The 129,105-nt window shown below is 41.3% G+C and overlaps 1 protein-coding gene across 13 annotated transcripts; it reads left to right on the top strand.

Annotated features, from left to right (window-relative positions):
• Window positions 1–23,584: 23,584 nt before the first annotated feature.
• On the top strand, window positions 23,585–124,904 carry LOC149316470 (putative ATP-dependent DNA helicase HFM1). 13 transcript variants are annotated; one of them, XM_089515582.1, is made up of 40 exons: window positions 23,585–23,831; window positions 33,348–33,446; window positions 64,169–64,262; window positions 66,100–66,212; window positions 68,223–68,265; window positions 70,264–70,526; window positions 73,901–73,948; window positions 75,756–75,826; window positions 78,691–78,823; window positions 80,615–80,766; window positions 81,496–81,573; window positions 81,656–81,817; window positions 85,241–85,441; window positions 85,532–85,620; window positions 87,183–87,226; window positions 87,317–87,418; window positions 89,110–89,255; window positions 91,066–91,160; window positions 94,971–95,104; window positions 100,667–100,714; window positions 101,325–101,405; window positions 104,421–104,512; window positions 106,398–106,504; window positions 107,615–107,662; window positions 107,874–107,971; window positions 108,065–108,196; window positions 109,693–109,778; window positions 110,314–110,397; window positions 111,773–111,930; window positions 112,012–112,115; window positions 113,286–113,444; window positions 114,765–114,860; window positions 116,199–116,308; window positions 117,278–117,360; window positions 117,502–117,605; window positions 118,830–119,075; window positions 119,541–119,634; window positions 122,417–122,564; window positions 123,951–124,102; window positions 124,353–124,904. In XM_089515582.1, the coding sequence occupies exons 3-40, from the start codon at window positions 64,183–64,185 to the stop codon at window positions 124,408–124,410; spliced, it is 4,242 nt and encodes a 1,413-aa protein (XP_089371708.1). In that variant the 5' UTR covers window positions 23,585–23,831; window positions 33,348–33,446; window positions 64,169–64,182; the 3' UTR covers window positions 124,411–124,904. The 13 variants fall into 13 exon arrangements, with proteins under 13 accessions (XP_089371708.1, XP_089371706.1, XP_089371715.1 ...); XM_089515580.1 differs by lacking the exon at window positions 23,585–23,831 and having other exon boundaries at window positions 33,199–33,446; XM_089515589.1 differs by lacking the exons at window positions 23,585–23,831; window positions 33,348–33,446 and adding an exon at window positions 38,573–38,594.
• Window positions 124,905–129,105: the final 4,201 nt, after the last annotated feature.

Below are 129,105 nucleotides of genomic sequence, written 5' to 3'. Positions count from 1 at the left end.
CAGCCAAGACAGAAGCAAGCCTTACCTCTTCCTCCAACTCCACCAGGGGCATAGAAGGCAGCAGAGGCCAGGCAGCAGCAGGACTGCATGGCAGGATTGGTAAGCTTTAAAAAGCACTCCTCCAGCCCTAAGGAAAACCAGCAGCCAAGCCAAAGCAAACCTTCTCTCTTCCCCCAACTCCACCAGGGGCAAACAAGACAGCAGAGGGCAGGCAGCAGCAGGAGGGCATGGCAGGAGAGGTAAGCTTCAAAAGCCACTGCTCCAGCCCTCAGGAAGACCAGCAGCCAAGCCATAAGCAAGCCTTCCCTCTTCCCCCAACTCCACCAGGGGCACAGAAGGCAGCAGAGGCCAGGCAGCAGCAGGAGGGCATGGCAGGAGTGGTAAGCTTCCGAAGCCACTCCTCCAGCCTTCAGGAAGACCAGCAGCCAAGCCAGAAGCAAGCCTTTCCTTTTCCCCCAACTCCACCCGGGGCACAGAATGCAGCAGAGGCCCGGCAGAAGCAGGAGGGCGTGGCAGGAGTGGGAAGCTTCAAAAGCCACTCTTCCAGCCCTCAGGAAGACCAGCAGCCAAGCCAGAAGCAAGCCTTCCCTCTTCCCCCAACTCCACCAGGGGCACAGAAGGGAGCAGAGGCCAGGCAGCAGCAGGAGGCCATGGCAGGAGTGGTAAGCTTCAAAAGCCACTCCTCCAGCCCTCAGGAAGACCAGCAGCCAAGCCAGAATCAAGCCTTCCCTCTTCCCCCAACTCCACCAGGGGCAGAGAAGGGAGCAGAGGCCAGGCAGCATCAGGAGGGCATGGCAGGAGTGGTAAGCTTCAAAAGCCACTCTTCCAGCCCTCAGGAAGACCAGCAGCCAAGCCAGAATCAAGCCTTCCCTCTTCCCCCAACTCCACCAGGGGCACAGAAGGCAGCAGAGGCCAGGCAGCAGCAGGAGGGCATGGCAGGAGTGGGAAGCTTCAAAAGCCACTCCTCCAGCCCTCAGGAAGACCAGTAGCAAAGCCAGAAGCAAGCCTTCCTTCTTCCCCCAACACCACCTGGGGCACAGAAGGGAGCAGAGACCAGGCAGCAGCAGGAGGGCATGGTAGTAGTGGTAAGCTTTAAAAGCCACTCCTCCAGCCCTGAGGAAGACCAGCAGCCCAACCAGAAGCAAGCCTTCCCTCTTTCCCCAACTCCACAAGGGGCAAAGAAGGCAGCAGAGGCCAGCCAGAAGCAGGAGGGTGTGGGAGGAGTGGTAAGCTTTAGAAGCCACTCCTCCACCCTTCAGGAAGACCAGCAGCCAAGCCAGAAGTAAACCTTCCCTCTTTCCCCAACTCCACCAGGGGCACAGAAGGCAACAGAGGCTAGGCAGAAGCAGGAGGGCATGGCAGGAATGGTAAGCTTTAAAAGCCACTCTTCCAGCCCTCAGGTAGACTAGCAGTGAAGCCAGAAGCAAGCCTTCCCTCTTCGTCCAACTCCACCAGGGCCAAAGAAGGAAGCACAGGCCAGGCAGCTTCAGGAGGACATGGCAGGAGTGGGAAGCTTTAAAAGCCACTCCTCCAGCACTCAGGAAGACCAGCAGCCAAGCAAGAATCAAGCCTTCCTTCTTCCCCCAACTCCACCATGAGCACAGAAGGCAGCAGAGGCCAGGCAGCAGCAGGAGGGCATGGCAGGAGTGGTACGCTTTAAAAGCTACTGCTGCAGCCCTCAGGAAGACCAGCAGCCAAGCCAGAAGCAAGCCTTCCTTCTTCCCCCAACTCCACCCGGGACACAGAAGGGAGCAGAGGCCAGGCAGCATCAGGAGGGCATGGCAGGAGTGGGAAGCTTCAAAAGCCACTCTTCCAGCCCTCAGGAAGACCAGCAGCCAAGCCAGAAGCAAGCCTTCCTTCCTCCCCCAACTCCACCAGGAGCACAGAAGGCAGCAGAGGCCAGGCAGCATCAGGAGGGCATGGTAGGAGTGGTAAGCTTTAAAAGCCACTCCTGCAGGCCTCAGGAAGACCAGCAGCCAAGCCAGAAGCAAGCCTTCCCTCTTCCCCCAACTCCACCCGGGGCACAGAAGGGAGCAGAGGCCAGGCAGCAGCAGGAGGGCATGGCAGGAGTGGTAAGCTTTAAAAGCCACTCTTACAGCCCTCAGGAAGACCAGCAGCCAAGCCAGAAGCAAGCCTTCCCTCTTCCCCCAACTCCACCATGGGAACAGAAGGCAGCAGAGCCCAGGCAGAAGCAGGAGGGCATGGCAGGAGTGGTAAGCTTCCGAAGCCACTCCTCCAGCCTTCAGGAAGACCAGCAGCCAAGCCACAAGCAAGCCTTTCCTTTTCCCCCAACTCCACCCGGGGCACAGAATGCAGCAGAGGCCCGGCAGAAGCAGGAGGGCGTGGCAGGAGCGGTAAGCTTCAAAAGCCACTCCTCCAGCCCTCAGGAAGACCAGCAGCCAAGCCAGAAGCAAGCCTTACCTCTTCCCCTTACTCCACCGGGGCACAGAAGGCAGAATAATCCAGGGAGGAGCAGGAGGGCGTAGCAGGAGAGAGAAGCTTCAAAAGCCACTCCTCAAGCTCTCAGGAAGACCAGCAGCCAAGCCAGAAGCAAGCCTTACCTCTTCCCCCAACTCCACCAGGGGCACAGAAGGCAGCAGAGGCCAGGCAGCAGCAGGAGGGCATGGCAGGAGTGGTAAGCTTCAAAAGCCATTCCTCGAGCCCTCAGGAAGACCAACAGCCAAGACAGAAGCAAGCCTTACCTCTTCCTCCAACTCCACCAGGGGCATAGAAGGCAGCAGAGGCCAGGCAGCAGCAGGACTGCATGGCAGGATTGGTAAGCTTTAAAAAGCACTCCTCCAGCCCTAAGGAAAACCAGCAGCCAAGCCAAAGCAAACCTTCTCTCTTCCCCCAACTCCACCAGGGGCAAACAAGACAGCAGAGGGCAGGCAGCAGCAGGAGGGCATGGCAGGAGAGGTAAGCTTCAAAAGCCACTGCTCCAGCCCTCAGGAAGACCAGCAGCCAAGCCATAAGCAAGCCTTCCCTCTTCCCCCAACTCCACCAGGGGCACAGAAGGCAGCAGAGGCCAGGCAGCAGCAGGAGGGCATGGAAGGAGTGGGAAGCTTCAAAAGCCACTCCTGCAGCCCTCAGGAAGACCAGCAGCCAAGCCAGAAGCAAGCCTTCCCTCTTCCCCCAACTCAACCAGGGGCACAGAAGGCAGCAGAGGCCAGGCAGCAGCAGGAGGGCATGGCAGGAGTGGTAAGCTTAAAAGCCATTCCTCCAGCCCTCAGGAAGACCAGCAGCCAAACCAGAAACAAGCCTTCCCTCTTCCTTCAACTCCACCAGGGGCACAGAAGGCAGAAGAGGCCAGGCAACAGCAGCAGGGCAAGGCAGGAGTGGTAAGCTTCAAAAGCCACTCCTCCAGCCCTCAGGAAGAGCACCGGCCAAGCTAGAACCAAGCCTTCCCTCTTCCCCCAACTCCACCAGGGGCACAGAAGGCAGCAGAGGCCAGACAGAAGCAGGAGGACATGGCAGGAGTGGTAAGCTTCAAAAGCCACTCCTCCAGCCCTCAGGAAGACCAGCAGCCAAGCCAGAAGCAAGCCTTACCTCTTCCCCTTACTCCACCAGGGGCACAGAATGCAGAATAATCCAGGCAGCAGCAGGTGGGCATGGTAGGAGTGGTAAGTTTTAAAAGCCACTCCTCCAGCCCTCAGGAAGAGCACCGGCCAAGCTAGAACCAAGCCTTCCCTCTTCCCCCAACTCCACTAGGGGCACAGAAGGCAGCAGAGGCCAGGCAGCAGCAAGACAGCGTGGCAGGAGTGGTAAGCTTCAAAAGCCACTCCTCCAGGCCTCAGGAAGACCAGCAGCCAAACCAGAAGCAAGCTTTTCCTTTTCCCCCAACTCCACCAGGAGCAAAGAAGGCAGCAGAGGCCAAACAGAAGCAGGAGGGCATGGCAGGAGTGGTAAGCTTCAAAAGCCACTCCTCCAGCCCTCAGGAAGACCAGCACCCAAGCCAGAACCAAGCCTTCCCTCTTCCCGCAACTCCACCAGGGACAAAGAAGGCAGCAGAGGCCAGGCAGAAGCAAGAAGGCATGGCAGGAGGGGTAAGCTTTAAAAGTCACTCCTCCAGCCCTTAGGAAAACCAGCAGCCAAGGCAAAGCAAACCTTCCCCTTCCCCCTACACCACCAGGGGCACAGAAGGCAGCAGAGGCCAGACAGCAGCAGGAGGGCATTGCAGGAGTGGTAAGCTTTAAAAGCCACTCCTCCAGCCCTCAGGAAGACCAGCAGCCAAGCCAGAAGCAAGCCTTCTTTCTTCCCCCAGCTCCACCAGGTGCACAGAAGGCAGCAGCAGAGGCAAGGCAGCAGCAGGAGGGCATGGCAGGAGTGGTAAGCTTCAAAAACCACTCCTCCAGCCCTCAGGAAGACCAGCAGCCAAGCCAGGAACAAGCCTTCCTTCTTCCCCCAATTCCACCAGGGGCACAGAAGGCAGTAGAGGCCAGGCAGAAGCAAGAAGGCATGGTAGGAGGGGTAAGCTTTAAAAGCCACTCCTCCAGCCCTCAGGAAGACCAGCAGCCAAGCCAGAAGCAAGCCTTCTTTCTTCCCCCAGCTCCACCAGGGGCTCAGAAGGCAGCAGCAGAGGCCAGGCAGCAGCAGGAGGGCATGGCAGGAGTGGTAAGCTTCAAAAACCACTCCTCCAGCTCTCAGGAAGACCAGCAGCCAAGCCAGAAGCAAGCCTTCTTTCTTCCCCCAACTCCACCAGGGGTACAGAAGGCAGCAGCAGAGGCCAGGGAGCAGCAGGACGGCGTGGCAGGAGAAGGATGCCATCATGCCTTTCCAAGCTGTGCCACTCGGACGTTGGGTGTGGACATTTCCCCATTTGGGGCAGGATAATCCCACCGGTTCCACCCAGGCTTAAAATGTCCCATCCAGGTCGAACTGCCTATGCCGGGTTCAAGTGACGGGATGCAGCTCTGCACTAATGGGGAAGACGAGGGGACCACTAGCACCCAACCCCGGGTCTGGACTGAACTCTGGGGTTCAACTCTCAGAGTCCAGCCAGGTGCTTTGAGCGCTGGCTGGATTCAAACCCCGGCTTAACCAAAGAAGGAAGTAACGAAGAGGAGGAAGGAGTGGAAGGAATGAAGGAAGAGAGAACTATATCTCCCAGCAGCCCCTGCCCACCATGCCCTTCCATCCTGCCACTGCTGGTCAGTTGGCTGGGCACCAGCCAACTGACCAGCAGTGGCAGGATGGAAGGGCATGGTGGGCAGGGGCTGCTGGGAGATATAGTTCTCTCTTCTTTCCTTCCTTCCTTCCACCCCTTCCTCCTCTTTCCTCTCCCTCTTTCCTCTCCCTCTTTCCTTTTCCTCTTTCCTCTCCCTCTTTCCTTCCCTTCATCTCCTTCCCCCTCTTTCCTCTTTTTTCTCCTTTTCTCTCCTTCCTCCTTCCTTCCTTCTTTCCTTTCTACCTCCCTCCCTCCCTCCTTTTTAGTCCCTCTCTCTCTCTCTCTTTTCACCTTCTTTACTCCTTTCCTTCTCCCTTTCCTTCCTTCCTTTCTACTTCCTTCCTTCCTTGCTTTCCTTCCTTCTTTCTTTGTTTGTTTCCTCCCACCCTTTCCACCTCTCTTCTTTCCTCCCTCCCTTCCCTTTCTTTCTACCTCCTTCCCTCTTTCCTTCTTTTCTTTTTTCTACTTCCTCCCTTTCTCCCTCCCTCCCTCAGTTTCTTTTGTCCTTCCTTCCTTCCTTCCTTCCTTCCTTCCTTCCTTCCTTCCTCTTTTCCCCCTCCCTTCCCTTCCCTTCCCTGCTCTTCTCTTCCATATTTGCTTCCTTCACTCCCCCTTTCAATTATTCCTCCCTCTCTTCCCTCTCTCTTTTCTTTCTTTCATTCATTCCTTCCCTCTTTTTTCCTTCCTTCCTTCCTTCCTTCCTCCCTCCCTCCCTTCCCTTCTTCTTTCCTTCCATCACTTCCTCCCTTCCTTCTGTTTCCTTTCTTTTTTCATGCCTTCTTTCTTTATTTCCTTCTTCCTTCCTTCCTTCCTTCCTTCCTTCCTTCCTTCCTTTTCCTTCCGTCCTTCTGTTTTTCTTTCTTTAATTCATTCCCTCTGTACTTTGTTCCTTCCTTCCTTCCTACCTTCCGTCTTTTTTCTTTCCTTCCTTCCCTACATCACTTTTCCTTCCTTCCTTCCTTCCTTCCTTCCTTCCTTCCTTCTCCTCCTTCCATCCCTGCTTCCCCCTTCACCTCCTTCCTTCACTCCTTCCCCCTTCCCCTCTTTCCTTCCTTCCTTCCCCTTCCCCTCCTTCCATCCCTTCTTCCCATTCCCCTCTCCCTCCCTCTCTTCCCATAAAAGAGGAGGGCTCCCTATAATCCAGAAGGCAGCAGAGGCCAGGCAGCAGCAGGTGGGCATGGTAGGAGTGGTAAGTTTTAAAAGCCACTCCTCCAGCCCTCAGGAAGACCAGCAGCCAAGCCAGAAGCAAGCTTTCCCTCTTCCCCCAACTCCATCAGGGGCACAGAAGGCAGCAGAGGCCAGGCAGCAGCAAGACAGCGTGGCAGGAGTGGTAAGCTTCAAAAGCCACTCCTGCAGCCCTCAGGAAGACCAGCAGCCAAGCCAGAAGCAAGCTTTCCCTCTTCCCCCAACTCCACCAGGGGCACAGAAGGCAGCAGACGCCAGGCAGCAGCAGGAGGGTGTTGCAGGAGTGGTAAGCTTTAAAAGCCACTCCTCCAGCCCTCAGGAAGACCAACAGCCAAGCCAGAAGCAAGCCTTCTTTCTTCCCCCAGCTCCACCAGGGGCTCAGAAGGCAGCAGCAGAGGCCAGGCAGCAGCAGGAGGGCATGGCAGGAGTGGTAAGCTTCAAAAACCACTCCTCCAGCCCTCAGGAAGACCAGCAGCCAAGCCAGAAGCAAGCCTTCTTTCTTCCCCCAGCTCCACCAGGGGCTCAGAAGGCAGCAGCAGAGGCCAGGCAGCAGCAGGAGGGCATGGCAGGAGTGGTAAGCTTCAAAAACCACTCCTCCAGCTCTCAGGAAGACCAGCAGCCAAGCCAGAAGCAAGCCTTCTTTCTTCCCCCAACTCCACCAGGGGTACAGAAGGCAGCAGCAGAGGCCAGGGAGCAGCAGGACGGCGTGGCAGGAGAAGGATGCCATCATGCCTTTCCAAGCTGTGCCACTCGGACGTTGGGTGTGGACATTTCCCCATTTGGGGCAGGATAATCCCACCGGTTCCACCCAGGCTTAAAATGTCCCATCCAGGTCGAACTGCCTATGCCGGGTTCAAGTGACGGGATGCAGCTCTGCACTAATGGGGAAGACGAGGGGACCACTAGCACCCAACCCCGGGTCTGGACTGAACTCTGGGGTTCAACTCTCAGAGTCCAGCCAGGTGCTTTGAGCGCTGGCTGGATTCAAACCCCAGCTTAACCAAAGAAGGAAGTAACGAAGAGGAGGAAGGAGTGGAAGGAAGGAAGGAAGAGAGAACTATATCTCCCAGCAGCCCCTGCCCACCATGCCCTTCCATCCTGCCACTGCTGGTCAGTTGGCTGGCGCCCAGCCAACTGACTAGCAGTGGCAGTATAGAAGGGCATGGTGGGCAGGGGCTGCTGGGAGATATAGTTCTCTCTCCTTTCCTTCCTTCCTTCCACCCCTTCCTCCTCTTTCCTCTCCCTCTTTCCTCTCCCTCTTTCCTTTTCCTCTTTCCTCTCCCTCTTACCTCTCCCTCTTTCCTCTCCCTCTTTCCTCTCCCTCTTTCCTCTCCCTCTTCCCTTCATCTCCTTCCCCCTCTTTCCTCTTTTTTCTCCTTTTCTCTCCTTCCTCTTTCGTTCCTTCTTTCCATTCTACCTCCCTCCCTCCCTCCTTTTTAGTCCCCCTCTCTCTCTCCTTTCTTTTCTCCTTCTTTACTCCTTTCCTTCCCCCTTTCCTTCTTTCCTTCCTTTCTACTTCCTTCCTTCCATGCTTTTCTTCCTTCTTTCTTTCTTTGTTTCCTCCCACCCTTTCCTCCTCTCTTCTTTCCTCCCTCCCTTCCCTTCTACCTCCTTCCCTCTTTCCTTCTTTTCTTTTTCTACTTCCTCCCTTTCTACTCCCTCCCTCTTTCCCCCCTCACTTCCTTTTGTCCCTCCTTCCTTCCTTCCTTCCTTCCTTCCTTCCTTCTATCCTTCCTTCCTCTTTCCCCCCTCCCTCCCTTCCCTTATCTTCATTCTTTGCTTCCTTCACTCCCTCTTTCCCTTATTCCTCCCTCCCTTCCCTCTTTCCTTTCTTTTGTTCATTCCTTCCCTTTATTTTTTCCTTCCTTCTTTCCTTCCTCCCTCCCTCCCTTCCCTTCTTCTTTCCTTCCATCACTTCCTCCCTCCCTTCTCTGTTTCCTTTCTTTCTTTCATGCCTTCCTTCCTTCTTTCTTTATTTCCTTCTTCCCTCCTTCCTTCCTTTTCATTCCCTCCTTCTGTTTTTCTTTCTTTCATTCATTCCCTCTGTCCTTCCTTCCTTCCTTCCTTCCTTCCTTCCTTCCCACTTTTTTCTTTTTTTCCTTCCGTACATCCCTTTCCCCTCCTTCCTTCCCTCCTTCCCCTTCCCCTCCTTCCTTCACTCCTTCCCCCATACCTCCTTCCTTCCCTTCTTCCCTTTCCCCTCCTCCATTCCCTTCTTCCCCTTCCCCTCTCCCTCCCTCCCTTCCCAAGAAAGAAGAGGGCTCCCAATAATCCAGAACTAGACTCTGGGAGCCAGAGGCAGAGGATGGGTCTCTGCTGGTGCCTGAGACTGGCATGGCCCTTCTGCTGCTGCCATCCTCCTCTTTGTCCAGGAGGCAGCTCCAATCTCAGGAGGAAATCTCCTTTTCCCCTTCCTTCCTTCCTTCCTTCCTTCCTTCCTTCCTTCTGCCTGCCATCTGCAGCAGATAATGGGAGGATAATGATGAACTAGCTCCCTGTTGATGAGCCCAGCAGCAGGCCAAAGAGGCAAAACCAGCAGCAGAGAGTCTAAAAAGGCTGGCGAAAGACAGTTCTAGTATGGTTATTTTATAATAAAAAAAATGCTTATGTTAAATAGTAATTTGTGTGTTTACGCACTTTGCTGTGTTTTTTCTTCAGACCTTCTGACATCCCAATTTCTTGGGTGCTTTTAATAATGTACCAGTTTCTCTTTCCCTTTTCCCCTTCATCCTCAGCTTCCTTCCATTGCAAACTCTCCAAATATCCCAGTTAGTCCTTCCCACTGTCTTGAATTATCTGTATTCCTGCATGGCCGAAAAGGGTTGGCTTATATCACCCTTAGTAGTAACTTTCAGCTCTAGGATCCTATGTATTCCTGCACAGCCAAAGAGGGTTGGCCTATATGACCCTTAGTAGTAACTTTCAGTTCTACAGTCATGTGTATTCCGGCACAGCTGAAGAGAGTTGGCCTATATGGCCCTTAGTAGTAACTTTCAGCTCTAGGATCCTATGTATTCCTGCATGGCCTAAGAGGGTCAGCCTATATGCCCCTTAGTAGTAACTTCCAGGTCTAGGATCCTATGTATACCTGCACAGCTGAAGAGGGTCGCCCTATATGGCCCTTGGTAGTAACTTCCAGCTCTCGGATCCTATGTATTCCTGCATGGCCGAAGAGGGTATCCTATATAACCCTTAGTAGTAAATTCCAGCTCTTGGATCCTATGTATTCCTGCACGGCCGAAGAGGGTTGGCCTATATGACCCTTAAGTTGGTAACCTAGCCCAACTTAATCTAATGTGTTCAGGATGCGAGTGAACAATGGAGATTCAACTCAGATTCCTCCTGGATTATTTTCACAGTGTGAATAACCTCCGAGTTTTTAAAAAAGATCCGCATCATCGGTAGTGTGAATAATCTTTTTTTCTAACAGCCTTGTTAACCAGAAGTTGGATGGTCATCAGTTGGTTTCAGTCCCTTCTTATGCCCCCCTTTATTCCCTTGAAGTCTGATACTCTAGCAGTTGTTTTAGATCGTTAGATCGTACTGGGGATGGGGATGTATTAACTGGCATTTGTTTTGAAGAGATTGCGGAAGAGGGTGCAAGTTTTTATGTGTGTCTCTTTTAGGAGCATTGGTGGGGAACTGAAAGAAATACATGTTTTAAAAATATTTTCAAGCTGTGGATGCTTGAATCTGTGGATGAAGAATCCATGGACATGGAGGACTGACTGTAAATATAAACATCAGAGATGAGATATTATTTTGGGGCAATAATGATGCTTCTGGGATTTCCTTGTATCTGTCATCTACTGTATTTGGGCCTCAGGTTGTCCTCTTGCATGGACAAGTGGCAGAGCTAATCAGTGGGTTCAGTATGGTAGAGTGTGATGAATTCTCCTTTTAATTCTTAAATGAAAATAGTCAGATACAGTTGTTAAAAATAAAACCAATAAAGATTTATTATATAAAAATTAACTTGAACAGGAATTCTCTGAACTCTTTAATGTTCCCTGCTAACTCTATTCAGATCTTATCAGTTCCTGTCTTTTTAACTGGGCTTCACTCTGTCTCCAACTGCCCTAATTCTCTCTTTTACGGAGAAGCCTCTGGGTTATATCCTTTCCCCACCGATAGGTCCCCCTTCACATCATTTCACATGTGGTTATTCACACTGTGAAAATAATCCAGGATGAATCCTGGTTAAATCTCCATTTTTCACACACATTCCAAATGCACCCAATTAAGTTTGGGGGGGGGGGTGTGTGCCAAAACCCCCACTTAATCCGGGATAAGCAATATCAGGTTTCCTCCAAAGTTTTTTAAAAAGATCCACATTATCGATAGTGTGAATAGCCAATGCAAATAGACCTGAATAGACTGGGATAAAATACTACATACAAAAAAGGGAGTTCTGAATGCATTTGCATCATCAGCTCCATCTTTATTCGAATGCTTGCACATGTGACCAACCAAACTCACTGAGATGCACATCAATGTGGTTCCATACTGTGAATAACAAACCCGGAATGCACAAGTGAGGTTATTTGCACTGTCTTAAATTTTAAAGATTTGGTTTAAAAAAACACTTAGCCTGGTAAAATTGGGTTGTTCCCAAGTTTTCAAAAATGATTTACATTGTTGGCAGTGTGAGTAACCAATGAGAATAGACCAGGGATGAACTAGGATAAAACTCTGCATGCCTTGAATGTTGAATACATTTGCATTGTCGACTCCATCTTTATTTGAGTGCTGGCACGTGTGAGCACCTGAACTTGAAGAGATGCACATAGATGTGGTTCTATAATATGAATAACAAACCTGAAATACATGAGATTATTCACATTGTCGCACTTAAAAAAAAGACATCTGAATGACCCCTTGGTCTCTGAACAGTTTCCATTGCAAGCACAGTTGGTGAGGATGAGAGAGAGAGACTTTTGGTGGCTACCCCAAACTCTGGAACCCTTTGCCCTTGGAGCCCAGAATGCCCTGCTCCTTGTTGTCCTTCTGGCAACAGGCTTAAACCTTTTTATTCAGACAGTCTTTTTAAAAACAGAAGAGAGCCAACATGGTGTAGTGATTTAGGCATTGGACCATGTTTCTGGAGATCAGGGTTCGATTCCCTGCTCATTCATGGAAACTCACTGGGTCACCTTGCATGAGTCACACACTCTCAGCCCCAGGAAACCTCATGATAGGTTCAGTTTAGGGTTGGCATAAGTCAGTAACAGCAATAACAAATTTAAAATAGAATGTTTTTAAAGAACAGGCAGGGGCGTGCTTCATTGTTTTAACTGAACTGTTTTAAGAGCTTTATCATCTTTTTAATTGCACTTTAATTTTTTATTGAATGATTGCATTACTGCAAATACAGCCAGCTTTCCATATGCATGGATTCTTTATCCATGAATCTACAGCTTTAAAATATATTTAAAAAAAAATAAATTCCAAAAAGCAAAGCTTAACTTTGCCATTTTCTTTAAGGAATTATATTTTACTAGACCATTGTTTTTAATGGGACTTGAGCATCCATGGGTTTTGTTATCCACAGGGAATCCTAGAACCAACCTCCAGCAGATACCAAGGGCCCACTGTAGTTTAAATCTATTTTAATGCTTTCTTTTTGTGTGTTTTTACTTGTATTGTTCTTTTACATTGTGAGCCACTTTGAGTCCTAATTTCAAGGGAAATAAATAAATAAATAAATAGGATATAAATAAAGGGGGGAGGGGGGCAAATAAACTGTCTAGAGTTTCCATAGTGTTGGTCTCTGAACTCTCCAGGAAAGAAAGAACCACTTGTAGCCAATGGGCACAAATATGGTGCTGGTTCCAGGAGGACTGGGGAGAAAGTTGCTGATCCCCCATATGCTATAGCTTAGGAAGTACTAGTGTAAAGGACAACAAATGGTTGATTATTTAATAATTCTGATTGTTTTTTGACTGTCAAGGAAGAGGAAAGGCAGACGTGTTTTTCCCTCTTTACTTGCCAAAATAATTTGGCTAGCTACATGTAGAAAATACACATAGCCAGGGTTATACATGAATGTGAAACCTTTAAATTTTATTTAAATGCCTGATGGGAAAAGATTTATTTTGTTTAAAATTCTGGTCTTCTTAAAAGTTTTGGATTTGTTCCCCTGACCCACTCCTGGCAAAAAAAAAAAAAAAAAAAAAAAGAACACGTTTCTTGATCCAGTTAAGAATGTAATCTAGGACAAATTTCAAATATACAAATATTTCCCTCCAATTATACAGTGCATTGCATCTATATACATAAATCATACTGTTTTCGTCCTGGAAAACATATGCTTATATTTACCCTGTAATAAATAATACTGCAAGAAAAATCTATTAAAATGACAGTTTAATAAAATATGCAAAATGTAACTGAAATTTCAAAGCAACTAAAGCTAGTGAAATCTTGTCTTTTTGCCCTCCTGAGGAATATTCACCCGGAGAGCCTGTTCGGCTGGAAGTAAATCAAGCTTTCTTCTCTGAAACAAATAGTTTGGATTTTATAGTTAGTCTTTATTTGGACTAGAATTGGGTATAAGCCTGGAATGTCACTGGTTTTGTCAGTCGCTTGCTTTCTGTGCCTTCCTCGATTATAGCATTTCTACTGGAACTGAAATTGTGTCTAATTTTTCTCTTTATTCAGCTGTTCTTTCGTTATCTTTGGATTTCTTTTCAAGCAGTAGGGAAAGAAGCTTAAAATTTTAATATCCTAAGCCAGTGATGGTGAACCTTTTAAAGGCCGAGTGCCCAAACTGCAGCCCAAAACCCATTTATTTACTGCCAAGTGCCATGTCCCTCTGGCTTTCTAGTAACAAACTCTGGAAAACTTTGCACTGGGGTGATGGCACATGTGCCCACAGACAGGGCTCTGAGTGCCACCTCTGGCACGCGTGCAATAGGTTCACCATCACTGTCCTAAGCAAAATGAGCCTTCATAGTTTAGGTTTAATCTGCACTGTAACATTAATGCAGTTTGATAGTGCTTTATATGCCATGGCTCCATCCTATGGAATTCTGGGATTTGTAGTTTGTACAAAATCCCATAGCATTGAGCAATGGCAGTTAAAGCAGTGTTGAACTGCATTAATTCTACAGTGGAGATTAGACTTCTGTCTGTGACAATTTTATCCTTTTCCCGCATCTCCCCATTTCCTGTCACAAAATCTTCAGGTAAGCGCCATGCTGCATTTTGTACAAAGGTATATAATGTGTCTTGAACAGTTGGAGATTATCACACAGGACTTTTTCCAGCTTTGTAGCACTATTCTATCCTTTTTGAGCAAGAACAATACAACTGTGATATTAATAGTTACTTTCACACATGGGTCGCAATAACGCTTCATTACCAATTCAAGAGTGGTAAATAGCGCAATTGATTTCAACACATCAGCAGCCTTTAGTGTTTGTTTATTGTTCTTGAGAGATCTCACACCTGCACAGATGGAACAAGAGTGACCCTGTAAAATATCATTAAGATAGGAATTGTGAGAGGGTGGGAAACCTGTTAATCTCTTGCCGCTTATTTAACACAGGAAGCATTTCTGTGACACAGGAAGCATTTCTGCCAAACTGCACTCTGGAGGAATACCCAGATGGATTCACAAATTGTCTATATATCACTATTGAATTGTAATTGCTTTTCATAGGTTCTGCAATAGCGCAAATGAATCATGATCACCAAGCCATTCATGTTTTTTTCCATTAATGGGTTATTCCAGTAGCACAATGCTTTGAGGACATTGCAAGAACAATAGGAGAATGCCACTGTGTGGAAATATTTCCCCTGATTGTGCAAGAATGATGGTAACAATATACTTTCTTAACGGTTTTTACCCCGTGTGATAATCTTCATAATGTGTCTGGAACAGTGGCCAGGGTCAGCTCAAAATATTTTACTGCCTGATGCAGAGCTGCAAATAGCACCATCTCTTCACTGACCTTTGGCAAGTTACACTGTCTCAGTCTCAGAGGAAGGCAATGGCAAACCTTCTCTGAACAAATCTTTCCAAGAAAACCCCATGACAGATTCCTCTTAGGGTTGCAGCCCATGGACCACATATAGCCTCAAAGAGCATTTTATGACCTTCCAGTCTCCAAGGATGCAAAGGTTTGCCCCCAAATGACCTCTGAGAGGCATGGGGCAATTTTAGGTATGGAGAGGAGTTTGGGGTATTTTAGGCAGAGGAGAGACCTTTTTTAAAACATGACATGAGCAGGTAACTGCTTGCAAAAAAGGGCTTCTCCGAGCAGCTAGACTGTGGGAAGAGGATTGTGAGTCGGTCCAGTTGTTTTCTGATTTTGTGGTTCTTGTTCCTGTGTGTCTTCAAGTTGTTTCAAATTTATGGCGAGCCAAAGGTGAACCTATCATGGGAAGATTTTGTTCAGAGGAGGTTTGCCATTGCCTTCCCCTGAGGATGAGAGCATGTGACTTGCCCAGGGTCACCCACTGGGTTTGATGGCCAAGCTGGAAATAGACCCCTGATCTCCAACATCATAGTCCAACCCTCAAACCATTATGCCATGTTGGCTCCCTTAAGTCTTTCCAGCTTCTCTGCTTTCACAATGCCAAACAAATGACACTGTGCTGGTTCTTCAGGACTGGTGTGGGATGTCATTAAAGGATAGTGCTTTGTTACACATTTTCCTTATTTCATTTTTGCTACCATTTGGCTTTTACGTTTTAGATGTGCTTTCTAGGCTCCAGGTAGGTAAGCATACAGAAGAAGACACCGGTTCAGATAACCTGGCTCTAAGCTGTTTAGGGCTTTATAGTTTAAAACCAGTACTTTGAACTGGGATTGGAAATAGATTAGCAGTTCTCAATGTCTGATTAGCTTCATATGGCAGAAGATTCTTCCTAATATTCAGTGAGGCTCAAGTTATAAACGGCTTTACCCTCATTCATTAGTGCTTCAACCTGTAAATAAAGAGGAGGCCACTTCATTTCCTGAAGAATGGTATTTATACATTTCTTGCTAACTACAATAGTCAAATCGCTAGCTGAAGTTTTCAAGGTCATGTCCACAAAAAGCAGGCTACAGTATAGTCGGCCCTCCTTATCCAGGGATTTTTTATCCACAAATTCAAGCATCCACAGCTTGAAAATATTTTAAAAATGTTATAAATTCCAAATAGCAAACCTTAATTTTCCATTTTATATAACAGACACCATTTTGCTGTGCCATTGTATTTAATGGGACTTGAGCATCCACGGATTTTGTTATCCACGGAAGTCCTAGAACCAAACTCCAGCGGATACCAATGGCCCACTGTAATAAGTTCCTAGTACCCAGTAAACGTAATGTCCTGCTTTACCACATTTTCCAATAGAGTTCAGTGTTTTCATGCATGTGTGTACCTGATATATGCCATTATGTTTCAACAGGCTTATATGTATATATTTTGGCCTTCCTGCAGCTCTGATCCTGAGCACATTGTTATCATTTTGTTCTGGGTGTCCTCAGCAATGCCTCGTGTGTTTTTCATTTCACTTAAGAATGACAGGTGCATTTCTTGAGTTCTTCAGGAAACCTTGACTCTGGATATTTGAGTGAGACAGAGAATTCCAAACCAGATCTGCAGTATCCACTGACTAATCTGAATTCATTACCCAAGAAACAGTATTGTGGTGGAATACCATATATACTCAACCATAAATCAGCCTCGTGTATAAGTTGAGGGCAGGTTAGGGGGCCAACATTTTGGATTTTTATATGACTCATGGATAAGTCGAGGGTAAAACTTAGGGGCATGTAACAAAGAATCTAAAGGATGAAGCAAAGGAAAAGGATGCAAAAGAACTTCCTGCGGGCATAACTTTTGTGTTCACACTAAAGACTGAATGGGTTAGAGAGCTGAGGGGAGGTCACTGCATCCAAAACAGATTATATTCTAGCCTTTAACAGGGGATGGTTCCTTTTTTAAAAAAATAAGAATTAAAGTACATTGACCAGTGGATAAATTGACTCAGGTTTTTTGGATGAATTTTTTGAGTAAAATCACATGAGTATATACAGTATCTTCAAGGCAAAGATATTGCATGCATCTTGAATATGAATTCATTGGTCATAGTTAGATTCTAGTACAGTAAAATATTCCTGTTGTAAGCAGCCACACTGCATCCAAAACAGATTTTGCAACACTTTATTTCTCACTTCTTTCTACTTGTTGCCAAAACAGAATAGATGTGAGGAATTATTTCCCATGTTATCTGTAAATGATCAGTGTTACAGAACTCTTTCAGGAAGATGGTGTAGGCACATTTACGGTAACTGTCAGATGGTTGCTTTATCCTCCTCTTCAGTTTCTAAAATTGTGTTTGAGGCAGTAACAACAACAACAGAGAGTGTCTTGATACTGTGGCTATTTTACTTGTTCACTAACTATTCTCTGTAAAATACTCGTGGTGAAATGATGGCTAATGATGTTGTCTGACAGTGATCAAAACCTCATACAAACAGAGACAGAAGGAAAAGCCTATTGCTTTTGCAGTTTTAAGTGCTTGAGGGGTTGCTTGATTTTCTGTGTCTTTTTCTGAATAAAGCAGAAACACATTTCAGCCTGATTCTTTTGCAGGGGATGCTCTAATTTGCTCTTCTTGGCCTGGAGTGAGTCACCCTCTGTAGTGCTCTACTCAATATCATTAGATTTGATGCCACACTTGGCACTGCTGGTGGTGACTGGGATCAAAATGGCTAAAGTGGGTGCTCTTGTATGGAACTGCAGGAGATTAGATTTGGGGTCACAGCAATAGAGCACAACCCATTAAAACATCACAGCATATTTTTGAAACACACTTCATTAAAAATGAAGGAACACTGCCCTAAAGAACACTCACTCACTGCTATTGAACAACTGTGCCAGCGGGTTTTTCCTACATGTGTGGATTTAAAAGTGGATTTATTTCATCTTCCTTGTCCTCCTCCTCCTCTTCTCAAAGGTCTCCCAAAGTTAATATCCAGCAAGAACTTATGTTCCCTTTCAGTAATTTCACTGATCATTACTAGATGGTCAGTACAAGTATTTTGCACAGGTTTTTAAAAAAACAAAACAAAACAAAATCCCCTCCTCAGCTGCAAAATCTGGCCAGAGTTTTATGTGTTGAATCCAAAGATCCATTCTTTTCACTAGCATAATCAATGGTGAAAGATGATGGAAACTGCAGTCTAACAACATATTGCCCATCCCTGCAACAAATAGCGGTAGTCTTTTGTTTAAATGTTCTTTCCTATTTAAAGCTTGCAGGATAACCAGTCTGTATAAATCTATGTTAAGATGAAAATCGAACTTACGGTACTATTTGACTATTTTTTTAATTTATTTTTTATTGAAAAAATTACACGTACAATATACATATAACCTTACATTTTAACCTTGAGCATTAAACATAAATCTCTTCAACATACAAAACATATACATTTATCTCCATGTCTTCATTCTAGAAACTTATCTTGTTTATTTCTTCTCTTCATATTCCTTTTAGGATTTCCTTTTCTTCTTATAATTGGTGTTACTACGTTTTCTTCACTAAAAGAAGGGGGAAAGGAATGTACACCAAAATTACTCTTCTATACATATGTGCATAAATAAATAAGTAAAGATGACAAAATAAAAAGTTTTCCTTTCTTTCTTCTTTGCCCGTGATTGTTTGGTATTTATTGTAACTGTCTTGTCTTGCATTCCCAAGATATTGTAAAGGTAGTTTCCATGTAAATCCCATGTAATTTGACTTTAATTACCACTCTATTAATCTAAAAAAATATTTTTATTTTTATTACATTTTTAGTTTGTGTGTTATTTCATTCGATTTCATTCATTCAATTTTTGCTAAATTTAGCAACAAAAAAACCTATTTAACTAAATTAACAGAATATACCCTGTTGTAAATTTTAAAGGGTGTCCCATTATTAATAATGTCGCCATGTACTCTCTGGAGAAACCAAAAGAGCACCCAGTTTTCAGCTCCACTAAGAGCATCTATTTTGTAAAGCTAATGATTACAACAGGAATAGCTCAGAACAATAAATTATTAGTGGGGAAGTCCACCCATCCACCACTGTAGACCTGCAGCCTATGCTCAGAGAAGACTGGGAAGTTTGAGCAGGGTGGCAGATGATATCATTGTCCCTGCTAACCAAAAACGCCTATTGCTCAACTGGCAAGACCTGGTTCCAATATACTAGTGAGCCTATTCTATGAAGAGGAGCTAAAGTTTTAAATTTGTATTTAGAATAGCTGCCAGGCAGTCTGTAGGATGGTCTCCATTCCTGTGCTTCACGCTGGCATGCTTACATTTGATATACAGTCCGCCCTCTCTATATGCGGGGGATCCATTCCGGACTCCCCTGCATTTGGGGAAAAGAGCGTATGCTCAAGCCCCATAGGAAATAATTAGGTGCGTGCACGTGGCGGCATATGGGGCACACAGGGCGGGTATGCACTTCACTACATCTAATGAGACTTGCCTTCCGTGTAAACGCAGAGCCGTGGAAGGCAAGCCCACCTATGAGAAGGGCTGACTGTATGTAAAGCCAACCTGCATTCGAAGTAGAATAAACTGGATATGCATGGCTGTACGGCTCATGAAAAAGATTTATGCGAGTGTGGATATACCCAAGGAGACTGTAAAAAAAATGTATGGGGAGGGGGAAGCTGATGGGGGAAATGCACTATCTGTGATCTGCTGAAACAACAAATGCTTTTAAAAGTAGCTGAACCTTGGATTAAACTCTTAGCACTTATTTTACTTATCTTTCCCCTATGTTATTTTCCCCCTGAAAAATCAAAAACCTCAATAGAAGGTGGAAATTCAAATTCTCTGGATGGCAGGGCAGCGCAATCCACTGATCCTGGGTTCTACCCAGGTCGCATGCAATGGTCGCAAGGCAGGAGTCCAAAGTTCTAAACTGTTAACTTTTTTCCGTTGGACCCAACTCCCATTCTACTCAGTTTTTATTTACCTGCCCTATAAGACAGATCTCAGAGAAATAGGAGAGTAGATTAGGCATTTAAATAGGAAGAAAGAATTAAACAATTAGGAAAGTACCTTAGAGATATGGATAAAATAACAACTGGAGTGGACAGGCAAGAAGGATTGAAAAGAATATTTGTTTCGTCGAGTGACAGCGACTCCGAAAACGATATGCAAAAGAAACTGTAACTGAATGGTTCCAGGTGGACGCCTAGCTGTTTAGAAAGCAATAAAAAGAAAATTACTGGAAAGGAGTCTGGGTGGATGCCCAGCTCTAATGATGCAAGCTACTTCCAAGGTAGAGGAAATTAAATTAATAAAGGAAATGAATCTGAAGAGGACACAGGCAAGCATGTGGTAGCAAGAGGTGGACAGGCCTCTGTCCCACTACTGCCTCTGCCACTTCCAGGGCGCCTCCTCCTCCGCTCTCCAGCACCAGAAGGGCCTTCTGCTTCCTGAGGCTCTCTGCAGGCCAGCCTGATGATACTACTGGTGGTGGTAGTAGTAGTAGGGGAAAGGACATTTATTTAGGTATTTATATCCCGCCCTTCAGCCCTAATGGCTCTCAGGGCGGCTTACAATTATTTTTAATCAGACAGTTCCCTGCCCTCAGGCTTACAATCTAAAAGACACGACACAAAAGGAGAAGGGAATGGTGGAGGGAAAGGGGATGAGGTCCAATGGTTCTTCTCTCCCTCTGAGGCCTGGACCAAGGCAGATGGATTGGAGGACATTGCCACCTGAGAGTGGATAATTGCTGGGCTGCCCTCCTCTTTGCCCAGGTGAATGGTCCTAGGAGAAGCCTTCCTGAAAGGGACATGCATGAGTCTTCTGGTGGCTTCCCTCATCCAGATATTAAGGCCTACATATTTTCCTTTTCAGGAGCAGATGGTCCTTTGGTCCTGCCGGAGCGGTGGGATCGCATTCCTGAAAGAGAACAGAGAAAGCAGAGATGTTTTTGACTTCCTTTTTCAATCCCATTGGTTGTAATATCACAAATGGACATACTCCAACTGATACAGACTTCCTTTATTGTTTCCCCAGTAAAGCTGAAAATAATCCCATTCTCCCTTTATTTTGGAGTGGCGGGATCACCGCGGCTCAGGGGTTGGAGAAAGGGGAAAGCCAAGTTCCTCTCCCCCAGAGAGAGACAAAGGGAATCATGACGAGTGGCATCAAAGAAGGTCTGAATCGTGGCATTCATGTCAGGTATGAACCTGGTCAGCAGGGTATTAATGATGTGAATTAATTCCCTGCAGAGAAGAGAGAGCAAATAGCACCTCACTAAGGCCAGAGGAGACAGAAAATCCTGTTGGTTCAGTAGAGAGATTTGCAGTGCTTCGTCTAGAGCCATCCAGCGGACTAGAAATTGCACTGGCCATTTCTCCCCCTGCTTGTCCTTGTAACACAACTTACTCTAGTGACATATAGTCTTTGAAATTCTTGCAAGTCTCATCATGGGGACTGGATTCATACATGACCACGGCATACAACGAGGTGTTGGAAATGAATGGGACCCAGATCATCAGCTTCTCTTCATCAGCGATCTCTGTTATTATCTGCCCAATGGCTTTGATTGCCCTCGCCTGAGTTGAGGAGGAGATTCTGGCCTTGATAAGAGGACTGACTGCAGACAATCAGGAAAGAGGGAGAGTCACCCGGCCCTTCTCCCCAACTCCCAAAAACAAGGTGTAGATGAGACCGCTTTGAATTTGCTCAGTGTGGAGCAGCCATGTGAGGATCAGCAGGCAAGACCCCCTTCTGGGTGATGTCCTTACCTACCCTACAAAGTAATCCTCTTTCTGCTGAGCAAACCAAGAGCATTCATTCACCTTGTCCAAGAGGAAGAACAGGGTATGAGGAGAGGACACCATGCATGAGCGTATAACAGACATTATCAAGAGAAACGGGGAAGGAGGGGGAAGTCACATCCTTACTGGACTTTCAGCCCCATAGAGGGAAAATAAGCTCAGGGCCCCAGGGATGCATGGGACAATAAGAGACAATCAGCTACCTTTTCAGATCTTATCAAAGTGATGGTAAATAATGGTCCAAGATGGGTTCCATATGCCTTTAGGCCAATATCTGCAACTTTCTCGGCCTCTGAAGGGTACAGATGGTAGAACGTTTTGCACAAGTGATGTAGAGCTTTCTTTTCTGGGGAGGGGGGAAGGGGGGAGAGAGGGGGGAAATTAGCTAACTGCCATCTGCTGTATGTGACAGGCCTTGAAACATGCTGAGCATGTTTATTTGCTTGGGTGTGCATTGGCTAAATTATGGTTTTATTTCTTATGATGAAAGAGGCTCCATTCGCATGCTCTCCTCCTGGTCAGGAGGTTGAAACGCTGGACGTGTCCTGAAAGGTGTCATGGCCACCCTACTCCTTGGGCTTCTTCGTCATGCTCATAACGGAGGACGTTTTGGGATTCCTCCTGGTCAGGAGGTTGAAAAATCCTGGAAAAGGAGGAGGCCAGGATCCTTCACTGCCTGACTACAGATCATGGTCCTTTCTCAGGACACTACTGGGCGCTCTGCAGTAGGTACAGGAGGTCAAAAGATGAGACCCCTCTGAGGTCTGCAAGACTCTTTCCTTACCAGCTTAAAGCAAATCTCCTCCATGCCAATCTTCTGAGAGATGCTCTCCTTAGTGCAGGCCCTTTGTAGCTCCATAAGTCTGAAATGAGGGCAGGAAAAAGCCATGAAATGTGATGTCTTGAGAATGGGAAAGAATGATGCTCCAAACAGCCCACTGAGGGTGCCACAAGGGCACCTTATGGAAGCCCATGGACTGTGGATGAGAATGCTCCTTCCAGAAGCACCTAGCCACATCCCCAAGGTGAGGCACCACAGCAGCCATCCTCCCTTTTGTTGTTGTTAACTGCACTCAGAGTAACTGGGCAAAGTTGACTGAGGGCGAAGTTCCATCATCTCTACTGATGTCATCATTTAAGGCCCAGTCTTCTGTATCCTGAAAATAAGTGGCGCAGAGAGAAGTAAAAGGCTTTATATGTGCATGTATGTGTGTGTGTACAGTTGGCCCTCATTCATGGATTTTTTTATTCATGGATTCAAGCATCCATGGCTTGAAAATATTCCAAAAAAGTATAAAGTATAAATGTCTAATTAACAAACTATAAGCCACTCTGATAGCCTTGGCTGAAGAGCGGGGTATAAATAAATAAGTATAGTATAGTATAAGTAAGTATATAAATTCCAAATAGCAAACCTTGATTTTGCCATTTTATATAAGGGACACCATTTTGCTCTGCCATTATATTCAATGGGACTTGGGCATCCATGGATTTTGTTATCTGCTGGGGAGCTTGGAACCAAACCCCAGCAGATAACAAGTGTAGCAAAAAGACAGATTAGCCTTGCATAGCAACAACCAATCACGACCCAGAAAGTGTCAGCCAATGAGATGCTGACAGGGAAAGGTTGAACATTCTGTTTTGGGAGTTGGAATTTCAGTTAGGTCTAGTTTTGTGAGTTCAAGAGCGGAACTGAGGTTATAGTCCAGTGTGAGGGGCTTATAACCTAATAGATACTCCAGGTTAGGGAGTTGCCTTGTGGAAATATCATGTGGGTTATACTTTGCCCGAGTAGCAGAATTGTTTTAGGGCTTAGGGAAGCTAATCAAAGGGGGGAGGACAGTTTTTGTCCTTGCAAACCAGTAATAGTGGTACTCTATGGAGAGTTGCTTTGTAACCAGGGCTGCATCCACACTGGAGAAATAACCCACTTTGGCACCGCTTTAACTGCCCTGGCTCAAGGCTCTGGAATTCTGGGAGTTAGAGTTTGTTGTGAGACCCAGAACAGCGCTCTGCTCTGCTCTGGGCCCACAACAAACTCCAACTCCCAGAATTCCAGAGCCTTGAGCCAAGACACACTTAAAGCAGTACAAAACCTCTGAGAGATGTCCTTCTCTTCAGCGCAGGCCCCCTGTGGCTCCAGAAGTCTGGAATGAAGGCAGGAAAAGGCCATGAGGGACCAGAAGGGCATCCCTATGGAAGCCCATGGACTGTGGATAGGAGCGCTCCTTCCAGAAGCACCTAGCCACATCCCCAAAGTGAGGCGCCATAGCAGCCATCCATCCCAGGTGAGAACAAATTACCTTTCTGAAGCAGAGGAGGGGTAACACTTATCCTCCACTCTCCAGGTATCGCCTTCTAAATCCTGTAAAAAGAAGTCGAGGGAGGGGGAAATGAAAGAGGGTACATGAGGCCCTGATCCCAAATAACTTTCCCTAAGAAAAGGGAGAAGGGAGATTCAACACTTTCCCCCCCGCTAACTTACCCATGATGGCAGGTTCATTGACATTATGGGTGACGTTCTTCTCCAACGGTTCTTTCTGGAAGCTGGGAGGAGAGACAATACAAAGGTCCAGATAGAAGCCCACCCACGGCCCCTCCATGGCCCCTCCTGGGCCCACATGCCCATTGGAGATGGAAAGAAAGGCAACACCTCTGATCCCCTTCTTCCTCCTTGTTTTTGGGTGAGTGCCTCCTCCATTTGTGGGGATCCTTTCAAAGGAAAATAAGAATCAATTTGGACACTCCTCCACTGAAGGGCTTACCATCTCTGTCTCTTGGGAGCAGGGGAATTTGCACTTGAAGGCAAGCCAATGCAGAGCAATCGGGTGACATTATAATATTAGAACGTGTGCAGCCCTGATATTGTTGGACAGCAGTTGTTGGGACAGTTGAGCCACATTGGACAAGGCACCATGAAATGCAGTACATTCATGGAGAAATGTAGGACATTACAAAACCGAAGTCAACCTCCTCCCCCCACACCTAAGATCAATGTAAATTCATGCTTCTTAGCCATGCTCATAACGGAGTGAGATGGATGGATTTTTAATGATTAATATCCCTACTATAGATTTGTAGAAATGGTTGCACTATGGATATAGAGATGAGTTTTCTGGAGTTAAGGTTGTGTGTGTGAGAGAGAAAATGCTGAATAAGTTTTGCAGCAAAATGTTTATAGAACAAGTTGACCTTTGCAAGCATCAAGGCGTCTAGCTTGCTTTGAAAGCCAAAACAATTAGGAACAACATCCTTGGATAAAGGAAATAACACACAGAGTGATAAAGAGTGATGGAATATTCCAAATGAATCAAAAATGTATTTTTAAGATTCAAAAATCTGTGTCCTGATTGTATGAAAGTTTTGTATGTTTGCACTTTTTAAAAATTTTTTAAATTAATTTCAGAGAAAAGATTGCTACATATAAAATTGAGGTAATTGAAAGATAAAGAAAAGCATTAAACTATCTCTACAAAGTTAATACATTGTCATTTTGTCTTCTTATCTTCTTTTCTTCGGCTCAACACTAAAAGAAGCATAAACTTCCTTCTTTATCAAGGGTTCAAGGTAGTTCGCTCCTCCTATATGTGTGAATCTCCATGCTTTGTTGTACAGTGTATACATAACCAAAATATCATTTTCCTTTTCATTTACATTAAATTCCCTATGGTCCCATTAACCAGCCTGAAGATTATATCTAAGCCATTACAGAAACGTTTTAACATTACCAATTCAATGAAGATTAATCTTACTCTGCATCTTATCAAAGAGGCTAGTTAATCATACCCAGTATTACATCAATATAATATATTAGATCTTCCCTTATTTCATTTTGCTGTGGCGATAGTCTGTCTTAGAGAGTCTTCTGTTGGTCTATATAAAACTTCAAGAAAAGAAAGAGAAGCAAATAAAAGAATGAGATAAAAAGAAAACAACAATTGGTTATCTTAACATATTCCCATTAAGCTCATTCTATCAAGTTTCAATATTATCGATATTTAATTTCCACTGTTTTTCCCATCACCTTTTCCCATTCTTCTCTTCTCCTTGTTTCTGCTATAATTACTCACATTACACGATATTCTGTCTAATTCTCTGAAGTTGTTTACCTTATGCATCCATTTATCCCAACTCAGAATTTTGCTTGCTTTCCATAACTTAGCAATTTCCACTCTAGCTACTGTTATAAAGTAGAGTAAGATTCTCCAATGCTGTCTCTCATCTTGGGTTTTTAGTACTGAGGTCATATTAAGTAGATACAGTTTAGGATCTAGGGGGAAATCTATTCCAAAGATTTGGTGGATTGTATCATGAACTTTTCTCCAAACTCTTGGATTTTTTTACATTTCCACTATATATGCATCAAATTTCCCTTTTCATAGCCGCATCTCCAACACTTGGCATGTTTTAATTTGTACATTTTTTTCAATTTCCAAGGAGTATGGTGCCATCTATTCATAATTTGTAAAAAGTTCTCCTTTGGTTCCTGAGCTATTGTAAATTAGTTAAGATTTCTTCCAAGTATTGTACCATTCCTCCAATTCAATTTCTTGTCCTATATCTTAAGCCCATTTGATCATGTACTCCTTTATCATCTCCTGTTCCAACATTCTATTTAGTAAGAGTTTATATAATTTGGAAATCTTTTTTCCTTCAGATTGCCAGATTATCACATCTAATTCATTAAAGTCAGGTTCAATACCTATCAATTTCTTGTCTTCCATATACTGGAGAATGCAGTAAAACCATCCACTCCTGGACATTTTCCCTCTTTTAAAGTCCCTATTGCCTTAATGACTTCCTGCTTAGTTATTTTTCTGTTTAGCGCTTCTCTCTGTTCTATATTTATTTTTTTAACAGTTTTCGAATCTAAATATGTTTTTAGTTTATTTTCAGCCTTGATCTCTTCTTTATAGTCATATAGGGATTTAAAATGTTCCTTGAATGTTTCTATTATTTCTTCCTGTTTCCCCTGTTTTGTGATTATTTTATTATCCACTTTAATTTTTGTTATTAACCTTTTCTCTTTCTGCTTTCCCAATTTCTTTGCAAGCCATTTGCCCACTTTATTGTTGTTTTCAAAAAAATTCTGTCTGGTCCATTTTAGGTCTCTAGTGATTTCCTCATCCATATTACTTTGCAATTGTTTTTTGATTACATTCACTTCATTTAGAAGTTTTAAATCTGTTGGGAATTGTCTCTTCTTTTCCTCTTTCTTCTTAAGATCTTCTGTAAGGTTTTTCTCTTTTCCCCTTTTCTGCTTTTTAACTTCTCTTTCTCTTTTTATAAGCAGACCCCTTAAGACTGCTTTTCCTGCATCCCATAAAGTCTTTGTTTGGATCCCTGGAATATTATTTAGCTCAAAGTAAAATTTAATCTCTGTTCTAAATTTCTCTACAAAATCCTCATCTTTTAGTACTTCCTCCTGTAATCTCCATGTATAATTCGTTTTGGTGTCCATTACCATTTCAATTAAACAATGATCCAATATTAATCTAGGGTCTAGTTCCATTCTTTTCGTTTTAATCGCTAAGGCTTTGGAGACCAAAAAAAAAAAAAAATCAATCCTTGACCAGGACTTATATGTCTCTGAGTAATAAGTGAAGCCTGGTTTGTCATTGTTTTTGTAAACCCAAAGGTCTTCTAAGTCATGTTCCTTTATTAGATCAAAGCAGTTCCTTGGTAATTTACCCTGGTCTATTTTTTTCCTCTGCTTTTCTATCTTTCTTGGGTTTTATTACCCCGTTAAAATCTCCAGCAATAATTAATTTTCCTTTGTCAACAAGCATTAATTCTTCGTTTAATTTAGAAAAAACAGTTCTTTCCTCTCTAAGGGACCATAAAAGTTAACCAAGATAAAGGTCTCCTCTCCTGTATTTCCACAATTAGGAACCTTCCTTCAGGGTCCTTCCTTAATTCCTTCACAAAGAAATTTTTATTAACATAAATAGCTAACCCTCTTTTCCTTTTTCCTATGGAGGCTTCGAAACACTTTCCCAACTTAGGATTCCTAATAAATTTTTGATCACCCTTTCTAATTTTTGTTTCTTGTAAACACACAACATGATAGTGACATTTTTCTAATAAATGGAACACTTGCTTCCTTTTCCCCCCTCTATTTATACTCCCCACATTCCAAGAAGCAATTGTAATCATAATTAATTCTAATTCCCCTTGGGAGAACCTCCCTTAAGCTGAAATAAATTTCACACCTTAATTAATTTCTCTTAGTCCCGGAGCACTTATCACCATTTGAGCTTCTGCTTGCTTTTCATTCATTCCTTTCGTTGGAATTCTCTCCTCCAAAGCCTCTCCTTGGTCCCGATTTTGCTTCTCTTTCCTCTTGTTGGCAGGTGTAAATTCCCTCATAGGTCTCGGGTCACCTTCTTTATCCTCTTCGTCATCTTATGGTTCGTCTTGCAAAAATTTCCTATAGAAGTCTTTAGCTTTTTCCACTGTATTTATCCTGTATCTTTTTTGATTGAGTCCAAAAATTATCCCTTCAGGGTCCCCCCATCTGTAGTTTATATTGTTTTTCTGTAGTAGTGATGTCAAAAATTTATATTGTTGTCTTTGTTTTAGCACATAAAAGGGGATGTCTCTGAATACCTCTACTTCCACATCTTCTATAATTAAACCTTCCTTAAAGTTTTTCTGTATGATTCTGTCTTTTATTCTTGTTCCATTAAAACATATTGCAACGTCTCTTGGTAGTCCCTTTTCTTTTGCAAGCTTTGAATTAATTCTGAACAATTTATCAATTTGCACATCAATCCAATCCTGTGTAGTTTCCAGAAACTCTGCTAAAACGGGGATTATTTTTTCCTCTAAATTTTCATTTTCTTCTTCTGGTAAACCTCTTATTTTAATTACCTTCTCCCATTGCTTTTTCTCCTGGTTTAGAGATATTCTCTCCCCCCTTTTCTGAGCCTTCTCCACATCATCAATTTTACTATCCAACTCCTCCATTTTCTTAGCTATCATCTGGACATCTTCTCTAATTTCATAAAAGTCCTTGTTCAGTTTATCAATTTTTTTAGCTAATCCATGTATCTCTGCTTGCATGTCCTGTCTGATTTCCTCTCTCAAATTTTTTTGTTCCTCCCTTATTTCGGCCTTAAATTTTTTCTTAAATTCTCGTAATTCCTCAAGGATAATTGCATATAAGTCTTGTTGTTTATTTCCCCACTCTGTAGAGTCTCTTCTAATCCCTTGTTGTTTCCAGCTCATATTCTCTTTCCTATTTTTTGTTTGTCTTGTATCCATTTACTCTTCTAAATTCTTCCCCTTACTGCTTATATTCCTTGGTTATAGTCTTAATTCCCTGGTTACTGCATCAGTAAGTCTTATCAATGCTCAGTCTCCTCCAGGTGCAGTCCGTTTTCCCCAGCTTTACTCAATTTAGTCCTTCTAAGAAGTAAGTTAATTCTTCTCTCAATTTAATCCTATACGGCTGGTCCAAAGTATCCCAAAGGGATATTTTTCGCTACAATTCCAGTAAATAAAGATTCGTCTCAAGGACAATAATTCTCTCTGTAACACTGTATCCCAAAAGTTTCTTAGAGTGGAAAATAAAAAAAAAGGATTTGTTATTCTCCTTTCCTTTCTGGGGAGAATTAATTGTAGACAAGTCAAAAGCAAACGACACCGTATTCTATCTCTTCCAAGCTGCAAATTGCCAACAAAATCTAATTATATCGTGCAAAAATCCTCAACAAAGTCCACATAAATTCTCGTTAATGACTAGTTGACTCACCACCCATTTCCTTTTTCTTTTCCCTTTGGGAAGACCAAAATTCGAATGGCACTTAAGTCAAACTCCTTGTCGCCCTTGGCGCAAACTTCAGCTTAAAAAAACCCTGTTTGAGCCTCAACAGGGTTTTCCCTTGTCTTTATGGTTGGTGTCAAGGCTGGTGTCCGTAGACCCAAATCTATTGCGACAGCTGTCCTTGTCGGCTTTCGCCGAATCCCCCTCTTCTCCCTGTGACGGCTCCCTGGCGTGGGCGAGAAAAACGGAATTCTCAAGCCCCCGAATGACCCTCACTCAAGTCTCACCCAACTTGGGTATCTTCCTAGTCCCCAAAGTTGATTATGGAGACTTTAAACAGATCCCACAATAGACCAATGGAGGCAGAGCAGTGCTTCTTGCCTCCCAATGCCTCAGCGTCCCAATCAGAAGTCCCAGTTTTGTACATTTGCACTTTGAACCAGCCAATAGAATACATTGTTAGGGACCTCATTGTTGGAATCACTTATATGGACAGCCATTTTCTTTGGTTCTGGGCCTCAGTTCTTTGGAACTTGATTTCCATTGGGGACTTTGCTAGCAAATAAACAGTTTTGGATTCTCAGCCTTCTGAGTCCTGTTGTCCATCTGCTCTGTCAAGCCAGTGGACTTAGTGAGAGAAGTCCAGGCTTTTAAGAAACTCACAACAGGAGGACATTTTGGATTTCGTCCTGGTCAGGAGGTTGAAACATGTCCTGGAAAAGGAGGATGCCTGGTCACCTCGAGGGAAGGGGTCAGGGCCCTTCACTTCTTGACCACAGGTCATGGTTCCTTCTCAGGACACTATTGGGCAAAAGAGGAGGCCCCTCTGTGGGTCTGAAAGACTCTTTCCTTACCGACAAAGAGGAATGGACCTCCACAGCAAACGCCTGAGAGGCAACTTCCTCCTCCTCCTCCTCCTCCTCCTCCTCCTCCTCCTCCTCGACAAGGTTCCTTGTGGCTCCGAAGGATTGAAATGGGGACACGAAAAGGCCATGAATTGTGACTCCTTCAGAGCATCCCTAGCACCACTGAGTGGCATCCTAAAGTGGATCTCCCAACGCTTCCACAAAGCTGTAGCATGATGACAGGGAAAGACCTGAGAGCCCAGGAGAGAGGTCAGGGAACATTCCCCAAAGAAGCCACCCAAAAGCCTGACCCACTGTCCTTTCCCACTTCCCAAAGGCAGATATGAAAACGCCAGCAGACCTAGCTCTCCCTGGCAAACAACAACTCCAAGAGATCCCCAAAAGGCCTTTCCCAGGGCCCTATACAGAAAATTCCCCAGAGAACATCCGTCATGCAAGCTCTCATGGCACAAACCTAAAGGAAAACCCCGCTCTCTTCTGTGAACACCCCTTGCTCCTGCTCCTGCTGTCTGGACTACTGTCCCTAAGCAGAGAATCAGAGCCATGCCCTAAAATCAACCCCAGCCCTAGGTTCATGGAATGACTTGCCTTTGGAAAAGCAGAAAAGGGGAGATGTAGAGGAAGTGACCCTGGCAAAAGGGAGGTAGGGGCCTTCCTTGTGAGAGTCTGGAGGTCCACTCACACTGACTGTTGGATTGTGATGTAGGAGGGGGGATTTGCATGTAGGTGCTGATTGGTTGAGAGGCAAAGGGGAGGGGGGGCTTCCTTGTAGACTCTGGAGCTCTATACAGAGAGACCAGTGGATTATGAGGTAGGAGGGGGAATTTGCATGTGGGTGCTGATTGGCTGAGGGGCAAAGGGGAGGGGGGGCTTCCTTGTAGACTCTGGAGCTCTATACAGAGAGACCAGTGGATTATGAGGTAGGAGGGGGAATTTGCATGTGGGTGCTGATTGGCTGAGGGGCAAAGGGGAGGGGGGGCTTCCTTGTAGACTCTGGAGCTCTATACAGAGAGACCAGTGGATTATGAGGTAGGAGGGGGAATTTGCATGTGGGTGCTGATTGGCTGAGGGGCAAAGGGGAGGGGGGGCTTCCTTGTAGACTCTGGAGCTCTATACAGAGAGACCAGTGGATTATGAGGTAGGAGGGGGAATTTGCATGTGGGTGCTGATTGGCTGAGGGGCAAAGGGGAGGGGGGGCTTCCTTGTAGACTCTGGAGCTCTATACAGAGAGACCAGTGGATTATGAGGTAGGAGGGGGAATTTGCATGTGGGTGCTGATTGGCTGAGGGGCAAAGGGGAGGGGGGGCTTCCTTGTAGACTCTGGAGCTCTATACAGAGAGACCAGTGGATTATGAGGTAGGAGGGGGAATTTGCATGTGGGTGCTGATTGGCTGAGGGGCAAAGGGGAGGGGGGGCTTCCTTGTAGACTCTGGAGCTCTATACAGAGAGACCAGTGGATTATGAGGTAGGAGGGGGAATTTGCATGTGGGTGCTGATTGGCTGAGGGGCAAAGGGGAGGGGGGGCTTCCTTGTAGACTCTGGAGCTCTATACAGAGAGACCAGTGGATTATGAGGTAGGAGGGGGAATTTGCATGTGGGTGCTGATTGGCTGAGGGGCAAAGGGGAGGGGGGGCTTCCTTGTAGACTCTGGAGCTCTATACAGAGAGACCAGTGGATTATGAGGTAGGAGGGGGAATTTGCATGTGGGTGCTGATTGGCTGAGGGGCAAAGGGGAGGGGGGGCTTCCTTGTAGACTCTGGAGCTCTATACAGAGAGACCAGTGGATTATGAGGTAGGAGGGGGAATTTGCATGTGGGTGCTGATTGGCTGAGGGGCAAAGGGGAGGGGGGGCTTCCTTGTAGACTCTGGAGCTCTATACAGAGAGACCAGTGGATTATGAGGTAGGAGGGGGAATTTGCATGTGGGTGCTGATTGGCTGAGGGGCAAAGGGGAGGGGGGGCTTCCTTGTAGACTCTGGAGCTCTATACAGAGAGACCAGTGGATTATGAGGTAGGAGGGGGAATTTGCATGTGGGTGCTGATTGGCTGAGGGGCAAAGGGGAGGGGGGGCTTCCTTGTAGACTCTGGAGCTCTATACAGAGAGACCAGTGGATTATGAGGTAGGAGGGGGAATTTGCATGTGGGTGCTGATTGGCTGAGGGGCAAAGGGGAGGGGGGGCTTCCTTGTAGACTCTGGAGCTCTATACAGAGAGACCAGTGGATTATGAGGTAGGAGGGGGAATTTGCATGTGGGTGCTGATTGGCTGAGGGGCAAAGGGGAGGGGGGGCTTCCTTGTAGACTCTGGAGCTCTATACAGAGAGACCAGTGGATTATGAGGTAGGAGGGGGAATTTGCATGTGGGTGCTGATTGGCTGAGGGGCAAAGGGGAGGGGGGGCTTCCTTGTAGACTCTGGAGCTCTATACAGAGAGACCAGTGGATTATGAGGTAGGAGGGGGAATTTGCATGTGGGTGCTGATTGGCTGAGGGGCAAAGGGGAGGGGGGGCTTCCTTGTAGACTCTGGAGCTCTATACAGAGAGACCAGTGGATTATGAGGTAGGAGGGGGAATTTGCATGTGGGTGCTGATTGGCTGAGGGGCAAAGGGGAGGGGGGGCTTCCTTGTAGACTCTGGAGCTCTATACAGAGAGACCAGTGGATTATGAGGTAGGAGGGGGAATTTGCATGTGGGTGCTGATTGGCTGAGGGGCAAAGGGGAGGGGGGGCTTCCTTGTAGACTCTGGAGCTCTATACAGAGAGACCAGTGGATTATGAGGTAGGAGGGGGAATTTGCATGTGGGTGCTGATTGGCTGAGGGGCAAAGGGGAGGGGGGGGCTTCCTTGTAGACTCTGGAGCTCTATACAGAGAGACCAGTGGATTATGAGGTAGGAGGGGGAATTTGCATGTGGGTGCTGATTGGCTGAGGGGCAAAGGGGAGGGGGGGGCTTCCTTGTAGACTCTGGAGCTCTATACAGAGAGACCAGTGGATTATGAGGTAGGAGGGGGAATTTGCATGTGGGTGCTGATTGGCTGAGGGGCAAAGGGGAGGGGGGGCTTCCTTGTAGACTCTGGAGCTCTATACAGAGAGACCAGTGGATTATGAGGTAGGAGGGGGAATTTGCATGTGGGTGCTGATTGGCTGAGTGGCAAAGGGGAGGGAGGGTCTTTGGTGGTATTGGAGATGGGGAGGCTGGGTTTGAACTCTGAGCAAGTCACACTTTCTCAGCCTCAGAAGGTGACAAATCTCGCTGAGAATGAAACATTAGTACTTACCTGAGATACGTCCCTTTCCAGCAGAGAAGGTCCGAACATCCTAACAGCTACTGTAGGCAGGGAGAATTAAAACAAAAGAGAGAGTCCCTGCCCCTAGTGGGAGGAGCGACCCCCTCAGGACCTCAATCGATGATCAGCCCAAGCTCTGAGAGAAAACGTCTGGGAGATATCAACCAAAGGCAAAGTTACCGACCTTAGAACCAAAACAAAAAACCAACTTGAGCAGGCCAACTGACCAACTGGTTAAGGACAGAGTCTCTCGTCTTCTTCTTCTTTGTTTAACTTTTTTTTGTAGGAATAAGGAACCTGCCAATAGTCCCAGGCTCCTCCCACGCCAGCATCCAAGGGTGGGGAGGATTTCGGACCTTCTCTGCTGGAAAGGGACGTATCTCAGGTAAGTACAAACGTTCCATTTCCCAGAAGAGAAGGGCCTGAACATCCTAATAGTGGGATTTACCAAAGCCCTTAAAAACTAGGGCGGGGCTGCTGGTGCAGAGATAGAGGACCCAGGGGCTATCTGTTGGAGAACCCGTCTTCCAAAGGCCGCCTCAGCCGACTGGGTTATGTCCAACTTGTAATGTCTGATGAACATGGATGGGGATTTCCATGTGGCTGCTCTGCAGATTTTGCCCAATGGGGCATTACTTGCCGGGGCTACCGAAGTTGCTGCGCTTCTGGTTGAGTGGGCCGTAATGTCCTCTGGAGGTTGAAGGTCTAAGGTTTGATAACAGGCGACAATGCAGGCTTTGCTCCATCTGCTGAGGGTGGAGAGTGACACCTTTCTACCCTTAGACTTATGTTGGAAGGAGATGAAGAGAGATTCAGATTTCCTGAAACTTGCTGTCCTTTTAAGGTAAACCTTGATGGCCCTGCGCACATCAAGTGTGTGCCAGATCTTTTCTAGGTCTTTGACCAGTCGATGGCAGAAGGACGGTAGAATGATGTCCTGCGAGGAATGAAACACCGAGTTGACCTCTGGAACTAACGTTGGGTCAGGACATAGAAGGACAGAGTCAGGCCTGATGAAACACAGCTCCTTGCGCACTGACAGTGCCCCAATCTCCGAGATGCGGCGCGCTGATGCGATAGATGTAAGAAAAAGCACCTTCCATGTAAGGAACTTGAGAGATGCCTCTCTTAGAGGTTCGAATGGATGTATTGTCAGTGCCTTGAGAACTGTATGTAGGTCCCACGATGGAAAACAATGGACAGTGGGTGATGACCTATTGGAGTTTCCCTTAAACAATCAACGAATATGGGGATGGTGTGATATTCTGGCTGCTTCATCATGAGGCAAAATGGAGGTGATGGCCACCACTTGTTTTTTTGACAGTGTTGGGGCAGAGGCCCTGATCAACGCCATCTTGAATGAACTGAAGCAGAGTCGACACTGACACCTGGATGAAGTCTCTATTCTTGCGCTTGCACCACCTCCGGAAAGACCTGTAGGTGTATTCATAAATCTTCATAGTTGACGGTCTTCTGGACGATAGGATAGATTGGATCACCTCTGGGGAGTAGCCATATCCTATCAGCATGTCCCATTCAATTTCCAAGCGTGTAGCTGAAGCCAGTCTGGTTCAGGGTGGTGAACCTGACCCTGAGAGAGAAGGTCCGGTCTGGGAGGCAGTGGAACAGAGTTGGTTGCCATCTCTAGAATCTCAGAGAACCAGAGTCTTTGGGCCACCCAGATGCAACCAGGATGACCTCCGCTCTTGTCCTCTTGATTCTCACTACTAGTCTCGTCAGAAGCGAGATGGGAGGAAAGGCATAGAGGAGCCCTTGAGGCCAGGTGCAATTCAGGGCGTCCATGTCCTCAGCCCCCTTCGTCTTGAACCTCGATATGAATCGTGGAACCTTGGCGTTCGTCGGGGAGGCAAAAAGATCTATCATTGGTCAGCTCATATTGTAGGTGATTTGCTGGAATACTTCCGGATGAAGACTCCATTCTCCCTGGTTGAGGTTGGTCCGACTCAGCCAGTCTGCCTCGTCCATCAGGGCTCTGGAACTGGTTCCTCCCTGACGATTTATGTGGACTATGGTGGTAATGTTGTCTGTTCTTATCAGGATAGCACTGGAGTGAATCAGATCCTTGAATGCCAGAAGGGATAGACGGACAGCGCGCAGCTCCAGCCAGTTGATACTGTGTGACTGTTCTTCCAAGTCCCAGCGACCCTGAGCCAGACGAACTCCACAATGGGCTCCCCAGCCCCTGAGACTGGCATCCATTGTGATCTGGATCCTTTCAGGTCTCCAAATGGCCCAACCCGTCAGAATTGCTGGAGAGATCCACCATTGGAGAGACCGGCGAACATGGCTGGGGACCTGGATGGACTTGTGGATCTTAAGGGCAATGGTCTGTTGGTGAGGCAGGAGGAGCCACTGGAGAGCTCTGGAATGGAACCGTGCCCACAGGAAGCAATCGACTAGCGATCATGAGCCCTTGGAGATGTGCCAGTGTTGACAGGCTGACCTGTTGAGAGTCTAGCACCTTGTGAATCACCTTTGTTATGGTTTGTATCTGACTGGAGGGCAGGGAGACTGTCCCCTGATGTGTGTATACCCTGGCTCCCAGATGTTGGACCTGTTGATCTGGGATGAAGGTGCTCTTGTTGTTGTTGACTAAGAACCCATGGAGTTTTAGTGACTCTAGGACCCTGGAAGTGTTGAGGATTGCCTGCTGTTTTGACCCTGCCCTGATCAGGAGGTCGTCCAAGTAAGGGTAGACATGAATCCGTTGAGCCCTCCAGTATGCAACCAGAGCCACCATCACCTTGGTGAAGACTCTGGGTGACGAGGCGAGACCAAAGGGGAGCGCCTTGTATTGGAAGTGGTTGGAGTCGTACCTGAAGCGCAGGAAGCGACGGTGGGAAGGGTGGACCGGAATATGTAAATAAGCATCTTGTAGGTCCAGAGATGAAAGGAAGTCTCCATGTTGCAAAATGTCGAGAATGGTTCGAAGAGATTCCATCCGAAACTTTCTCTTTTGGACAAATCGGTTCAGGCTCCTGAGATTGAGGATTGCTCTCCACGATCCATTCTTTTTGGGGACCAGAAAAAAAGTTGAGTAACAGCCACGATATCGCTGGTCCTTTGGGACCGGTTCGATGGCCTGGATCTCCAGTAACCATTGTATTTCTTCCAGCAGGAGGCGATGTTTGTCGGGGTCCTTGGATCTGGGAGAAGGTTGGAACATGTTGTGGGGTAGGGGAGAAAATTCTATTTTGTAGCCCTGTTGAATGGTGTCCAGCACCCACTGGTCTGAGGTGGACGTCTCCCAGATGTCCCCAAATTTCTGGAGTCTGCCCCCCACTGGAGGGATGGTGTCATTGTTGTTGTCCTTTATGGTTTGATTTGGAGTTTTCTCCATCCTTTTGAGAAAAGGAGGATCGGTTGTTTTTAGGACAGTACTTTGAATCTCCCCAGCGAGGCTTGCCGCCCTTTGACTCTCTGGCATGAAAGGAGTTAGAGGAAGGAAAGGATCGAAAGGAGAGAGAGGAAGAGCGACCCTGTCTAAACTGCTTTTTGTCGTCCCTCTTTTTACCTGAAGGCAAGGCCTTCTTTTTGTCTTTGCCCTCGACAAGGACCGGTTCAAGGGACTCGCCAAATAATTTGGTGCTCAAGAAGGGAGTGAAGGCCAAATTTTGTTTTGATTTGGTATCGACGTTCCAGTTTTTTAACCTGACCGCCACTACTGACACCTGACCCCTGGCACAAAACTGGACTGTGTCCAGTGTGCCATCAGCTGCAAAGGCACTGGCCTTGGCAATCTTGTTTAGAGTTTGTCTCATTTTGGTGTCAGTGGCTGGAATGGTTTCTAGCAGGTCCCTGGTCCACTGAAGAGAGGCCCAGGTGACCATAGAGACCGCAGCCGCGGCTCTAATGGCCGTAGAAATGGCCTCGTGGGCGCGTTTGAGAGCTGCCTCAGCTCACCTGTCCTCTAGGTTCCTCAGGGTATCCTCCCCATCCCAGCTGAACACTGCTGAGGAAACCAGTGCCGACACTGGTGTATCGACTAGGGACACCTTGAGTTTGTCCATAACCGCTTGCTGGAAGTTGTATAACTTCCTGATAGCATTATGGTTAGGGTGGCTGGCCTCTGGCCTGCTCCACTCATCCCTAATGATCTGCATTAGATTGTAGGGGCAAGGGATCTCGTGTACCGAAGGGGCTGTGACAGGGAACAATTCCTCTCTCACTCTTGGGAGGTCGGAGTCCTCAGGAGGTGTCTGGACCAAGGGAGAATGATTTCCAGGGTCTTAGTTGTCTTCTTCAGAAGTAGAAGGAAGTCCTGTACTTGAAACAAGCGTGAAGATGATGGGGGCATCCCTGTCATTGTCACCTTCTTCTTCAGACAGTTCGCCCTCTCTCTGGTGAGGCTTCGCCGGGGCCTCACCAGTCATGGTGCCCTCATTGGATCTGTTTAGGCTAGGGGGATGGGCGCTGCCGACCCGGCTTGGTCAAGATGGCACCCCGCATCAGAAACCCCAAGATGGCAGCCCCCATCGACAGCTGCATGGCCAAGATGGCCCCGTCATCAGCCCTCCCCGAGGGACCGCCTACATCTGGTCCAGAGCAACCATGATGGCCACCCCATTGGCGTCCACATGGCCAAAATGGCTGCCCCCATAGAAGGGGGTCGGAAACATGTTTGCAGGCATGAAGCCCATCATTGGCCAAGGGCTTCCCCAGCCAAAAGCGGGCGGGAGTTCTCTCCCGCTGGGGAAAGAATGGGCGAAAGGGTCGCTCCTACTGCGGGATGCGAGCGTGCCTGCCCAGGGGAAAGAGCTGGCGGTTTGTCCCACCGTCAGCAGCCTCGGAGTCCGTGGATCTCCGTAAGTTGGCCCCTGCCCTGGATCCCTTCCCCCTGAGGAGCCCACACCCAGGCAGGGCCCTCCTGGGCCAGAAAATCACGGAACCATTGGACCATTTCCAGGGGGGGTCTGTTACTCACAGGCTCTCCCCCGACGTCCTCAGCTGTCCCTGGGGCTGGGTCTCTCTCCACGGACCCTGAATGGGCCGATTGGGAGACCTTGGCCCCAGCCATGCCTGGGAGAGGCAACCTCTCAGTGCGCAGAGGCCTCGCTTCTGGCCCCGGTCTTGATTGAGCCTCTGACCGAGCTTCTGGCAAAGCCGGGGCTGGTTCAGCTGAAGCAGCCTCTCTCTCTGGCCTGGCCTCCTCAAGGTCTGACATCTCCCTCACAGTCCAGAAGGGGACTGACCAGCAACCAGCCACTGCATTGGCATCAGTTGCCTTGTAGAGTGGAATCCAATTCCAAAGCTGGAATGGAATCTTTTCAAATGGAAACAACTATTATGAGCTTGGAGGGGGAATTTGCATGTAGGTGCTGATTGGCTGAGAGGCAAAGGGGAAGGAGGAGCCTTTTCAGAGAGGCCTTTATTCATGATGCACCTGGTTCATGGAATTCCCTCCCCAGACATTTGGAGATGGGAAATAACTGTTTATTAGAAACCTCAGTGCCACAAAAATAGTGCTTATGTGGTTTTTCAATTTCTCCAGACATGAAATAGATAACAGAAGGTATTACCAATCTCTGATTCTTTCTTTCTTTCTGGACCACATGCTGCTTTTAATTCCACTGCAGTAATGCTTTCAGATGTTGTTTTGTTCTGCTTACTTGCTATTATTGCATATCTGCATTTTAATTTTGTATGGTTTAATTTTAATTTTAATTTTTGTTTTGTTTTTAACTGCCCAAAGAACCTTGATTGTTGGTCACCATGCAAACATTATATATAAACACTATATAAACAAAATAAATAAATAACAACCTTTATTAAAAATTAATTCTTTACAACTTAGCTTCCAAAGATATCTCTGCCAAATACCAAGAATGGCAAAGAGAGTCAAAAGAAATATATATAAGTTTAATCTAAAATAACGTATTGTTTCCATTATGACTTGATAACCTACAATTATGTACTCCTTAAATCTTTGTATTTTGTTATAGCTCTCATAATAACAAAGGCTTGATGTATAGATTCCTTCCCTTGGCCATTACCAATTGAGTGAAAAAAATATGCATTTACGAAGCTTTATTAATAAGATGTGAATAATTCAAAGGGGTTCGGCCGTGAAGAAATAGCAGAGTATCTTTCCTATTTGCATATAAATGAAATGATACTTCAGTGTCAGAGTTGAAAATTAAATAATGTAAAGTTTTACAGTGCAGTCCTGACACAGTCATAAACATTAAGGTCGTAAGTTGAGATTTTCTAACGTCTCATCTTATCATCTTTTGCACAAGTGTGACTGAGAGGCCTTGCCATATCTGTGTGAACAGTCACAGAGCCCAACGCATGAATTAACATGGATAATAGGAACAGGTTCAGAACTGTATTTGCTAGTGGAAGACACAGTGCCAGATGGTGATCCATGAAAACAAGCAGATACTGAAGTTGTGCAGTGGAAAAAGTAATAGTTCGAATAAGTAAAATAGGACAACAAACAATTCTACTGAAGTCTCCAGGTTTGATAGAAAAGCCTTGGTTGTGAGTATGTGTGAGGAGGAACTCTGACACCAAGCAGAGGTTTTAAACTATAATTTGTAGTGTATCTAACCAGTCCCACACAGGTTCACAAAACCTTAACTTTCCATTCTATTAACATAATAAATTCATCACCGGGGCTAATGGCAATAGTTTTTTGTGGGCTTTTCGGGCTTTGGGACCATGTTCTAGAAGAGTTTATTCCTGATGTTTTGCCAGCATCTGTGGCTGGCATCTTTTTTCCAGGCAAGCATTCTCAGCCACAGATGCTGGTGAAACTCTGCTAGAACATGGCCACATAGCCCGAAAAGCCCACAAAAAACTATGGATGCTGGCCATGAAAGCCTTCGACTTCACACTAATGGCAATGCTTGGCGCCCTCAAGGGAATGTCTGCTTAATATCGGTATTTTTATTTTATCTTGTATCTTTTGAAAGTTATAGAACTGGCATCTTATTACTAAGATGATGCAGTTTAATATAGAAGAACCAAATACACTGCTACCCCGGGTTACGAAATTAATTCGTTCCGCTATTCCTTTCGTAAGCCGAAAATTTCGTAACCCGAAACACATTTTCCATTGAAAATAACTAATGCGTTCTATGACCTCAGACTGAACCTGCAAGTCAAAACAAAGGCACAATAGAGGCCTATTAAGCTAAGTACCCTACAATACAAGTTGCCTGAGGCACTAAAGAGCTTAACAATGACTGGCAGGTCCATTCTAAACTTTCTAATGATCTTAACAATGACTGGCAGGTCCATTCTAAACTTTCTAAAGGATAAAGAAAAAAAGTTTTTTTCTTATCTTTGATGGTTCTGGCATCTCAGAGTGAGGCAGGAGGAGGAGGAGGAGCTCTCAAATCATCACAGCCATGACCAAAGCAACCCCAAATCTAAAAAAGCAACCCCATGGTCACACTCTATGGCCCACATCAAATCAAGGCCAAACTTTCAAAACTCACACCCCACACCCCACACTCTCAAATCATCACACCCATGACCAAAGCAACCCCATGGTCACACTCTATGGCCCGCATCAAATCAAGGCCAAACTTTCAAAACTCACACCCCACACCCCACACTCTCAAATCATCACACCCATGACCATACCACCCCAGAACTCAAACCCAAAGGCCAGAAACCCCAAATCTGAACATGCAACCCCATGGTCAGGCCCATTCTAAAGGATAAAGAAAAACAGTGTTTTTCTTATCTTTGCTGGTCTTGGCATCTCAGAGTGAGGCAGGAGAAGGAGGAGGAGGAGCTCTCAAATCATCACAGCCATGACCAAAGCAACCCCAAATCTAAAAAAGCAACCCCATGGTCACACTCTCTGGCCCACATCAAATCAAGGCCAAACATGCAAAACTCACATCCCACACTCTCAAATCATCACAGCCATGACCAAACCACCCCAGAACCCAAACTCAAAGGCCAGAAACCCCAAATCTAAAAAAGCAACCCCATGGTCACACTCTCTGGCCCACATCAAATCAAGGCCAAACATGCAAAACTCACATCCCACACTCTCAAATCATCACAGCCATGACCAAACCACCCCAGAACCCAAACTCAAAGGCCAGAAACCCCAAATCTAAAAATGCAACCCCATGGTCACACTCTCTGGCCCACATCAAATCAAGGCCAAACATGCAAAACTCACACCCCACACCCCACACTCTCAAATCATCACACCCATGACCATACCACCCCAGAACTCAAACCCAAAGGCCAGAAACCCCAAATCTGAACATGCAACCCCATGGTCAGGCCCATTCTAAAGGATAAAGAAAAACAGTGTTTTTCTTATCTTTGCTGGTCTTGGCATCTCAGAGTGAGGCAGGAGAAGGAGGAGGAGGAGCTGTCAAATCATCACAGCCATGACCAAAGCAACCCCAAATCTAAAAAAGCAACCCCATGGTCACACTCTCTGGCCCACATCAAATCAAGGCCAAACATGCAAAACTCACATCCCACACTCTCAAATCATCACAGCCATGACCAAACCACCCCAGAACCCAAACTCAAAGGCCAGAAACCCCAAATCTAAAAAAGCAACCCCATGGTCACACTCTCTGGCCCACATCAAATCAAGGCCAGACTTTCAAAACTCACACCCCACACCCCACACTCTCAAATCATCACACCCATGACCATACCACCCCAAATCTAAAAAAGCAACCCCATGGTCACACTCTCTGGCCCGCATCAAATCAAGGCCAGACTTGCAAAACTCACACCCCACACCCCACACTCTCAAATCATCACACCCATGACCATACAAAAGTGTTTTTCTTATCTTTGCTGGTCTTGGCATCTGGTCCTGGCATCTCGGAGTGAGGCAGGAGGAGGAGGAGGAGGAGAGGGGCAGCCCAAAAAGCCAAATTTAAACCAATTCAAGCAATTTAACCACTTCAGCCAATTCAAGCAATTTAACCACTTCAGCCAATTTATCCAATTCAAGCAATTTAACCAATTCAGCCAATTTATCCAATTCAAGCAATTTAACCAATTCAGCCAATTTAGCCAATGCCACCAATTTAACAAAGTTAACCATTTTTTTAAAAAGAATTTGGTGTTTTTTTTAAGGGTCACCTTTTTTTTTAAGGGTCACCTTTTGCCTTCTTGGATGACGGTTCTCCCTCTCTAGTGAAGAACTGGTCCAAGGATGTCTGCTTTTGCCGGCCCTTAAGCAGGTTCTTAAAATGGCTAAGGCAGACATTATCAAAATGGGCAATGGCATGGCTGGTGAGCACCTTCTCAGGGTGGTGCTTCTCAACATATGAAGACACATTGTGGAATTGCCGCAAAATGTCTTTAATTTCTGCTGTTGGCAAAAATGCCCCCGCAGCCTCCTCCTGCTGGCCCCTGTCGAAATGGAGCACGTCCTCATCCACGGCCGAGTGTTGCATGGCCGCCAAGGCCTTCAGGTCCTCTGTTGTCAGGTCCTCGCTGTGCTCCTCGATGAGTTCCTCCACGTCCTCGTTGTCCACGTCGAGTCCCAGGGACCTTGCGATGGAGACGATCTCTGCAACCTCTTCTTCTTCACCTGGCTCAGCACCCTCAGTCTGTGACCCTTCCAAGGAAGAAGCATCAGGCCACAGCTTCCTCCACGCAGCAATCAGGTTGCGCCTGGTGATCTCCTGCCAGGCCAAGTCCACCATCTTCAAGCACACGACGATATCAAAATGCTGCTTCCAGAACTCTCGAAGGGTCAGCTGTGTGCTCTCCGTCACATCAAAACAATGCTTGAACAGGTGCTTGGTGTAGATCTTCTTGAAGTTCGCAATCACCTGCTGGTCCATGGGTTGCAAGAGGGAGGTCGTGTTGGGCGGCAGAAACTGGACCTTGATGAAGGAGAACTCTGCAAGGATGTCCTTCTCCAGGCCATGCGGGTGCGCAGGAGCATTGTCCAAGAGGAGGAGGCACTTCAAGGGCAAATCCTCTTCCTCCAGGTACCGCTTCACAGTCGGGGCGAAGACACTGTTGATCCATTCCACGAAAAGGAGGCGTGTGACCCATGCACGGCCATTGGAACGCCACATCACTGGCAACCTGTCCTTCTGAATGTTGTGTGCCTTGAAGGCCCTTGGATTTTCGGAGTGGTACACCAACAGGGGCTTGATCTTGCAGTCCCCGCTGGCATTGGCACACAACGCAAGTGTGAAGCGGTCCTTCATAGGCTTGTGGCCTGGCAGTCTCCTCTCCTCCTGGGTGATGTAGGTGCGGCGAGGCATCTTCTTCCAGAAGAGGCCCGTCTCGTCGCAATTGAAGACTTGCTGCGGGACGTAGCCTTCCTCCTCCACCATGGCCTTGAACTCGACGACGAATGCTTCGGCGGCCTGGTGGTCTGCGCTGGACGCCTCGCCGTGACGGACGACAGAGTGGATCCCGGTCCTCCTCTTGAACCTCTCGAACCAGCCACGTGATGCTTTGAAGTCCGGGGTGGCTGGCTCCTCCTGCGAAGAAGTTCCTTCGCCTGCCTCCTTGCTGGCCAGGTCTTCGAAAATGGTGGTGGCCTTCTCGCAGATGACCGAGGTGGTCACAGTGTCCCCGACTCGCTCCTTTTCCTTGATCCAGAGGAGAAGCAGGCGCTCCATCTCCTCGTGCTTCGGTGTCCTCTGCTTGGCAATCGTCGTCACGCCTTTCGCTGGAGCCACAACAGCTCTGATGGCCTCCTTCTGCTTGAGGACAGTGCCAATTGTCGAAGGGTTTCGTCCATACTCCTTGGCAATGTCCACCAAGCGCACGCCCCTCTCGTGCTTTGCGATGATGTCCTTCTTGTCCTCCAAGGACAAGGGAGCCCTCTTCTTCTTCTCACCGCTTGGCTTGGGAGCCATAGCTCAAGCCTAAAAAGGACAAAAGGCACAGGCACTGAGCAAAAGCCACAATTGGAAACCACCCCCACCCCCATGGTCACACTCTCTGGCCCAAACTTGCAAAAGTCACACACCACACTTTGAAAACAGCAGAGCCATGAAGAAATCAAGGCAGCAAATGAAGCCCAGCATCCACAAATCAGAAAATGCCACCCTATGGTGAGAGTCTCTGGCCACATGCGACCATGGCCAAAGTTTTAAAAGTCACACACCACACTTTGAAAACAGCAGAGCCATGAAGAAATCAAGGCAGCAAATGAAGCCCAGCATCCACAAATCAGAAAATGCCACCCAAACAGCAAAAAAAAACCAAAAAAAGCAACCCAGCACCTCAAGCCCATAATCCACAAATCAGAGCATGCCACCCAAACAGCAAAAAACCCAAAAAAAGCAACCCAGCACCTCAAGCCCATAATCCACAAATCAGAGCATGCCACCCAAACAGCAAAAAAACCCAAAAAAAGCAACCCAGCACCTCAAGCCCATAATCCACAAATCAGAGCATGCCACCCAAACAGCAAAAAACCCAAAAAAGCAACCCAGCACCTCAAGCCCATAATCCACAAATCAGAGCATGCCACCCAAACAGCAAAAAAACCCCAAAAAAGCAACCCAGCACCTCAAGCCCATAATCCACAAATCAGAGCATGCCACCCAAACAGCAAAAAAACCCCAAAAAAGCAACCCAGCACCTCAAGCCCATAATCCACAAATCAGAGCATGCCACCCAAACAGCAAAAAAACCCCAAAAAAGCAACCCAGCACCTCAAGCCCATAATCCACAAATCAGAGCATGCCACCCAAACAGCAAAAAAAACCCAAAAAAAGCAACCCAGCACCTCAAGCCCATAATCCACAAATCAGAGCATGCCACCCAAACAGCAAAAAAACCCAAAAAAAGCAACCCAGCACCTCAAGCCCATAATCCACAAATCTGAACATGCCAGTAGCAAAACCCACAATCCACACTTTGAAAAAAAAAAAACCCAGCACCCCACAGCAAAAGCATGGTCACACTGTCTCACCCCACCCCACCCCACAAGAAGAAGGTAAAAATCCATCAACCTACCTGTAGAGAAATTCCTGATGGCCGGTCTTGATCCGAAGAATACACCTGGCAAAGGCAGAAAAAGTCCAAAGGCAGAAGGCCAGGAAAAGTCTGAACCTCAAGTGGAACCAAGAGTCAGAGCTCAGAATATCAACTCTTCCTCACACAGTCCACAGGGCCAGACAAAGGAGCAGATCAATGGAAGCCGGCTTTTGTATCTCAAGCCAGGCCACCCCCCCAATTTCGTTAGCCAATCCAGATGATCAGCTTGATTTCTCAAGCCAATCACTGCTGCTAACGAAATTCAAAATTTGCGCCAAAGCTAACCCCTAACCCAGCCCCCTTAGGTTTCCGTTAGCCCTGGAAATCCCTGGAAAGCCTGTAGCTGCACTTTGCATCATTTGAATTTCGCGCCGAAATGAATTTCGTAACCCGAAAAATATTTCGTAACCCGAAACAGTTTTTTCCAATCCACGTTTTTCGTATCCCGGAAATTTCGTAACCCGGTCATTTCGTATCCCGGGGCACCAGTGTAAATGTTTTATCGAGAACCACATAACAAAACTCCGAAATAGGCGGGCCAAAAAATGCGGTTGGCGGCTGCACCAGCACAATTCGCACTGTGGCCACAGCAACCGCATACATCCGGCCCTGATCCAGGCTGCAGTTCTATGGGGAAGACGTGGGTCCGGCACAGTATCCCTCCACATTCGAGGCATCCATCATCTAAATGCTACGCCTCAAATGTGGCCAGAAACTGCATTTTTCAGCCCATCGGTTAATTACTTCAAGGGTTAAGTTTAGTTTTCAGTCTAAGGCCATTTCCAATGTGTACTGTAACGTCAAGTATACTCTCCACATTTCACAGATGAAAACGAACACATGTAGCCAAGCAGCATCAGAGTGTGGAAATATTCCAATGCAGGATAATCTCTAAATATCTAAAGAACTTGTATGTACCTCAGTTTTTCTTCTTTAGTTGTAGGGAAGAGGCTACCAAGAGTGGGAAAAAGCAACCCAACCCTTTTTGATCTGAACCAGGTGGTCCATTTTGAACTGTGTTGGAGTAGTTCCTGATCAGTTGTTCTGTGACTGATAATACAAAGATGAAAGCGTTTTCTCTTAACTCTTTTGACGTACTCTCTAATGTTGTAATTTGGCGGGACTGTCCTAGTTAATCCTCTATCTCCCACTTTTTCAGCTACTTTTTAAATGTTCTGGTTTCCCTCTTATCCTCACAGTTTCCCTCCTTGTCCTCAGTTTACTTTAATTGGTGCAAACTGAGTTTGAATTGCAAAAGTAGTTTGCACCCATTTAACTTAGCAGGTGGAATATCAGGTGCTTTAGACCATGGCCCTATACAGACAGGCCAAAATAAAGCTGCTTCGAGTCACTTTGGAGGTGTGGTGTTTCAATGATGCATCAGTCCCAAGTGTCAGGAAGGTGCACCAAAGCTGACTGGAGCATGGCTTTGGTGTGGCTTCTGGACTCTTAGGATGCATGTATCATTTAAACAGCATACGTCCAAAGTGATAGATCTGTGAGAAATAGAGACTTTATAGCTAATAAATAAGCAGTAAGTGAAATAGAAAGTGAGGGGGTGGGGTGGGGGAGGGGAGGGGTAAGAAATATTGGAATAAGAATTTGGAAATGTTTTGGTACTGCCCTTTTTATGTTGTAAATAATTCAATAAAGATTAAAAAAAAAAAAAAAAACAGCATACGTCCAAAGTGACTCAAAGCAGCTTTATTTTGGCCTGTCTGTATCAGGCCTATATTTCAAAGGATGGAAAAGGAAAAACCACCTCTGAGAATGCTTTGCCTAAGAAGACTCTGTGAAATTTATAGGGGTACTATAATTCAACAGGTGACTTGAAAGCACACACACACACACACACACACACACACAATAAATGACCTGACTTCCCTCTGGTTTCATCTGATTTTTGGTCATTTTTCAGTTTTTGGGACTGTGAGTGAACCATCATGTTTTGGAGACAAACTGCCATCTTTTGGAGTGGTTTTGCTCATTTTTTGGTATTTTTAAATGGAGGGTACTTTGTGTGTTTGGGCATGCCCTGGGAGATGTGGAAACGTCAGAAGAGGGCTGTGTGAGCCATATGTAGCCCACTGTCTGTATTTTTCCAATCCTTCATCTGTCATGTAAATGATACTAAGCTAAATGCTTCAATTGTTTGACTTGATGCAGAGTAGCTTTGCTATTTATTACCTTTCCAAGCAATATTTCAGGGTAGTGATAAATGGCATCAATTAGTGTAAATTGGTTTGAAGAGAAGAAGAGGAGGAACTAGATTTTGTTTTTAGTGTAACAAAAAGTGATGTCCCTAATCAGAAAAGTGCCATATTAAATACCAAATAAACACAGACCACAGCGATCACCTCATTAATTCCTCTTTTGCTCAGACTCTTTTCTCAAGAATGGAATATAGTTCCTTTAAAAATATTTTTATTACCTACATATAAGATAGATAGATAGATAGATAGATAGATAGATAGATAGATAGATAGATAGATAGACAAATCAAACAGAAAGATGAGAGAAAGCAGGGGGGAACCAACAAAATATCTCTACAAAAAGGAAAAAGAAAATACAAATATAGAAGGAGATTTATAATATCGCTATAGGGAAGTTTAAGTATAGTATAGTATAATTTCAAGTATATCCAAATGTTTTGGGGAAGGAAGTCATATTTGTAAGTCCCCATTGTGGAGAGAGACTCAGTTAACAATTACATTGTGGTCAGAGGCAACTAGCTTTTTATTTCCCCCCGCTTTCTTAGTGTGACACAATTTTAAAGTTGTTTTCACTCTGCAACTTGTGTTTTCATGGTATGTTCTCACTTCAGTTGTATTTAGTGTTTTTGAAATTATTTTTTCTATTTTTTCGTTGGCCTATTCTGAGAACTTTTTTGTAGAACAGCATACAAATTCAGTTGGTAAGCAAACAAATAATATAAAAAATACAAGCTCTGTATGCTCCTCTGTTGTTAACTCAACTATGGCGCTTTACAGAGCACCAAAAAAGGGTGCTCTCCTGACGCCCATGTTTGCTGTGCCAGGGAACCGCAGCGGACAAACCACACGATTCCCTGGTGCAGCAAAAAGAACCGGCAAAAAGCGGGTTCTTTTTGCAGTGTGGTTATGATGCCGCAAGGTGCCAATGGTGCACTTGCAGCGTCATTTCTGCATCGCGACATGCGGGCGCTAAGCATCCGCTACGTCAAAATGGCGGTGCCCATGTAGAATGGGTGCCGCCATTTTGTACGTGCTCCAGAGCACATACCAAATGGCGGCAGAGCATGTACAAAATGGCGGTGCCCATTTTACATGGGCGCTGCCATTTTGACATAGCGGATGCTTAGCGTCTGCACATCGCAATGCAGAAATGAGGTTTAGGGGCGTCCAGAAAGGATGCCCCTTCCTAACCCTAGTACGTGCTGAGCACATACTTTTTGGTGGTGTGGAACCCACCATAGTCTGTAATACCCTTATATCCATTTAGTGGTATTAGAACATATTTCAGTAACATTTATGATGCTTAGTTTTGTATGAATAACACCAGTTGTGCTTATAAACTGTGTGTGGCTGGAGAATCTCAAATAATGGATCCTGTTATAATGGGGATGGGATTGTTATTCAGCTTTCATTGACTTAACCGTGACGCTTGAATAATTGAGCATTTCTGACTGGAATCCCAAGCATTCTAAATACTAGCTCTCTGGCGCAGAATATTTTGCTTCCTACCATAAAATCAGTTTTGTTTGCTTACATGTACTATGGGAAGACATTTATTATGTAAGGAATTGATTTTATGTTATGTTATCCCTCTGGCAGCATCTAGGTCTTGTAAAATTTTCTGGTTTGTATTGGTCAATGCAATTCTTTTGCTTCACCTATGCATCAACCTAAATTTCATTGGGGTAATGGTTTGTCTGCACACCCTGCATGGATATTGTTGCTGTTACTGTGCAATGATTTCATGGGTAGTCATCAGCAAACTCCAGAAGAAATGAAATATTGTGTTGAGTCTACAGTCCGCCCGCGCCATATGTGGACTTCCCTTTCACAGCTTTCAGCATACTTTCAGCATACCGCAGCTTTCATCTGAAGCTGTGGTACAATCTAATGAATGGTGCGTGCACTCATGGTGTGCGTGTCGCACCACATCACATGTACATGCCCATTGTTTTCAATGGTGCACAAGCATACACGGTTTTCCCCTTATGTGGGGGGGGGGTCTGGAACGGATCACCCACATAAGGGAAGGGAGGACTGTATTAGGCAGCAATGCAGTTACAGACGAGGAAAATGTTTCTTGAAGAAGAATTTTGAAAAGATCTTTACTAAGTAAGAAACATACAAGTTTGGGATGATTTAGAGAAATGCATATTTATCCTAAGTTTTTGTGTTTTGTTTTGTGGGTGACCTTACATTCCGAGTGGAGCCATAATCCAAAGTGACATGAATCATGTGGATATCCACAGAGTTTTAACAACTAGTACTTAAATAATATATACCTAGACACTTAAACATCTGGAACATGCCATTTTCAAAGGCATCATTTATTTTTCTTACAATATAAGCAGCACACTTACCACATTTGCATTTTCAAATCATTGTGTGTCATAATTAGTTCTACAATCTCTCTGCAAGGTGTGCAGGGAGTACTTCTTGGGCTAACTTGCATCTGTTTAAAGTTTAAACTATGGCAAAGGGGAAAGGAAAGGGATTAAGTGGTTTACCTCGCTGCAGTGATTACAATGACAGGTTACTCTTGGGCATTTTGAGCTTAAGTATTTGCTCTTGCATTATCTTCCTTCCTTGATGAGCTAATGTCATGTAGTTTAGAACAGTAAAATAGTAGAGCCATGTTTATTTATTTATTTTAATGTTCATTGTGCTATTTTCCAACAAATGGAACTTAAGGCAGTTTATAATAAAATAGTCACAGCCAGCACCATCACAGCTGTTTCTGCAGGTGAATAGGCAGGGACAGCCATGCTTGAAGTGTCCTAGTATCGTTGTTGTTGTGGAGTGTTTTTTTTATTTTTTTTTGCAAGTTTGTTCAGAGTAGGTTTGCTATTGTCATCCTCTGAGGCTGAAAGAGTGTAACTTGCCCAAGGTCACCTAGTGGGTTTCATGGCTGAGTCAGGATTCAAACTCTGATTTCTCAGAGTCATAGGAGTTTATCACATGGGAGGGAAGCGCCCAAATCCCTTGGATAAAAGGGGTTTAAATCCATGAATATCCTGCAAGAGATGACATCACGCGAGTGGCAAAATCGCACCACTTTTTAACTTCAGGGAAATCTGAAGTTAAAAAGTGGCACAATTTTGCCACTTTTTGCATGAGTTAATGCCAAAGTGCCCCGACGTGTCTGAAAACAATCCAGTTCCTGCATGATATTCATGGGAGTTAAACCCCATTTATCCATGGGATTTGGGCGCTTTGCCTTCCGTGTGATAAACTCTATAGTCCAACTCTCAAATCACTATACCACGTTGGCTTTGTGTCCTAGTATACAATGCCTCAAAATCTGTCAGAGTGTTTTTATTGTCACCCAAGATGCAATGGCTAGCTTCAAGTTGAAATTCAAATTGGGGGCTCCTAGAACAAAAAAAGGGAGGACTTCCATAATTAATCAGGAAATAGCTTCTTCTACATTTTTTTAGGAGCTATAAAATAAAAGAAGGTTCTCTGGGGTACGGCTTTAAGATTCCCGAGGCAAGAAGTATATAAAGAAAAAAAGACATGGCTAATGCACGAATGTTACAATTCTTGACTTTTTAAAAGTACAAAAAATGGGAGAGTCCTCTTTGAGTTGCTCCTGATAAGAATAATGGAATTAAAAGGTGGAGAACAGGAGGTCCACTTTTAAGGTAGTGAGTACAGAGCCAGGCAGAGATAGATACGCTTCAGCTAGTAAAATGAATAAAACCATAACAAATTTAAAAACACACTAGCAAACTTATACTTTTTTGACATGCAGCCCCAGTAAAGGAAGCCATAAGGGAATGTGGCCCTTGGGAATAATGAAAGGTCCCAACCCACATCTCATGATAATGATAATCATCTGTTACGTTAATTTTCGTTTTAGGAAGTCCATCTCAAAGCTTCTTCTGTATCCATGCTTGCACTAGTCATAGCAATGAGAGATGCCAGGCAGGAGAATTGTGGCAAGATTGCTGCTGCAGGGTGCAATGTTTACCACCTTTCTTTAGTTCTTTTAAGAATGTAAGAAAAGCTGCACTGAGTCAGACCAGAGGTCTATCTAGTCTAGTATTTTGTTCACATAATGGCCTATTTCCTATGTTTCCTATGGGAAGTCCATAAGGAGGATATGAGCACAACAAGATCCTCTCATTTGTGTTCCAAAGCAGTTGGCATGCTGCCTCTGATGCTGAAAGAAATGTGTGTCCATTGTGACAAGTAGTCATGGATAAATCTATCCCCTATGAATTTGTCCAGTCCCCTTTTAAAGCCATCCAGGTTGGTAGCCATCCCCATATCAGTTCAAATAACGGATTGCAGATTAATACTACATAGGTTGCATAGCAACCTCCAACACTATTCTCCTTCACAGAGTGACTATGAATTAAGTCCCACCAGGTTCAAAGAGTTTGCTCCCAATTATATGTTTATGGAATTTTAATTATGTAGTGTAAACCAGCACCACTGTAATTTTAGAGTAAGCATGAATCTTATTGGGATGCATGATTACAGTCTGATAGGTAAGCCTTTAATAATGTGGTATTTCCTAGATGTGTTGGATGACAGCTCTTAGCATCCTAGACAGCATGACTGTTGGGGATGTGGGATTTGAAGTCCAATAGATCTTGAGGGTGTCAGGTGATGCTGTTATCCTCTGGTCTGTTATTTGAAATTTCAGGCTAAGATCCAAAGAGGGCTTTTCTTTTTTTAAGGCATAGTCCAGATTTTGGACACAACATATGATCTTTGACGTGATTGTCAAGTTATGTACGATTGTAGAGGACAGTGCTCATCTCCGTTACTAAGCCGAGGAAGCCACCGTTGTCAAAGATGACTCCATGGTCATGTGGCCCGCATGACTAAGTGCTGAGGTGCATGGAATGCTGTTACCTTCCCACCAAAGTGGTACCTATTTACTACTTGCACTTTTACATGTTTTAGAGCCTTTAGGATGGCAGAAGCTGGGACTAGTGATGGGAGGTCACTCTGATGGCGCTTAGGTCTCAAACTGCCAATCTGCCCACCTTGCGGTCAGCAAAATCAGCGTCTTAACCACTAAGCCACCGCGTCCTTATTTGTTCAGTTGTGGGGTGTGGGAGTATCTTGTCTATGTGATGTTAAAGAAATGGACTACTAATACATCAGAATTAACATCCTTGTTGATATTTGAGGACCAAAACCAAGAGAGTATCTGCACAATGTAAGGCTATATCTGGACACAGTCACATGTTCCATTATGGAATCAGATTCTGATCTCTGGCTACTACATTCAATTTCCCCCAGTTTTCCATTTCCATCTCAGCAATCTGTGAGCCTGGTTAATTGTCATTGGGTTCTCCCCACATCTACAAACCTCATTGTTGCCCTCTTGTACATGGTGATGCCCATTTGATTGCAAAGGAACTGGCACTCAAGACTGAGTCAATTGTTATCTATGTGTGTGCTTGTGTATGTAATAAGAATTCTATACATAACGTTATAGCTGAAATAGTAAAAGAAAAACTCTGAGCCACTGCTCCAGATTGCGTATGCAAATTATAAAGTTTACCTTGATGGTTTTATTCAAGGGAAATGTTTTTAATAACTTTATCAATGTCAAAGGTGTCATCTGACATTTCTCTGCAAAATCTTCAGACTATCCTTTCATCTGCGTTGTAAACACATCAACAAGTATGTAACATGTCTTGACTTTGAAATGCTGTCACCTACTTTCTATAGTGTTGTCAGCAGTCATCTTGTTATAAAAGTGTTTCGTTTCTAGCTCCCATTTCCTTCTGGTATCCTTGACGTACCTCATTCTTCTGCTGTGTTTCTAACCTCTTCTGTTTGTGTGCGTTTTATCAAAAATGTAATATGACAGAGTTTTTCCTTCCTTTTGCATCATGTTGCTTTCTTTGGTCCTTTGCTGTCACCAAGGCAGTTATGTTACTGTGAGGCTACATGGAGAGTGTTTAACCAAGTATCTTCAACACATTTTGCCAAAAGCACTGCAGGAATTTGAATTCTTATAGATTCTTGATGGGAAGAAGTCCCTCAGGTTCAGTCAGCAGGCTGCATTTTAATTTAGAATATTCACACAATGTATAGACTCAGTTCTTTTTAGTAGATTGATAGCACACATAAGGGGATGTGTACTATGTTGTGTACCATAAGAGTCCCATATTGACAGAAAAAGGCAGAATATTTATTTATGTATGTATGTATTCATTTGAAGGTGATGGCCATTTTTAAATATCCCCACAGAAATGTATGTCATTTGTATACCACTACACTCATCTATGTCATCTATGTCATTTTGGCCCGATTCTCACAAGAAACAACCAATTAGCTATCCCAACCTGGTGTCCTCTAGAACTGAACTAGAATTTCCAGGATCTAGACCTCTGGAAGTTGTACAGTCGTTCCTCTCAGTTTGCGATGGATCCGTTCCAGACACACACACCCTGAGAAATAGAAAAACCATGGATATAAAGCCCCATTCAGTATAATGGCGGTGCATTCCTGCATGCACCATTTTGTCCTTCCTAGTTTCCCATCCATGGAAACTCAAAACCGCACACGGGAAGTCTGCAAACGGGGAGGGACAAGTGTAGTTCAAAACACCTGGAAGGGAATGGAGTTATAGTAAACCCTCAAACTGCTAGTGGTACTCACATGATTACACAAAAGTAAGCTTTCCAAACAAAAATAAGTCAGATCAGATAGATAACTTGATGTCAGTGTCTACAGTTTTAACTTAGGCTTTGACCTGACATAAAGTTTTCTATGTACATGGTTTCATTTCTTAGCTTATTTTGGGCACATGAACCTCCAACCCATTATCTGAACTAACACAATCCAGAAACAGGTTTGTCTCCTCATCTGTTTGTGAAAAACTGGACTTAGGAATGGATTTGACTTCTGTTTTCTCATTCGTATAAGGTATTTAAGAGGAATTTGTATAAGAACTAGAGTTTTACAACAGGAACCAAATATTGTGTTGAGTACCCCTTTCCAAAATGCTTGGGACCAGAAGTGTTTCTTATTTCTGATTTTTCTGGATTTTGTAATGCCTATATTTGTTTATACAATAAACAACATGTATTGTATGAACAAGTATTGTATCAACACATATGTAACATGTCTTGTCTTCAGACATAGCCTAGTTTGGGGCTGTATAGACAGCCCCTAAGGGGTGGTGGAACGCCACCCTTTTCCCAGCCGGATCGGGGCTGCAGCAGTTACACGCTGCTGACCCGATCTGGCCTGTCTGTGGAGCAAGGAGCCTCAAAAGGCAACTCCTTTTTGTACAGTGGAAAGGGCGCCATAGCTGTCAGCACCGTGAGTTTTCGGTGCTCCTTTTGACATGCGTCATCTGGACACAGTGCCAAAGGAATGCTGTGGTGACACCTGCCATGTGATTAGGCACATGGTATGATGCCGTCGTCTGGGCAGTGTTGGGGCATGCATCATGTGGACACCATGCCCCCACTCTGCCCTGGGGACAACGTTTAGTGCCAGTCTGTCGAGGCCCTAAATCTTGTATTTGCGAGGCTGGAGAGAAGACTGAGGAGCTGTGAAATGACAGAAATCCAAGTATAGTGCTCAGCATGAATCCACAACTCCCACCATTTCACATGTCTCTTCGGACGATATCACACGACTGAAATTGGAAGTATAATCCAGTATCATCCTGAATGGAATCATGCGTATTCACGTTATTGTGTGAAAGGTAACCACATGCGATTGCTGGCAGTCCGAATGCACTCTGAACGCACTCCAAATGCAATCACGCGTCAATCCACAGTTAAGTAAATTCGGTGAACTAGCAAAGTCACAAACCCTGTTCCTAGGCAACTTCGCACTCAGTGTGCTGTTGTTTGGTGTGATGTACATGCCTCCCTTGGTCCTGGTTCCCTCCCCAATCTGGAAGGGGGGGTTCCCATGAAGCCATGCTGCAATTCTGCTGCAATTTTGCTTCTGCTTGTCCTTCAGCATTGCTGAGGGAGACTACTGCCTGTTAATTAAGAGGAATGGACCCGGAGCTATTGGATAACCATTATATTCACGTTTTAATGTGACAAGAGTACTATGGCAGGATACAGACCGCCGCTTTGCGACGGTCTCCCACCGGCGCCATTTGCTCCACACGGGAGCTGCAGCAGCCAAACCACGCGGCTCCTGCGCGGAGCAAAAAAGAAGCTCCATTTCGGAGCTTCTTTTTGCGGCGCCTTTATGATGTCGCGAGGCGCCGCTGGCGCATTTGCGACATCATAGGCGCAGCGACACGTCTGGACGCTATGCGTCCAGTACGTAAACATGGCGGCCTCCATGTGGAAGGGACGCCGCCATGTTGTACGTATGCTATACGTACTAGGGTTAGGGGGTGCAGAAGCACCGCCCCTTCCTAACCCTAGTACGTATAGAATACGTACTATATGGCGGTTTGTATCCCGCCTATATGCTCATTTTAATGTGAATAGAGCATGTTCTTTCAACCATTTTTCCCGGCCCCCTGCCAACCTCTTATGTAAATTGTGGGGTTCCTTGGTTCCTCTCTCTCACTCGCCTAAATATGTTATGCTCCAGTCATCTGGAGTCTCACTGAGCATGTGCAAGGATGCCAATTCACGATTCAGAACCCGCCAATGGGATTGCTTACTTTGCACAGAATCTGGGTTGCGTTCAAGGAGGCCATTACAGTGAATTTAAGATGTAATACATAATCACGGAATTGCATGAATTTTCGAATTGACCTTGCTATCTTCTCTTTCGAAACTGAGAGCCTCCCATCCCGTTTGATAAACTCCTTTGTTCACTACCTGATGAGATGAATGAGGACAAATGCTGCAGCTGGCAGCAAAAGTTTTGGGGCTTTGAGGTTTTTGGATTTTGGATTTCCAGATTAGGGGTGCTCAACTTGTATATTATAGGGACCCGGTCTGTATTGACTATGATTGCTTATGTTTGGTCAGTTGGACACTACTACTTCCATTTTGAAATTGCAGAACTCCTCTGGGAGACAATAAGCAAAATTAACTCTTAATAATTACATTCTTTGGTTATTACTTAAGATACGACACCCTACTCTTCTTTTTTGCCATGATGCGATACTCTACTCCTCCTTTTTGCCATAATGGCTACAGAACATGATAACTGTTGCTCACTCACCTTTAGAAACCATAACAATTCTGAATGAATGGGCCAGTCCCAGACCATCCTGAAGAGGTGAAGATGACATACATTTGAACTTCTAATTGTTGTACATCTAGGATGATGTATTATGTAGCGGACTTTGTTTTCTAAGTCCCAGTGAACTGGTGGAATTTCTCTGAATATAGAACTTTTCTGTTATTTGTGGACTTAATTACCATTTCTTAATGTTTTACTTGAACTTGGACATAATAATAATAATAATAATAATAATAATAATAATAATAATAATAATAATTTGTATCCCACCTCTCCCTGTATTGAACCGAGGCGGTTTTTTTTATTAAATATGTTTATAGTGGTTCTATACTGCTTGATATACTTAAATCTCTAAATAGGTTACATCAAAATACATACTCAGTACACTACAGAAACAATGTAAAGCTGTAAAGTAAAAAGATAATGAATAATTAGAAACACATCAACAAAATGGGTCTGAATATGTCAAGATGCTTCCACTAATTCTTGTTGCAGATGACTTATTGAAGTCAGTGGCACTTACATTAACTGTGACTATTTCCCATTCATTTCAGTGGGTTTATTCTAGATAAGACTGATGTTGGATTTAGCTTCATGTCAGAATGACTGTTAGTTATAGGCCTAACTAGTTAGTTAGGGATTTAGTCAGTAAATAAACTGCCAGTTAAGGGGATTAATCTGGGGATACAAAAAATAAAATTCACATAAAGAGACATACACAGAAAGGAGAGGTTAGTTTTACTGAAAGCTACTTAGCTGTTTAGAATATAACTTCAGAACCTGACTTTTTTGAAAAGGCATGAGTTAGTGCAGTGCTGCATAAAATGTTTTCTCGGCCTCTGGAGAGAAAAATGTTGTCTCACTCCTGGGAGATTCCCTCTGGCTGACATACAAACAGTATTGGTAGGGTCCAGAGGGAGCTGTGTTTAGTTCTCTTAGGGCCCAATTTGGCAACCACTTATGCACTTGACTAACTTCAGGGAAACAATTTGCATGAGTAAGCTTATTCAGGTGTTATAAGTGTTTGCAGGACACAACAGTCAAAAGGCTGGCTATTGAGGTCAGTGAACATTTTTTAACAACAACAACAACAAAATATCAGCTCATAATGCATCAAGCAAGAAAATTAATTATGTTGTTTGAATTTTATTTCTTGTAAGAGCTGCAAAAAAACTAAAAGACTGTACATTAAAAAAATGCTTGAGTCACTATTTTTCAGTTCAAAAAGAAACTGATTTAAACAATAGGGTACTAAATCTGACCATTAAAAGTAGTTTAGCAAAGATGTTCTAAAGACAACCAGGTAGCAGCCTTTCTGTTGAAATTAATAGTTCTTAATTGGTCATAGAAGATACACAAAATAAAACTTGTTTTGTTTCTTTTAAAGGCACTGCTCCAGTAGCTAATGATGGCTACCACATTGCTTCATTATACACTCACCCTTTCACTTATTATTACTTGTGTTTGTGTAATAATTCAGCCTTGGCATGGAAAATTGTTTGTGCTCCTTTACTCAGTGGTAAACATCCATGGAACTTCTCAGGCTTTTAACAGATTTGTACTTAGATGGAACATGTCTTATTGTATTGCTGCATGGATCACTGACCCATGACTTTCTGGTGTTCGTGATTTTTCTAGTCACATTGCTCCAGAATGTACAGGTTTATGACTTGTTATGTGATCTCTGTGAGTCAAAAAGACTCAAAACATATGGCTGATCAGATGTTGGGCTTGAGGGAAATCAAAAATTAAACTGTCTCAGAGCTGCTAAGGGGCTGCTTTGCTATATATTTTATGGGATGTGTGTATGAGTGTTGAAGGAGATGCCATCTTGGGACAAGACTCTAAGAAAAAAATAGTTTGTGAAAATGAACAGTTTGTATGGTCGCTTTCATCTTTAAAGTCTGGTCAGCTAAGAGCAGATGTTGCAAACTAAGATGGAAACTTGCCTCGGGGCAAAAGAATTGGAAAACAGTCTTTCTAATGGTAACAAAGGGAAACTGATTTCTAAAACTACAATGGGTAGATAAAACCCAGTCAAAGTTAAACACCCGTACATTTCACTGATTCTACTAATGATGCTTTAAACCAGACCTTAGAAAAGTTACTTTATTGTAACTCCCCTAACCACATGGACCACTAGCATGTTTAATTCTCCCATTGAAATCAGTGGCATCTAAGTATTTAACCTTGACATGACTGTGTCCAGTGTATTGATAAATATTGTGCAAACACAACTTTATTTTGTTTCTGTGGTTCCTGCATAACATAAACAGGTTTCCACTGGCTGTTGTTTCCACTGTTTTGTTTCAAATAACTCATTAAAAATACCTATGGATTTCAAATATTTCAGTGAGGTTTCTGTATTTGTTTTATACCCACCATATAATAGCTGTACTGTAAACCTAAGCAAATAAATTCACTTTAAGTGTCTTCTTTTGAGGGCAGCAGGGCCATCAAGAATGGGTTCAGGACCCAATGGTGGTTTTTGAGAGAGGGCTCTGGATGTTTGCCCATACCTGAAACACCCGTGAGTGGGGGTGAACGTACACTGGGCCTTATTTGCTGGGGTTTGTTTCAAAGATCCCCATGGATGCTCAAGTCCTGTTAAATACAATGGCATAGTAAAATGGTATCCCTTATATGAAATGGAAAAATCAAGGTTTGCTTTTTAGAATTTTTATATTTTTGGAATATTTTCAAACTGTGAATTCAACCATTATCCGTGGATAAAGAATCTGTGGATACGGAGGACCAACTATATAGTCACCACCACCCACAAGATGTATCCCCCCCCCCCCCCGGTTACTTGCACCCAGGACATGCACCCAGAAGCTACCTCTTTCTGCCTTGTGTGTCCCTTAGCAGCCAATCCAGGCCTATCGAGAAAAGTTCAGAATCTGGTTGGAGGAAGAGGTGTCCGTGAAGCACTACGAGGGCTGCTAGCTTGGGCTGTGGCAATGGAAGTGCTGTTGCTCCTCTTCTTCCAGGCAGCTGAGGACACAGTTGCTGACCACTTCTAGGTCTCCATCTCATCCTCCACCACCATTGTTTGAGGTCTCAAAACTTACCCATTGCTTTTTCTGATGCCACCCCCCTGCCTTTTCTTCTCATTTCCCTTCCTCTCACACACTTACATTAGTACGGCCTCATTCCCACTACATTTTAAATTGGTTTGCAAACTGCTCTGAAGTGGTTCACACTTGAACTGAATCACTGAAGTGGTTTGGAGGGGGGGGCATGCACTAGACCCATTTAACACACATCTTTTTGATGATGATTTTTCCTGTGTCTTTTTTGATAAATCAATTCTGCATGTGTGTGAATGAGATGCAGATTGGAATCGATTTAATTTTGTCCTTCGGACAGCTGAAGTGAGTCTATTTTGAATCAATTCATTTGTCAATGTGAACAACAAGTGGGTTATTTTACAAAGGAAAAAAATGCCATCGGGGCAAATGTAGTGTGAATCATGCTCCACTGTCAAATCGATCCATTGATTCGGATTGCAAACTGTTTTACAGTCCACCCTTCCCTTACACAGGAGATCCATTCTGCCCCCGGCATAAGGGGAATTTCACGTATGCTCAAGTCCCATTTAAATGAATGGGGCTCTTGTATGCGGCAACACGGTGACATGGCAGTGTGCGTGCGCCATGTGCACGTGTGCCATTATCCCTTCCAGGGCCAAAGCGACTTTCAGCATATGCTGAAAACTGCGTAAGGTGTGCCCGCATATAACACAGGTGCATTGTATTTGTAAGTGGAAATGAGGTCTCTATCATCTTGCTCATCTATGGCTTCCTTTCCCTCACTGGAACCAAGTCCTGCTGTTTCTTGCAGCAAGATGGGCCAGCTAAATATTTTGTAATTCTGCATAGTATTAGAGAAAGAGCCAGCATGGTGTAATCGTTTACGCATTGGACTACAACTCTGAAGATCAGAGTTCGATTTCCTGCTCCGCTGTGTAAAGCCACAGGGTGACATCAGACAACTAACACACTCTCAGTCCCAGAAAATCCCATGATAGGTTGCCATGGCGCACAACAACAGCAACTAACTGTTATTATTTTCTTTGCTCTTTAATTAAAATCATGGAGGCTTCTCTTGAGCAATTCAATGTTCTCTGCCTAGCAAAGGGGTCTATGACCTTCCCCACAAAGAATGGAGATGAAGCGTGGTGTTGAACTACAACTCTGGAGATGCGAATTCAGTTTCATACTTGGCCATGGAAACCCACTGATTGACCTCGAGCAACTCACACACTCTCAGCCACAGCAACCCCCATGATAGATTTCTCTTAGGGGTGCCATAAGTCAGAAATGACTTGTCATCATTATCACTATTATTGTTGTTATTGTTATTGTTGTCTTTGAAAGTTAATCAAGAGCATGGGTCTCTTAAGAGATTCAATGTCTCCTGCCTATCAAAGGGGGCTGTGACCTCACAAAGGATGGAGACATGTTGGATCTTGGAGGAAGCACCTTTTTGTCTTACTAATGGGATTCAAATTTTATCTCCTGTAGTTTGTAATACAGCGGGCCCTTAGTATCTATCTACTGGGGTTTGTTCCAGGACCCCTGTGGATACCAAAATCCGTGGATGCTCAAGTCCCATTATATAAAGTGGGGTACTAAAATGGTGTCCCTTATATAAAATACCAAAATCGAGGTTTGCTTTTAGGAATGTATATATATTTAGAATATTTTCAAGATGTGGATGGTTGTATCTGTGGATACAAAATCCATGGATATTGAGGGCTGACTGTAATTTGTTCCCAGTGTGTGGGAGGTGGGAGGTGGGGTGTATGGGCCACACAAGGTGACACCATAAGATGGGGTGACACTACTGCTCCCCAAATATCTGCCTTTAAAACAATGAAAAGATGGTGTGAGTGGGGCTAGGCTCAGTGGAAGGAAAAAGGAGAGGCCCCAGGTTTGTAAATACAGGTCCAATACACACTGCAGAAATAATCCAGTCTGAGACCGCTATAACTGCCCGTGCCCTGGTTCATTGCTAGGCAATTCTAAGAACTGTAGTGTTTGTGAGACATTTAGCCTTCACTGTCACAATAAACTACAATTCTCAGGATTCCCTAGCACTAAGCCAGGGCAGTTAAAGTGATCTCAGACTGGATTATTTCTGCAGTGTGTTTTGGACCACAATAATTTTTTTAAAACAAAATTATTATTTTTTTAATTTTTAAAAATTATTTTTTAAACAATTCTTTTAAAAAAAATCACACATCTTACCCAATTTTCACTTTAACCACATGAAACTACATACATGTAAATTCATTTAGACTGTGCATATGATAATTGTATTTTAAAGGTATAATTTACATTTTGCTAGTTATTTCACAACTGTTGCCATTACGTTCAGTGATATGCGGGAATCACAATTTATGAGTAACATGAGTACAAAAAAAAAAAAAAAAAATTACTAAGGGTTTTGTATGGTGTGGGGGTGACACCATACAACCCTTTAGCTTTAAGGGGCTGCAATTTCAAACTACACACCCCAGAAAAATGACATTTTCCAACAAAATAAACCGCCTTTTCCTGTCCCATTCATTTGCAAACTCTTTAAAAGAGTAACTCTCCTCTTGATTGAGGCGATTTTCTGCACATCACTGTTAAAGTTTAAGCATCTTTGTGGCATAAGCCACAAAACCAAAGTGAAACCATTTTTCCCCTTCCTTCATTCATCCATGTAAGGTTTGTGTTGCCTAAGAACAGCATCGAATAAGGAACTACAGCTCCCATAATTTCTCTTTTGCCACTGCTGGGTTTATTTCTTTGCCTCCTGAAAGCTCTTGAAGAGGGGCAAGGATCCCTGTTTCCCACATTACAAAAGCAAATGGCGTTGTACGTTTTTAAAGCAAAAAAAGTCTTTGTGTGAGGGAATTATTTTTCTTCTACAAAAGGAATAAGTTTCAAAAGATGAACAGTTTTGTTGTCTGAAGCATTTCCTTGGCCTGTTCTCTCAATTTTTATCATTTTGGGCTGCCTTTGTTGTTATTGTTGTGTGCCATCAAGTCGTTTCTGACTGGCGAACCCATTACTTGTTTTCTTGACAAGTTTCTCCTAACCATGTTTGCCATTGCCATCCTCTGAGGCTGAGAGGGTGTGACTTGCTTAAGGTCAACTAGTGGGTCTCTCAAGGCTGAGCGGGGATTCGAACTCTGGTCTCCAGAGTTAGACGCTTAAACCACACCACTCTCTAGGTTTCCTTTAGAGGCTAGGAATAAACCAATTATTCAGGTGGTATTTCTTCCATTGGGAAGAAGAGAGTAGACTGTATTTTCCTAAAAATTAGGGATAGGCCACAGACACAGTTTATTTTGAAAGACATATTCCTGAAGAAACCCTTCATGCTAAACTCTTGGGGCTGCTCTTAGTTTGGAGTATCTTTAATAACGGTGGTCACAATTTACCACAGGGACAAACACTGAGGAAAGGACCAACCTCCTATCCCCATAAATAAAACCTTACAAATTGTCTATGTTTCTAGGTTCAGGTTTTGTTGTTGTGTTTGTGGGCCTATAAGTTATTTTTTGACTTATGGCCACCATAAAGCGAACCTATTATTATTATTATTATTATTATTATTATTATTATTATTATGCTTTCTTTATATAGTGCTGTAGATTTGCACAGCACTGTACATACAAACAATAAACTAGATAAGAGTAAACCCGCCCATTGTGTACAGTCTAATAAATAATAGCAGAATACATATAAATAACACATAACAAAAACTATGATTGGGTTTTCTGGGCAAGTTTCTTCAGAGGTTGGATTTGGTTTAGCTATATATGAAATTTTAAAATGGCTCCTTGCCTTGCTTCTCTTTGTTTTGACTGTATACTGAGAGGAAAAATGAGTGAGGCAATTGGTCTTTCCTTGGTCATTTTAGCCTCAGTCTTTCCCTTAGTAAGGAAATATTGTGTGTGTGTGTGTGTGTGTGTGTATTCCCTTCCAAGGGATTGGTCCAGTAGCCTTTTGTGTATTGGTGTATATTCTCTATTTTTGGTATTTGTGTGTGTAAATATATATATATTGTGGAATATATATATACACACACACACACACACACACACATACTTACACACAAAAACACACACACACACACACACACACACACATATATAGTCCACAAAACATATATACTTATACACAAAACAGAATATATACACCAATACAAACAAAAACACCATTCCCCCACTTCCTTGGAAAGGATATTTGTTTGTTTGTTTGGTATATTCATGGCCAAAAATCTACAAAAGTTATGCTCCTCGGTCCAAAACGCACTGCAGAAATAATCCAGTTTGAGACTGCTTTACCTGCCCTGGCTCGGTGCTAGGGAGTCCTGGGAATTGTAGTTTATTGTGGCCCCAGAGCCCTCTGACAGAGAAGGCTAAATGTCTCACAAAACTACAGTTCCCAGAATCCCCTAGCATTGCTCTAGGGCCGTTAAAGTGGTCTCAAACTGGATTATTTCTACAGTATGTTTTGGACCCTTGTTAGATTAGGAAAACCTGAGGCTCTAAAAGAGGTTGGTAGGAGTTCTGTGGGAGATCATAATTTGGGGATAAAATTTATTTTTGATCTGTAGATGTAAATCATTTTCATGCAGAGGTTTACTGAACATGATTTTAAGGGCTGTCCCAGGATAAAAAGATTAAGAAAGGCTGGATTAGACTGCCAGAATAACACAGAGAAAAATAGACTATAAATGTAATAAACAACGTTAATTCCTTTGTCTCTTACAGCATGTTGAGACGTCATGTCTCATTTCGATACAATGACTGAACCTGCCTTTTATCTGGACAATTTGTTTTTTGAAGGACCAAGTGGAAAGCAAAAGTAAGTTGGCCCTATGATTTGTTGGTAAATCATACTTGTGGTTGATTTTTTAAGGTGTTGTATTTCTGGTTTTATTACATGCTTAGTAAAACACTGGAAATTAATCTTCACCCAGCCACAGTAATGGGATCTCTTTAGCCTAGAATAGTTTGTTCATTTTAGAAATTATTCATATTTATTTTTCCTAATTTGTAAAATATAATGGCACAGTCCTGATTTTTGTTGCTGCTCTTAATGGCTGTCAAGTTGGCTTTGGCTTATGACTACTTTGTAAATGAGAGGCCTTCAAGATACCCTGTTATTATCAGCCCTGGGCTGCTGCCATACTACACAATTAATACAGTTTGACACCATTTTAACTGCCATGACTCATGATTTTTATTTTATTTTTTTGGATTTATGAGTATTTGCATATATATAATGAGCTATCTTAGAGATGGGACCCAAGTCTAAACACAAAATTCATTTATGTTAGGTATATACCTTATACACATAGCCTGAAGGTAATTTTATACACACACTTGAGTCTCAAAATGCTTGGGACCAACACTGCTTGGGATTTCAGGAGTTTTTAAATTTTCAAATATTTGTATTTGCATATATGTACGTAATGTGTTATCTTGGAGATGGAACTCAAATCTAAACACAAATACATTTATGTTTCCTATGTACCTCACACATAGGCAGAAAATAATTTTATATGGTATTTTTTAGTAATCTTGGGTATGAAACAAGGTTTGTGTACACTGAACCATCAGAAAGCAATGGTGTCACTATCTTAGCTATCCATGTGGATAATTTTGGATTTTGGAGTATTTTGGAATCTGGAATTCCAGATAAGGGATACTCAACCTGTATTACAAGTTCTGTGTTACAAGCCATTTCTGGTCTCGTTTCTGCAGGCAGGATAGAGCTTTTCCATCTTGTGCTTCCAATTATCTAATCTATTCCACTTCTATACTAACCATATGGTGTGCCCTCCATGTATACAGTCACCTGTTTGATTGCATAAAGGATGTGTTTGCGATGAACAAATTGTTGGTCTCAGATTAAATAAATCATGCTCCTGCTTCATTTCTTAATCTTAGACCAAATTCTTCTACAGTTTTTGGTCCTGCTTTCACATTCCAATCTCCCAGCTGAACATCGTTTTGGTTTGAGTCCAGTTGTGCCACAGCACTGCTTGTACTTCCCTTTCCCATTAGCTTCTGACCTGGGGAGCTATGCTACTATTAGCATAGCTCTTGCTTCACCACCACCACAGAAAGGAAGTTGGTTCCAATAATACTGTATATATTTTATTATGCCTTTATTGTACAGTTAGTTTGTTAGACGGCTTCTTAAGGGAGATCCATATCAAAACAGTTCCTGCAGTGTCAGTTGCAGAAGATCAGATAACAGAATATATCAAAATATGCAGAACTATAGTTGTCAAGTTTTGATCTCAGCATGCCAAATTTACATTTAGTTGGAGGAGTTTAACAGGAGCCTTGTTTGTGAATATAACATATTTTCTTTCTCTTTAAAATTTTTATTTTCAACACAAAATATAAAACATGACAAAATTAACAGACATTCAGTATTTTCACAGCTGATACATTCATTCCATTTCAAATGTTAATTTCCATCCTATCAAAACTTGATACTTTGGATATTTTAACTGACTTATAACATATTTTTCAAACCATACATTTTGAATATAGCACATTTCCCAAGTTAATATTAAAATGAGTAATTTAGAAGTGACACATGAGTCAATTTGTTCTCTTGTGGTTTGTCATTAATTTAGTTGGAAACACTTAACGTTTCTTGTTTCGTGTTAATATGCTGGAATCAGATCTCTGGAAGATGAAGAGCCAACAAACTGGTATCTTGCACCTGTTCCATCTGCTTTGGAAATTCCACCTACTCAAGAGCTACAGATGGAACTGGAAAAAAATAACCAAAAAGGTAAAATGTTTTGTAGATATTTTTAATATAGAATAACACATACGAGTAAAATGAGTACAGACCACTCACTTGAAATAAGTAAGTACGTCTTTGCCTGTCCCCCTGATGTACAAAATGAGTTGAGTCTGAACCAAACTAGATGAGATGTAAATGCCATCATGCAATACAGTAATCATTGAGGCAGAGATATCACTATTAATTGCCAATTCCAAGCTGCTGTTGTGCGCCTTCCAATAGTTTCCAACTTATGATGACCCTAGAGTGAACCTATCACAGGGTTCCTTTGGCAAGATTTGTTCAGAACAGAGGTTTCCAGAATCATAGTCCAGCACACAAACCACAACACCACACTGGCTCAAGCTGTAACTCAGGGTTAAAATCTTCCCCCCTCCCGGCACTCCAAGTTGCTGTTCATCCCAGGAGGATAGGTGCTCCTGGCACTACTGGCTGTTTCTCTCCCAGCAGCAAAAAGTAATTAGGATGGGATGATTTTAATTGGAAGCATGGTAGAGAGGAAATCTTAACCCTACACACTGTAGTCCCATTTTATTTATTTATTTTTGTGATGGTGGGGAGAGGAGGAGTATCTTAATGGAAGAAGCCCCATCTTGATTCCATTTCCTTTTTTCACCCGCTAGATCCTGATATATGAAACCTAACACTACACATACTTTGTTGGGCCTGCATAAGCAGCCTGACTATATGAGGCAATGCAGTCTCTTCTATCCACAAAATTTCCAGGGCATGCTATTTTTCAGCTTCCACGTTTTCATCTTTTGTCAGACACTGGGGAGGTGGGGGGGGATTGGGAGGGCAATGCTTTTTAAAAAATTTCAGCTGTGAAATATCTAAATCAGACACCGAGGTGCCTGGTATTCAGGTTTTGTAGGTTACTGATTGTAGAATGTAGCAATATGCAGTAAATAGAATAAATGCATGCAACAATATCAGACTATTTAGAAAGCAAAAGGGGAAAAGAAAGAAAGATACTGGACATGTCCAGTATTGCATTCCACATTGCGGCAAACCGCACAGTGAGAACAATTCAAATTATATATTCTCAGAGCATTCTACATACTCTATAACATGCTGAAAATCATGGTGATCATAGCATGCCCTCTTTTCTATTTAGTGAGCTATAATTTGTGCTTGCAAATTAGCCCTAAGATGTTTTATTTTGAAAGGAAGGTAAATTTTATTTACATTTTTGGAAACCTAGTATAGCTTTAATCTGAAACGCTAATATGAGGTTCCATAACATTTGAAACGTTAGACCCTGAGATATGTACAGCATGCAATTCAGGTTTCACTCTGTTTAAAAGACTAGTGTGTATTAGATATTCAGTTTATAAGATGTAAGAATGGGCTGTCTGTATAAAGTGGGGTGGGAATTCCACATGTTGTTGGATTATAACTCCCAGCATTCCTCACCTCCAGCTGCGCTAGAAGGGGCTGTTGGGAGTTGCAGGCCAACAACATCTATAGAATTACATGATTCTCATATCTGACATAGACATAAATGTAATATTTATTACGGAACATTTGAAATTCAAGCACTCTTCTCGATGTATTGCTCAAATACGTATTGCAGCAGTAGATAGCTTCTCTGTCAGTGACCATTTGATAAAAAAAAAAGCAGGTAAGATATTTTATAACTACAGTAGTATTATTGGCAAAAGTGGAATAGCACAATAAGATGAAGTGACTTGACTGATCCTTGGTAGGCAACAAACAGCATCTTTTTGTATGTAGCATGCGCAAAGAGAATTAATATGGTATCTGTTAAGAATGCAAAATCCTAAATAATGTGAATGCATGTACTTCCCTATGAATTCTAACAAGCAATGTCTATAGATGTTAAAGTGGAGGAGATCGATATATGTCACTTTCAGGCCCATAGCTTGGAATCACCTCCATTGTTCCTTCATGACCTTGATTAATATGAAAATAGAGCTTTTCAACTACTGTGTTGGAACCTATCAGAAAATAAAGTATTAATTAATTTTCCAGAAGAAGAAAGTGATGAAAGCATCTCCTCAAAATTCAGGAAAAGGTAGGGGTTTTTTTTTAGCCAATTATAATAATTCATCAAATATCAACCATATTATTTTAGATACATTTGTCAAAGACTGAGTTTTTGATCTTTGAAATGAAAGTGCTTAATAGGGCTCCAGGCAGTTGCATTAATATTCTTTTGAATGTAAGAAAACTGGGATACTTCCTTTTGGCAGTATTTTAATACAGTAATTAGATTTGCTTTAGGCACAACCCTTTTAAAACAAGGATTTAAACACAGGATTTAGTTTATTACTTTAGTTAAGAGGTGACTTACTACCACATACACTTTTAAAATCCCACACAAAGACATACTCCTGTGATATATTCCAGATAAATTAGTTTGTTGTCACCGGATTCCTATAAGCAGTCCAGCTGCTTTAAAAGTCAGTCGCAACATTCAAATTGTGTTAATAGGAATGGACTGCAGTCTTGGCAAATTTGGTGTGGTAAACTGTCACGATGCATTTCAGGAATTTGCCCTGGAAGTCCAGGTAACTTTATAAACTATGTAGGATGGATCTGGACAGCTGATACTCAACCCATCTAAAAGGTCTATGCCCTTTTGTGATCTGTATTATTCAGTGGAAGTGAATTACAAGTGAGCAGATTTCCCCTCTTACAAAGAAACAGTATTGTTAACCTTTTTCTTTTCAAGTTTTCTTCTATTGTATACACTTTAGATACACTTCAGAATAGGCAAACCATACGTGATTTTCCAGAGGCTCAGTCTGAATTGTTTTGCATGTTACGTTGAAGCAGAAAAAAAAGTTGTTGATTTTCTGAGCAAACATCTCCTAGTGGAAAGTCGCCATCTTTCCTATGCTGCTTGTCTGAGAAATAACTAGCTCCAAATAGCTATTTGTAATTTGCAATAGTTATTTGCAATAGATAATTATAATTAATTCTGTTTTGTTACATTGTGATGTAACAAATAGGTTATACTGTGAATTACCATAAAGCAGGGGTTCCCAACCGGAGGGTGTGAGATGAATTTTCAGGGAGTGCAACAAAGAGTGGATTGTGTCCTTGAATAAAGAGTCATGAATCACCATTCAGCCATCTACAGGCAGACCTGCAGACCACAGTCAGCAAGATAGTTTTGACAAACCCACTAATGAGAAGCAGAAGCAAAGAAGCCATTGAATTTTATGCTCACTGTTGGGACTGATTTTACTGCTTACATTTTTTTCTAAATAAATTAGAATCAAATTGCTCATATTGGATTTGCTGTTAATGCATGTGTTTGTTCACCCATAGTATTGTATGTGGTTCAGTTTCTGGTTGAAAAATTAGAAATTAGCCTTCTTCATCTTCAAATATGATATTACTTTTGCAGAGGGCGTGGACATTAATCAAATATTTCCTAGGGGTGTGTAGCATAGAAAAGATTGGGAACCACTGCCATAAAGAGTAATGCAACTGAGGTGGCATGATTGTAACTTCAAAAACTACTTCTATAGTTACAGGGGTGTTATCTCATTAAATGATGGAAGAGGAACATTACATGGTTTAAGTGCTGGTTTATGCTGTGGTCTGTACTCTGTTCTGCTCTTTCATGGGTGCTGATGGCTGGATAGGAGGAGAGTGTGTTTTGTACTATAGATCAAAGCGTTATATCTTTCTTATATTTGAAAAATAACTAGAAATAACCATTCAAGTACATTTGAGAAATGGAAAGGGAAAGTTACTGTTTTAAATTGCAACTATAGTGGTAACTACTTTGGGGGCATTGAATTATAATGGCAGATAATTACTTTAAAAGTAACTATCCACAATTTGATATGCCACAAATGTGAAATGCCCTATTTAGCAAGTTACATTTAAATGTAACTTGAAAATTTAACTAATTGCTTGGGGACCAGCACTATTACAGGGCTACCACTTTGAGTAGCTTTAAGCTATAGAATATAATTATGTAAGTAGGGTTGCATGTTATATTATTTTATATAACGTATTACATTGTATAATAAACATCCATCTGTGTTTCTTACAGCTTATTCAAACCAACAAATTATACATATGGAAATACAGGCAGCAAAGAGAGCACCAATGCCAACAGAAGAATGGACACATATTGTAGTAATGCTACCAATGAAGCGATGAACATAGATCCGTGGAAAAATAATATGCAGATAGCTCAATATTCAGATTTTAATCTGCTTAGTGTAAATGATGTTATTTCAGCTTCTGCAAATGGAAAGGGAATTGAAAATGCATACTCATTTCCTTGTGTTTCAAAGACTTCTAGTGTGGAAGGTAAATTACACCTTTTCTTGTAATTTTTCCCAACAAAGGGTATTTACAACATAGCCTTCATGCAATAACTATGAATAATGTATACTCATGAACAGAACTGTAGATGGAGTCAAGAAATACGCAACAGTTAAATCTGTTCAAGTAATATAAAGTAAGGAGCATAGTAGTATTCATGTGGAAGGTCAGAAGGAAATTAGAAAAAAAGATGTGAATCACATAAAGGTACACCTAAGCCATAGAAGACTGAAGTAATTATAATTGGGTGGAATTAAATGAATGTCTCAGAGAGCTTAGTGCTGTATATTTTCAGGTCATCCAGGGAAATTGATGAAAAGAAAGCTTTGCATTGTCTCATCACATCTCCCTTCTGCCTTCATTTACTTCCCTCCATCATCAAATTTAATGTAACATTGTTGCACAAAGGAATTAATCCAGCCTTTTGCATGCAATGCTTTCTTCCCACTTCTGCCTTGATATTAAACAGATTCCTATTTGTTTATTTATTAAAAATACACTCCTTCTTTCTGCCAAAAACATGACATTAAAAGCAGATAGGCAGTTTGAAGTGTAAGTAAGATATTGTATGCAAGTGATGTGCCCCTTTGGGATTGGCTAGAGACCAGTTAAATTGGGAGTGGACACAGATACAAATGCTTTTGAACTGGCCTCTCACTGGCACATCCTGGAACTATAGGACAGAAGTGGGGACCTCTCCTGATGTTGTTGGCCTGCAGTTCCCACATTGTTCACCATTGGCAATGCAGCTAGAACTGTTGGAACTTGCAGTCCAAGAACATTCGGAATAGAAGCGGCACAACTTTGTGTTGTGGAATGAGATCTTTTCTATGAGTTATTCTAATTTGTTAAGCACAAAATCTTTCCAGAAGCAATTAACTGGATTTTTTTTTCTCTTCTAAAGGTTCCATATACCAGTGGGGATCCCACACCAGGTGTCACCCGGTGTGGGTGGCAGAAATACTGGGGGGATGGAACTTTCAGGCGGGACTTCCAGGGTGGGGGAAATAGCTTTGCGGGCTGCAAAATGGCCGCACAGGTTGGGGAAGTGCCCACGTGGGCGGTGGAGACCCCCCCAAGGCCCAGAGACCCCCCCCAAAGTCCATAGACCCTCTGAAGGCCTGGAGCAGTACCCACGTGGGCCCAAGGAACACCTGTGGGGGGTGGGGGGTGACTAAGTGTCATCCCCTCTTCCTTCTTATGGCATGTCACCCGGTGCGGCCTGCATCCCCCCCCCCCCCCCCAGTGACACCACTGCAATGTGCTATTTATTAGAAAGAAAGAAAGGCGGGATACAGACGGGCAAAAAGGGGTGTATTCATGACGTCATGAAGGTAGAGCCTTCAGACGGGCCTTACCTGAATGCCGCCATGAACACGCCCCCCGCACGCCCCAAGCGGGAAGAAGCGGCATTAAAAAGGTGCTGCTTTTCTCCGCTTCTTTTCCGTTTGATGCGCAGCTGCGCAGCTCCGTCTGTAAGCTGCTGCACCGGTACGCCAGAATTGCTACGCCGCTAATTTAAGTTGCCCATTTAAAAGCTCCGTGTCTGCTGCGTCGCATAATGAGTCGGGGTCCTGGAACATGCACAGTTTGCAGTCAGGCTTTAATTGCAGCGTCAGCTGCCATGCAGGTGTGGAAGCTGCAGCACAGCTGCAGCGCATTTTAAGACTCGTAACCCTAACCCTAACCCTAACCCTAGAGCAACATGTACGCATGCGCTGCTTGGAAAGTTTGGACTTTAAAGTGAGCCCCTACACACATTCCTGTGCCATTTTCACCTAACAATAAAAACCACTAAAACTGTAAATATTTACATATATACAAGGGAGGTGATGGGGGATGGCAGGGGAAAGCGGTGGCAGCGGCGACAGCTGTGGCTGTGCATTGCAGATTCAGCAAGAGCGCGGGGACCAAAGGAGAGGAGGCATCCATGATGCTGGTGACACTGGCAAAGTGCAAGAGGACAAGGATGCCAACACCAGCTGATCACCAGCTGGCAGGAGACCACCATTGTTCTTGGGCAGAGCGGGGGGAAAAGTTTTAAAGGGGCTTGGGCACTTTAAATGTGCACATAGGCTTTCTGCCGCTGCTGCTTAGCGCTGCAGCTGCGCAGCTGCGCATCCGCCAGCCGGCAAAGGAAAAAAAAAAGCCCCGTTTTTGGCCGCCCGTGAGGAAGCTGCCTCTCTCTTTGCAGCGTCCTCCGAGGCGGCGGTTTGGAAACTGCGGGTCAGAAACGGCCCCAGGTGAGGCGTCTTCACTGCCCCCCATGTGGAAGCCCCATCTCCTGAGCCACGCCCCCGGGGTGGGCGGTCTGGAGGCTCCGTATTCAGCAGAATACACCTCCAAGACGTCTTCCCCTGCCCGTTTGTATCCCGCCAAAGAATATCCTACCTTTCTTCTGAGTCACATTTTGTGACTCAGACTGTTTTATTTGTAAATTGTAAAGAAAACCATTGAAATAAAGAGCATATAGTATCTTAGGGGCTTGACAGACCGCCCCTTTCCTAGCCAGATCAGGGCCGCAGTAACCTCATGGCACAGTCCTGATCTGGCCTTTCGAGGGCGCAAAAAGTAGCCACAAAAAGTAGCTCCTCTTTGCGCACTCAAAAGGGCTCCATAGCCATGATGTTGTGACGATATGATGCTCCTTCAGTGCTGCATCATCTGGATGCAGCAGTGGAGGCACCTCATGACGCTGCACACCATGTGGAGTGGGACGCATCATCAGGGCGCCCTGGGGGACAGAGTCAGGCATGTGTTGTGAGGCCGCTACGCCTCCAACTCTTTCCCCATGCTGGCCTTTCAGGCAGGTCTGTAAAGGGCCTTAGTTTGCAATCACCAAATATATTCAAGACCTTTGCCTACCTAAACATTTCTGCAGAGCACAACTTTAAACTGGCTTTAAGCACCTGAACCTCTCTGCGTACATGCAACATCAGTGTAAAGTCATAAGTGAGAGGGTTGTGTACAATCTCAGCTAATTAAACAATACTTGTGGTAGAAATTGGTGGGACTTAGATTAGTCATTACTTCCTTAACCCACTGATTTCAATGGGTGTACTTTGAGCTTGACTATGCATGGATTCAACACATTGTGGTGTGGAACTAGAAAGGTGCAAACACCCTTCCCTCTTACAGTTAAAACTGTTGAAAAAAACTGCTCTGGAGGACTGAAAAGCCCTCTGGAGTAAGTTTTCAGTGCCATAGAAGGCTGCAGGAAAACGGGGCAGGATGAGAAGAAAATCCCATTGCTAACACAAGAATAGCACTGGATTTAGCCCATTTTGTTTTTTTATTTGTGTTTTTAATTTATATTGTTAATGGATGATCTCTAAAACAAATATCCTTTCATCCACTAGGAATAACTGAAAAGGAGTTTAAGGTTTTGAGGCCTGTGACTGAAATCCGTATCCTTTTGTGTTTTATAAATATGGAAGTATAGGTTCTTTGTTTCAAACAGTATAAATTATAATGCTGTTTGATGTGTTTTTAAAACCCACAAACTGATTATGTGGCTGCAGGGGATCACACAGGCATGGGACAGACCGCCAAGAAACGGCGGTTTGCTGGCGCCTGTTTTTGCTCCTCAGGGACGGCATAGCCCCCAAACGGTGTGCTGCCACTGCAGAACAAAAAGAGCCCGGAGTTTCCGGGTTCTTTGTGCGACGTCATGAGTGTGACATAAGCGACGCACGGCGCCATGCGGACACCACATGGTGCTTATGTCACAATGGCAGCGCCCATGTACACAGGGCACCACCATTGTCATGCCGCCGCCATGTAGCAAAGCGCCGGTCTGGATCAGGCTACAGTTGCCCATCTAGCCTGCAAGCTTCTTCTGTATTGATCACCTATTGGTGATCAGAAGTAAGATTTTTGAAGACTACAAAGGTTTTGCATGGAAGTGGGCAGAATGGAAAGATTTGCATGGAGCAGGAGTTCTCTTGTTCAGCTCAGGAACTGTTTCATGGAACTGAATTGCAATTTGCAAACTGAATTGCAATTTGCAAAGTGGGAAGCCAATGCATGGAAATGAGTTGTGGCTTCCAATCTGGGAACCTAATTACCCTAGGGCAGTGATGGCGAACCTTTTAGGGACCGAGTGCCCAAACTAAAAGGCTTTCCAGCACTGGGTGTTACCCGACCCTCCTGGGACTTCAGCTGCTTCTCTGGAGATAGATGAAGGCCTGGGACAGCTGAGGAGAGGAGGAACAGGAATGCACCTGTTTCTCCTCTTCCCCCTGCACCCTCCCATGCCTTCAGCTGCCTCTTTGTAGACAGCTGAAGGCCCAGGATAGCTGAAGGCATGCGCGCCTGTTCCTCCTCTTCTCCTCCCTCCCCATGCCCTGAAAAGAGCTTCACATGCCATCTCTGGGACGCATGCCATTGGTTCGCCACTACAGCCCAAGGGCTTACTCCTGAGAAGATGTATAGAACTGAGCTATGCTTTGCATGCCTGCAAGCTGTTCTGTCAAGATGTAGAAGTGAGCAGTGTTTTACATGTTTGTTGAGAAAATGTCAATGTTGGTGAGATTTACATGTGGCTCTAATGCCTTTGGTTTGGCTCTGCTCCATGGCCTTAGCCTCATCCATTATTGCAATGTGGTCCCTTGACTTTTTCCAAATTGAAATTTGACACCTAGGATGGGAAAGATTCATTACTCTTGGCTTCTTGATTGACATCTGAAAATACACTGCAGAAATAATCCAGGTTGAGACTGCTACAACTGCCGTCTCAGTGCTAGGGAATCCTGGGAATTGTAGTTTATTGTGGCACCAGAGCTCTCTGACAGAGAAGGCTAAATCCTCATCAAACTATAGTTCCCAGAATTCCCTTGAACTGAGCTAGGGCAGTTAAAACAGTCTCAAACTGGATAATTTCTGTAATGTGTTTTGGACTTGAATGTATCAGCAAATGAGAAGCATTTGATTTTCTGCTAAGATGATGAATACACAAATGTTTCAATTTGATAAATCAATATCTTTGCATATTTTTCAGATTTCATTTCAGTTTTCCCAAAATGTCTGTTTTAGTCCTTAAAAAGCATGTTGCTCCTCTAGTCCAGAAATGGCTAAGTGCCCAGTGAATGACTTCTCCGACAAATGTGTAAAAGCAGGTCTTTACTGAAATCTTGAATCTAGATAAAGTATTTGAATATCAAAGTGTTATTTCAGGTTTTCACTAGTTTATTCACCCCTTAACATGATTTTAAGCTGCTCAATTTAGAAATATTTTCAAGGAGTTCCCTTATTTTAATTATATTCAGTCCAAGGCTCTCGATGATGTAAGTATTAACTAATTTCAATAGTGCTGCTTTAAAATTATTTCCCTAAATTTAGGGGAAAGTATAAAGAAATGTTTGTTCATTTCATAAAACTAACCCTTCAGTGGCTCATTCCCATAAATATAGACTGGATATCCAAACTCATTGGAGTTCAGTACCAGGTATGGCAGCCCTCTATTGCTGGGGTGAGCAACATTTTGCGGTCCAGGGGCCATATACAGTCCTGCCAATCCTTGGAGGGCCAAATCTCAACACATACACCTCTCTCATTTCTTACTCTTAGTAATTTCAGGGGCTATCTCAGTACCCCTGGGCTAAAACTGTTAGGGCCTCTAGGGAGGGCACATATGACTCATGGACTACACTTCGCCTACCTCTTTGCCCACTATAAACTCACCAAACCTTGCTGCTTGCCAGGCACTGCATAAAGAAGGGAGTATGGTATCAGTGGTTTAACCCCATGGCTGGATATGCTAGCAGATGAAAGGGGAGCTCAAGGCTCTCAATTTCCAGACATAATTCAAACTGCTGTTTGTGGCCTTTGAAGCCCTACACAGTGTGGGTCTAGACCAGTGTTTCCCAAAGTCTGGTCCTCCAGGTGTTTTGACCTTTAATCCCCAGAAGCCTTAGCCAGTATGGCCAATGATTGGGAATTCTGGGAGCTGAAGTCCAAAACATCTCGAAAACCATAGTTTGGAAACCACTGATCTAGACTATCTGGAATACTGTATCTCCCTTAAAAGCCTGACTGACTTTTAAGATATTTGGGGGAAGGCTTTCTCTTGATCCCAGCACCATCACAAGCACATTTGATGACACAAAATAAAGCCATCTTGGTGGCTGCTTCAAAATTGTGGAAGTCTCTTCTTTAGGAGGGCTGGTTCACCTCCTCCCTGCTGTCGTTTCATTATCAGATAAAGAAGACCTTTTTATTTAAGGAAGCATTTGGTTTTTAATATGTTGTGACAGGTGAAGATTTTAGTGGGAGGTTGTTGCAGGGTGACCAGATGTCCTCCTTTTTCAAGACATGTCCTACATTTAAAACTTCTGTCCAGGAGGAATTTCAAAATGTCCTCCATTTTGAGCATGACTAAGAAGCACGGATTTACATTGATATTAGTGTTTTTAGCTTTTATTTGGAAATGTCCTACATTTTTATTGAATACCCTACATTTTATGGTGCCTTGTCTTCCTTTGCTGTTATGACATCTGGTCACCTGGGGTTGTTGTGTTTCTATTTTAGTATGTTTTAAATGTGTTTTAAAAGCTGCTTTTAACTTGAGTTTTAGAAATAGAGGATTGATTTAATTGTGTTTTAACTTTTTTACTGAGAGGTTTTTAAAAAGTTGTACATCTCCTTGAATCTCATGCTGGGAGATAGGCAGGATATAAATTAAATCAATAAACATAGTAAATGAATCCTTGTGCACAGTGACCTAAGAATAACCCTTGTTGAAAATAGTGGGAGTTATTTCTGAATCATTATGCATCGGTTTATGCTGGAACTAAGGGACACGAAACATTGAACCAACAAGACACAATAAACCATGGCATTAATTGCTCAATTTATTATTGGTTTAACTAGCTGAACAGTTTAGCAGTGTGGTATGGTTCTTACAAATTACACTACAAATGCATACTATTAACCAGAATAGGAATTAGTATAAATTGGGGTGCGGAACTTATGGCCTTCAGATGTTCTTGGATGACAACTGCCAGCATTCCTGACTATTGGCTGTGGTGGCTGAGGTTAATGGGATCTGGAGTCTAATAACATCTGGAAAGCACAAATCTCACTCCTGCAATAGCCTTTTAAGAAATGTAACCTTCTTTTGGTAATAGATCAGCACATAGCTAATAGGCTTGCTTTAAAATTAGAAATGTGCCCAAATGTGTGTTTAAGGCTATAGTCTTACAGATCTGGGAGTAAACCTCTTTTAACTTAAGAGGACTTGTTTTTGATTATAAGATGCACTGTAAGCTGTTTATAATTTAGGGAAAATAAATGGGTAAAGATTTTTTTATAGCTTAATTTGAAAATAATACAGAACAACAAAACTTACTGTGTATATTTTGTGATAGTCTACTGTCAATGCCTGTCATCATCGTCTATGTTCACTGTTCTCCCTTGATACTTGGAAATGGTAGTTGTGTGAGCAACACAGCTATGAGCTTTGCTACATAATGGTCCTAGCTGTACCATATATTCTTCATTATTGCTCAGTGGCAGATAGCAAGAAAAAAAGTTATACTTCTCTTTTACCGCTTTTTTGCCCTTGTCTAAAGTAAAAGTTCACATCTGATTCATAGGAATTTAGTCTTTAAAAATGACAGCATTGATTTGGCTATGATTTTATGATACTGGTCGAGTCTTCCCTTATCCAAAATGCTTGGGACCAGAAATGTTTTGTATTTTGGATGGAGGAGGAGGAGGATTGGATTTTGGAATACCTGTATTTCGTACACATACATAATGAGATATATTGGAGATGGAACCCAGGTCTAAACACAAAATTCATTTATATTTCATATATACCTCATACACATTGCCTGAAGATAATTTTATGCAATATTTTTAATGATTTTGTGCATGAAACAAAGTTTGTGTACACTGAACCATCAGAAACCAAAGATCTCGACTATCTCAGCCATCCATGGAAAAAGTTTTGGGTTTTGAAATATTTTGGATTTTGGAATTTCGGATAAGGGAGACTCAACCTGTATGTGGTTTGGTAATAATGATGACTCAAATAATAATACTAATAATAATCATATTTGTTATGTTCAGATTTTTCCAAGTGTATTAGTCAAATTAGATACAACTGACTGTTGTGCAGTATTTAATATTTGCTTTGCTTTTCTAGCTTCTTTACACAGACAGAAATTTTGTGATCTGTGCACCAACTGGTTCTGGAAAAACTGTAATGTTTGAGCTGGCAATTACCAGATTATTGATCAGGGTGCCAATGCCTTGGTTAAATATTAAAATTGTTTATAGTAAGTATATAATTGTAGAGTCAATTATTAACACTAAAGAAGAAAGCAGTTTCTGTTGTTGTTATGATGCATGTTAGAGTTTGGTTGTTGAATGTGCATGCATAATAGCCACAAATGTGTGTTCATACCTTGCTAAGTATGTTTTACTTTAAACGAATGAGACTTGTTGTACTACTGAGTCATCCTTCCATTACTCTTGATCTGGCAAATCCTTAGGCCAATCCTGTTTTGGGTTTGTTTTGTTTTGTTTTTTGTATGGACTTATATAGTACTGTACTTAAACCACATTTCTAGTTTCATGCAGAGCTTGCCAGCCATGTTCTCCTCCTCTCCATGTTTCTCTGGGCAGTGGCATCACTACATTTGTTGTCACCAGGTGTGATGACTGAAGCAAGGAGGATGTTTCTCTGCCCATTTGGCTGCATACTCCTGCTCCTTCTTAGAAGGCCAAGTGAGCATTCTCTCTGCCCCTTCCAGCCATGTTCACATGGCAGAGGTGCCCTCCTCAATTGCAGTCACTGTCACCTGTGGTCTCTCCAGCAGCTGAGCCTGACTGGAAGGCATGGGGGTGGGTGAGATGTAGCTCAGACTTTCAGATAACAAGAAAATGGGCTGGGGAGAATTGGCAAGTACAAGAGGGGTTGAGCATAGTCTGCCTACTAGTCTTCTAGGGTCAGTCACTTCCAAGTGTTTCGTTCTATCAATTCTTGGTTTTCCTTCTGTTTGACTGGTCTTCAAAAGAGTATGATCCAAACTGGATCACTTATCACTCTAGATGTTTTAGGCTCTATTCTTCCTGTTTGTTTATTTACACACTCTCTCTTCCTGAATAATGCAGGCATCCTTTTGTCTTGTTTGGTCTCATCTGCATACCAATTGCTTTTCATCTCTCTCTGGCTATGAAGCAGCTCCCATCTTCCTGAAATCTTGTAGTTTTTCTTTTTTCTTCTTCACCTTACCTCAAGAAGCCAAACCTGTATTTGACTGTGCACAACATTTGAGTAAAAGTACTTCTAAATACTTTTAAAGATTGAGATGCGTGTGTTCAGGTGGTGTGGCTGGTTACTATTCCACCTTCTGCATCAGTGCATTTAAACTCTGCTAGGGGGCCACATCACTCTATCATTTTTAAAAAAACCAACACTTTCTTTGCATGAAAACCAATGGGAAGTACATTAGTTCCATGGCAGGCATATTTTTTGTCATTTGTGTGTATAGGGAATGGATGGGCTGTGGATCCCACTGGGCCCACAATCCACCCTAGACATAAACTTTCCCCTCACCACTGTCAGAGGAGCAGTGGCAATGAAGTTTCCCAACACTGCACTGAGGTCTCTACCCTCAGAACTTTTTCACCTGTGATGGGGAATGTCCATGGCTGGATAAAAAAAATAATCTACAACATCAGTGGCCCTTCAGTCACCCTTTTGAGGGATTTAGGGTTGTTCCCTTAGATTAGTACTAATTTATCACGAATGTAGTATGGATATGATATTGCCCGTGCAAATAAAAAGTGCAGTGTTCAAAATCTTAAGAGATATATTTGTAATTCCCTGATATGTACTCTCAAGATCTCCATGGCAGAATAGTTCAAAGAGCTATTAAAATCGTTATTGGAACATACTGTAGTTCAAAGATCAGCTCAGCTAAATAGAGAAGCAAATGCCAATCTTAATTTATGAAGCAAAAATTAGATAATTATAAAAAACAACATTGATCATTGTAAGCTATTTATTTGTAGACCTGTTTAAACATTGCTTTCTTTTCTCCACTACTCCGAAATGATTTTAGTGGCTCCAATAAAAGCTCTCTGCAGTCAACGTTTTGATGATTGGAAAGAAAAGTTTGGACCTGTTGGACTCATCTCTAAAGAACTAACAGGAGACACAGCTATGGATGATTTATTTGAAATACAGCATGCTCATATTATTTTGACCACACCAGTAGGTTTCACAGTACAATTTGATGTTGATTTTTTGAGAAGTTGTTTCAATACATACAAAATTTCATGCAGTTACTGTTGCTCCTGTATTAGTTTAATTTGCCATTTGCTTCTAGTTCTGAGAAATTCCTGGAAATTTTCGGTATCACTTGGAAAAAATATTTTTCTTATAGCAATATATTAATCATTCTACACTGTGAACATATACTGAGAATGTGTTGTGTGTAATGTTGTGTAAGGAGCACACTGATAATCTGTTTCATAATTTTATTGTATAGTTTTATATTGGTATAACTCCATCCTTCTTGGTGTCTGAGCTTTATATATTCTAGATTATATACCTTTGCCAAGGCTGGCTGTTTTTTATTTGTAAAGCGTGTACATCGATGACACTGTATAAACTGATGATGATGATGATGATGATGTCATTTATACAAGAAACTATTTTAAAAGTTAAAGGAGCATCCAAGTGCACATATAATTGAATTACAAACTCTAAATTATTTTGTTCTACACTGTTCTTGTATAAAAATGGTCTTAGTTTGGAATAGGAACATATTAGCATAATATTTTCTTGACCATTACAAATTGTATAGCTTTAATAATCATGATAGCCAATGATACTCATAATGCTATCATCAATATTCTTACAAAATACCATTAAATTTATTGTAGGAATGGTAGTGGTGGATTGCACCACTAATGATAACATTGTTTCATCTTTTACTAGGAAAAGTGGGATAGCATGACTAGAAAGTGGAGAGATAACTCCTTAGTTCAGCTAGTGAGACTGATCCTCATTGATGAGGTAAAGCAATAATAAATTACTAAAGAGAGAGAAAATTAGAGAAGGGTATACTATTTTATCTACTATTTTGTTTAATCCATAGGTTCATGTTGTGAAAGATGAGAGCCGAGGTGCTACACTTGAGGTTGTGGTCAGCCGGATGAAAACGGTTCAGTCTTCTCTTTCACATGGCTCTGAGAACTCTGATTCAGTGCTTTCAATGAGATTTGTGGCAGTTTCTGCAACAATCCCAAATGCAGAAGATGTAAGAAATTTTAATGCCAATTCATTTCTGGACTTCAAATAAATATTCTGTCCAGTATATTCCCGTGTGTTTTTCTCTCTCTCTTTCTCACTCCCACACACACTTCACAGGTTGAAGTAAAAGAGATGAGGCAAAAAGAGATAAATGTTGACATGTGTCTATTGATTTCATTGTGGTGACAATTTGAAAAGTCAAGCTTTGAAAGGTGTACAATTTAGTATTCTCCAGCCTATTAATCTCCATTTACTGAACACAGATAAAACTTGTAGCACTGACAACCTAATTAGTTAATTCCAGAATCTATTGATGAGTTACAGCTCAGTATTAGACAGTATGTGCCTTGAGCACTGCAGGTTCCAGTTTTGATTCCTGGCATCTTTACATAAAAGATGGGTTCTTGTATGGAAGATGATACTAGCATAGACTTGTAGTTTACAGAGCTTTTATTGCTGATGTGAGACCTGCTGTTGGGGACTGGAAAAAGGTCTGTACTTTCCACTTTTTGCACATCTTTTCATACTTTGCCACAGACATGGTTTCTTCCAGAACCCAACTGAGCATCTTTTCCCAGTAGAGGTTGGTACTAGAAGTCTTAGAATTTGTATCAGAAAACTGATACTCCATGTGTAATTCTTACTGAAAAGGCCCCAGGCAAAAGATGTTCCACCCAGTTTTCAGAGACCTTGCTGTCAAAACTGTCTTGCCCTTTCCTCAGTCAAAAGAAGTTTTCTTAGTCTTGGAACAAGTAAGAGTAAGGTGGCACGGGAAGTGCAGATAGGAACAAACTCAATCCAATCTTTTAACAAATATTTGTTAGGGAATGCTTCTCATTCTCCCCTTTCTGTTTCATGAATGGTAGAACTTAACATGAAATCATCTTCACTGTTGGTCACAAGCCACAGATGTTTGGACATCCCTTCTTCAAATGAGACTGCTTTTGTCTATTAAACCAGATCTAGGGAGCTCTAAGGGGACTTTGTACAGAAAATATTACAGTGTGCTTTAAATTGTACACACATTTTTGTAAGTATGTTTTGTGAAATCCTGTCAAGCGTGGCAGTTGTCAATACTGCGTAGGAAAATTGTGTTTTACATTTTCACCCCTTGTGGCTATTTCTTATAATTGATCTTCATTTTTTACTTTAGAATACTAAGGGCTGAAATAGATGGCTGAAAAAAGCTTATTTCTAGGCGTCAACGAAGTATGGCTTTTACATGCTGCTCACTCCAATGACTCTTGGAAGCTGGGTGGCTACCCAGTCATGGATGGCTTCAAGATGCTTCAAGCTGCTGGAGCATCTTGAAGCTGCCCTGGGGCTGCAATGCAGCCGGAAAAGCATGTTCTTTCCCAGCTGATCATTTCTTCTCCTATTTGGAATGGGTTCAAGACAGATTGGGGCCACAGCATATATTTGTTGCAGCTCTGGTGTATCTTTGGCAGGGGCGGCTGAAGCCACCCCTTGCTGGTCTGTTCTGGCCCTAAGGCCCTTTGATTTTGTATTTTTCCCTTCTTAATTGGCCCACATGTATATCTTTAGTGCCTGTATAGTACCAGCAGTATTTTTGTTGTTAACTGTCCTCAAGTTATGCCCTCATGGAGACCCTGTGAATGAGACATCTCCAAGCGTTCCCTATCCTCTACTGTTCTACTTAGGTCCTATAGATTCAGGCCTGTCACCTCCTTGGTTGAGTCTAGCCATCTAATGTAGGGGTCCTCCTCTCTTTCTACAGCCTTCCATCTTTACTAAAATTATAACCATTCCTAATGAGTCGTGCCTTCTCATGATGTGGCCAAAGTACGTCAGCTTTAGTTTGGTTATCTTTGCTTCCAGGGAGAGTTCAGGTTTAATCTGTTGAAGGATACATTTATTTGTCTTTTTGGCTGTCCATTTTATCCTCGGCACTCTTCTCCACCACACTTCTCACATCTCAAATGAGTTGATTTTTTTTCTGTTGGATTTCTTCAGTTTCCAGTTCTCACATCTGTACACAGTGAAGGGGAATACAATGGCTTTGACAATTCTAACTTTCATGGTCAGTTTTATATCTTTACTCTTTAGGATCTTAGCTAGTTCTTTCATAGCTGCCCTTCCCACTCCTAGTCTTTTTCTGATTTTTGATAGCAGTCTCCATTCTGATCAATATTTGATCCAAGGTACAGGAACTTTTTTACTATTTCAGTTTCCTCATTGTCTAGTTTGAATTTATGTAGATTCTCCATGGTCATTATTTTTGTTTTCTTTATGTTCAGCACTAAGACTGCCTTTATACTTTCTTCTTTGACCTTCCTTAATAATTGTTCTATTCCAGTGATGTTTTCCACTAGTTTTATGGCATCATCTACATATCTTAAATTGTTAATGTTCCTTTCTCCTATCTTTACTTCTCATTCTTCTGAGTTCAGACCTGTTCACCATAAATGTTGAAGTTCTTTTGGCCCTTTCATGTAGACTTACAGAGGCATGGTTCACACAGTGAGAAAATTAATAGTTCTACTGAGGTGTTTTATACATTTTGTTAGGATTCTATCATATTCCAAGAAATAATGATGAGAATCTGTACCACCATTTTATTTACTTCCTTTTTTCATAACAGTAACCACATTGCAAACTACAGCTAGAAACCAATTTGTGTATCTTACAGGGAGGAGAAATGTTAATTTAAGATATCTCTTTCCCTCAATGTTCAGGCTGAGAATACTGTGCTGCATGGATCTGTTCAGTGTGATAAAGCTTCATTAATTCCCATGGATCATTTCGGAAGTTTAGTTTGCACTGAAGGCCAAATATGTCATAGCTACTGATCATTAAAGGTCTCCTTTTTAAATTAAAGAACAATTTAAATTTGCAAATGTTGTTTTGTGCTTCAATTCATATTATGGTGACCCTAAGGTGAAGCTATCATGGGGGTTTCTTGGCAGAATTTGTTCAGAGGAGGTTTGCTATTCCCTTCCTCTGAGGCTGAGAGACTGTGACTTGCCCAAGGTCATCCATCAGGTTTCTGTGGCTCAGTGGGAATTTGAATCCAGATTTCCCAGTATCATAGTCCAATATTCCAACTATATCACGCAGGCTCTCAAATTGAGAATTATAGAGAAAGGCTGGATTTTTCAGTATGAACAACATAGTTCCTGTGGTCGCAGTATATAAATGAGCCTTCTATCACAGTGGGAAATGTTTATCATACAGGTACTCTTTGACCATATGATCTGATCTAAATCACAGTAACAACGCCAAATGAATATTTTATATTCATATTGAGGAAAATACATTGAATAACTGATATGGAAAACCTAAAAGTATTTGTACCAGTGGAGCTCCTGTGGCATACGTGCAACTCTTCTTGAGCAAGTACTTTCAGGATTTCAGCCCAGGGCACTGTTTTCAAGTTTCTAGTCTAAGATATGTTCTTTTCTCTTTAAAGATTGCAGAATGGCTTTCAGATGGCAAGGGGCCTGCTGTATGTCTGAAAATAGATGAAAGATACCGACCAGTGAAGCTTCACAAAGTAGTGCTTGGATTTCCCTGCAGTAGCAACCAAACGGAATTCAAATTTGACTTAGCACTTAACTACAAAGTAGCTAGTGTTATTCAAACGTATTCTGAACAAAGGCCAACCCTTGTGGTATATTTTGTTGCTTTCCTCTTGTGATTGTAATATTATTCTGTGTAGTCTAACATTATTAGTACAAACATTGAATTTTCTTATTTACAGTTCTGTGCCACAAGGAAAGGAGTACAGCAAGCTGCTGCTGTACTAGCTAAAGATGCTAAATTTATTATGAATGTGGAACAGCTAGAAAGGTACCTTTTGTAACATAAGCTTTTCCCTAGTATCTGTCTCTCTGTGTTCAGTGACATATATAGCAAAAGTTTTGGATTCTGACATATTTGTAATGGCTTATGTTGAAATCAGTAGCGCCAAGGTTTGTAGATTTTAGCCTGTTGGGCTGAATAGAAAATGAAGCCTGTGCTGGTATTTCATTTGTCATCCACAGTAGTTAAGCTACGGAAAGATTTCATACATGACATTTTTCAGGTGACTTCTTAGAAAGTACCGAGTGTCGTGACATATGCTTACTGTGGGATTAACTTCATGTTAACACTAGCAGTTGCCTTTGGATACCTGTGTGTCTGAAGTAAATCTTTATCTAAATTACTTCTTAGATATGTAGAATAAATAGTTATCTGTAATTTTCACAGTGAACATATTTGGTATAGTGTTCTACGAACACCTGGGATGTGTGTGCTAAATATTCTCTATTGTTTTTGTCAAATTTTTTCAAAGAAACATCTTACAAAGCTTGACTTTTGGTATGTTTAAACATTTTAGGGAACATTGTCAAAAATCACAGGTTTTTTCTGGGTTTTTTGGGTTATGAGGTCGTAGTAGAGTTTATTCCTGAAGTTTCGCCAGAAGCTGTGGCAGGCATCTTCAGAGAATGCTGACATGGAAGTGAGCTGGGTATATGTACAGTTAGTTGAGAGAAAGAGATTTACATGTTAACCTGTGTATTGTTCTGTTGCTGAATGGCAAAGCCTCAGGGTGTCTGTTTAATTGATGATCCGTTGTCTGCTGGGAAATGCCCCTGACCCTGGGTAGTTTTCATTTGCATTTGCTGGGTCTTGATTTTGGTGTTTTTCAGGACTGAAAACCAAACTTTGTTTACTTTAAGGGTTTCTCCTTTCCTGTTGAAATTGTCCAGGTGTTTATGGATTTCAATGGCTTTACTGTGCATTCTGACCTGATAGTTGCTGGCATGGTCCAGAATTTCAGTGTTTTCAAACAGCATTTTGAAAAATCACTAAAAGGCTGACACTTGCCTTCAGATTAGCGATATAAACCTGTTTTTATTTTGTTCTCACAAGAATGAAGAATTCCAAAAGTGTTCTCCCTGCTGGAAGGGAAATTACTTTCCGTGAAATAAACTATTTTCAGTGCAAAAATGTAGAGTGCTTTGAACAAAGCAATGCTATTTCACAAAATATTTTTTGCATATGAAAGCCCTCATTCCAAATTTTCAAACAGTTGATCAGATTTTTTTATGGGTTGTCTCAATAAATGATGCGTTGAGACACTCTTTCTTTTTGAGGATGAGAACATCTGAGTATTCTTTACATCCCTTTCTTTACATTCAGGTGATACCAAGGGCTGATATTTGAATATAGAACAGATCTCATATTGCCAAGAATGAAGTAGCAAATACCTTTCAGAATATGCTGGGATTTTTCCTGTTTGCAATACCTGTCCAATAAGAATAGAGTGGCTACAGTGGAGTTAACTGGCATCCATTGGACTCTGTTTTTGAAATATATTTGATATTTTATTCATGGTAACACTAATATTATGTCTTTCCTTTCTGAAGATTGCAAAAGTGTGCCAAGTCAATAAAAGAAGCCAAGCTGAGGGGTATGTAGGATGTGCTAATTGGAGAAAGTTGGTTGTGTATATGTAGCAATACAATTTGGTTAATATGTCAGGTCTGACTTTCATTTGTAGAGCTCTTGATCTGTGGAATAGCTTATCATCATGCTGGAGTAGAGGTGTCTGATAGAAAAATCATTGAAGCAGCTTTTAATATGGGAGACATACCAGTTCTTTGTGAGTACAAATTTTTTCAAATCCACAAGGGTTATCATATCAGTTCTTTCAAAAATAAAGTGTTTTCATTTCTGAAAAGCCAACATGTGACCATTCAAATTTTATTTTTACTTTTGTAATATGAATGTATTAATTTATAGAAGTGAATAGATTTGAATAGAAAGACTTCATTTTTTAATATTTTAATATTTTAGTTTAAAATTAATGGCCAGAATCCTGTTGGACAGTTACAAATATGTAACCTACAGTTATGCATTTGTAACTGCTGTATATCCCCAATCCCTGCATAGCCCCAGTTTATGGGCTTTGTAGGGACCGTGAGTCCTCCCAAGCCCCACTTACCAGTAACCAGCTGCTGGGATCAATGTAGGTTTGTTCCCCTGTTGAATGAGAAGCAGCTGCGTGGCTCTCCAACTTTCCCTCGTGTGAACAATTTCTGGTCCTTTTTCTGCCTGTTGTGCTAGAGATCACTCACGGGAGTGCATGGGTATGTCAGGCAACTGCTTCTCAATTGACAGAGGAACGGACTCCCATGAATCCCAGTGACTGCTTCAGCGAACAGTGTTCCAGCGAACAATTATAATTATACATGCTACAGGAGATTACCAAATAGAGGCCCAAAGCAGTATGGTGATTATAGTTTAGGAAACTTTAGTTCAAATTTCTCTTCTACAGTAAATCACACCAAATAGAATTGGACCAGCCTCATCTATCTCATAAGGTTCTTGTAACAATGAAATGGGAGAATCAAACATGTCCTGCCCTGGAAAAATACAAATGTGATTAATAAATGACAATATAAAGCTGTATTTGTCATAAATTTGCTAAAAGTTGTTGATTGCATTTTTACATGAATATTCTAAAACAAATAGCTAATATTGACCAAAGCCACAAAACAACCATGCAATGGTTTTGTAGTGTAAAGCAGTTTACATTTTTTGTACTCATGCACTGAGGCACGTCAGGTTTGACTAAACGAGGCAAAGTCACATTTCCTTATTGGTAATTACCGTGTGTACGGTGGCAGGCAGTGAGCAATCCAGCACTACTATCCTAGTAGTACTTTTCTTTCTTCCAACATTCAATAGGATCACTGCCCTATTATTTAATTCTGAAGCACCAACAGTTAGCTGGGTAATACCTTCCTTCAACCTCATTGCTTTAGGTATGTGCAAAGAATATCCCATCCTTCACAGGTAGTCATTTCCTCTAAGGAAAACCATCTACCTCTAACACTGAGGCTGCATCTGCACTACAGAAATAATGCAGTTCGACAACGCTTTAACTACCATGGTGCCACCCTATGGAATTCTGGGATTTGTATTTCGTGAGACATTTAGCCTCTGTCAGAGTGCTCTTGTGCCACAACAAACTACTTTGTCCTTGTAGAGAGATTGCTCCTGCCTTCCTATTATTTTGGTTGCCCACTGCAACACATTTTCCAGCTCTGCAAAATTTTATAGAGATGTAACAGCTAGAACTATGCATGGTATTCTAAATATGGTCTTATCATAAACATTGTAGCAATTGCCAAAAAAGTGACATGGTGAAAACTTGCGGGAAGTGTGATAATCAGATTTTAGACCCTTTCCCCCTACAACAAGAGGGAAAGGGGAGATAATTCAATGTAGTTCATATCTGTGGCTTTCCAAAACACTTTTCTTATACCTGACCTGTTTAAATGCTTCCAGTTACTACTAGCACCCTTGCTATGGGGGTAAATTTACCAGCACACCTGGTAGTTATAAAATCAACAATGCATTACGCTGGAGGAATGTTTCAGGAGTACAGTGAAACTGATATTTTGCAAATGATTGGAAGAGCAGGAAGACCTCAAGTAAGTTGGAGTTGTTTTTAAAAGCAATTTTTTAAAGTACTTACAGTTTTCATGTACTCAGAACTGGCAAAGCTATTAACTGAAAGTTCTATCATTATATTTGTTCATAAAGTTTTTATTTGCACAGTAGAACTATTTCTGAATAATTAATACAGCCCTGTTTATTTGAAGGCCTATGACGTTAACACTCAGGCTGGAGTTTCCAAGCTGAATGAGATAGTTTTTAAAAGAAGAAGAAACTATAGGAGGGAAAACTATTAATATTCTATTTAAAAGGCCAACATTTTTATTCACAATATATCTGAATTATCTAAATTTCTAGCATTTGGAAACTTTAGTTCACAGTGCATCTTTCATAAGTCTTCCCTGCTTTCTTTTTATATATCTATGGCAAACAGATTTCATCTGTGTTTAAACAGGATTTTGTGCCCATTTTTATGAGACAACAGGGAGGTGCTTCAAATGGAAAACACAATGAAAGTCACAAAACCTGGCACTCTAAATTACCAAGGCATAATTATAGGCAATTGGCTAAACACTTTCATTTTCAAGGTGTTTGCTGATAATTATGAAATTATTGACATTATTGTTTTCTGACACAGCATGCTTGTTTATTTTCAAAGTATGCAGAGCAGGGTGTAAAATTTCCTTATTGGGCTAAAGTAGTGGCTCTCAAAACAATGGGACAGTACCTCCAGGGTGTCTGAGCGAGACTTGCTCAAGGAGGGATGTGAGACTTGGAGGCTCTGATCCCTCCTTTTCCTCCTCTTCCCAAACTTTTTAATGAGTAAAATTTTACACATGCCTTGGGTTAAATATAGAATTTACTTAAATAAAACTGATCTAGTTTGAAAGATGTAAAATATTAATATACATGAGTGTGCAAATGAAAATATACACACAAAATAAACAAAACATTTTAAATCATATACTGTGTTGAGGGGGGTTCACTATGTCCACATGTAGATAGATTTAAAGGGAGAGGGTCCCAAGGATAAAAAATTTGGGTGCCACTGGACTAAAGAATAAATCTCTCCTCTGTTGTCATGTATACAACTGTTGAAAACAGTGATAAAATTTGTATTTTTACTTCACCAATACAACCTCTTCTCTCTCTCTCTCTCTCTCTCTCTCTCTCTCTCTCTCTCTCTCTCATATATATTCCCACACAGTTTATTCAGATGTTACATTTTCTTTTTGGTCTTCATAAGTAATGGGTCACTATTTATATTACACATTTCAGATAGATCCCCCCCTTAATGCTGCTTCCCAGTATCAAAGGTTTTATTTTTATTTTTATGTCGTAAAAATACATAACTCATACATGTCCAATCTAAAGTAAATTCCTTGTTCAGGGCAATTTAACCCCAGGTATATGGCTATGGGATTCAGCCTTGAATAGGCTTTAAATTGACCCTGAGGCAGTTAAATTAAATATTTCTGTTCAGTTTTCAATTAACCTTACCCTGAGTTGGAAACAATATAATTTTTACTTTGATAATTTTTTAATTGATAATTTACTGGTAGCATTTTGCTTTCAAAGAAACATGAAACAAAGCAACCAATATCATCTAGTTACTGTATATGCTCAGACTATAATCCCTGTTTATCAGAATCCCTTTATTATAACACATAATCTTATGGCCATTGGTTTTTGTTTGTTTGCTTGATTTTTATGTATCATATCAAAATAAAGGAAAAGCAAATAAGGATAACTAAATCTAACTACCAGAAACAATTCCTTTGTTTTAGCCACTTCCTATATGTTTTAAAGAATACTTCTGTATATATGTGTTTGTTTGTTTTTCAGTTTGATACAACAGCCACAGCAGTTATCATGACAAGGCTAAGTACAAGAGATAAGTATGTTCAGATGTTAAATGGTGCTGATACAATAGAAAGCAGGTAACCTATGCCATTTTTCTTTATGCTGTCCGTAATATGTTTGTTTATTGAAAAGAAATTTATCTCCTGGATCATGAAGATAGGCCTGTGGGGAAAGAGAAGGTTGGAAAATCTTTATCTTCCCAGCATGCAGGAGAATACTAATCAACAAGACAAATAATAATCCATAGCAGTGTTTTCTCTGAATGTTTGCAGTAATAATCTGAACAGAAAAGAAGCAAGTTTGTGTTGCACTCTTTCATGTACAGTTGCTACATGCTTCTAATTCCCAAGCATATTATTGTGTATAGTGATTAATTTGAAAGAATCAAACCAAGAAAATAGATGCAAAGTACAATCTGTTTGTTTTTTCTAAACTAGGGAAAAGAACATTAATGGAAGTGGAAGGACAGAGGCATTTATAGACCAGGGAGGAATTATTCATCTTTCCCTTCTCTGGCACTGTTATTCAGATCCAACTTGGAGGCTCTTGTGGCTGCTTTTAATTAGAAATCAAAACACTGGGGGATTCTGATCATGAATTTCCTTGCTATAAATTTCCTTTGGAATTTTGGGCAATTTATGTAGCGCACAAACACATTCAAAAATTTCTGCATCTGAATCTGCATCAAAATGATAGTGTGTTCTTTTTAAAAGTCTGTTTTCATCTTAATCCAACTGTACAATTTCATTGTAAAGGCTGATGTTAAGAGAGAATTTTTATCACTAAGGAATAATCTGTTTTCCTTCTGGCAACAAAAATTCCCAAGAGATGTGTACCTCAGCATTTAGAATTAGAAAATAAGCTTGTGTTTATAGATATACCTCAGTTAACAAAGCAGATGTGTTCCTTGGCTTTAGTTCTTTGACAGAAAACCTGGTACCAGAAGCAGTAATAACATGGAAAGAATAGTGATAAGTTCCTATACCACAAAAGAGAAGAGCAGTTAAATATGTTTCAGCAAACCTTTTATTCCAAATTAACAATGTGCACAAGTGAGATGAAATATTCAAGTCAGATAAACCTTGCTTAGGTAAACAAAAACACACTAAACCTTCTAGAGACTACTTGAAACCTTCTTCCCACATGCATTCAAGGATGATTTTTTTTTTACCAGCCTCCACTTTTCTTATGATTTTTGTTGGGCAAATGTATTGATTATACTTTTAAATATGTCTGGAGTAGCTAGCGATTTAGGATGACCCCTTTCATCTTTTCTCTCTGTTTTGCTGTTCACATATGCTCATTATTATTATTATTATTATTATTATTATTAACCTTTATTTATAAAGCGCTGTAAATTTAAATTTAAATTCTTATTCTTCAATAAAGAATTTGGATTGGATTTGGAGAATATATGACCTGATGGGAAATAATAAATGGAAATTTTTAATTAAGTCTGGTATCCCCGGTAAATTTGAGGAGGAATGGTCACTAGTAATAGACTATTTGGGAAAATTTTGAGAACAAAGAACAAGTTAAAAACAAAAGATGGTATAGTAATAAGCCTGTCATTACCTATAAAGATGATAAGGTTGAAATAGAATATGTTGTAGACATATTGGATGTTTAATGTAATAGAACTGTGAATGTAGACTCTTGTAAAAAGATAAATAGGTGGTTATAATAACAGAGATCTAACAATAGTAAATGTAGGTTACAACAATATCTGCACATTAAAATATCATAGGTGAATGTTTAGGTGGAGAAGGAGTGAAATATATACTTTTAAGAATATAATGATGCAATCAGCAATATATTTAGTCTGACAAAAATGGGTAATAGGCTAATGGAACATTTGCAGAACAGAGTGATGAGGTCATATATAATTAGAAGGATTCATAATATATAGGGGTAGCCTCCATTTTGGAAGTCCCTTTTTTTTAATGGATGGCATGTTAAGTAAAGTCTTATTCTGTCTTTGAGATATATGTTTCCATCATTGTTTTACTTTTTTGTTTGTTGTGTTAGTATTGTCTAATTATTTTTATTTTAAAAAAGGAATTGAAATAAGGAATATTTAAATAAAGAATTCTGGAGGCAGCTGCTGTTTAACTTGCCTATTTTAGACAGGCAGGCATGAACAGCTACAGCAGGATCAGCGGAGTAGAATCTTGGTCGTTCTCAGCTCAAACTTTCCTTCAGTTTAATTGCAGACACACTGCTACAACCCAGTATCACAAATCTGTGTTTGCCTGCCCAGCCCTCCTTCATCATCCTCTCAGTGCCAGTGCTCCTAAAAACACAACATCCAGTTAGAAGATAAATGGGAGGGCTGGGCAGGCATAAAAAACACTTCGCAAAGAGGACCTAAGGCTTTGGTAACTGAGGCATGCCTGTACTTTACAATCACCAGTCACAAAAAAGAGTGATAAATCATGTATCATAACAAACAGACATCCTTAACCACTAGCGAGAGCATCTCTTCAAAAAATATATATTAAGTATATCATCTAGATTTAGTGTGAAAACAAGTTTCCTTGCTTTCCTTGGAATGGTACTGAGTGTGAATTGGGTGCTACTAGTTGGGAAAGCCTCATTCCGTTGTCTATTCAGGTGTATCTCAGTTGACAAGGTAGATTTGTTGCGGGCATGACTTCTTTAGCAGGAAATTTGGTACCAGAGGCAGCAAAAAGAATAGGGATACATTCCTATCCCTGAAAAGAAGAGCAGTTCAATATGTTTCAGCAAAACTTTTATTCCAAACTAACAATAAGTACATATCGAATCAAATAATCTGATAAAGTAAGCCTTGCATAAGCAAACAAAACCATTTTGAAGGTTCTAGAGACCACTTTACATTTTCTTTTAAAATATATCCAGGGATGACTTTATTTCACCACTCTTTGCATCTCTTTATGTTTTCCATTTTGGTGGCTAAATTTATAGATTTTTAGATAAATTTATCTGGATTTTTAAACAATGGTGGGGGGAGTGAGCTGGTGAAACAGACCTATCTGTTTTCATCTTTTCTTTTTCTCTGTTTTGCTTGTTCATACATGTCCAGTAAGATATTTTGGAGGCAGCTGATGTTTATCTTTTATGTTGTAGGAAAGTGCCATGCTCTCCCAGCTGAAGCATTATTTCCTGCAGACATGCTGCTGCAGACTGATAGATCCACAAAAAGTCTCTCTCCAGGCCTGCTTCATCCTCCTCCCAGAAGCTGATGCTTCTAAAAAACCTTTCAGCTAGACACATGAGAAAGGGGAAAGGGGCAACTAGGTGTATTAATAGACTGTAAAAAGGATCCTCAATGTTAGAGGATTTGTTATCTGAGGTATACCTATCTACTAGCAAAGAGATCATAGGAAAATCCTTAAGAGGAGTGAAAGTTCTGATGCCCAGATTCGCAACTATATTTTTAACATAAAGGCTGTATTTGAATTGAGCAGGAGCTGAGGTGCCAGGTACTGACTTGCACTCACAATAAACTAGAAACAATTAGATAATTTCAATCTCTTTCAATCTCTTTTAATATTGAGCAAAAAGGTATTGTTTTTCAGTACATCCACCTCAGTTCTCCATACATCTCAACTACTTGCTCCGACTGTCACTGACATGAAAGACTGAATTACATAAGAGTTGAAGCCAGTACATGTCTCTGGGTCTGATCACACTAACAGATAAGAAAGTTGAAAAAGCCCTTTCTCAATGTATTCACATAAAAGTGCAGTTTGACCCTTATACCAGCTGGAGGTGTTGAATTTGACCACACTCACACTCGCACTCCAATTGTCTCTGGCTAACCTATTTTAAGGATAAGATGTGTTACTTCCTGTAGATGCCTGGTGTGTTTATGTACAATTGTTTGCTTTCTGGTTTTCTTTTAGTTTGCATATGCATCTTATCGAACACTTAAATGCTGAAATAGTGCTACACACCATTACTGATGTGAACATTGCTTTAGAATGGATAAGATCAACTTTCCTCTATATCAGAGCTTTGAAGAATCCAACTTACTATGGTTGGTCACTTTTAAACTTTCTGGATTAAAGTCTATTACAATAAACTACACACATCTTTGAAAAATTTTGTAATATTCAGAAATTATAAGCAAGAGTAGTGGAGAACCTTTTTGATTTATATGATTTTTTTTAAAATAGAGAGTTAGGCAGTGGAAATTTCTAAAATCTCTTCCATGGGGATTGTTAATTCATGCTGCCTGTCTTTGCCACCTATGTACAGGAACTGCCTTCACTGTCTTTTCACTGTCTTTTCGGCAAATTATACTAGCAGGTGATCTTGTAATATCATATACCCTTTTTTGTAGGAGTGTACAAAAACAAACAAACAAACATTCATTGTGTATTTATGTATATATATTGCATTTTTTGTTATTGCTGTGTGCTTTCAAGTTGTTTCCGACTTATGGTGACCCTATCATTGGTTTTCTTGTCAAGATTTGTTCAGAAAGGGTTTGCCTTTATTTTCCTCTGGGAGAGTGTGAGTTGCCTAAGATCACTCAGTTGATCTCCATGGCTGAGCAGGGAGTTGAACCCTGGTCTCCAGAGTTGTAGGCTAAGCCTGCAGTGAAGAAACAATGTAGTTTGACACCACTGTAAATGCCATGCCTCCATGCTATGAAATTCTGGAATTTGTAGTTGTGGCACCAGAGCTCTCTGACAGAGAAGACTAAATATCTCACAAAACTACAAATCCCAGAATTCCATACCATTGAGTCATGGCAGTTAAAGCAGTGTCATACTGCATTATTTCTGCAGTGCAGATCAGACTACAGTCCAATGCTCAAACCACTCCACCACACTTGCTGTCATACTAAATACATATTGAAGCCTGCTAGATGACTCCTAAAATTACTCGCCTTGGCTGTAAATATAGAAGATATACCAAGTACTTAACAGATTACAGTATTTGATTAGTATGCTTTATTTGGCTTGCACCTTAAATTAAAAGTGAAGATTATAGTAAGGAGAAAATTGATACAAAAAGATGTATTTGGAATATTGGGTCTGAAGCTCCTGTTTCATCTTGCTTCATAGTAAGGTTATCCTGGCAGAGTATAGATTAGGATCTTAACTGGCCTGTTTTAGAGCAGTTTTGCTTTTTCTTCATTAGTAAAATGGGATCATTTTTGCCTATTAATGTCTCACAGTACAGAAGTATCAGAAGTGCACTGGAATGTGATACTGCTCGTATTTTTCCTCCTCTAGTCAGTATTAAAATGTACACCTGCTGTTGATAGAAACACAGCTCTCTTGCATTGAATGTTGTCTGGTATTTCTGAAGTTTTATGTTAAATAGACTTGCTTTCATAGAGGATCAAATGAGAGCATTAAAATTCAGAAAAGCATTTTATATCAAGAGAAGAAAGGTCTGTTTTCCCCCCAAAGGCAGAGTTTCTGCTTCTGCACTGATCCTTTTTGCTGTCAACACCACAGCATAAGGCATTACAGGGTGTTCAGCACAGTAGGATCTCTCTGTACATGGAACAGCTGCTTTTCAGAGCTGTGAAACAAAGGAAAGAAGTGGTAAACGGAATAGTTACTTTGTTGAAATGCCCTTAAATGATAACAGTTGGGACATTTAGCACCTTTCTCTATATCTGTTTTCACACTGACTTTGATTTTTTAAGGTCCTCTTAAAACCATTGTATTGGTAAATGGGAATATATTCACAACAATGAGATATTTTTTTCCATATGGAAGATACATATTTGTTAACTTTAATAGAACATTAGGGCAAAGACCATACATTCATTTTTTCTAACTTTTTAAGTGGGTAGAAAAGGAAAACAATTTCATTATTGGGAGATAAGAGAAATGGAGTGATGACAGAGAGACTAGTTATAAATACTTTTGTGTTTCTCTAGTTTGATTCCATACCATGATCATACAGTGCATTGGCTCATCAATAAGCAGTGTATGATTGTATGTGTCATTTGTATTATGTGTTGACACACAAAGGACCGTTTTAGAGCTATGATGAATTTTTCCTTTCTGAGATCCATCTAGTTCCTTTATGTCCAGTTTTGGATGCTTCTCGGCCTTTTGGTTCAGATCAAGTGCAATTTGGGGTGCTAGTGCAAATTGATAAAACATCAAATATATGGAGCAAGCAACAATTATTGTAGCCCTAAGGACAGAGAGTAATGTTTAACTGACTATCTTTTAGAGAGATCTGATCCATTAGCTGGTCAGCAGTCTGACATAACATTTTGTTGTTAATTACCATCTAGTCAGCTTTGATTATAATGTTTTATTTATTTATTTATTTATTTATTTATTTATTTGATGTATTTATACCCCACTTTTCAGCCACAAAGGCTCTCAGAGCAGTTTGCAGATATGAATTTGATATTTCCCTGCCCTCAGGCTTACAATCTAAAAAGACATGACACAAAAGGAGAAGGGAATGGCAGTGGGGAAGGGGAATATGTCCAGTGGTTCTTCTCTCCCTCTGAGGCCTGGACCGTGGCAGATGGACTGGAGATACTATGAATGAAAGACTTCCAAGTTACCCTATCATCAATAGCCCTGCTCAGGTCTTTCAGATTGGGGCTGGGGCTTCCTTGATTGAGTCTATCCATTTGGAATGCTGTCCTCTTTTTCTACTGCCTTCTACTTTATCAAGCATTATTGTCTTTTCTAGGGAATCATGTCTTCTCATGAAATGCCAAAGTACGACAGCTTTAATTTAGTCATCTTGGCTTCTAGAGACAATTCATGCTTGATTTGCTCTAGGAACCATTTATTCAACTTTTTAGCAGTCCACGGTATCCATAAAACTGTTCTCCAGCACCAAATATCAAATGAATTTATTTTCTTCCTATCAACTTTCATTCTTGTCCAGCTTTCACAACCATATATAGAAATGGGAAATATAAGGACATGGACAATCCTAACTTTAGTATGCAATGATATATCTTGACTTTGGAATCTTGTCCAATTCTTTCATAGCTGCACTTCCAAGCCCTAGGGCTCATTCACACTCACTTTTTGTCACCAGGAGATTTTGGTCACCACACTGATACAATAACGGATCATTGTTCCCATTATGTTTTGGGTTTGTGAATCTCTCTGAGGCATTTTAACTGTCTTTTATTCACACATACTTGGGCAGTCCCCCTTGCCATGGCAACCCCCAGAAACCCCCGGCCCACCCTGGCCAGAGAGCGGCCAGCAGCCTCAAGAGCCCTTCCCAGTACTCCTCCTCCTCCTTCTCCCCCTGGAAAAGGCTCAAAGGGGCCAGCGGGGGATCAGCCAGGTGATCCGGATAGATTTGGTAGTGTATTCACACTGCCGAAGATGTGGATCGATGTGGATCTTTCAATAAAACTGGGGGGGGGGGGGGTTGGTATTGAATATCCTGGATTAAGTGGGTTTTTGGATACCTCCCTCCAAAGTGCACTGAGTGCACCCAAAGTTAGTGTGAACAACAAGGAAACAATGCAGGTTCACCTCAGGTTATCTTCATAGTGTGAATGGGGCCCTAGTCTTCTTTTAATTTCTTGACTGCAGTTTCCATTCTGATTAATGACTCACCTAAGATATGAAAAAACCTGAACTATTTCAATGTCTTCCTTGTCTCCTTTAAAGTTGTGTAAATCATATGTGGCCATTATTTTCACTTTCTTAATGGTCAACTGTAAACCTGCCTTTACACTTTCTTCCTTGATTTTTTTCAGTAATTGTTCCAAGTCTTTGCTGTTTTCTGTTAGTAGTCAGCCCTCGGTATCCACAGGGGGATCTGTTCTGGACTCCCCCCCCCATTCTGGACTCCTCCCTGGATGCTCAAGTCCCATTGTGGCAAAACCACATGGCTGCGCTGCCATTAGAAACAACAGGGCTTCTTACCTGCCTCCCCTGAGGGCTCAGAAGGCCAGAAAAGTTGCTCCTGGCCGGAACATAAAAAGTTAACTCAGGGCCTGCTGAATTGCCTTTGCCCCGTCTCTTCCACATTCTCATGAGCCACTGGTTGGAGGGAGCTATCAATCACCTGGTCCCCCTACCTGGGTGATTGACGGCTCCCTCCAACCAGTGGCTGACAAGAATGTGGAAGAGGTGAGGCTGAGGCATCCCAGCAGGCCCAAAGTTAGTTTTTTATGTTGTGGCCAGGAGCAGCTTCTCTGGCCTTCTGAGTCCTGGGGGAGACAGGTAAGAAGCCCTGTTGTTCCTAATGGGGGCGCAGCCACGTGGTCATACCACCATTGGAAACAATATGGGCTTGCCATCCGCAGATGCTTAACTCCGTGGATGGTAAGTCTGCGTGTACCAAGGGGCAACTGTGGTATGGTGTCATCTGTGTATCTTAAATTGATTATATTTCTTACTAAAAATTTCACACTTCCTTCCACCAAGTCTAATCCTGCTTTAATCATGATATGTCCAGCATACAAGTTAGACAGATAGGATGATAAAGTGCAGCCTTGCTTGACTCCTTTACCAATTATAAACAATTCAATTTCTAACACTAGCCCCTTGTCCTGAGTACATGTTACGCATCAGGAAAATTGAATGTTGTGGCACACCCATTTCTTTAAGAGTGATCCATAGTTTTTTATGAAATGTAAAATCAAAGGCTTTGCTATAATCTATAAAGCAGAGGCTGATTTTTTTTTTGGAAAGTCTTTGCTGCACTCCATTATCTAATGTATGTTTGCAGTATGATCCCTAGTGACCCTTCCATTCCTGAACCCAACTTGAACGTCTCTCAGTTTTTGTTCCATATGAATTAGAAGTCTTTGTTGTAGGATATTGAGTATCCTTTATGATTAGATCCATTGATTACAGTAAATTGCAGGTTCTTAATCTGAAATCCATTGACCTCTATGAATCCATGAATGGGCTTCAGGATGTCTGTGAACTAGGTGCCAAAAACCTGAATCCCCACTCTCCTTTGATTCCCTTCATGTCACTTTGAAATATGTGTGTGTGCACATTTTTCTGGGAAAGAGGCCTATAGCTTTTTTCAGATTCACAAAAGGGTCTGTGACTCCCAAAGTTTAAAGACCCACTGTAGTACACACTTATTGTTTGTGTCCTGTGTTGTTCATGTCTCAGAATTATTCTCATGTAAAACTAATAATCCTAATACTGTGTATTTATCTTTTGTTTCTTATAGCAAATTCTCTATACAGTTGGCTCTCCTTATCCACAATGTTTTTTATCCACGAATTTAAGCATCCATGGCTTGGTAATATTCAAAAAAAGTATGAATTCCAAATAGCAAACCTTGATTTTGCCATTTTATAGAGGGGATACCATTTGGCTATGCCATTATATTTAATGGTACTTGAGAATCTATAGATTTTGTTATCCACGGGGGATCCTGGAACCAAACTTCAGCGGATAATAAATAATAATAATAAAAAAATAATAAAAATTTTATTTCTATACCGCCCTTCCTCAGATCAGACCCACTGTATGCGCTTATCATATAAAACTGTTGAAATATGATTATCATTTTTATCCTGAGACTGTGTATGCTTATGTAGTAAAAAAAAGCTGCATACTATTATGTTATAAATTAAATAATTCATTAAGTGTGTATGATTCTATTAATGAAGGGTTTTCACCTGGACTGGACAGAGGTGGAATTGAAGAAAAGTTGCAAGGTGGGATGTTTTCTGTCTTTCTTGAAAACAGAGCTAATGTGTTTAAATAGGCTTCAGCCTGTGCTGTTAAACATATATGTCTACATCTTGTATGTTTAAAGCTAAGAAGTATTAGTTGACCTAAAGTTTATATAATGCCAAATAAGTTGCTGTACTTGAACTGATTCAGCTTTGCATGATAGCTTTTAATCTTGTGAAGATTAAAAATATTTTATCCATGAAATGGAGACAGCACCCTAGATTCCCCTTCAGTTCTACAGCTCTCTTCACAGGAACAGAATGCATATAAAGGAAGAATAGCCATCTTTGAAATAGTGGAAATAGGTTCCCCAGACCAGTTGGTATTTTAGCATGTTAGTAAAAGTTTGAACTTGTCCAAGTTGCTGACAGCATGTTAATTATTCAGGGCAAAATCCACAAATACAAAAAAGTCTAAATTCCAATTAATTTCAGCAGAAAACTAAATATGTTTAAATCTCCTTTGACAAATTAAATAATACTTAAAAGTACTTAATTTTAACTGGATCAGGCGATTAGCACGTTGTCTTTTTTTTTACCTATGAAATCTTTATACAATATTTTTCTCAAATTATTATTTTAAATTGAACAGAATTATGTTTGAAGAACTTGAATGATTTGTCATCATTTGATTTGATCAAGATGGAAGACAAACTCTATTTCAAACCAACAGGTAATAATTACCTTGTAACTTTTTTATATAATATTGGAAGTGTATATTGTTAAGGTTCAAAATGTTTTCTGGATGGTTGATTGTTGACATAATTGCTGTGCTCTAGATACCTTAGGGACATTCATGATTCCTCTGGTAAGTCAAGAACAGTCTGTTGAGAGTACATCTAAGCTGCAAGCATTAACTTGTTGGGTGCCTTCAAATCCTTTCCAACGTATGGTGACCCTATCATGGGGTTTTCTTGGCAAGATTTGTTCATAGAAGGTATGCCATTGCCTTTCTCTGAGAAAGTTTCATTTGCCCAAGATCACCCAGTGGGTTTCCATGGCCAAATGTGGATTCAACCCCTGATATGAATCCTTGGGAATTCCTTGGGTCCTGGTCCATCACTCATACCACTAGACCACACTGGGCTCTTAAGCATGAACTAGGAGATATTTTAAGTGGCTTAAAATCTCAGATCATGAGACATTAAAATGTACCCAGAGGCTAGATTTAAAAGTCATTCTTTGTGGAATTTTCTCATTGGTGCTCATAGCTCTTCAGAATACAGTCCTCCCTCCATTCTCGTGGTCTTCAGACTCGCATCGCTTGCTTATGCGTGAAGGATGAATAAATGGAGTGCACGCCTTCACCCCCCACGCACCCGTGCCCTATATTCAAGCCAGTGAGGCTTGAATATATGCGAAACTCCATTTTTGCGAGGTGGTCTGGAACGGATCCTCCATGAAAATGGAAGGACTACTGCATTATGGAGCTCAGTCAGAGAATCAGCTGCTGAGCAACAAAGATAGAGAGTACATTCCTTGAAAGCCTGGTGGTGATCCTACTGGTGCTGAGGCGTGTTTGTAAGGGCACACTGTACATAACTGTCCACATCATACATCATATGATAAAGTACAGTGTTAGAAATGCATTCTGACTGCCATATCATGCTAAATTTGGAGCATGGAAAGCTCCTCTGAACATACATCACTTGAATAGTTGTATGTGGATTTTCCTTTTGAAAATAATATGACATTATGAATGAATGAATGAATGAATGAATGAATGAATGAATGAATCTTTATTTGTATACCGCTATTCCCATGATCACAGCAGTTTACAACAGTAATAAAAACATACCGAAACTACAAAATCCAATAAAAAGAAATCCCCCCCCACATTAAACAATACAGTACAGCAATAAAAATATCCATCATTCAATCACAGTTAAAAACAGTTAAAAACCAAAGCACCAATTACATCCAATACAATACAGCAACACACAAGGGGAGAAGAATGGAATTAGGGAACATGGGGGAAAGCTTGACGAAAGAGGTGAGTCTTTGGATTTTTCCTGAAAGACTCCAGGGAGGGGGCTGAGCGGAGCTCATCAGGCAGAGAGTTCCAGGTCTGCGGGGCCGAAGCAGAAAAAGCCCTATGTGCAGACACCACATATCTCGTATCAGGGACTCTCAAAAGTTGTTTCCCGCCCGACCTGAGAGTGCGGGGCGGATTATATGGAGAGAGGCGGTCATCCAAGTACCCTGGGCCCAAGCCATTTAGGGCTTTATAGGTAAAAACCAACACCTTGTATTGCGCCCGGAAGCGGATTGGCAGCCAATGAAGATCTTTCAATACTGGTGTTATATGGCTGGCTCTGGAGTTGCCAGTGACCAGCCTAACTGCCATATTCTGGACCAATTGTAGCTTCCGAGTTTGGTACAAGGGTTGCCCCATGTAGAGTGCATTACAGAAGTCGAGTTGAGAGGTTACCAGTGCATGTACCACTGTTTCAAGGTTCCCCCGGCCCAGGAAGGGCCGCAGCTGGCCTATCTGCCGAAGCTGATAACAGGCACTTCTAACTGTCGCATCCACCTGAGAAGTCAGGTGAAGCGACGAGTCCAGAAGCACACCCAGACTGCGAACTGTGTCCTTCACGGGGAGCGTGACCCCATTTAGGACAGGTGGAAAAATTTCCATCCCCGGACCAGGGGAACCTATCACAAGTACTTCCGTTTTCTCTGGATTCAGGCTGAGTCTGTTTTCCCTCATCCAGCCCATTACCAACTCCAGATAGGCATTGAGCGGAGAGATGCCACCCCTAGTCACTGCATCAGTCGGAGACACAGAGAAGACTATTTGGGTGTCATCAGCGTACTGATAACACCGCGTCCCGTGTCTCTGGATGATCTCTCTCAGCGGCTTCATGTAAATGTTAAATAGCATAGGGGACAAGATCGCTCCCTGAGGGACCCCAGATCTTATCGGAGCGACAGTCCCCCAGCTCCACCATCTGGAATCTACCCGAGAGGTAGGACTGGAACCACTGCAGAGCAGTGCCCCTGATACCCAACCCCCCCAGGCGATCCAGAAGGATACCATGGTCGATGGTATCGAAGGCCACTGAGATGTCTAAGAGCACTAACAGGGACACGCTACCCCTGTCCATGCCCAGACAGAGATAATCGACTAAGGCGACCATGGCAGTCTCAACCCCATAGCCCGCCCGGAAGCCGGTTTGAAATGGGTCTAGAAAATCTGTATCCTCCAAGATCCCCTGCAGCTGGGAGGCAACCGCTCTCTGGATCACCTTTCCTAGAAACGGCAGCAGTGAAACAGGCCGCTAATTATTTCGAATTAGGGGGTCAAGGGAGGGCTTTTTTAATAGAGGTTTTACAATGGCCGTTTTTAGACTGGATGGAAATCGGCCCTCCCTGAGAGATGAATTGACAATTCAGCGCAACATCTCTGTTACCGCCGTTCCCCCTTGAACTGCCAGCCATGAAGGACAGGGATCGAGAGAGCACGTCGTCTTCCTAACGCTACTGAGGATCTTGTCCACATCCTCGGTACTTGTTGTTAGTAGAGTTTTAGCTAATGGTGGTTTCTTTTTAAATCTGCTTAGTGGTGTGTTAGGAAGTCTGCTATAAGTATATATTACATATGTCAGGTAGAAAAAATGAATCTAATGGCATACCTTTCTAATAAAGATTGCTAACTGCTTTATGGAACTATATGCATTTTCTACAGAAACTGGACGACTAATGGCTTGGTATTACATTGCGTTTGACACCATGAAAAAGTGTTTTGTGATTAAGGGAAACGAGACTTTATCTGAACTGGTAATTTCTTTTTTCAAATGATGAATTAATATATGTGAATTATCAATTCCATCAAATATTTGCTTATATCTTCTATAAAGCAAAATTTTCTAGTGGTTATTTTGCAGGAGAAGAAAGGGTATTAATGCTATCCTACAATTTTTGTATAGGCTAGTGGAAGAGATCTTGCTATTTAGTGCCACAGCATATCAACAGTTGAATTCTATTTGAAATGTGGTGTTGGAGGAGAGTTCTACAAATACCATGGGCTGCCAAAAAGACAAATAAATGGGATTGGCAACAAAGCCTGAACTTACCCTAGAAGTCAAAATGACGAAACTGAGGTTACCATACATTAGACTCATCACAAGATGACATGACTCATTAGAAAGGATGGTAATACTTGGTAAAGTGGAAGGCATTAGAGAAAGAAGAAGATTGCTTTACAGGTTGATAGACTCAATCAAGGAAGCTACAGCTCTGAGTTTGCAGGATTTTAGTAGGGTTGTTAATAACAAGGTGTATTGGAGGTGTCTCATTTATAGGGACACTATAAGTTGATGCCAACTTGACAAAAATTAACAATAAAGACTAGGCAAGGGTCTTAGGAAAGAGCAAAGAAAGTAGTACAAACAAGTAATTTTTCCTGTTACGTATCTGAGAAAGATCTGAGAATCAGTTTGCAACAGAATAACTCATCTGGATATGATGTTGCTACCATCATGCATCTTTAAGTTAAATAATAACAATAATTATAGTTAATTATGTTATAGGTATAACTTGCAGTCTTTCTGGTTCTGTCTCATACATACTTTTCCTCCTTTTCATTCTTTGGAACATTTGTATGCATTCATGTGTTTCTGAGCAAGCCATTTATCCCTCGTAGGGATCCTACTTATGTATCATTGAGATTTGATTTCTTTTAATGTCAAACAATATTCTGATGTTAAATCAAAAAGTGAGGGCTTATGTACTGTGTCCTGGAAACCAGTGTTGTAAACCAGGTCTTGATCCTGATAATTTTCAGGGCATGGATAAATCACTCTTTGCCTTTCTGGTTGTCCATGAAATAACTAATGACATAGCCTATAAATAATTCATTTATGTAGTACCAAACCATGGTTTGGTATTATAATAAATATGAATTAAACCAAAATGGCAGTTTTTTCTAATAAATATTTTTGCTGTTCAAACTTGCTCAATCATGGTGCAAAACTCATAGATCCCTTTTTATTGTGGTCCCTTGGGACTTTCAGTTCAGGCAAAAGGAAATAGATGGTAAGATTTTACATCCTGAAGAATTTTTTCAATTCACCTCTGATATCCATGATGAGTTATCTAATTTCTTGCTCAGTCTTGTATGGGCAAATGAGGGACATAATACCACATATCCCACCCACCCCAGCATCCCTGCAGGCTGCACCAGATCTTTCATGTGAAGTGAAGTGACCAGAACGGTCTCTTCTGCTTTCCCCACAAAATTATGTTTTCAGCAAAAGCAAAAGTACCACGCAATAGGTGTGTGTGTGTGTGTTGGTTTTTTTTTTAAGTATTTACTATATGAAAATTGTATCCTATGGAAGTATGATTCTCTGTTTTCTGGCAAAATGTGTGTGTGTCTCTGTATGTGTGTGTTTACCTATACACTTGGGCAGTTGGCAAATGCCCACAGGGCATTTGTGGCCTTAGAATTGCATAACTGGCATGCCTAATACAAATTTCTGTCAGTGACAAAGTTTAAATAACCCTGGTGTTGTCATGGTATTGACATACCATATAGACAACCTAGAATGTGGTTTTCTTTTGTGACTAAATGGAAATGCACAGATTGTTGTTAAAACAATATTAAGATATTCATAAAATATAAAATGGGAGAACTTGGAATTAATGAAAGAAACTATTGCAGGTCACATTGATATCCAGTTGCAATGAATTTTTGGACATCAAGCTAAGAACAAATGAGAAAAAAATTCTGAATACTTTGAATAAAGACAAGAACAGGATAACTATAAGGTATAAGATGAAATATCAAATTATTCCAAAATTAAGTGTAATAGTAATCACAGATCACTCTTGCTGTCTTGCACACAATCATATGTCCTTCTAATCTATATTGACATAAATCCTGTTCTACGTAGAGCTAATTCACACAGGAGTTTATAAAAAGAGTCTCCATGTGGTCAGACACCTCTGGCTGACTGTGGCAATGACACGTATTACAATCAGCTGGATTCCATTTCTCTTTCCATGCTGCTGTCCCTCACCCACCCTCCAGCAGTTCAGAAATGTTTCTTGGGGCAGTACAGAAATTACTGAACAAAGCAATTGCCAATATGCTGTGATTTTTTGTTTGTTTGTTTTTTGCTGCCATAAAAAAGAATTCCCATGTCTGTTGGATGGCAAATGAGTGTGGGAGAGGTGGCAGAGAGAGGGGACTGGACTCAGATTCTCTGCTGATGGAAGCAATTTTCAGAATCAGCAGTTGCTATATCCAGGTGAAGATTTCTGTCCACATAGAGGCTTTTCTTCTCTTTTCTGTAGGACTTAGGTTGTTTTACTGATTTCTGCAGAACTTCCTTACATGTGCTTAAAAATTTGTTGCCAAACATGTGGTCCATCAGTTTAGCCTAACAACAGAACATCTTGTTGAGTACTTGATAGCCCCATTGCTATTTTTCACTTCCAGGCAAACAGCAATGGCAGGAGCATCATTGAGTCCCCAGTGCAACAGTGCATATTACTGCTGGGCTGCAATCACTTTGGTGGAACACAAGTTTTTCAATGAGCCTATGGATTTTCACTGCGTAGGAATCACTTTAAACAGGAGGAAATGCAGTTCACATAACCATGATCATCTACATATACATTGTCTGTGCTTGCTACACATTAGTGCTTTCTGTTTAGGAAATGTGTCACATCTGAATTCCATAGTCTGCCATCCTATACCTGCTTACTTAATAAGAAGCTAATTGAACTTGTGGAATTTATTTTTCAGTAGTCATATACAAGATTGTGCCATTAATCTCCTTGTTTTTTCAAATTGGGGCTTTAAAACACTGAATGGAGTATAGTTTTCTAGGCTGAGTGAATAAAAAAAATAACATGGTATATTCTTCTGAACAGATATCCAATGGAAGGAAAAATAAAAACAAGAGAAATGAAAGTGAACTGGTAAACATTTTGCATTATTTTCTTATTCTGAAATTGAAACAAAGACATTGAACATACTTGATAAATTAATCATCCAGGATGTTTTCTGACCACACTGTAGTCACTAGACTTTATTCTGAATTTGATTTCTTTTTGTCTCACTAATAAATCCTATTGCATTTTTAATTTGGTGTTATCAACATTTTGAAGAATTAAGTATTTCTTTTTCCAGTCTTATTCAGGCACAACTAGGATGTATTCCCATTCAAGATTTCACTTTGACACAAGATATAGGCAAGATTTTCAGAAGCGGTGTAAGGCTTTCAAAATGTATGGTTAAATTTAAATTTTGTTGCTTTTGAGCTACTTAATAATAGCCTGCACTACAATTTTTTTAAAAAGATGCTTGTTTTTCTTGTTTAGGGTTGTCTGAATTTCTGGCTTCCCGTCAAGGCAACTTTTTAGTGTTATTAAACTCTTTGATTTTAGCAAAATGCTTCAGATGTAGACTTTGGGAAAACTCCCTGTATGTATCCAAACAGCTTGAAAAAATCGGTGCGTATCACTCAACAAGAAAGTATGAGTTATCTTTGCAAAGCAATACATTTGGGATGAATTGCAGTCTGCCAATAGAATGGAGAATAGTTTGTTGTGGCACGTAATCTCTGCCAGAGAAGGCAAAATGTCTCACAAAACTACAGTTTCAAGAATTTCTTAGCATTGAGCTAGGGCAGTTAAAGTGATCTCAAGCTGGGTTATTTCTCCAGTGTGTTTTGGCTTTTTGCCTCCCTTCCAGGCTTCCAATATGCTGCAGTTTGCATGGGGAGGTTGTGGAACCCTTCTAAGCAGACCTAAAAGTGCATGAAGTACAAAGAGCAGCAGAGGGAGGGAAAATTTTACTGCTTGAATGGCCAGCCACTCACACAACATTTGATATTTCAGGCATGGGCAGTACAATCGGCCCTCCACATTCATGGCTTTGACACTCGCAGTTTTGATTATTCATGAGATCAAGGCAGCGTGCATGCACACTCCTCCTCCTCCCTTCTGGACTTTTCCCCTGGGAGGGAAGTCCAGGAGGGAGAAGTCAAGAAGGTTGCAGATGCCAACCCCCCCTTTCCTGGTTGGATTGCTGCCTTCCCTAGGCACCGATCTGCCAGGGAAAGGGGAGGAGAGGGATCAATCTCTCAAAACCTCTTTCCTGGGCAGATGGGTTCCCATCTCCTCTCCTTTCCCAGCTGGATGGGTGCCTGGGGAAGGCAGGCATCCATCCCCAAGGGAAAGAAGCTTGGAGGGCTGGATACATCACTCCCCCCTTTCCCGGGCAGGAAGGCAGGCACCCATCCGCTCGGGAAAGAGACTTGGAGAGATGCATCCATCCCTTCCCCTGGCAGATGGGTGTCTAGGGAATGCAGGTACACATCTGCCTGGGAAAGGGGTGGGGAGCCAGTTAAAGGGATTGGAGGGAGGGGGAAAAAGAGGAGTGCATGTGCCTGATCTTCTTGTCCCACCCTTGTCACTTTAACTGGCTTCTGTGTGTATGGGGGGGGGGGGTTTAATAGCAAGTTTTCCATATTCAGGGGGTCTTGCACCTCTAACCCCCATGAATGTGGAGGGCCAGCTGTATTTGAAATAATAGTTAGAATAAAATAAGAAAGGCACTCATAACTAACTAACTTAGACATAAGTCCCATTCACACATTGTGAGTTTCACTGAATTACGTGGGGCTTCCCAATCAACATGTAAAGGATTGCACTGTTAATTCTAATTTATCCATGCATTAAAACGGCGGTATTTGTTTTTTACCTGCCAGAGATAGCAGGTAGCCCACAAACACATTCAACTTTGACATATTAGAGCAACACAGTTGCTTGGCAAGCTGATAGCATGCCAGCATTTTGGCAATACATCTATGTTGAGATTGTCCAGGTTTGATATAGCAATCTGTTTCAAAATCTTCATTATTTAAGAATGAGCTCTGACCTATGATGTTAATAACTCCTATAGTGCCTTTGTATTTAATATATACACAATGTGTAATTTTCAACAGGTATGTCTCTGTCAAATGCAATGATGAATGCAGGTCTGACATCATTTAAAAAAATTGAAGATACTAATCCAAGAGAACTTGAATTGGTATTTATTTTTAAATTTGCATATTTTGTGGTTGTATTAAGCATGCTGATCTACAACATTATTCATGAGTTGTTGTATTTTTATGTTGATGTTTTCTAAACCAGGTCTTCAGATACTTAGTCTTCCCAATTTTTGTGTTTAAAATTATATCGTCTTAGCCTTTAGTATAGTATACAAAAGATTTGCACTGATTTATAATTTGAGCAAATTACCAAAATGAAACTCATCTTTTGGTATATAGGCAGAAACATGGGCAGGGTTCCTCTCTGTAGAAACAAATACACTCATTACATTTTACAATACTCTCTTACCATGTCTGCCACAGAGTTTCATGCAAGTTGGTTAAGACTATAAACTGAAGGATATTAAATTATCCCAAGATGATGTTTTTCCATTTTGATGGACTTTTGGGAGACAGTTGCAACAATAATAGCAGGAAGACTAACTTTGACCAATAGTAATGTATTTTACATATCTTTACAAATAAATTGATATTTTCAGTTAATATGAACTCTATCTGAAATTGAATTCTTAGATTTTGAATAGGCATCCTCCTTTTGGGAATCAGATTAAAGAATCAGTAACACGCCTTCCAAAATATGAACTTAATGTAGAGCAGGTAAATTATTTGATTCACTTCTCTTCCCTGCCCCTTTTCTTCTCCCCACAACAGGTGTATGGGATTGGGTGAGGGAGTTTTCCTGTGTTCAATAAGACTAGTTAAACACTTTGCCTCTTCTGAAACATGTAGCACTGAAATATTACAAAGAAGTTAAATCCATATACTATATCTGTGATGGTTTCATAAAAGTCAGGTGTAGAGTAGCAGTAGCAGAAATAGGAGCCCTATACTGAAAGTCTTCAGATAATAAATTGGGAAAGTTATCCTGAGATTTGTTGACTTGTACAAAGATGTACTGTTGACCCCTGGTATCCGTAGACTCGACATCCATGGATTTCATTATCCGTGGATGGCAAGCCTGCTTTGTCCCCAATGGCAGCAGGGACAGCCCCTGTTGTCCCCAGTGGCAACACTTGCGCGCAGCCAGGCCACCATTAGGGACAATGGGACTTCATCCCATGCAATCCTGCCCCATCTGCTCAGGTTCTTAGCCTGCCAATCAAGTAACAAAGCTGAAGGTATGATCTTCTCCGCTTTGTAGGCACTGCAAGTCACACTGTAGAAATGTTAGCACCTCTTTCATGGTGTCCTGATTCCTTAGGGATGGAACTCTAAAGAGATACAACCCAGAAAGGAGATATGGAGTATAGCTGCTTTTAACATAGCCAGTAAAGAACAGCTATTTCAGATTCACCTAATACTACCCCTGTGCCCTTTTCACTGAAGTGGGATTTTTAATTTGGTTTTCTTATGTCCAGTTTGTCTTCCTGGCATTCTGCTAAACAGGTTGTGGATGTAACAATTAACCATAGTTTATAATTATATGAATCAATCTCAGTCCCATAAGCTACCTTCTTTGTTCTCCTGTCGTGTCACTGCTAAAAACTCACAAGGCATGGAATATCTGGAAGTGGGGGACAATGTCTCACCAAGAAAGACCTCATCTAGCCATTATGGGGCAGGAAATTGGGCCTGGAGGACATGACATTATTTTCCAACAGGTTTCAAAATATTTCTGTTTTCAGCTAATAGTAGCTTCTTATTGCACACTGATGCTTGTTGATGCTTATACAAACAAATACTGGTTTGTGATTTATCCGGTTTTGGGGTGGGGGGTGGGGAACCAATATCAGAAGCTGTGGTTTGGCTTGTTTTCCTAAACTTCATTAAAATTAACCACAGTGTTGTTTTCAGATAATAGTAAGCCATAGTTATATGAAAATAGAATCGACTGCTTCCAATCTATGCCTCAGTAGTTTAGAATTAAGTCAGAATATGGCCAATATATACAGATTGAAGCTGTTTGCATTCTTATACCATGTACTATGTGGAAAATTTAGCTTTATTTTTAATATGTGATTTATTTTTCAAGCTGGCAAATTACAGCGAATCAATAGCTGAAATGCTAGTGACTGTCATACTAACCAACTTTGAACAGCTGCAAACAAAGAGAACTGCACCAGATTCTCACTATGTGACCTTAATAATAGGAGATGATGATAATCAGGTGGTTTTTAAGCAAAAGATCACGTACGTATATTAGAATCATTTAAAAAAAATTAAAAATGTACATTGGTGTACATTTAACATCATTCTATCGATACTTTGAAGGGATTCTGCTTTGCTGAAAATTGGAAATTGGACTAAAAAGGTTGAAGTGAGAAGAGCTGTTAAGTCTGAAGAGCTTAGCATAAATCTCATCAGTTCTGAGTATGGTGAGTTAATTTATGTGACTGGATCTTACAACCAATTGTGTTAATTTTTTAAACATAAAGTCTCTTGCTTTATACTATTCTTAAAGTGATTTGTGTTCATTTTGCAGTAGAAGTGTATTCTAGTTTTAGTCTGTATTGCATAATTGTGTGTGTGTGTGTGTCCCATCCCCGTGAATCAATGTTAGCCGTGCATTTCCAATATTCTTATAATACTACAGTTATACTAGATAATGACATGAAAATCTGCTAAATAAATTTTCTAAAATCTTAGTGCTTGGTTGAAGTAAAAGACCACTTCTCCAGTGTCAACCCACAGCACATTTAAGATCAGCTGCGAAGGCTCTATTTGCGATAATCTGCAGTAATGTGTCCATAGGGCTACCTGACATTGGTATCCAGATTGTGGAACTCTCTTCTGCTAGATATCTAGTTACCCACGACAATCTTGTCTTTCAGGCACCAGATAAAATTGTATCTATTTGTGCAAGTTTTCTGAAGAATAACCAGTTTTTGATGTGTAGTTTACTGCAGTTTGATTTTATTACTTTTATGGTATTTTAGTAGATATTTCTAATGTGGCATTTTAGATAACCATAGAGTGTAGAGTTTTTTAAAGATATTTGTGATTTTAACTGTGTTTAACTATTGGAAATTGTTAGGTGCCCTTATGAGAAAGGCCAGGATATAAATGGAAGGGAGACATTGTACAATACTCACCACAAGTAAAGTAGGACTCAGGAAGGCAATATCATGTGCATTCATAGCAGGAGGCGAAGTAGGATTTTAAAAAAATGATATATTGGACAAAAATGGCCATCCAATCAATCAGTGAGGCACAAATTAATATTTATGTATGCAGTAGTCTCAGCGGGGCTATTCAGAATGGGAGAAAAATTGGTAGTTCTTTTCTGTACATAGAAAAAGGAGGTGCAGATAATTATATGAAGCTACCTTTGTATGCAGAAGATCCCAGGTTGGATCCACATTATAGCCAGTTAAAGGCTTGTACAGCAATTGCATGACTGAGATGACCTTTGCACTTACAGTATGCCATAACATTCACTTAACATAGAAAGATTAAGTGTATTTCCATTTCCCATTCAGCCCATTTATTAAGGAAGTGCATTTATATGTATGTGATAACTAAATGAATATTTTTTTCTGTAACAGTTGGGTTAGATATTCAGCAGAAATATAAAGTCTTTTACTTAGGACCAAAAGGATTTGGAAAGCAAATGGTGAGCAGACATGCGAAATTAAAAGGTGAACATACATCTGATAATTGTCTGACTTCTCCAGTAGGATCACAACCAGCAAGAATCAATAAAGGCAAGCAATAGTTCTCTACTAAATATTGAATGTGTGAGCTAGGATAAACAATAGTTGGGTATGTACTTGATGGCATAAGCTGGTTTGATGTTACATAGTATAAGAATTGATTCTAAAATAGTGACTGAAAACAAATGAGTTATATTTAAATTGCTTTAATTACATATATAGTTTAACTACATTTTTTTAAAAATGTATGTTTTTATCAGTATGTGTTTTTAACTTGTATCCCTTTTTAGTGTGTAAGCCATTTTGGGTCCCACCTTTGGGGAAAGATGGGTTATAAATATACAAATATACAAGTACAGCCCAGTATAATATAAATGAAAAGGTAGTGTAATTTCTCACTTCACCTCTTCCTCACTGAATCCCTTAACTTTAATGGCCCATATCCTGCTCAGTGTTTCCACACAGAAGCTTGTTAAAATAGATGCAGAGAAAATTGAAGCATAACGGAAGAGTTAGCAGATGGGAAGCATTATTGTACCTCTTTTAGCATTCAGAAAGGAATGCAGACCCCACCTTTTCAACCGACATTTGGAAACCTGTCTGGTGCTAGTCTCTTTTTCTTAAAATTGCTTTTGGGTGAGGTTCTGCTGCTGGATTGATCATGTTTTGTTTGCTTCTACTTATGCTTTTATTGTGTATAGCATTTAACTTTACTACCAGCTTTTTTTTTTTAAAGTGGGACTGAAATGAAAAAATAAGGGAAAAAATAATATATCTGATGGCAGTCTGATTCTGACTGTATCTGCTGAAATTAAATTCTGTTGACTAAAAATGCTATTTATCTACACATAATTTAGGTTTAAAAGTAGGCTGTGATGTTCAAGATACTTTGATAGTAGAAATCTTCACTGCAGTGGCATTTTAACTGTCACTGGGATATATATACGAAATAGAACATTTATGGACTGGCTTTTGTTTTTTGACATTAAACTTTTGATGCTTATACAAGCAAAGATTATGGATAGGTCCTTCTAGTGATCAGAAGCCTATTACTGCTTAGTTTGCCTCCCCTGTTGGGTAATTATTTGAAAGGGTAACAGGCAGTTGTCTGTGATAAGTACAAAATGCCAGATTCACATTTTCAAGTTTTCAAATACTTTCTGCAGTTAGCACATGGATACTGTAATATATGAACTTTTTGTTATGAAAAAACTGTGGAAAGAAAAATCAACAAGTACTGCAGTACTGTACAATTTACCTGGGAGTACTGGACTTGCTACAGGTTAGACACATATTGAACTGTGCTGAAAGTTGGTTTCTTTTCCCCATGTCAATAAAGTATGTTTTAAAGCTATTTTAATAAATATTTAGAATGTACTGGTACCCAAGAGATCCTCAGCAGAAAGCATGGGAATAGAAAATGCAATCATCACTGCAAAAACAAAGAAGTATGTGGACATGACTGCTGTGAGTTTCATTCTGTTTTTTTTTTTTTTTGGGGGGGGGGTTGATATTTCCATGGAAGGGGAAGCTGACTTTGAATTGTCTTCTAAATTCTTCTAGCTTTCTTATGTAGCGAATACACAGAATAATAATCATTTTGATAACATGAAAATGATATCATATAAAATTGTAGATAGACAGACAGATTTTAAGCTTGTTTGGAGAATCGTTACTTTTCTGTTTACCTTGCATACCAAAGATCACTTGGTAAAATGAATTGGACACATTTCTAGTTACCACATTTACAGAATCAGTATTTGCGACCATCCCCTGGGCTGAGGAGCAGTTGGGTTCTTTATTCTTGGAGAAGCTCCTTGAGACATATTTATTTTTCCAGGTTTTCTGTGGCTTGCTGACACTTTTAACATTAGCAGTGTACAGAGAGGGTGAGCACAAGAGTAAAATCTGTCTGTGATTTGTAACTAAAATGTATTCATGGTAATCCTATACATTATGTTAATGTTTATACACTTCTTATGTATAAATTGTTGTTTTGTGCCTTCAAGTCATTTCTGACTTATGGCAACCATAAGGCCAACATGGGGTTTTCTTGGTAGAATTTATTCAGAGAAGTTTTGCCCTTGGCTTCCTTTGAGGCACAGAAAGCGTGATTTGCCCAATGTCACCCAGTGGGTTTCTCTGGCCAAGCCGGCATTCAAATTCGAGTCTCAAATCACTACATCATGCCTGTATGTAGGTTCTGTACATGTGGATCTTGTTTCTGCAAGCTATATATGTACAGTTCAAAGCCACCTTGGATCCCTTCTAGGAGAAAGGTGATATACTAATAAAATAAATAAATAAACTAGATGAAACATATAGGGACTGTATGGAAAGTATACTGAAGGCATATAGGCTGAATGGAGGCCTTGTTGCCACGCATGGGTTTAGTGGTATGAGCAGTACTTTAATGGCTACAAAAGATCCATAACGAAAGAGAGTAGTTCTTAAGAGGAAAAAAAGTCTCTCTCTCTCTGACCAAGGAGTATAAAGTTTAGAAAAGATTGTTTTAGAAGACTTGGATGTGTTTATAGTAAACCTGGTTGTGAAATGTACACATATACATAATGGGGATTCCAAAAGGTTGCTTCATATAGAATATACAAAAGAATGAATCTGAGGTATTTAGTAGCCTAATTCACTGCATGCCTTGTGCCTTAGAAATGCTATCAGGTTGGTTGTTCAAATATAGAAATGTATCTGGAATTTCTATAATTTAACACGTGTTCCTGATTTTTCTAGACAAAAATATTAAATGAATACTAAGTAAAACTAAAACATAGTGTATTATCTTTTTAAAAGGTAAAATTGGAGTTTCACAGAAACCTGACATGTCAGTGATTTCTTCATATCTCAGTGATTTGAGAAACCGTAATGCAGTATCTGCTGTTCCCCCAGTCAAACGATTAAAGGTACACAGATGCCTAAATGATTTGTTATTGAGCTTTGTTAACAGAATATCTGTATATCTGTACTCAAAACATTTGATTAATGAAATGTACTCAGGTCAAGCATTTGCTGTGAAATAGACAGAGGAATAGAAGAGTATATAATGATTTAAGAATAACACAGTGTTATAATAATGAAATTATCTCTGCAGTCCTTTTTAGATTAAAGTTTTATTGTAATCAGTGGAAACTTCTTTCAGGTGATTTTGTTTTGGATCATAATGTTAAGGCTAGAGTCAGTATTAGGAAATAGTTTAAAGACAGCAATATAACTGCCATAAAGTGTGGTAAAATATAATTTTCTTGCTAGTAACATTGGCTAATTTGAGTATGGAAGTTAGCGTATTAGATAAGATAGGACATTACATGTCTGTCTTATACAGTTTCGCTAGAATTCATTAGAATTAAAAATTGAAAATTTAAGACAACTTGATACCTTTCACAAGTTTGGGAAGAATAATTTTGGCTTGTCTTAAGATGTAAAAAAGAAATAGTTTGCATCTCTATAGGCTTCCCATCTGTTCTTCTCTCTTGGCAGGATTTAACAAAACTATGGGTTTCAAACTGCTTTCCCCATCCTGAAAGATTTTTCTCCTAGTGGAGAAAACGATGGAAAATTGATAACAGGGAACGAAATGTGGCTAACAAAGTATAGATTATAACCAGCCTGGGCTTGCAGACGTGCTTGCATAGTTGGAAGCTGCTGCAGACTAAATTTGTTCATTTAATTTGTATTTTAAAAAAATATTATACACCTTTTCTACTGTATAAAAACACCTCTCAGGAAGTGGGGAAAAATAATGTTGCTGATATGTGACTTTCCCATTCCTGACAGGGTGTCAGAAATATTTATTTTCTAGTTTTATTTGCACATACATAAAGCAAACCTATTTCATCATATATGTACATTGTAATAATCTCTCTGTATTTTAGATGCAGATGTCAAATAAATCTCCAAAGGTGGATCTTAGACATTTTAGTTATACTCCTAAATCTTTTCTTCCAAGCTTGCCAAGGTACTGTACTATCTTTATAATGACAATCTCCTACAATTCAAATTGCTTCTTTTCTTTATTATCAACAATCACAATTGTATTTCCTATACAAAATTAGTTTTAAATTTTATTTTCCTTGATATTTTGTTCCCTTTTATAAAGGATGGAGTATGCACAAGATTCAGAGATCACTTTAATGGAAGAGAGAAATGAAGCTGATGCTCATGGAAGATTTGCACAGGAACCTGAAAGTTGCAGATTGAATGGTAAATTGTTAAAAGAGTCTCAGGTTTATTCTCCTGGGACTCAGTCCAGCCAAAGCTAAATACTTACCTACAATGGGTCTCAACTGGAAAAGTTATTTCAGTTTAAACCAATGGGCTTTAACTTTTAGCTACATCATGCATCTTTCTTGGTTTAAACACTTTTATTTGCAGCCTTTTCCTTGCCTTAGTCTTGAGCCAGGTTCATCCAATCCTAGCTAGAATATAAAGAATGCTTATGAATTTTCTTTCTTGATAGGAAAGTGTTTCCTAACACATCAAGATGTGACATCAAGAAAATTCAGCACAAACATGAGAAAAAGACATATTTTCTCAGAAAAAATATATCCTACTCTCTAGATCAAGATTTTCATGCATTATTCTAGCAAACAAATGTCTTGAAGAGTGAAACATTGTTGAAATGCGTAAAAACTCTTAACCAAATCCTTCTGGGAGAAAGGGTTTGAACTTAGGGGCTATGTAGACAGCCCTGAAGGGCAGCCTCCAGCCGCCTCCTTTACAGCCAAATTGGGGCCACAGCAGCTGCGCACCATGCCTCCAATCTGGCCTTTGCAAGGTGCAAAAAGGAGCCACAAAAAGTGGCTCCTTTTTGCAGTCTGTAAAGGGCATGATAGCTGTGGCGCATGGCTTTACAGCGCTCCTTCGTCACTGCAGATGCAGTGCCAGAGGAGTGCTGTGATGCTGTGCACCATGTGGAGTGGTGCACGGAGTTATGCCGCCCTGGGGGTGTGATGCATCATGTGGATGCTACACCTCGATGCTACCCCCAAGCCAGCCTTTAAGGCTGGTCTGCACAGGGCCTTACTCATTCTTGCATGCAAAAATAAAGTAAATGAAGATTTACATGCTTAATCCTAGCAATGTCAACTTTTGTGATAAAGCTAAATGGTATATTTGATTATACCAAAATTATCTCAATTTCCAAGTTAGTCTTTTGATCAGTCTTATGATTTTCAGTGCTGTTTTAAGCTTATGAAATCCAAATGCTGTTCATGTGTATTTTATAGAAGATATATAGTGTAGTGGCTCATACCTAAATTAATGTCTGTTCCCTTTACAAATACTCTATATCTGTTCCCTACACTAGTGCTGAGCACATTACATTTGGATTTTCATACAAAGAACATATTTCCTAGGATTTTTTAAAAAAGAAAGTGATAAGAAATTGTGTTGCTTCACTTATATTCTCATTATGTCCAATTACAGGTTTCTTTGTTGGCAAGCAGCCTGCAACTTTAAATGAAAAAATCCCTCAGACAATGATTTCAAACAAAAATCTCAAAGATTCTTTCATGAATAACTTGACAGATGCAGATAAAAGCAGTGCTTTGTTTTCAGAACCTTTGAATGTGAACTTTGAATTAGGAAATGAGGTTTGGGATGATTACGATGATGGGAGTTTAGTCCATGCTAGCAGTTTTATTGCTGATATGGAGAAAACAAAAAATTCAGGTAAAGCATGTAACATCAGTTTTTAGTGTAAATCATCTCTTTTTATTTTGTGTGAAGAATGTACAAGCATCTGCAAATTTTCCAAACCTCAACCATAATGCACAAAAGATTAAAAAGTGATTCCAAGATCTGTTCATCATGTGGAAAGGGTCAAAGAAATGAAAAAAAAAAAAGTTAATATAGACTTTTGATACCTACTCATCAAGATGAACACCAGAACTGGGAATGTGGTATTTAAGACTGTGACAATAGAACCTGTCATAGTTACTAGTTATATTCTCTTTTTGATACACTGAGTGTATGGACATAAACATCAAGAATATGGGTCTCTTTATTTGGTTATGATTCATCTGAATTATCCCCCCCCCCCCCCCCCCGTTAAGTACTGTACCTTAATGAAGCTCATGTTTCAGATAACGTTTCAATTTCATTCAAAAGGTGTTTCTGGCTCTCTTTGTGTTTTAGAATCTTCTCATCCTGAATCTATAAACATGTACCTCCAGAACTCAGGAAAAGCTTCATCTTTTACCCCAAATACACAGACAAAACCTTTTAAAAGGTATGTATAATATGGTGCCAGTAATATATACACAATATCTAGTCTAGATTATGATGTTCATAAGAAAAAGAACTTGCTCCAGTAGTAGATGCTGGAACAGTAGGACAACTGGGACTTTTAAATCAAAGGTAGAATCATGTGGCCTTCCATAATTCTTCACTGTTCACTATGCTGCCTAGGGCTACTGGAATTTGTAGTACAACAACATCTGGAGAGCACGATTCCCACACCTGTCTAAATGTTTAATCTTAAAATTCAGTTAATATAGTTGTGTATTATTTATATTATTTTTATTCAAAGTAGCTAACACTCTGGTTAAAATTCCATGATATACTGTAGGCATCCAGAAAAATTAAATAAAATCTCAATTAAATCATGGATATAACTGATGTAACAGATTCAGGAACATGTGAAAGGCCCAGTGCAGCAACTGCTGCATTCCTTTGTTCTACCCAAACAAAGAGCAGCAAAGGGAAACAATCAGTCGATCTTGAGGGAAATGACACATTTCTGGACTATGATCTGATTATAATTATGAATTGTTCTCTTTCCATTCAACGGGGAATCTGAATCTTCTTCTGTCACTGAATGAACTAACCAAGACTTCTGATACACCTGTAGGGCTCCATTTCAAAGCAGCACAACTGGATGACACTAAATAGCCTTGGTTTTAGTAGAGCAGTGAGGTGCTATTTCAGACCATTCCTCATGTTGATGACTATCTCTGCTGTTTGCAGATATCTAACCAAGGAATAAGATGCATTGTGAATCATAGACAGTTGGAATGCAAAAACAAGAAACAGAGAGCAACTGATTGAACTTTGTGAAGCCAACAGTTCATTTATCAAAAACACATTCTTAAAGCAACCCAAGAGGAAACTGTATACAGGGACATCACCTGATGGCCAATATAGAAATCAAATAGACTACTTAATTGGAAGCAGAAGATAGAGAAGCTGCAGTTTCCCTGCAAAAAGAAGATCAGGAGCAGATTATGACACAGGCCATGAATTGATTATATCAAAAATTAGAGTAAAGCTAAAGAACACTAAGCCATGCTGAAAAACAACCTTATAGAATTGAAAGATAAAAACATCCTTGTAGAATTTTAAGATAAGGACCTTCTCATAGAATATAAAGATAATATAAAAAACACTTTGTTCTTGTGTGCCTTCAAGTCATTTCTGATTTATGGTGACCCTATCATGGGATTTTCTTGCCAAGAGTTGTTCAAATGGGATTTGCTATTGCCTTCCTTTGAGGCTGAAACAGTGTGACTTGCTCAAGGTCACTTAGTGAGTTTCATGCCTGAGCTGAGAATTGAATCCTGGTCTCCAGAATCCTAGTCCAACTCTCAAACTACTATTGGCAACCAAAAAGAAAGAGAAACGTAAATGGATGACAAATGAAATGCCAAAAAAGCAAAAAAGCAAGAAACAAAACCTAATAGTCAAGGATACTTGCTGCCAATCTGCTGGCAACTCCCCGTTGCTCTGGTTTGATTCTTCAAGACTGGGCTCTGTTGGGAGCTCCACTGAGCTTAAACAGAAAACACTCCAGGGGTAGCCTGGCAGGTGGTCAAGAGGCTTTAAAACATATCAAATATGCCTAGTGGCTGGTAATTCATGATGGTCACCTAAGATGATTGTGGTGGCTAAGCCCGGAACTAAAATTGGAAGATGAGACTCCTCCCTCCATAACTGTCATATTCCAGCCTGCGAGGGAGTTGACTAGGCAGGCCCAGCTCGATCAGGGCTAGGCTGAAGAAGAAGAGCCCTCCCTCCAGTCCATCTGTCTTGGTCCAGGCCTCAGAGGGAGAGAAGAATGCTGGACCTGATCCCTTCCCCCCCTCACCATTTCCTTCTCCTTTTGTGCCGTGTCTTTTTAGATTGTAAGCCTGAGGGCAGGGAACCGTCTATTATCCCCTCTGTTGTATGCCACCCGGATTCCCAGTGATTGGGCGGCATATAAATCCTATTATTATTGTTATTGTTGTTATTATTATTATTATTCTGATTTTCTCTGGAAGGCATGGGTTCAGGGATTTGAGGAAGAGAAAGATGTTTATTATTGAGAAGGTTATATTTTCCCACGTTTCTAACTCTGCTGTACAACAATATTTAGCATGCAGGAAGTGCTCCCACAGAATACACATACCTTTTCTCTTGGGTAGCCCTGAGCTGTACAGCTCATATCATGCTACTTCACAGCCAGTAATGATCTTGTATTTACATACTTGAACTTTGTCTGAATAGAGGATCTACACTTATTCTGTACCATGTTAAACTAGATATTCCAAATCATTAGTGTATCTTGTACGCAAGAGCCAGTGTCGTGTAGTATTTTGAGCGTTGGACTACGGCTCTGGAAACCAGAGTTGAAATCCCCACTTAGCCATGGAAACTCACTGGTTACCTGAGTAGAAAGTCACACTCTCTCACCCTCAGAGAAATGGAAAAGGCAACATCCCCTCCCGCACAAATCTTGCCAAGAAAACCACGTGATAGAGTCACCAGAAGTTGGAAATGACTTGAAAGCACGCAGCAACAATCTTATACATAAAGTCTGTTCAGAAATATCTTAAATGTGGAGAAACAGAAGAAACATACTGTTACAATTAACTAGGATATGTGCATTTTATATGTTCAGACTGAAAGTGCTGTGAAATGATGCTGATCGTATCATAGCAGTGGTTCACTACTATTTAAACCTATTTTAATGTTCATTTTCTGGTTTTATTTCTGAGTGTTGTGCTTCGATTCTCTTTCTTTTCTTTTTTTAGGTTTTCTGTATTTAAAGAAAAACCTGATGTCTGCCTACAGAATTCTGATTCTCCTACATTGACTCCACTATCAAATATGAGATCTCTTGCAGAACTTGGAAATAAAAATGTTGTAAATGAAAACAGAAATGATGTTATTAGCCCAATGGTAAGTAGCATACATGCATGTAAACAAATATTTTAGGATATGTTTATAACCAATTGCTTCTATAAAGTTGGTTTGTGTATGCGTAGGGTTCCATTAGAGAGCCAGCATGGTGAGGTGGTTTGAGCATCAGACTATGATTCTGGAGACCAGGGTCTGAAACCATGCTGAGTCATGGAAACCGACTAGGTGACCTTAGGCAAGTCACACTCTCTCAGCCTCAGAAGGCAAAGGCAAACCCCTCTAAACACATCTTGCCAAGAAAACTCTGCAGTAAGGTTGCCACAAGTTGGAAATGACTTGAAGGTACACAGCAACAACAAGGATTCCACTTCATGTACATTTTTGGAAGGCTGTTTCCACGTTGACCTAAAACTTCTATCAGGTGGAGAATTTTAAAACCAGGTCAAATATGATCCATTGTGCTTTGGAATCCACCTACCTCAGTGCAGCATTTAGGCTTCCAAAGATATGAAATTTCCATTGTAAGCCTAAATGATGATGGGGCATTTTTTAGGGTGGGGGCAACTAATGTAATTCTTTTCATTCTTCCCTCCCTGCATGTTATAAGAAGAAGAGGCTGGGAAATGAAAGAGAGAGAAAACAGGGATGGAAGACAGGAAATGGGTGACTCAGTAACAGCTTTGCCCTAGTCCACTTTAGATTTGAAACTTGCCCGTCTCAGTATGTGGCCCCAAGATAGCTTCTCCAAGAAAATGCAGTTCTTAAAATAAAATAAAAAAAAACTTTGCAAGTGCTCTATAAAGATCTGTATTTTGCAGTTCTTTCAAGAAACTATTTCCATGTTTATAGTTTCCAAATTTCTCTGCAGATTCCCCATTGTGCTGGAGCATTCACTATTTTGAATGTCAGGTATAAGTGCAGTCTATGTAACAAGAATTGCTACTGCCTCAAGTTTTGAGGATTATAGCTGTGATTCTATTAAAATACAATTAGTTACATACCCCCCCCCCCCCTTTTGAGGGGCTAGTGGTTGTGTGTGTGGGGGGAATAACCTGCAATTTTGAAAGAGGCACGTGACCCTTCCACCTGCCCATTTTGTGCTTAATACACTGATTTGTCTGAGGTAAAAAGACCACAGGCATTTAACAGGCATGGTTGGATGCTCCGCTGGACCAGTTGCTGATCATATAACCATTGGGCACCATGTCCCCTCAACCAGAACATGCATGCACCTTGTCATTGATAGTTGATGTTATATCAGAAAGTGATTGATTTATGATTGCATTACAGTTGTGGCCATCTTCATAATCCATAGCATAGTGTACAGCCTTTTGTCCATGTGCAACATGTGTAATTTTCTACATTGTCCCTATTTAAGGCAGTGATTTTGAAACCGACTTTCCTTTTTTGACTCTTGGGTTATAGTTTGGCTTTCAAGGAGAACACAGTCTTCCACAAGAGATGAAGTATGCAGAGTGTACTACAACCTCAGAAACAGTCTTGAGGTGTAACCAAGTCACTGAAAAGGAGAACTTCTTTATCTGTAATAAAAGAATGACAAAAAAGGCTGATCTCAGGTAATGAAAAAAGATTTGTGTAGATACTGCCATCGCTTGGTTTTCAGTTTGCATAATTGTATCTAAACAGGTATTCCAGAAAGGTCATATGTTCACAACTAACTGCCTGTCTTCAGTTTCCTATGTGCAAGTAATTCTATTCCACTTTGGTTTAATAGAACTGCATATTTGTGCTTCAGATAAACTAATCTAATTTTGTAAGGTTTGATGTAGTAAACACAGTGTTTGTTTTCTGCTTTCTTTTTTCTAGGCATCAGCTTTCTGATGATATTAAACCTTTTCTTGGAATATTTGATGGCATTTTCTAATGCCTGTAAACTAGATACACTGCAAGTGACAAAGAATAAGCTCTCATTTTGAGGATGAGATCTTCAATCACCAAGTCAGGATTTTCTACTTTTTATTTATAGCAGTTTATTAATAGTCAATTTTGCCACATGGACTCCATAGTAATGAACAAAATGCTAGATGCTTTCCTTCACATATTTAATGTACAATGCATCTTTAATAGATATTTAAATATCTCTGTTTATATGAGGTTGTTGTTTGTAATACTGTAGAATATAAGGCTCTTTGAAAGCCTTTTATTAAAGAGGATTGCTTTCAGGCCAAGTCATTTGTTTTACTCTGGGAAATAAGATTATCTTTGTAATATGCATCTCCTACTTAAATACATTTGTGAACAACTCTTATGCGATCCATAGAAAAATACCTTCTTTGTGGAATTTTTACATTTGGCAGTTATTTGCATTTAACTGACTTTATGATGCCATACATTACATGAAACAATGGGATCTGAAAATAAAAAGGAACAGATTTTGTTTGCAGTCTCTGTTTTCTTTTAAATGCTCTGAACAGAATGTATATTTTATGCATCACCAGCATCACTGGGTTAGATCCAAAGGTTCTGTTCTGTGAATGGAAGATTCTTCTGTACACAGAAGATCTCTTTCATGATTGAAAGGGATCATTCTTTGGACTCTTCTTCCATAAACAGAACAGAAACCTTGAATCCAACCTAATATATTTCCCTCGTAAGTGGAGAATAGCTTCTAGAATGTGCAAACTTTATGTCCAGGTTGGTTTGAGTTGTTTCCATCTTCAGTCTTCTGTAGACCCAGTGCCCTCAGGAATGGCTCATAATACAGATTGCAGCCTACTAACACTTTGCCCCATTGTTATGGAATCCATTGATCAACCTAAAAAAGATTTAGAGACCCACTGCTAGCCGCCTAGAGACTGAGTCCCTTTATTTATACTGTTTGATTTTTGGTAGCAGAAAGCAAAGTCTACTTGCTCACTAAAATAAAATTAATAGAATGCAGTCTTCCTACTCTGCACTTTGAATAGATTTTTTTTATACTTTTGCTGATAACTTTATGGGAAAAAAGTTATTCTCCAAGTTACTTTCTTTTTGCTCTTAAATTAAATCTTGCCCAAGGTAGGGGATTAGTAGTTATTAATGTTTTTATTTCAGTCTTAAAAGAGATTAATTTTCAAAAGATAGGTTTGAGGTTCCTTCTTATAACATTTTCTCCTTGTGTAATATTGCCTTCATTTTTCATATGCTGCTCATCAATAATCTGTCCTGCATACTTTAGGGAATAGCTTCACTTTTTTTTTTTTTTTGCAATATATTTTCCACTGTTCTTTGGATTTTAAGAGGCTTTAATTTACATTTTCAGCCATGGGCTAAGGGCACAATCCACAGCAGGTTTGTTTTCTCCACTACCCCACGTGTTTTAGGGGGGTCTGAAGAGAAGGGTTTTTTCCCCCTCTTGATTTTGCCCAAGCACACCTGCAGTAAATGTCTTCCTTTCCTTGAAAACAGGGGTGAACAGCTGTGGCCCTCCACATCTTGTAAGGCTGCACCTCCCATCATCCCCAGATAACACTGCCAGTGGTAAAATGTTACGGGAACTGTAGCCCTCAACATCTCAAAGGCCACAGTTCCCTTCTTTGACAGAGTTCCTTCCGCTTTATTCATTAGAGCATTTTCTCATAGCAGATCATCTTCACACAGTGTCCTTATTTACTGTTGACAGATTCACACTTTTGAGAAGTTGAATTTCAGAACACAGAAGTTTTTTCAGGAGCACTGAATCTCTAGGGCAAAGTCTGTATTTCACCAGTGAAAAGGTTGAATGTATTCCTTTGTTTTTTCATTAGCTCGCTTGATTTGTCATTTTTGTTTTGCATCATTTATTCATGCTACTTTTGTGTTTCTTTTAAGGCCTAATTTCCCTTTCATAAATTTGGTTTGGAATTTTCAATAGAAGAAAAAGTCCTGTTTTCAAAAGAAGTTTAAATATTTACATATACTGTTTTGATTGCTTATTTTTCTGGTTTTGATGTAATTGTGATACCTGATCAAGATCAAAGGTGATAAAATACTCTGTTAGCATAGCTCCCTACAAATATTTTGTTTATATTGACATGCAGTGCTTTCCATAGAAACTCCTCCAGTAAAATACCCTTTGAAATTAATAAGGTTGTTTCTGTGCTCTCAAGTTCCTCAAGTTTGACATGCCATAAGGTATGTCAGTTTTGGACCAACGTGGAGCAATGTGTCATATAGTTGGATGTCGTCCTGTAACCAAACTGATACTGATAGCTGCCATTAATTATTTCTCAGAGTTTTTAAAAGACATATTTAACTTGATTTTGTTAATTTATTCATGTTTATTTGTTTGTTTGGATATTTATCAAAAGATATTGGAGTGTTAAGCAATCAATATATAATTTTAAAAACATACAACGACAATGAAAGGCAGTGAATTAAACCAGCCCAAAGAGCTTAAAATGACCAGGGAAACAGAAATATTTTGATCTGGCATTGAGATCAGCATCATTCACACCTCTACATGGAGGTTGTTCATCAAACAGGGTGTCACAGCAGAGATATCTCTTAGGTGGCACACAGTGAGCAAAAGGCACCTTGAGAAGAACTTCCCTTGTAGACTGGCTGGCCAGAACAGGGAGAGGTGTTTGCTATACAGGTATTTAACTTCCAGTCTAATTAGGGTTTTACAAATAAGCACCAGCACTTGAATAGCGCCAAAAGCAATCAGTGTAGTTCATTTACGATTGGTATAATAAATTCTAAATTGGCTGCTACGTCGATAGTGTAGCTGTTGTAGTCTTCACTAGTTGAAGAATCAGGTTTATCATTTTCATGGGCAGTCCCAGCAACAACACACAGCATGGACCACTGCGGCCAGACTGTTCCTATTAGCAAATGGTCATAGCTTGAATCAGCCTAAGTTGATAAAGGGCACTCCAAAAGCCAAGATCACCTGGGCCTCCAGTGATGAAGCTGAATCCATAAATGCCCTCAAGCAAGTTACCTGTCCTTTTAAGGAAAGTGTGACCTTATCTAGAACAGGCTTCATGCCCATTTCCCAGACATTCACCCAAAGGGCCTCTATTTTGTTGATATTTAGCTTTAACTTACTGGCCATTATCCAGTCCATTACCAAATATAAGCTCTGTTTTGGCACTTGCATGGTTCCTCTTAATCCAGATAACAAGGAGATACAGAGCTAGGAGCCATCGGTGTATGATGTGCATCAAATTTAAACTTTGGCTATGGGGTCACTCACGGATGGATGGCTGAATCAAGAGGAGTTAGGTATGCATGACTGCTACAGTACCGAGTACATGGATTAATTAGTGTCTAAAGACATGATATATTGTTTGGAAGCTTGATTGGTATGTATGGACAAATCTTGCCATCTACAGGAAAAAAATAATGGATTTTGATCTGTTCTGCTATTTAAAATAATTCAGAATACACTACTGTTAAAGAAAGAAAAAGGAAGGAACTCAAACACTTAATTTTAATCTTATTGTATTTTTTAAAAAAATAAATAAATTAGATACGGTTCTGTGATGTTTCAGAAAATCATGAAATCTTTTGCCTGTAAAAGCAATGTCCTTTCTTGTTAATGCCAAGAAAGCCTTTCCCAAAACTTAATTTGTTGCACCAAAAAACCCAGCAAAGTCTTGTGTCACCTCAGAGGCGGCGATGTTTTATTTGGCACAAACTATTGTAGACTGGAATTTTTTCACCAGAAGCACTCATTTGACAGAATACTACATAATGCTTGAGTGGATTGGGTAAAATCCATTGGTGAAGAGGAATGGAAAAAGTACACAGCAGTGATAATTACTTTAACAGTGGTCATTAGCAAACAGTAGTTAAGTGGTGATACAGCCATCGTAGTATAAATGAGCTGATTAATGCATTTGGTGCTCTTTGTCACAGAGGTCTGTATTCTGGGGTTAAGGAGGGGGGGAAAGCATCTGAGAGGATTGCATGGTGTCCCAACATGTCTTTTTGCTACAGAGTCTTTGAGAATAGTCTCAAGGAGAGAGCCCTGAAACAGTCAAGCCTTGAGGTTACAAAGACATAAATGGTGGTTTGTGTAATTCCCAATGTGTGTCCTTCGCATGTCTAGAAAAGCGATGGCTACGTCTAACAAAGAGTCAATTTTGCTACAATTCAGCAACACACAGTAAAGAGAAACATCCAACTACAGTAGAAAAGGTGCAAGAGAAGATACGTAAATCATGGGTATCATTTATTTATTTTTTGAACTGAAATGTAACACCACATGAGTGCTTTGTTTAGAAAGAAAAGGAATACGACAACCCAATTCTCAGGTGATATACTAGAATGCTATAGTCATTATTCAGAAGAAGATTCTATATAATTTGCATTATAACTATACTTTTTCTTATAATGGAGTGGAGAAAACAAAATTCAATATAACAGGAGTCACATTTACCATCTTCCTGGTCCGAGCTCTGTAATAAACTGCATGCTGATACCTGCTTTTAATTTTATTTCAACTCTCTTGTATGTTTTCTTGTCCTATTCGATATATTGATTTCAAAACATAATGTGAGGTTGACAGCATCAGCACCTGAACATGGGAGGGGAGAAAATCTTTATTCTGTTCTTGAAAATCAGGATCTCCAAAGGACTGCTGTAAAAAAAA

Source organism: Sceloporus occidentalis, unplaced genomic scaffold, assembly GCF_023333645.1.
Source record: "Sceloporus occidentalis isolate IW3139 unplaced genomic scaffold, rSceOcc1.0.p SCAF_3, whole genome shotgun sequence".
Lineage (NCBI taxonomy): Eukaryota > Metazoa > Chordata > Lepidosauria > Squamata > Phrynosomatidae > Sceloporus > Sceloporus occidentalis.
The sequence above is the reverse complement of the archived record's forward strand: the minus strand, read 5'-3'. Positions and strand labels throughout refer to the sequence as shown.

Excerpts from the sequence above, each read along its gene's own strand:
- LOC149316470 (XM_089515582.1), top strand. The coding sequence starts at position 64,183 with ATGTCTCATTTCGATACAATGACTGAACCTGCCTTTTATCTGGACAAT. Across the intron at positions 107,972-108,064 it reads CGGTGTAAGGCTTTCAAAAT|GGTTGTCTGAATTTCTGGCT; the intron begins GTATGGTTAAAT and ends TTTCTTGTTTAG. Across the intron at positions 111,931-112,011 it reads GTTTTTAAGCAAAAGATCAC|GGATTCTGCTTTGCTGAAAA; the intron begins GTACGTATATTA and ends GATACTTTGAAG.